Here is a 138,178-nt window from a genome sequence, read left to right on the forward strand (position 1 = left end):
TGGCCTGATGGTTAGAGAGAGAAGTTTGAAATGCAAATGTTGCAAGTTCGATTCCCAGTCTGGCAGGCTTTTTAAATTCTTATTATAACTTTAAAACTATTTACATAAAATAAATAAAAAACTAAGATTTAAGGATTTTCATACTGACTGTATTCCTTAAAAATATATTTCTGATCGTCAGCCTCCTCTTACAGTTTAGTATTTTAGTATTAAATCTTTTGAGCAAAAGATTTATAACGTTGTTTCACGGTCAAAACCTTTAAGCTTCTTAACCGTTTCAATGGTGACTCGTGAAATCTGTGATCCATCGACAATGCCCTCATGTTGTTCCTGTGAGCGAGTGTAAACTCTGGGTAACTTGAGGGAGGTGTTCTGGAGGCGACATACCCCGAGTAAGCAAGGTTTGGTTAAATCAACCCAGAGTTCAGGGTTTAGCTGACGGTAACTTAACCCTGCTTTCTTGAATACACCCCAGGTTTTTACCTTTCTCGGTTACGATGTGGTTGGTCATTTGCAATGTATTTTATACCTGTTTCACACCGCCCTACGGCTAAAATGATCAAAACTTCAACAAAGTTTTAACATTGAGGTGGCTTGGACTGCAGAACTTTAACACAGTACATCAAACCTAAATCAAATCAGTAGATGTTATTTGGGACTGTATCTATGGATCACAGATAAAAAGGCTACTTGTTTTATTACAACACGTTGGCAGTTGGAATTAGATCTTTTGCAGTGTGTCTTCAGTTGCTGATAGTATTTGATTGTAACTTTATTATGACATAAATGTCAACATGTAAATTATTTATTCTTGTATTTCTCTTGATTGTACAAGGACATATGCTGAGATGATTCCTCGTGAAACAGCTGAGAACTCGGAGATGTCACAGAGCTGTCTCTGAGCTTTTATGATGGGAGAAAAGATATATGCTTAAGATTTGATTACTCAATCGATTGTACCTTTAATATAAATATTTGTTTATGGTGTTTCTAGTGTTTGGTCACTAGATGGTCACTAGATGGCGGTGTGACCCCTCATTAAAACAGCGCCGAGGCATAATGTCGAAATGTTGCAAACAAAAAACCGACATTCAAATGCGAACAATTTTCCATTTATAAAAGCCATAACACACTTTGTTATCTGCACACATTCTTGTTAAATAGGGATAATCTAAGCAGTCAGTGCAGAGCAGAAACAGAACAAAAACAGTATACAAATAGGTCTACTGTAGGCCTACATGTGAGAAATAATTGTTTAAAATTAATTAAAGAAATAAAATTAATCTTAGATTTGTATGTTTTTTAATTATATGGATAAACAATACATCTTGGCTTTCTGATTTCAACCACTCTATATAAACTTTTAATATTGCATTTTAGTTTATCAGATACAAAAATCTTTCTTGTTGTTCCGTCCTGAGGGACGTTTAGTGCTTGTGTGTTTTGTGTGGTTCTCTTTTCGGTGTCTTTTTGCCTCTCTCTTACTGTCCCTCTAACAGGCTTTGCCCATGAATCATCTGTGACGAGTTAATTGGCTGTGCCCTGTGAGGGCGTGATCCTCATCATCCTGATGCTTGACACGTTACCCTTTGGCACAGAATGCGTGCCAAGTCTTTGTACTGCACTTGTTTTTGTTCCAGTATCTGTGGTGTCATCAGGGCTTTTTTGTCTCTTGGCCGAGACGTGACAAATCACGTACGGCTCAGGTGACTGTCAGTAAAATGTTCCCCACATCTGCAGGCAAAAATGACGGCACACACACGTACATCTGGGTACCAGCAAAGCAACATGCAATTGAGGGGAAAGTGAATTCTACTGTGTGTAAAAACTCATTTGTATTTTGTATGAAGGCAGTGGTTTTATTCAGGAAAACTTAGAAGTGTGATTTTCATCTGAATTTCAGGTGGTTTTTTGGTAAATATTTAGAATAATCGATCATCTAAATGACGACAATGCTGGAGAAGCAATTTAGCAGCAGAAGCGTACAGAACTGTGTAAGTGTATTTAAATTGTGTCTTGTTGAGTTTTAGTACTGTGTAGAGAAATCGCTTTGTATTTACTTCCGCTCTGTCACGTGGTGAAACCGCGTGTAGTATCGTTCCTTCTTGGGCTAGGTGACTTCAACATCCACATTGGAAAGCCACAGGCTGCTGACTTCGTCAACCTGACCGCATCATTTCTCCTCGAGCAGGTTTCCACATCAGCAACCCACAAGTCTGGAAACCATCTAGATCTGATCTTCACAAGGTACTGCTCCACTCCTCACTCTCAGGTCACCCCGCTGCATACGTCTGATCACTTCTTCGTCACCCTCGACCTCACTGCTCCGGATATCGCAGATGTCTTACCGATGGTCACCTTCCGGCGCAACCTGCGGTCTCTCTCTCCCTCCTGTTTGTCCTCTGCTGTCTTCTCTGCACTCCCCCCCTCTGATGAGCTCTCTCTTTTGAATACAGACAATGCCACGGACACTCTGTGTTCCACGCTTTCATCCTGCTTGGACAACCTATGCCCTCTTGCAACTGGACCAGCCCGTGCATCCCCGTCGGCTCCCTGGTTATCGGATGTACATCCGCCAGCCTCCGGTCAGCTGAGAGAAAATGGCGCAAGTCAAAAGACCCTGCAGACCTCTCTCTCTACCAATCTCTTCTTTCTCTGTAGATGTCACCTTCAAAAACAGATTACTACCACTCGAGGATCTGCAACTCTCCGGACTCTCGAAACGCTCTTCAAAACCTTCTCTGCTCTCCTCTGTCCGCCTGCTCCCGCACCTTCATCGGAGTTAACAGCTGCTGATTTTGCATCGTTCTTCTTAAAGAAAACTACCGCCATCAACAGCCAGTTCTCTACGCCACCACCTGTCGAACCCGTGTGTGCTCCTCACCTTTTCTGAAAAAGGTGAGGACCTCTGTCTGAAGCTGATGTCTCCAAGGTCATTGGCTCCAACCACCCTACCACCTGCCCACTGGATCCCATCCCCACCCATCTCCTCCAGGCCATCTCTCCAACGGTTGTGCCTGCTCTGACCCACATCTCTTCACTCACCACTGGGACATTTCCCACAGCGTTCAAAGAGGCCCGCATCACACCGCTTCTAAAGAAACCCACCCTGGACCCTACACTGCTAGAAAACTACAGGCCTGTCTCCCTTCTTCCCTTCATTGCCAAAGCCCTGGAGCGAGTTGTGTTCAACCAGCTCTCCTCCTTTCTTATGCAAAACAACCTCCTAGCAAAAGCATCATCCATGTCATCTGTGCTCATCCTAGTGGATCTGTCAATCATCCAAACCTCCTGGCTTCTCTCAGTGCTATGGGTGTCTCTGGAATGGCGTTGCAATGGTTTGAGTCCTACCTCTCGGGTAGGTCATTCAGAGTATCCTGGAGAGATGAGGTCGCCGCGTCCCAACAGCTCTACACGGGGGTGCCACAGGGCTCAGTGCATGGACCGCTACTCTTCTCCATTTACATGACATCCCTCGGCTCAGTCATTCAGAAGCATGGCTTCTCCTATCACTGCTATGCCGACGACACACATCTCTACTTTTCATTTCAACCGGACGATCCGACGGTCGCTGCTCGCATCGCGGCATGCTTGAGTGACATCTCGCTTGGGATGAAGGATCATCACCTGCAGCTAAACCTTGCAAAAAACGGAACTGCTTGTGATCCCAGCCAACCCAAAGATTCACCACAACCTTGCCATTCAACTAGGCTCATCAACGATTACACCGTCTAGCACAGCCAGAAACCTGGGAGTGGTAATCGATGATCGGCTTAACCTCACAAGTCATGTTGCCAGCACCACCCGGTCCTGTAGATTCATCCTCTACAACATTAGGAAAATTAGACCTTTCCTATCAGAGCACTCTTTAACGTACTAGTTTGATGCACTTTTGTATTTTGTGTACGTACATGAGCGTCATCAGAATCAGAACCTTTATTCATTTGTTTCCTGCATTATATGGAAGAAAATCCTCTAAAAAAGCTGTAATGTGTTTTATTAAATGGTCCAGGACAGAACACAAATTGGAGCATAATGTCCCAGTAAATACAGTATATTGTGTCTTTGTGGGTTAGATCGGTGTATAGTGAATCTTTCATTACATTTGACTTCATTAAACTTAAAACACAAAGAGCAAGTGAAGACCTGCATTTTTTTGTTTTAAACATCACACATATGTATTAATCTACATTTGTTATATTGAAAAGAACAGAGTGAGCTTTGAATTGAAACTTGAATTGTGTTGTATCCAGTACATGACCGCAACTGTGAAAAAGTCACATTGAATTCTAAGATTAGGAGTTTCAAAATATTCATAGCCATAAAATGACAAAAATAAGTAATGCATGTTTATTACTGTAAGTAGTATGCAGTACTCACATTCCCATTTATATCATAAATATCGAAATGAATGAACACCATGTTGTATTATTTTGCAAAACAATACAAACATAAGTTGCCTTAACTCCCATACATTGATTACCATCTTTGACGTTGACTTACACAGTCAAAAACAAATTAATAACAAAATCAAAGTCATGTTTTTACTTTATGTAGAAAGTATCACTTTTGCTTGGTTTATACAAACGCATACCCGTTCCTTGACTCGTGTATTTCATTCTAATGTGTCTTTATTGTATTGACTACAATTGATCTTAAAAGTCTACACACCACTGTAAAAAAAAAAAGTTTTTGGTTATAACAATTTGATTTATATTAAATTTAAATATTTATACATTCTATTGTATACAGCATTCATTGTATCAAATTAAATCAAAACAACTCAACTGTTATTGATATTTTGCCGAGGTCTAAGGTACTGTTGCCACTAAAACGGTCTTTAAAACAGATTTATTTGTTGATGTGACGTGAAAAGAATGATGTTTCACAAATTCTGCTTGATTCCTCTTAGGAATAGACAGCAAAATGTTGGCAATGAACATTTATTTAACAATAAATTCCATTAGATGGTTATTGGTTAGATCTATACGTAGTGAGTGAAGCAAGATTCAGTCTTCCTGGAAGAACTTGCGCTGAAGCTTCCATTGTCTAATAATCAAAGCATTCTAGCATTCATATTGATCAATAGAAATCATCAACGGGTGAACTAGTATCTCTTTAAGAGTATGGAGGGGATTTACTCATGAAACGGGACCGGTTTCATTTATTTATCAGTTATGTGGTGTATTTTGGGTGCATTCCAATGGGTTGTGACTCATTGATTGCTCAAAAGCTAAAAAAAACGTGCAACTCTGAACATGCCGTCAGACATCATACTGCCACTGACAAACAAATGGCTCTTGTTACAAATCTCACATAATCTTGTGGTATCTCACATTTCTCGGATGATTTACGTCACGTACCTCTAGTATGGCAGATGGAAAGACAAAGGTTTGACCAGGAAATCTTCTGACCAATTATTAGAACATCTTCTGATACTCAAACACATCATGTTTGATGTCATCAGTTTTACAAAATTATGTGTGTTAGTTGCATTTGTAACTTGAAAAAAGAGAGTCAAATTTTGACAGGTTGCATGCCCGGTTGATGAATAAAACGGAGACGATATTAAATATGGGTTTATTTTCTTTGAAAATTAAAAGATAAAAGTTACTGGCAGCAAACTGTCATGTCAAGTTCACAAAAACAACATCATTATGCAACAAAACGGGCTGAAGTCTTTCCACTTGCTGTGTGTTTTGTTTATTTTTGAGATATGATATGCAGACTGTATTGTGTTACAGTAACAATAGAGTCTGCAAACAGTCCTACCATCCGTGTTTCTCAAATCACCTGACATTCTTTTTACTAAGGTAACAGTAACAGTACTGTACAGACGTTTAATGACTATTGTTTACAATGAAAGTAAACTCATTGAAACTGTGAAATAACACAAATGGATTATGTTTGTGACTTGTGAGAAATCTTAAATATATTCAAAATTATAAGTATTATTAAAGTAGTCATTAGCATTTTATGTAGCTCTTGAGGTCTCAAACCGAGATGCTTGTACTTCATTATACATTCAGGCATGCAAATCGAAAAAGTCATCTTTAAGATAAACTTTTACAAACTTAATGATATAGTTCACCCAAGAGTTCTTTCATCATTTATTCACCCCAAACCTGTATGATCTTCAGTCTTCTGCAAAATACAAAAGAAGATATTTTAAGGAACGCTAGTAACCCTGTCTCTCATTGAATTTCATTGTATGACACAAAACCACTGAGACGCTCCTCAAAATATCTTCTATTGTGCTCCACAGAAGAAAGGGTCACATTCAGCCCAACACACGGGTGATAAAAGGATGACAGTATTTCTTTGGGGGTAAAATATGTCTTTAGATAAACATGTCAAATAAGTATCATTACACATTATCTACAAAAAGATTGAAAAAGATTGAGATCAAAATTGGTGCGTCACAAGGGGAGATAATTAAGTTTGTTAGTAGGCCTATAGTACTCCAGAATAGCAGAGCTTAAACAAATGAAATTAAAAAAGACTGATGATGCTCTATACCTCCATTAATCAGACTACTTGCATGTCTTGCCCATCAAAAGAACGAACGTGTGTTTGTTGAGGCTCCAGTTGATCTTGGATGGATGTGATCGGAGAGAACCAGTTGATACAGAGTTGATACATATCTGGAAAGACAAGGCCGCAGCCGGGCACAAACTTAGGGGTCCGGGTGAAGAGAAAAGAGAGAAAGCTCCGCCCAACGGACGAGACGGTGGTCTCTTTCAAGCTGTAAGGATGTCACATCCTACAGACGTGAATGGACCAATCAGGAGATGGGAAAGTTAATGGTCTTTGTCTTCCAACATTTGTTTTGCATGTTGAAACTGATTGGATTTTCAGTAAGAAAACTACTAAGAATTTAATCAAACTAATATGAAATTAGCTGCGAAAACCAAACAAAAATTTACATTAAGGAAATCACAAATGCAGCTCATAGACCCCATGATCTACATATCATCTTGGTTAAATGAGTAACTACAAATATAATAATTCTAGTAGTTCACTACACATTTCAAACTGTCTTCGATTAAATTATACAACAAAGTCAAACTCTGCTTTTTTTCAAACCAAGTTAGTTTAAATGCTACCTTAAATGTTAAAGTGAAACCAATTTTTTATAGTTCACTTGTGTTAAAACTGATAAAAACATCAGGGATGAAAATGGGGGAACACGGGGAACCGAGCCATTTTACAGCTCTCCTTAAACACTACAAAAGCTGGAAAGAAAATGGTTACTGTGAAGATTTGATCAATCAGACCCTATTACGCAAAAACTGGATTAACCGGATCAACTAGAAGTGTGAAGTCACAAACCAGCTATCAACGAAACACTCATCTGAAGTGCTTTCCATTGACGAACAAAAGAGGGTCATGCCATCCGTAATCTCCGGGAATTCAAATTGTTCCTGTGACTGAACAAATCTGTCAAACATACAAAAGGAGGTGAGTGAACTTGGTTATGGATGCATTAGTCTGATGTGATACGTTATCATCATATAAACGAATTATATGTTTCTGGATACCTTCAGCTATAATATCTTATTAATAATCCAAGGTGAAAAACTTTAGCCTTTAAATGAAACTGTGGTATGGTGTAATATTGCTCTTTGTTCATGTTTACTATAGTATTAACTATAGTGCATTGATAACTGTAGTAAACAATACACTGGTAAGACTAGCCTATTTTAGAAATCTGATACGGATTACTATGGGGTCTAGTAGCCTAGTTTTTCTCATGTGGAGACGAACCGATTTAACGATTATAGGCTAAAATTGTCTACAGCTTTATTTTAATGATCTCATTTGTCAGCTTTCACACTTTATTTCATGAATGATTATACATAACTTTCTCTCCGTAGGTCGACTTATATCGCCAATTTCTGGCGACTCCAAACTCCAGAGAATGAAGCATCGTCACCGTTATATGACTTTTCTCCTCGGCTTCACTTTTTTCCTGCTCTGTTATAATCTTGAAAACTCATTGGTGATTTTAGGATATTTTCGTCATGTGTCCGAGCCCGCTCCGTGCGCGTGTGGCACCTGTGCGCTGGACCGGGGGCGCGCGGACTGGTTCAGTGCGCGTTACACACCGACGGTCCATCTGCTGCTCAACAGCAGCAACAGCGTGTTACGCGCAGACGTCTTCGGGTGGTGGAAGGTACGTTTGCTGAAACTTGTGTGTAACCGGGAATGAATGGCATCGAAATCTGTTGTTAATTGCACAAAAAGTCGTATGGATCACATGCATTTATTAACATGAGAACATACAGTAGGCCTATGGAGGATGTTCATGGTTAAAGATGGGCAGGGCAGCAGTTCCAGGCGTGCATTCCATGACAATGGATCGGGAGAGTAAAAGAAGAAATGAAAGTCTAAGATGAGACTAATAAATTTTTTATGATGTTTAGCTGAAATCTGGAACATTTGGTTGAGTCAAGATTAGTCTTTTTCCTGCCATTTCTTTTATATGGAACGTGTGGACATATGAACAGCTGTTATGATTCATATCAATTTAGTTAAACCACCAAGTGTTTCTCTCATACATGACAGCAAAGCTGTTCTTTTCTCCTCAGTTGTGTAAACTGCGGAACGTGGCTTTTTAGGCTACAAAAAACAATGGCTTGAATACAATGGCTATAAAAACATCTTTTGTGTGACTCTAGTTCAGTAGGTCACGATAGATTCAAGGTCCTAAAGGTTCAAACTTGACCTGATTACAAACACATAGACAATCATAGTAAACAATTGAAGCATTAGAGCATTTCTTATCCCCCTGCTAAATAATAATGTATTATCCTTCTGTTCATTTTTAACTACCACGCAGGATCTACAAAATGTAACACGTGTTGCCAACTACACAATGATGGTGAAGGACCTGTTTCCCCTCTTTCTGGATAAAGAACACTACTCAGATGCTGGTCCAGACCGCTGCAGAACCTGCGCTGTCGTCGGGAACTCTGGGAACCTGCTGAAATCCCGTTATGGACCTCTCATAGATTTAAATGACTTTGTCATGAGGTACAATAGCACGTCTGACTTTAACTTGATGGTTTCTTTGTGTTGATCACATGCACGAAAAGGCTTTTTTATCGCATTGGAAAGAGGGTCCTTTAGATTTAAAAAAAGAAAGAAATTGTTCTTTGGGAACCTAAAATGGTTCTTATGGCATTGCTGTAAAGAAGTTTTTGTTGCACCTTTTTTTTAAAGAGTGAAGCACAACTCCTGCCAAAACCAACACAAACTTGCTTTACAAAGAATGCTATCAAAGATCATTAAACAAATGCTGCTATATGGGTAAAAAATAACTCCCATTTGATAAAGTATTTGAACCTTATTTCTAAATTTCTAAATTTGAAATAAATCAATTTGCTGTGTGATTTTCTTCAGGATAAATGAGGGTCCAACCAAAGGTTTTGAGAAGGATGTGGGTTCTAGAACCACTCACAGGTTCATGTACCCTGAGAGCGCTGTGGATATGGATAACTCGACTCATCTGGTGTTTTCCCCTTTTAAGATTCTGGATGTGGAGTGGCTTATCAGTGCCTTCACCACTAAAAACATCACAGAGTAAGATTTTCTGATTATAATGATAGAACGTCCAAAATCTACGGCTTTACTCTAACCAAGGGAGGCTCTTATACGTCACCATGAAATCAAAAACAAAAATGTTTAAATTTTTTTTAAAAAATTGTATTCGTGTGCACTTTAAAAACATTAACAACAACATATCTGTGATGTTTGTCTCGGCCTGCGGCTGGGACTATACTGACTGTCAAGTAGCCAGGATTCCAACAATCCAATCAATTCCCAAAAGATGAAGCCGTTTCACACGGCTATTGGATTGTAGACTGTATATTGATAGTGTTTGATTTTAGTGTTTTAATTAACACTCTTTCATCAATTAAACGTTCCTTTAGTAACTGTTACTTGAATTGTACGATTTCTGAGCTGCAAGCGTCATCAGGCCACATTGCAAACATAATCGTTTTTTCAAAGATTTACCTCAATCAGATACACCCGCCCACAACAGAGACACGGTTTACATTTTCTACAAGTTTAAACTATAATTGATGAATCTACAGAAGAAATTATTGTAACATCAGCTTTAAAACAAAACATCTTGCTGTAGGTGTACCTATAAAACCATGAAAGCATTTGTTAAGTCATTTAAGAGGAATTATTAAAAAACAATAACAGGGATATTTCATTTTAATTGAAGTTTTGATTTGGTCTCTTCTGTTTGTTCCCAGAACATATAAGAAAGTGCCATCCACAGTAAAGGCAAATAAGGACAAGGTAATCAACACATATTTTCTTCAAATAAATACATTTACTTAAAACAGACGATGGTTTTGTTTGTTCAAATAGGATAAAGGAGAAATCAAACTCTTCCAGATCACAACATTATAGGAGCTTATTCACCAGTGTGTTTCACAAGGGTCTTGTTCTTTTCTGTTTAGGTGATGATACTCCACCCAGAATTTATAAAATATGTCTATGTGAACTGGACGGAATGTCATGGAAGATATCCGTCCACAGGTTTCCTAACGCTGATGTTCGCTCTGCACATCTGTGATGAGGTAAAACATTCATTATACGTCTCAAATAAAAACACATTTTTTCTCAAGAAACTGTGTGTTTAGTGATTCCAGTGTGACACTGGTTTTGTTGTGGAGTGAGGTTTGTTTAAGATTCACGTCTCCATTGAGGATTTTAGAACAAGCTGCGTATACAAAAACAAAGTAAAAGCCTCTGCTTTTATTGTAAATATTCATTTCATTTAGATGCGTCACTGGGAAGCATGCAGTACACAAATAACTTTATATACGTAACTCAACATTTACTACATTTATCGCCTCGTTGTTTCTTGTTTTTTTTTTGTCTCAAATACAAAAGGATAAAATACACAAGTTAATCGTGTCCTAAAGCTCTTTTTAATGATGAAGACAAGAACTCCTTCTCTCTCACAGGTGAAGGTTTTCGGGTTTGGAGCTACAAAAGCTGGAAACTGGCATCATTATTTTGATGAAACAATCACTCCATATGTGAATGAAAGTCATGCGGGAGACTTTGAATATCAGACAGTCCTTCGTCTTGAACAGGAGAAGAGGATTGTGATGTTCACCGGTTGGACGTGAACTTAAACGATTTCGAAAATGTTACCAGAACATTGTGTTGTTGTTGCATTGCAATATTGAATTTTGTGTAGCAATGGACTTTAACTGAAACATCAGAGCTCTTTAAAGGAAATAATTTCAACATGACGTTGATGTTTTTCATAAAGGTGGGGTTTCAAAAAACCTCAGGTATTTTCAGCGATGTGTATTTAAGGTGATTTTGTATAGCTAGTCTTTGTTTTTTTCAAAACAAACCCGACAGGTTGATCAGGACCTGCTTAAGGTGGATTGGAAGATTGTTGCACTCGTTTACATGAAAAATAAAATGTTTTCATCATTTTTATATAACCAGATGAGGCCCAAAATATAAACCCTTTATTTATTCTCTTGATTCTTGTTGTAGGGATTGTACCGTAAATGTTGATATCAGAAATCAATATGGCTTGCCGTTATAGTCCTGACAGCGCAATGACTATTGAGGAACATCAAAACGATGGACTGATCAGGATCAATATTCCAAAAGACGTTTTATCTGCTATAAATTCTCAAAGAACATAGAATTGTTTTGAATTTGTTGTTTTGTAATTTATGAGTGTTTGTTTACTTTTTATTGTTTGTTGGATTTTATTGTTTGAGCTTTACATTTGTGTTCATTGGAAATAAAAGCTCTGGGTAGTTGTTCTCCATTGTGATAGAGATACATTGAATCTCGGAGATGAAACATTATACATTGAAAAAATTACAAGCAGCTATTTGAGATTCGTTTTCTATAAAAAAATCTCAACGTAATTTTTTGCATTAATATGAAGTCTTGTCACTGTCTTGCGATGCGTGATCGTATAAATACAATTGTTCTGTTTAATACAGTCAAAGGTTTATTGCAAGTATTAACATCAATAGCTCAATTGGAACGCAGCAGTATACCTAAAATGCAAAAAGTATCTATAAAGACTCAATTGGGAGTATGGTGTTAAGTGCACTTGAATTTACAAGTACACTTGCAGTCTGAATACTTACTATATAAATCACATTGTATATAATCACAGAATGTGTGTAAAAAAACAATTTCAGTTCAAAAGAAAGAATATCATTCACTGACTTGTAAAAATTTAAAATTGATCAAAACTCTAGCCTTTACCAGACTTGAGAACAAAACAACAACATCTTGGCCAGACTTCTGCTCAATCTTGTTTATTCCACTTGTTTAAAGATCAAATTCAGTTATTGACAATCATCACGTTCTTCCTTCACATACTTTGCATCGGATCCAAACATTGCCCTTGAAAATGATTCATTAAAACCACCAAAAAGACTCCTTAATAGCACGAATAAACGCTTTAACATGGAACCCTTCATGAAAGCATGAAACCCCGTTTCTCTTTTAAACCGAAAAGGACACTCGGAGCTCAGAGCTCACTTCAGGGTTTAAAATAGAAACAAAAGTGAAGAACTCTCCACACCTACTCTCTTTACTAATGGTGGCTTATACAAAACTCCCCATTCGGGTTAAGCACTTATCTATTTTGAAGAACGAACACCGTGGGGTGTCTATTTTATTGTTTAAAAACTTTCTGTAAAAACCCAGAACGCAAGCTTTGTACAAGTACAAGTTCCAGTAACTGAAAAGAAATCCAAACACAGAGATTTAGCAGTTTTAAAAGAGATAGCTGGAAAAGAGTCCTCAACATTTAGAGCCTTTACTCCTCTAGAAAAATGTCATGATAAATATGACCAAAAGCAAAGTGTAAAATGGCAGTAAAATGACCTCCAGCAAATTGAATGTGCCAATAATAGACTGTGCAATAACTACAATAAACCAATCTTCACAGGCTTTTTGTTGTATCTCTTCTGACGTAATTTATAAATAAAAATAGGAAAGGTGTATACAGATGTTTCACTGCAAAAACATGTTTGAAATGCGACACGTTCATGCCAGACATTCTGTTTAATCATGATATACCGTAAACCAACGTTTCGACATAACAGCCAAAAACATTAGGAAACAATATATGAGTCCTCTTGGATATGATGCTGTATGATGAGGCTTGTGTTCTTTTGTTATTGGGCCTGACATTGCGCTTCTGGAAGAAAAAGGTCAGTGTTTCAGTGAACAATGTGTCATTCAGGTTTAAGAAGCTGTTTCATCCTGTTCGTATGTGTATTTATTTGCATACTTTACTCTATTCAGTATGTCCTCAAATGTCTCATGTCAATTACTAACAAGTACTTTGTTTACATTGTAATCTTCAAGCATCCAATGAATCTTCATTCCTATCAAAGGCACAAAGAGCTTTTTATAACATGTTAAAATATCTGTTTCCTGATCCATTCTAGCCACGTCTTTATATATCTGTTTGGGTTTCATTAAGAAACATTTTATTTACAGAAATATTGTAAAATCATGCTATAGTGCCAGATTGAAATCCGGTGAATATGCACAACACCTAGTGGACATATGGACTTATGTGTAACAACAAACTAAGTGAAATGAATACAGCTTCATAAATAAAAAGTGAAAATGTTGTGTAATTTCTGGGTTTTTGAGATGATGATTTCAAATGATTTTGTGTGCAATGTGCACTATTATTTACCACAGTCATAGTATACCTGTTTCAGTATTAAAAAGTATTCATAGGAACATTAGAATATCTGGGAGTGTAAGTAATATAATCAGAAACCACATTTATTCAAAGATGATTGTGTACGAGTGACTTATAAAGATGATTTAATGACTTAATGTTACAATCAGTATACCTGTTTAATGATTATTTACAAAAAAATAGTTATATAGCATGTTTAAGAATACTTTTCAACATTTTATAGCAATATAAAATCCAGTTATGTCCGTGAGACCTAGAGGCCTGAGGTCTAAAGTTAAAATAAAGTTCAGAGGATGGGGTACAGAAAACCTATAGGTACTTTCCTCTGACCAGTGTATTAAAAACCACGAATGAATAACATAAACATGTTTCTAAAGGAAGCATACATGAAACAAATGTTATCTTTAAGTTGAATGTGACTTTAGTGTGTTAAGAATTATTGTGAATATGGTCAAAAGTAATAATATTATAAATGTCTTTAAACATGAGAAAGATATTTGAAGAGTAATGTACCGCACCCTTAGTTAATATGAACAAAGAAAGCTTCTTAAAAATTGTGGTTGTGGAATTTATTAAATTCAAGGGAGCCAATGGCCAACATATATGGGAGATTTTTTTACAATGTGACATTCCCCATACTTCAAATTGTTTTCTTTCAATTAAATGTTGGAATTGTGTAGATTTTCAAAATAAAAGATCAAAATGAGAAACAACCCAAATGTATTTGTACACCCTTCTTCGCTCATATTTACCAAGGGTGCCAAAATGAATGGAGGGTGTATGTGATGTAAGTATATATGAATCCACCAGCCTTTCAAATTCATGATCTTGAAGCTTTACTAATCTGAACAAGTAGTTAGGCCTATATGTTGTTTTTATTTAAAATAGCTCATAAACTGTAAACTTAAATGTGCACCTTATTTTTAGTTAGTTAAATTAATAAACATTCAATGCAGAAATATTATATTTTAGTGCCAGATGTCCATTGAACATGCACTCCCCCTAGTGAACATATTTATGAATTTATATTATTTGTGCAAACTGCGTGAAACTGACACAGATTTATTAAGAGAAACAAAGACAATTTGACTACATTTTTTTTCTTAAATAAATTGTTACATTTATAATTTTATACAGTACGTGTATTGCAATATGGTTTAGTGATGTTATTTGTGTGCCAGTTCATTTAGCGTATCCTGCACATTTGTGATTGGGCATTTTCTATTATAGAGATAACTTATCTATTTATGCTCATATTGGCCATTTTTGTCGTCAAAACATCATCTTTACTAGATTCCACTGGAACTTCTAAACAAAAAGTTACGGCTCTGTGGTCACTTGGTAGTTTATCTGGGAATATTTCACATTGTGTTGCTAGCTCAATTTATCGGTCCATCAATGAGAAATTGTCCAGTATTGTTTATTGAACAAGCCCCTCACCTCTCCAAGTTGGCCGTGTGTATTTTCTTCCATCTGAGACATCAATGTACGGCCAAAGCCTCTTGAACATCTCTCTCCGCATCTGGTGGTAATTGCTTCTATAATGCTTCGTGTCCAAATCAGAATTCATCGTAACATTGAAGTCTCCACCACCTATAGCAACTGTTTTCATTTGATGTCTTCCAAAAACTGGTTTCCGGTGCTGTCGTCATGGAAGTAAAAGCTAACAAATGTGTATTTGTGGCCTCCAATCTTGGCACACACCCCAATGTAATTCGCCTCATTCAAAAAACTTAATGTGCGGTGTTAATGATGATAGCATCACCATGGAGGCCAAAACGATTGCAATGCACTGCAGTATCATGAGTTCTGGACTACATGTTGCTTTTTTCCCCACATCTCAGTTTTTTACAATTACATCCCCCTTGATACTGATGGTGATAAGTGAGTTGTTGCGTTTTGCCATGATGATGTTGTGTAGTTACCTACGATTCGAAAAGGAAGTCACTGAAGTGGATTAAAGCATAATGCACAATTCTCATCAATTCTTCACTCATATTATATATTAGCAAAGGGTTGAGCCATCCACAAACATTGATTCTGTCTAACAGGACAATAAAATGATTGTCTAATAATCTCCCGAACATATACATTTTTGTGTTATCGGATAAACAGAATAAATGATTCTAAGGCACTTCCGATGATATGAGCAGTACAGGCATCTCCCCTTCAGTGAGAGAACTTTGTCCTTTATGTTGCCTGGACAGCATATAAACATACAGAACTATCGTTTCCATTAACACCACATAGAGCAATGAGATATAGGCTCTCTATATGACAAAAGTCTTCATACTAGTAATTTTATTTTTATTTGAACCCTCAAATTCTGTTTGAGTTTTTCGTATCTCTCAATCCCACACCTGCGTGCACCGAAGTTCCTGATGTCGGTGTTACAATTAAAACATGAATTAAATAAGGACCTTTGCTTGTTCATTTACACGGTATTCACATGATGTTTGAACTACAGGATATAGACTGTAGACTTATACACTAATAAAAATGAATTGCTGAAAAACTATTCATATAACATTCGGTCAGACAGTGATGAGCACGGCAACAATAACTGAAAAACACACAGCTCTTAATAATATAGTTATATGTTTATTCATTCTGCCATATTCATTTATATTGTTAATTGTAAAATAAAAAAGTACAAGAACTAAATTAAGTACAAGGTTTTCCTCCTGATAGGTCATTTATTCTCTAACGCTCAGACCGTGACCTCCAATTGTAAATGTGTCAGTTTATCCCAAAATCAGAATCCACAAGTTAAACTCGCTCATTGATAACAAGAGCACAGAGAACCATGTTGATTGAGACGGCGCTGTGACAGCAGTCGGATCAATGTGTGTTGTGTGTGTATGAAAGGATGAGAGAGACATATAGAAGAAACAGATACAGGATTATTATTATCAGCAATGTTTTCAAGTCCGACGGACGAAAGGTGGCAACGAAAAAAACTGTTTTATACTGAACTGGGCAGAGATTTCTAACTAAATCCTTGTTGGAGTTAAATGTATTGAGGAACATTATTTGGTGTATTTCTGACTCGTTCTCTCGCGAGATTAAAAATCTAAAATGATTTGCAGACAACACATTTCATCAAATACATGTCAAGAAGGATGGATGTTAAACACACACACACAGAATACCAAAGCAGCGAGAAAATCAAACCAAAGTGGACAAATCCTGATCTGACCTTTGCAAATCCTTTGGTTGGCGTATCCAAATCTCCACCGAGAATCCTGCGTGACATTTTTTCCACATTTCAATTATATTGTAAATCACAGAATCAAATGGTGATTTGAGACTTTTGGACCTCACTATATTTAAAGAACAAAACTATAGACCCCAACGCAAAAGATACCAAGCGTATGAAGAATAGAGCGTTAACTTTTTCACGAAAGGAAAATTCAATATTTAAGAACAGAGAGCATCATGTATACAAGGAAATATCTTGATAAGAATCTAAAAACAAAGACAACTAAGTAGGAATATACAAAAATAAGATTAACAACAAGAAGGTGGGAAAAAATGAGCGGTTAGTGCCTCACACACACACAAACACAATGACTTTCAAACACTAGTGGTTGTATTTCAGTTCATGACTGGCGAAACACGTCTCTGATTCCAAACCAATGCATTTTATGTGCTGCGGACAAAGCCGACGACTTGAAAAAAACAAGCAAGATAGGTACAAGACATCACAGAAATAAGCACCTGATGAAGTCTACACGGTTCACACTATAGGCAGTAAGTATATGCAACAAAGAAAAGCTTTTCCGAAATACACAATTACATTCTGTGGGATTCTAACCAGATGAAAGAACTTTATCTAAAAAGTATGGTAAGAATGGTCAATGTGTTAACCCCAGATCTTCTTTATGGCAACAGTTGTCTAAAGTATATCCCGCGAGTACTTTTGGAGGGAAACTGAATATAAATTTGTGCAAAAGTGGTTTATTGTAACTGCGACCGCATCACTTCATCCAATACCATGATCACGATCACATGAAGTTTTTACATAAACGAAATGCCACCAAGGTCACGTTTGTACTTTATAAGGCCCTATTGAAACAATCTTGCAAGTTTGAGAGGGACAGATGTTTATTTTCAATAAAGGTCATTATCTAAACTACAAAAAAAGAAAATCCACGAAACAAAGAAACTAACACTTTCACAAGAGGCCTCAAGCGCTCACCAACTCGAAAGAAAAGCAAAACGGAAACGATTACAGTCGCGTTGAGAACAAGCACACACAAACAAAACATTTTAAAACAAACGCTTTTCATTGTTTTTGTGATGGGAGGACGTCATCTCATAGATATAAAGCCGAACCATTGTTGGGGATTCGTCTGAGTCGTATGCGAGCACACTGCGCATAAAAAAGTTCATGGTTAATTTGTTTGTTTGCTTTGAACAAATCCTAAATACCGAACCTTGGTCGCCATAGTTATAAGTGACATTTTCACAAGCGTACACTTCAACAAGTGATGCTGTAATCTCTTTTTAGACATGACCAGTCCTGAACGTATGGATGCATGCGGAATATAGCTCACATTTGTCCTTCTTGGCTTTTTAAATTCGTATCGGCGGATGCGTCTTTCCTAACATTCAAAGACTTTCTTAAGTGCATAATGGTGAAAGAGAAAAAAACACCTTCATTTGTGTTATCCAGACATCCAACCTGCTTCATTCAGCCGCTTACATCAACCCCTGGTCTCCATCAGCGGACGGCCACCTCCACCTCTTACAGATAACCAAACAAAACTTGGAGGGGAAACAAACGAAACAAAACTTGGAGGAGTATCATTTCATATTTAAGTAGAGAGTGAAAGAAAGAGAATGCGTGTTTGTGTGTCCATACATGATCAAAGCAGTTTTTTGGGGGGTTGGCTTATAAGTAAACAACGTTTAATCTGTGTAGGGTCAAAAAGAACGTGCAGAGCAGATTGTTTCCTTTTAATGTTGTCTCGGCACAATCTGATGTGATCCGTGGTGTTGTATCGAGCAGGAGCCACAATCTTCATGCTCTGTTTTTTTTAATGAACAAAGACGCTCCCCAAATCCATACGTGAGTTTGGTATAAAGCCACAGGAGGGACTGTAGTGTTGGTTGAAGCTCATGAGAGTATGACCGGACGTGTCTCTCCTTTACTTTCATTAGATCTGACCGGGGACCCACCAGCATGTGCTCTAGGCAGATCAGGGGGAGGGGTCAAGATGCAGTCTGTTATTACATCATAGAAGGATGCAGCAGCGGCAGAATCTCTGACGGCTTCCGCCAACCGATGGAGGCGGAGTTACGGGTGCAAAGTAGGCGTGGACTTTGATGTTGGGTAGGTGAGTCTACAGAGAAAGAGGCGAAAAAGGGCACAAAATGTTAATGCGTTTTTTTCTTCTTCAAACTTTAGAATTATACTAAACTTATGAAATGGGAATAATGTGGTCAGGATCTAATTTGTGATCTTATTGGCTGCTATTTGTACAATATTTAGTCCAAGACATTTATTTCAAAACCATTTTTAACAAAATGATTTACGTTATAACTTGAAGTATAACTTCAAATTGAACATTTGAATGGTAATGTACATGTATATAATATATGATTGATTGATTATGATGTATGACTTGTTTAAATTCACTACAGTAATGCACAACGTATCAAATATTTTTTCATATCCAAAATAAAATGTTCACTTTCATTTTTTAATTAATCAAATGAATCTATATGATTTAATAAAACACATTATAATTAAGGTAATCTATAAACAAAAACAAATATTCTGGCTGAGAGTAATATCGATATCACAATGTGCAATATGCGTATCAAAAAGGTTTGCCATAACTGAATCACTATGGTACCTCAAATGTTAGTCACATCTTCTTTGGTTTTTAATATAGTTTCACACAATTTAAATTGATTTTACACACTGTAAGGATTATTTTATTGCATGTTGCACTGCACTTACTTTATCTAAGATATTGCATTTTTTTAAACATTTAACTTAAAGGGATACTCACCAAAAAACAAAAATTCTGTGATCATTGATTCACCCTCAGGTTGTGCCAAACCTGTGTACATTTCTTTGTACTGATGAACACAAAGGAAGATATTTGTAAGAATGTCAGTAACCAAACAGATCTCATCCCCCATTGACTCCCATAGTATTTATTTTCCCTACTATGGCAGTAAATGGGGGATGCGATCTGATGGTTACTGACATTCTTAAAAAAATCTTCCTTTGTGTACATCAGTACAAAGAAATGTATATCAGGTTTTGAACAATGATGTAAGAATGATGAACTATCCCTTTAACAAAATTCCTGACCATAAATCGGAGAAAAGCGTTGTATTTAGTGATTATTATTATCTTGAGTTCATTCATTTAAATGTTCAACATCCAGAAACACAAGCTCAATCACATGTTCTCTATAAGTGAAAGACAGCGGTTGTGGACTCACCCTCAAGCGTTTGATGCCCGCGCGGGTGATCTGCTGGCAGTCGTAGAGCTCGATGCGATCCAGGCTGTGGCAGGTCTTCAGATGCTCTAAGGAAGCGTCCGTGATGAGCGGGCAGTTATCCAGCTCGATGACCTCCAGCCGGTCGTGAGCACAGGGACCGCTGCCCAGCTGTCTGATCCCGTCATCAGTGATCAGCTCGCAGTGAGACAAACTCTGACACAAATCACACAACAGCATGACATCATGACATGACGTGTGCTGTTTGCGGAAACACGCATGATGTGATTTTTTCTCATCTTACACTTAAGAATTTGGCTATTAAAATAGATGGATGTTAAAATATACAGAACTTTTTTTATAATACAAATAATAATCTGAGAATATTTCTGCTGTGAACTTGATCTCTGATATCATGGAAAATTATACAAAAATGTGTCTCTGGTTGCACGACAGTTTTGATGTCTTATTTAATATTTTACCAGAACTTGGAGTCGAGGGCAGTGTATAGATAACTGGATGAGCGTCCCATCTGTGATCTACAGAAGAAAGATTACGATTGTATCAGAGAGACACATTTGAAGCCTGATGGGCAGATTTTGTTCTTTATTAAATCCTAAAATATTACTTATAAAAGATGTCATCTACACATATAAAACTACACATTCGACTAACCTAAATAATATCACTATGAAAACAGCAACGCATTATCTCTCACCTGTACACACTCTTCTAAATCCATCTTTTCGAGTTCATGACAATTCTGTAAAAAAGACAACACGGAGTGATATAAAATACATTTGCTGTGGGGTTTAATACGTGCAAGATTTCATTCTTTAAGTGTCTCACCCGAGCTAAAGAGGTAAACCCGACGTCTGTGAGCTGAGAGCAGCGAGCCACTTCTAATATTCTACATGAGACAAAGATATCAATCCACATCCACAGTCAACTTTCAGTTTCTGATCAACTTGTGATGTCTTACGATCGATCAGATGTGTGTTATGTACCTAAGGCGAGGGCAGTTTTGGCCCAGGGCATTGAGAATAGCGTCTGTAATGTTCGCACAGCCCGACACGCACAGCGACTGCAGCCGATGACACCCTCGACAGATGGTTATCAGACCTTCATCTGTGATCTGCTACTCGGTTTACACACAAAGAGATTTCTACATGAGGAATCCATTCACCCCCTGATCATAAAATCTGTTAGCGTTAATGATAACCAGTGTCATGTTTTCCTCAACAGAATCTATTCATTCAAATCATTTAATGTCAAAATGTGTCTGTCATTTTCATCATTCTGTGGTTGGCCTTGTTTTTAAATCCCGGTGGGGACTTAAACCTGAATGCACACCAACTCATGCGGACTCCTGTCACCGTGGGGACCAAAAAAGAGGCAAAAGGCAAAAATACTAATGCAAAAGTATTGTGTGTGTGTGTGTGTGAGTGTCTTACTGAACACGTCTGTAAGTTGAGCGTGACCAGCTCTGGACAATGTGCTCCAATATGCTTGAGAGCCTCATCTTCCAACTAAATAAAACACACAACATAAGACCTTTGGATGAGACATTATGTTTCGCTCGCAATAAAATGGCAACCCAACTTGTAAACATGCCTCATGTGGTTACATCCACATGTCAAAAATTTTATTTCATTTGGTTGAATCAATTAGTGACCACATGAAGTCACACCAGGAGGAGTGTTTGATCCGACAAAATAGATCCTAATGGAGTGTTCACACCAAACTTGGTAAATCGCCAAAATAAAAATGTTATCATGTCATTCAAAACATGTACTGTATGGGACCCACTTGTTTTTTTGGAACCCAAAAGAAGATATTTTGCGAAATGTCTCAGTGGTTTGGTGTCGATACAGTCAGTGGCGCAGAAATGGCATATGCAGGTGTATTTATTTGCACTGGCAATGTATTATATATATGTTCAGTAGGAAATTTACAAAACATCTTCGTGGAACTTTACTTAATATCCGAATGATTTTTGGTAAAAAGAAAAATCGATCATTTGGACCCATAAAATGTTTTGTTGGCTTTTGCCACAAACATTCCTGTGCTAGTCTGGTTTTATGGTCCAGGGTCACATTTAAAAAAAAAAGGTATAATAACTAATTTTACTCATAAATAATTAATTCAAATAAATACAATCTATAAATAAAATAGTTTCATGGGTAAAATATCACAATTTAATGTCAGAATGTATAAAACGGCAAATCGTCGTAAATTCTGTAAAAGACTAAGGTAAAGCGAAGAACACAGGTGTTACCTGTGTGCAGCCCTTAAGGAACAGGCATTTGAGACCTGGACAACATCTCACAAGCGCCTGTACGCCATCTTTGGTCACCTGGTCACACCAAGAGATGTTCAACTGCTCCAGTAGAGGACAGCCCTCACTAAAACAAGAGAAACAGACGCTTCAGAGACGTTCAGCCAGCACGTGCTCATCAACTGAATGACCTCTGACCTCAGTGCTTTGAGAGACAGGTTTGTGATCGAGGTGCAGGAGGCAAGATCCAAGTGCTTCAGTTTGGGACAAAATTTACTCAAGCTGTTGCACGTACTGCAAAGAGAAACCCAGAGGTTTAATACACATCAACAAGAAGCGCACGACATCACGGATGCTGGAGTGCCCCCACCTGTCAGTTATCTTTGTGCAACCGTTGAGGCTGAGCAGCTCGATGTTTCTGCAGTTCTGAGCAAACGTTCTGGCAAAAACATGTCACGATTAATGCTTATAATAAAGCCTTGGTACAAAAGACGTTTGTTAAGAGCAGAGATCTTAAAGATGCTAAGACGTTTTTCACCTGAGCGCACTGTCACCAACTCCGAGACATCCTCTGAGACTTAACTTTCTCAGAAAGCCTCCACAACGTTTTGAGATGTTCTCCACCACACGGCCCTGTGAAAGAACTGGGTTTTAGCATCTCTTAGATATTTCTGTGAAAGCAATGTTTTGTACGTTTCATTGCTTTGAAATTATTTCTCAGTTTCTGACCTCAATGTCCCTCTGAAAGTCAAAGAGGTCAATACGCTGCCAGTTACTGCCATCCAGAGCTAACAGGTTCCATGACTGAGAAACAGACATGTAAACAAAATTAAAAAGAAAAACCTTCTACAGAAATACCTGGTTTGCTTAACTGGCTTCTGCATTAGGCGCAAACAACAAAGAAAATCATCGTCATTTACCCCCCAAAAATATGTTCACACTCTTGTCATTGCAAACCTGTACGACTTTCGTTCTTTCTTCTGCAGAACAGAAAAGGAGATATTTTGAAGACATAACCAAACAACACTGAACCCCATAGACTTCCATTGTATGAACATAAAACCGAGACATTTCTCAAAATATCTTCTTTGGTGTTCCACAGAAAAAGAGTTACAGGTACTGAGTGACATAAAGGTGAATACATTTTATTTATTTAGAGCCCTGCGACTAATGGTACGTACTCGTGAGACTTGTGCACAGCGGCAGAGTGTCACTACATCCAGAAATGAGAAAATTCTGCAAAATAAAAAATGAAACCAAACATCAAGTCATACGATCTGTCTGCTATAAGGACAATAAAATACGGAGTTTAAATGGATTATTGGGAAAGACTTTACACCGACCGTAACAACAGCTCCTTTGGCAGCTTCTTGTTGATGAAAGCCTCATCATTATTGGAGAACATCTGAAGAGAGAGAGAAACGTGCCATCATATGTGTTCCTTATAGCTTAATGTAAATAACAACATTCTTGTGTGAACGATGTGAAGCTGCTGAAAACGAACAGCACATTGTCTTATTACATTACCAGACGAAACTACTCCATAATAAAACAAGAAATATAATCAGAAAGAACCGCTCAGAAGCCAAGGTCAAATGTCTTTATATTCAAAGCTGCTTGGAGAACTTTCCAAAGTCAACATATAATGTCTGTAAAGGTTTACTAGGCACACATTTATAAAGCACATTATGAATGAATATATATGAATGAAAACACCTCTGATAAAAATAATTAACGCATATTAGGGCTTCTATCATTCACTTAAAGTACAATTATTAAACCATTTGGTAAATCAAATGTAGGCCTAAATATTGTTTACAAAATCTAAGCTAAACAAAAATTTGAAATGTTGCCTTAGCCATTTTGACCCCCAAGTCTTTTTATTTTACCCCAAATACTAATTAATGTTATGCATACGTGTCTTTTGCATTCACGTTGCGTGCATTCGCATTTATAATACGTCCGTCTGAGCGGCCATAGCGTCCGTTCCGGCCCCTACCGACAGCGGCCCACCGGGAAAACGCCCGGAACGCCAGATGGCCAGTCCGCCCCTGCCGAAAATGTGTTCTGTCTTTAATGTCACAATGGTCAGATTTGACACAGAAACAGCATAATTGTTACTTCACGCCTTTATTCAGAAAATAAAATGATTTCAAAATAAAGGTCCTGAGTTTTGTGATCTACACCTGAGCTGGTGCCTTAGCTCAGATCAGTGAAGCCTACGATTAGTTGGAAAAATAAACGAAAGAAAACAAGTTGACAAAAAGATTGAATCCAATATTTGGTGTCAATATAGCATATCGAGTGACTTACAAGCTCCATTTGGTAGGCCGGTCATTTTGACCCCTAAACACCACAATTGTGATTCTGTGCCATATTGTATGAAATAAAAGCATTTCAAAAAATGTACTTTGAGCCACTATGAGCGGTTGGACAAATTTAACAATGTCTTTAGTACTTTTCTGGACCTTGACAACAACCATAACCATGATGTCTATGAGGAGGCCTGGAAATCTCTCAGATGTCACCTAAAATATCTTTATTTGTGTTCCAAAGATGCCGGGAGGTCTTAAAACATGTCGAACGTCATTTGGACATGCGATGAATGAACTACAGTGTCCTGCACCAACTAGTAAAAAATGATATCTGGTGTCTGAATAACTTTCGGTTTGACTGTAGCTATAAAACACAACACACGCCGGTGTTCTTAAAGATGTGTTGGCCTTATAGCCTTAGCAGGTTTATCATCGTCTCATTGAACCACAAAACCTTTTACCATGTAGTAACAAGTGATACAGATGTCCTGCTGAATAATTCAGACAGGACCGGATGTGCCTCTTTTTAAGAAGTAACTACTGCGGATACAAGAATAATGAAGTAGATATTGTTTGTGCATGGTAAGTAATGATGCAAGCATGGCCTCGGTTTCTATGGATTTACTCTCCATTTATTTGCTTAAGGAGCAAACGTAGATCAGGTTCAGATTGTGTCAAACCAGGAATGACAATCTACAGTCTCACCTGAAATACTGTGTATAGTTGGAGGGCTTTATAATTACTATTATTATTTAGATGTAAAAAAAAATATTTTAATGATCAAGAAGAAAATCCAATTGCTACTGGTAAAGAAATAGTCACAAACCAACTATGAAGTACGTTCGCATAAAAACCATACCCGATTTAAAATAAAAATGATAAAATGTCTTTATACGTACATACTTAACATTACAATTAAACATAACAATGACTTCTTGGAAACTTCTTGTTATCTCATCTGTCATATAAGTTCAGAAGACTTTGGAAAAAGTGACTTCCTGTTTTACACAAATGGTTTCCTGCTTTCTGAGTGGTCCGGGTACCTTCACAGGCTGTAGTCTCACTCAGAGTTATGACACTCGCATAGACGTCCGCTGGAAGAATGTTTCACGGAAGTAACTCGTGTCATGGAGTGACCAATAGTTCCAAACACTGCACTGAAGCCCATTCATTTCAATGTCTCCCAAATGCATTTGCTGTTCAGTTGGTGAAACAACGACATGTTTATAAATTTTAACAAGTTGGCAGACATATACCGTATCTTATATTCCCAAATATAGTTGCTGTTGACTATAGGGAGGCTCAGAGATGACGTATTTTTGTTTGCAAAACTCGAAAGCGAGTAAGCATTTTAGGACTTCTGGTTCCTTCGCTCCAAAGTCTATGGGCTTTTTTAACGGGTTTTTGGTCAATCGCCCGAAATAAGTTCTGCGGTAAACAAAACCTCTAAATATTTTCAGGTTTTATTCTATCATTTAAAACACAACAATTTTAACCCGCTTGTGATTTTTTAAAGCCTTTTTGTGTCTTAAAAATGGTGGTGGTGACGTTAATATCGAGCGACTTTATTTTTTGTGATCTTCCAAAAGTCTATGGGAAAAACGCAAAGGCTTTTGGTCGACGGAACCAGCACGACTCAGGATACGTCATCTCTGAGATGAGCTCCATGTGACCACACGGTATGGAAGGCCATTTAGGCAGAAATGTCTTTAGACGTAACGTGTACAGACGTTAGACGCGTCGATGCGTAATTGCGTGTAGATGCGTAAACCCACAACTTCCGCTGTCAAACTAAAAGTCACATCAAAAAATGTAGCCCTTACCATATTTCATTTTAGCTACACTTTCCCTTTGACTCTTTTTATTTTGCTTAAAAGCATGGCGAAAATGCAGTTTAATATTATTATATAAATAATTACATTTATAATTACTAAACATAGTATTTTGTGGAAAAAACTCTGTTTTGTGTACTGGTTAACCAATACCATATGCTGCATTTAGTTTGCATTTCAAAACATAAATTTTAACAAAACATATTATTCACAATGGAAAACTCAGTATATAGAGTGCACTTATAAAACAAGAAGGCATAGGTCAAGCACCAAGAGAACATGATCAAACACAAATAGGGCAAGACTCACAAACCAGCAACTAGGCAATGAATTGCCCTGGCAATGGATTTTTTTGACACTTTAGTCACTTTTAGGGAATCTAGGGAAATACCAATAGATGTCACACTATACAAGCGAGATGAGAATTACGCTAAGTGACACTTATGCACGCATGTTGTTTGTAAACTTCAGCTCTGCTTTCAATACCGTCATCCCTTCCAAGATAATTGTCAAACTTGGAAACCTAGGCATTAACAACTCTACCTGCAATTGGATTATGGACTTCCTGACGAACAGGCCTCAGTTTGTTAGGTGAGGCCACATCTGCTCCACCAACACCACCCTCAACACTGGTGTACCACAGGGCTGCGTACTGAGCCCCTTTCTCTACTCCTTTTTCACACTCGACTGTAGGCCTGTGAACGGATCTAACTCCTTCATCAAGTTTGCAGACGATACAACGGTGATTGGTCTCATCAGCAACAACGATGAGACTGCATACAGGGAGGAGGTCCGGCACCTGGCCACATGGTGCTCAGACAACAACCTGCTCCTTTACACCTCCAAGACAAACGAGATCATCGTGGATTTCAGGAAGGCAAAAGGAGGCACACACGACCCCATCAACATTAATGGGATGGCTGTTGAACGTGTTTCCAGTTTTAAGTTCCTGGGGACTCATATTTTAGAGAACCTGTCCTGGACCACCAACACCTCATGCCTGGTCAAGAAGGCTCACCAGCGTCTCTTCTTTCTGAGGACACTGAAGAAGAACCAACTGTCTTCAACTATCCTGGTGAACTTCTATCGCTGCACGATAGAGAGCATCCTGACTAACTGTGTCACAGTCTGGTACGGGAACTGTTCTGTTGCTGAGCGCAAGGCACTGCAGCGGGTGGTGAAAACAGCCCAGCGCATCACAGGGACTACACTTTCTCCCATTGAGGACATCCAGAAGAAACGCTGTCTGCGTCGAGCTCGCAACATTCTCAAGGACTCCTCTCACCCCACGCATAGACTGTTTACTCTCCTGCATTAACTGCATTAACTCATCTTCTGGACTGCAACCTATTATTAACTCTTATACTGCACCGTAACTTTAATAACCGCATTAACTCATCCACTGCACTGTTACTTCAACAACTGCATTAACTCACCTATTGCATTGCAACTTTAACAGCTAATGTCAATTATCTATGCACACTTAAATCACTTGCACTATTGTTTAGTCTAAATTACTATCTGCTCATATCCACCTGTACATTAATGTTCATAGTGTTAATGTTCATAGTATATAGTCATCTGTATATATTATTCATAGTACATACCTACTGTCATATTTTCATAGAATATACCTACTGTAAAATATTTTCATAATCCATGCCCACTGTATAATATTTTCTCAATATTGTATTCTGTATTTATTCTAACTGTATATCCTGCATTTGCTAACTGCACTTCTGGTTAGACCTAAACTACATTTCGTTACACTGTACTTGTACATGTGTAATGACAATAAAGTTGAATATAATCTAATCTAATCTAATCTAAGTGGGAACACTGTGAGGAGTAGCAGATCACTTGGCTGTTAAGGGGAAAAAAACTCCACATTATCTGACATGCAAAGATGTACACATTCTTGAAAAACGCGTCTTCAATTGTTAAGAAAATTTCGCAAAGCCATTGCTTTTCCTTGTCTACTTCTACCGCTTGTATTTTGAAATGCTCTCTTTTTCCTTGTCCTAAAATTATGTATTGCTGACGCATCCGGTACGTATCCGGAACTAGGACCATATGCAATGCCACGCATAAGGGCACGTCACGTTTAAATGCATTATTCATGAATGACACGTGGCCACGTGAACGATGACGTCACGGCTATATGTTTAATCAATTTTATGCAAATCCTTCCGTTTTGGGGCTTACCATTGGCTAAACCAAAACGTCTGTACGCGAAATTACGTCTTTAGGCGCTATAACGCGACGTCTAAAGACATTTTTGCCTAAATGGCCTTCCATAACACGGCGGCAAGATCTAGTGTCGTAACTCTTTTTTTCGAACAGCTCAAGTCTCACTTATCTGACATCCAAACCCCATTTCCACAGTAATATCTGAGTCTGAACACATACATAAATCAGTCCTGTGGCCAATGCTAAGAGTCATATCCTTGTTTTATGACAAACAATATTGTAACAATAACACAAATTATTCACCATGCTGAACCATGTCCAGATAATCACAACGTTACTAAAAACAGAAGAGGCCTTTAAACAATGCGAAACTTTTTAAATAAAGTTCAAACACAGTACTGTACAGTCATGCCAATGAGGAATTGTAGATGAAAAAAAACCCTACAAAGCTATAAAAATATGTAAAATATAGTTTCTATTCAAAATTACTCAGTATATATTAAATATGACATTTTATACACAGACCCTTCGCAAAACGTTCATAACCGGCGTTGTTGACATAACAATAGGTGTATTTTTTTATATAAATATAAATCCACTGCAAAACGAAAACATACATTTCTAAGGGTTTCAGGTAAACCATCAGCTGGCCAGTACAAAAACCAGTACAAAACGTATTTATGTGTGTTTGGGCCTAATATCCCTAGTAGGATTTAATGGTGTGTTTTTTTTTTGTTCCCATCTACTAGGCAACATCACCAACAGAGACCATTGTAGTTTCGCACCAAAACATTTCCTATAAGAACCAGTAAAACCACTCGAGTGTCTGTGATGGTTTCTATCGTTTTGTTTCCAGCAGGGGGGTTATCTCCTACATAAGCTCGAACCCAACTACGCCAGGGATCTCGACATAATGCCTCTGTTTCTAAACTTAGCTGCCTACCTACACAGGCAGCATTCTAGATAGCAGTCTAGGTAATAATCTCAGTAAGTTTTGAAACACGAGCATCACTTTGCGTGTTTAAAAACAAAGCGTATGTGTGCGTACACAAGCGTTACAAGTTGTGTTTGAACGTAAAGGCCTTCTCATGTGCTGCTTTTGTTTTGGTCGGTTGTTTACACTGCGGGCCTACCAGCATTATCCGTCTCGACCGCTAATATAATCTCGGTTCCATGAACCCATCTTGTAAGTATCTGGTAAACATGTAAGTTGTAACTGTTGCTTCGCGTGACACGAGATAAAAACACGAAAGTGCATGTAATGGCTCACTGAGCGTTTGGCTCGACGCAACTGTAACGTTTATACAAACGGACCAAAAAGTAGACTGTGTGGTAAAACCCAACCTGATGTATCTCTCTGACTTGACTCGAAACACAAGTTAACATGCTAACATTGACAAGTGGACATTTAAAGTCATCCGATTGCGGAAGCTCGGCCTCTTCCACCGTAACCAGCTGGAATCGTCCAGTATCGAAGCCTTTTAAGAATAAAAGACGCAAAATGTGACGCGACGATTGTTTACATCGACATGTCAATGTGGGAATAAACAGTGGCTACTCGCCTCAAAGCGACTCCGCGAGACGCCGTTCACCTCCTTGCCCATCCCGAACGGTGCCGACGTGACCGACTCGGCAAACCGGAGAGGAAAGCGCGTCCGGTTATTAAAAGGGAACGAGTGCGTCGGCGCCGCTGGTTTCCGTCGAGCTCATGTCTTGTTTTCGGTTAATTTCCTCGAGGTTGCCGAGGGCGAAGATGCAGAAGAGCCCCAGCGGTGGAAGTATGAACAAATCGAGCAGATCTCCTCTCTCTGTTGCGCGATCACCCCCTCCCCTTTACCGAGACGTGATCTCACAGTTTCCACGGTTGTTTATAACCGTGAACTGCGCGTTTTGGCGCATCTTGTACATGCGTATCGCGGTTCCATGGGTGCGTAAACATATCGCAATAAACAGGTCTTACAGCTGCGTCGTTTATGAGATTGACCGTGTGTGTAGGCCGTGTAACATTGTGATTGTCTGCGGACTTGATCCGGGTAGAAAGTATATACTCGTTTAACATTATCATCATTTTGTTGTCACGGCAACAACCTATCATCAGTTGTTGTGCGCGTAATAGGAATGGGGAGCTCCAATTCAGAAGCGGAAATCACTGATTTATAATAGTACACGTTAAGTTCGTGGGCTTAATACATTGTGAATGATGTATCATGATTATAAAGCATAAAGATGATTGTTTTGTCGTGGGGGTCGAAGTATACTGCACAGACTGCAAATCATTTGTGTTCGTGTTTTTGTTCTGCGTCTTCCGGGTATGGTTCGCCGGACCCTCCCCCGTCGTCGTAGCCAATGGAAACACAAGGAAACAGTTCGTCATTTGACGACATACTGGTGGTAACACGAGGCAGCGTTTTCCCAAACAAACAGCAAGCAGTGTGTTATAGAACTACAATTATGCACAATTTTTGATAATTTACATTAAATCAAAATTGCATCTTCGATCTACATTGTTTGCACGTAATATTTCCAAATGAAATAAAATCTTACCCGTACATTTAGCCTGACGAGACTGTCTTAAAGCGTGCATTTTTGTGACATACAACCAGCAAACTTTACATTTATACGACTTCTTACTTTTTATATGTATTTTATCAATGCGTGCGCGTCTTTTTAAAATGTTAAAGATTTATGAACTCGACTGTGATTCATTCCTAGTTGTTTTGTGATGTCAAAAGAACACGATACGGATTCATTTAGCATTCGGTAAATGACAATGCGATTGAAAATACATCACATAACCCCAATGTTATCAACCCTTCACTGGCTACACATTAAGACTTTAAAGTTCTTTTAATAACTTATAAAGCCTTAAAGGGTTTAGCACCTACCTACCTAACAGAGCTTCTATCACACTACAACCCATCACGCTCTCTAAGATCTCAAAACTCAGGACTTTTGATAACACCCAGAATAACTAAATCCACCAAAGGGGGTCGAGCTTTCTCATACGTAGCACCTAAACTCTGGAATAACCTTTATTGTGTAATTTCTGGGTTGTTTTGAGATGATTTGATGATGCTTTCACATGCAAAGTGCAGTATTATATACCACAATTATAATCTAACTGTTTTAGTATTAAGAAGTATTCATAGGAACCTTGGAATATGTGGGAAAATTAGTGGTATGATCAGAAACCACATTTAACCAAAGAAGAATGACTAAGACTATGCAGTTGATTATGCAATGATTTAAGGGCTATGATCAGCATACCAAGCCATAATCAAGTATCATTTATTTACATTTATCAAACATATATATTTACACTTATGATTTAAGAGCACAACACTGTTTTATTCTCACTAATTATATACTCACACTTATGGTTTAAGAGCACGGCAGAGCACAGCATTTTAAAGATTCAGGGTTGTCTAAAAACGCATGATCAACACTTTTTGAAAACTTGAACACCTGCACATACACCACACACACTTTTGTGGACAAATTTAATTAAATATAACTTATCGCATGCAGCAAGGAAGCCTTATCGCTTGTAGTCAAGGAAGCCTTATCGCATGCAGCAAGGACGCCAGCTGAACAAGAGTTCACTAGGGTGCTCAAACATGAGCTCATTTTTAATAAAAGCCAATGATAAATCATGTTTAGTCGGAAGACCCCGCAAAAGTGTCCAAATAAGGGCACATGAGATATTTGTCTATGAAATCCTGATTCTTTATTGGTTGACTTGTGATAATAATGTGCCAACCACGATTAAATACGTACCCTGACGCCTGGGATCTTTCGGTGGCAGAAGCAGGGTTATTGGTTATTAAAAATAAGAGATAACAGGAATGTACCCGATTGGTGTAACGGAAGACATCAGTTGCATAGTTTCACTATAAATATGGGCTTGAAAACACTGTAACTTGAGATGCTTTGGGAAGATCTCACTTTGTTTGGCATGCGCAAATAAAGTTAACTTTTTGACACCTGGACCCTCTTCGTCTGAGCAGTTCTTTGAAACTACAAGAACAACTTTCAACAACACCTTCCTGATATTATTCCAGGATCAGACACACTCGCCCAATTTAAATCTAGATTAAAGGCGCATCTCCAGCCAAGCATTCACTTAATGCAAAATATGCTAAATAAACCACAGGGAGACATGAGATATTATTTACTAGGTGTTTATATAACAAGTTAAACTATTCATTTTCTGTGTTTTTCCCAAAGCTGCTTTGGAACAATGCAAATTGTGAAATGCGCCATATAAATAAAATCGAATTGAGCAAGGGGGTGGAACCCGTTTCCCCTTTTTGATTGGCTGTCGCCTAGTTACCACGAAGACGGTCAGCGTTCTTGTTCCATTGAAACGTAATTCGCGAAAACACGTGAATGAATGTATTATTATTATTATTTCATACTATTCCAGTAAACGCGTTCGTAAGTGCGTCTTTCCATGAAATAAAAAAACAGCCTTCATGTGTATCGAACACATTCTGTAGTACTTAGCTATTTCCTTTTCCGTGGGAGGGGCTACAACCGCGCGTGCGCAGAAGAGGCTGCGCATAATTTTGGCTGTAATGGATGATGTGAATTCTCTCTGAATTAAGGGCCGTGGAGGGTTTTATATCCACGAACATCGCCCGAATTATACGTCCGGTTGCTTCCCAGAGCCGCTTGAGTAAACCGGAACAAATTTTAACACATAAATATGTGACCATTTCCGACAAATATGAAACTACAGAGAGTTTACACTGAATATTAAAGCGAATATGTGAACAAGAAGCAAGCGGGTCGAGTTTTTCATTTTCAGTTATGTGGGGAGATATCCATGCACAGCGAGCTTCACGCGATCAAAGCCCGACGGCCGCGTGCAAGGACGTCTAAATAGGATAAGCAAACTAAAACAGGGCAGCGTGCGTTTTCTTTTCTTTGGCTTTCGGTGGGAGCTAGCTTAGCCTAAGCTAGCCGCGCCGCAGTGGAGAGGCGCGACCGTGGAAACGACTAGAAACACCATCGCGAAGGACATTAATCGGTCGTATCGTTAAAAGGGTCGTTTTTGCTTTTTGGTCACTCTCGGATACGTTTCGGACCCGCACAAAGGAGCCAGATCTCGCCCGACGGGACCGGGGGATGACTTCTGGATAAGCTGTGCGCAATAAACCGCACGCGCATTTTCGTGCTTCGTAAACGTTTTCGTCTCGCAAGAATCGTTTTTTTTTTTACCCGACACCGTGCGATTTCTGCTGTTAATGTGCTGTCTTGACCGCAGGGGTTCGCGTCTCCAGAGGACACTGGTTGTGGAGGTATGCCTGGGTCAGACCGCCTGCATGCGACCAAAAGGAAGGCTGAATCGCTGTACCACCATCAGCAGCAGCAGGCGGCCGGCGGGGACGGTAAAACGGCTCCACCTTCGCACACCGGCTCCGGTAAGCATCTCTTAAAGTCAACGAGCTCTGCTTCTTCCAAGCTCAAACGAAGCAAGCCCAAACACGAGGCCGAAGCCGTCGCCTCCGCTTGCAGTTCCGCCAAGCCTCCGGCAGCGGGCGTCATTAAGCCGCTCGTCGAGTACGACGACATTAGCTCCGACTCGGACCCTTTTCTGGATTCTCCCGCGGGTGCGAAACCGACCGAAGGCAGAGACTCCGACCACGTAGATTCCGATTACAGCAAAGCGGGGGTTAGCAAAGACAACAGGACTCATAAACACAAGCGCTCCCGGAAGAAGTCCAAAGACCCTCACCGGGTGCGGGAGTCACTGGAAGGCGAAGAGAACCCCAAGAGGACCGCAAAGGAAAAGGATCGCGCGAGCAAGGACAGTCGAAAGGTCAAGGAGGGTTCAGGCTCGCTTGTCTCCGCGTCCAGGCGCTCGGATGAGTCCGGTAGTAAGAGATGCGGTGACTCGCTCTCATCCGCCGTGGTCCAGTCGGCCGTAAATCTGGGCAGCAGCGCGTCGTCGGCGTCCTCGTCCCGAAGCAAGGAAAGCGGGCGTTCGTTAAAGTCCCGCAAAGATAAGGAGAGGAGAGAGGGCTACGAAGACAAGAGCCGCCGAAAGCCCTCCAAGAGCCGCAAGTCGAGCCCCAAGGGGAAGAGCCAGTCTCGGGGTAGCCCTAGGAGGAAGGCCGCCGCGCAGTCGGTGAGTCCCAGGAGAAGCGGAGGGGACAGTCCCTCCGCCGGAGAGCAGGACAACAGTTATTCCTCCAGGCGCAGGCCTGCGAGTCCGAGCCCGTACAGGGAGCCGTCCAGACGGAGCAGGCAGAGGTCAGAGAGTCCGTATGGACGGAGGAGGTCCTCTAGTTGCGAAAAGGATGGAAGTCCGTATGTGAGCAGGAAACACTCGCCGAGCAGTCCCTATGGCAACCGACGCTCATCCAGTACCAGCCCGGTATCCAGGTGAGTGGCCGCACGTGCACAACAGCATCCGATCTGAAGTGGGCAACAATAAATGCTGTAAAAACAAAGGTTGTTGGTGTTACAGGTGAAATTGTTTTTAAGAAATGTGTTTGCAGATTGTTTTTTGATGTCATTCTATGAAATGCGGTCATTTTTGGTAGTCTTGAGGCTGTTTTGGAATCAGGGATGTGAACAACAGCACAGGTTGAGAGGGGAAGTGTGTGGTGGTCTTAACAAGCGGTTGACATTAGATCCATGTTGTTTTGCATGATGCACAGTAATAAAAACAAATGTACGGGGAGATTTTCCTTTCTATTTTATTTTATACTCCTAGCAACGTTTGTTATCTGGTGGAGAAGAGGTTTTTCTTAACACTATATCTGTTTTTATCATTAGCAACTTGAATTATTTAGAGGACCCAGATTAATGAAATGTTAGATTTGACTTGATAAACTGCATTGCGTTGAAAAATCTGCCCGCTCCAGTGGCATTATTGTGGGTTCGTGGTGACACTCGTGTTATTGTATTACCTTTGCGCTGTCAATCAAACTTTAGGGGTTTTTACTTAACATTAGTAATTATGTATTTGATCATAGATGGTGGTTCAAAAACTGCAGTGTTTGATCTTTCAAACTACAGTTTTGGCACAGAATATTTGGACCTTTAGTTGCGTATGAACTAGGGATGCTCCGATCCGATATTCGTATCGGGTATCGGCGTCGATACGTAATAAAATTCTAGATCGGGTATCGGTGCAATTTGTCACCGATACCCGATCTGACATAAAATTTTTGCTAGACGATGTAAAAGTTCATGGAGACACCGGCGCTTAAACTCTCTCGTGGGCGGCTGTGCATTGCGCAACGTGCGACATCATACGCTAGCAACGTGCCAGCATACGCTAGCAACGTGCGACATCATACGCTAGCAACGTGCTCTGTACGTAGTGCACGTGAACAAGTGAACATATAGCAGCGAACAGCATGGAGCGAGCCAAAATATCTGTCATTTGGAGTTATTTTACAACAGCTACGCCAATAAGTTCCACCGCTTTCATTGTTATGGATGGGCAACCGCTGTCCGTCGTTGCGTATAATGGCTTCAGACTCCTTATAAACCACCTGGAGCCGCAGTACGACACGCCGAAGCGTAAATATTTATCTGATATTTATCTCTACCTGAACTGTACCGAAAAGTCTGCAAACACATATCCGAAAAAATTAAAGATGTCAATGCGGTGAGTTTTACAACAGATATCTGGAGCTGCGACGTGTCGCTTTTAAGTTTAACCGCACACTGGTTGGATGAGAATTTTGTGCCACAAAATGCCACGTTAAATGCAACAAACATGTGCAGTTTTACTCAGCTAGGGAAGCTAGCGTTTTATTCATCTGTTTCTGTGTTGGATGTTAAATTTTATTTTCTCTAAACTTTAGTTTAGTTAAGTGGACTTTGCTTTAGTGACTAAAGCATTCAAAAGATCTGATTCATGTTATTTTGAATATCTAAAGCAGTAAAGCTATTACTTTTTTTGCTCAATTTCAGCTGCTTTATTGCGAATTGATTTTTAAATTATTTTTGCACTTTCTTAAAAATTATTAAGAGATTTTGTTTCTATTTATTTTTGCACTTTCTTAAAAATTATTAAGAGATTTTGTTTCTATTTATTTATACCCGTTTATAAAGCTAGTGAAGCTGTTGTTATATTCAGCTGCTTAATTTGCACCTTAATTTTGAATGTCTTTGGTCCAAAGATAGTGAACAGTTTTGTTTTATTTTTCATTTGTTTTGCACCGGTGCTGGTTTAATAAACTATTTACAAAATTTTTGAATCATTAGTTTGTTATTTTGTTTTACGGGGTCAGGAAATTTATGTTAAGTCGAGCCTGATGTCTTGTACTGCAATGCACATAGTTTATTAAGTAATTGTGCACTTTACATTTTTTACCTTAGTATCGGATCGGTACTCGGTATCGGCCAATACTGAATCTCAGGTATCGGAATCGGTATCGGAAGCAAAAAAGGTGGATCGGAGCATCCCTAGTATGAACATGAGAGAAGGCTGGATAAGGATGCATTTGCTGATGTCTAAACAGTTCGAGCCATATTCTGCTTTTTAGTTGCAATAAAATACTTGATCAATGCTGAAGTAATGGGGTTTGAAATCTTATTATTGGTACTCTCTTTATACAGCAGTTGTTTGTAAAGTGCCACTTTGGTGCTTATGATGCACCGTATTGTCCATTCAGAAGGAGAAAACAACATTTTATCATTTTTTAAAATGAATTCATTAGCAGTGTGACGAATATATTTAATTGACCAATTTTATCTTTTATGATTCACAAGCTATATAGAGTATTTAAATGTGTTTTCACATGTTTAACAAATAGATTTTACACAAATCTGTTCATTTAAGATCACCTTGTGAATGTTGTTAGGTGTTCTGTTGACGTGATTTTAAAACATTTCTTCTTTCTCATCTTCAGGCGATCGTTACGTTCCCGTAGTCGCTCTCCACACTACTTGTCCTCTCGCCGTTCATCATCTCGTTCTCGCGCTAAGAAACACTCTTTATATTCGGGAAGCTCGAGAGGAAAAGGCGAAGAAAGTCGATCCCCTTCTCATCTGCCGATCTCTTCCAGCCTCGGGGCCGAGCTTACCCGGAAAAAGAAGGAACGTCAGGCGGCAGCCGCCAAGAACTCTCCCTCCCTCCCTTCAAACGCCACAAGCGCTGCAAACCTGCAAGTGAAAAACACAGAGTTAACACTAGACACTGCCCCGCCCCCTGAGCAGCAAAGACCTCCATCCCCGCCTCCGAGCACCGTTACGCTGGACGAACCGGTGGCGGTTCCTCCTCCACCTCTCCCTCTGTCCAATCCTCCTCCGTTACCTCTCTCGACTCCTCCGCCTCTTCCTGCAAACTCTCCACCCCCACTTCCTCTCTCGTCCCCTCCACCCCTTCCTCTAAACAGCCCACCACCAGCGGCTCCACCTTCAGCACCTTTTGCACCGGTTTCCTCCCGGAAAAGCCCAATGCGAAAATCCACACAAAGTTCTGGACACCTGGTGAAGACCTCCACCCTCCCACTGCTTCCCTTGCCACCCGTTCTTCTGGGAGACAGGTGAGACACACTAAAGCTTCTTTCTAGGTTTGTTCCCATTGACGATACTATTGTGTATTGACGATGCTCAGACATATCGGCTAAAGCTGAATCCTTAGACGGTTTTTGGTGGGGTGAGATGAGATCGGGCTCGAGAGAACACGATATCCTCGCGCGAATGGAGTGTTGGACTTAAAATTGCGATCATTTTAGTGCCATATGCTCCCTAATTTCAAAACATTGCAACCTCAAAATATATTTCTTGTGGTCCGACCTGTTTTCATTACTGTACAGAACACGCTAATAACTGCACAATGTGCGTGATCGGCCCGGCCATTCATAGATGGTGTTATTTACAATCCCGCAGCGCTACTTTTCCACCGTTTCTGTATGTAAACACGTACTAGATGGGCGGTTTTCACGTCCGCAGCTCCTCGCGAATTAAGCAATAGTGTTTTTACGGTGCCAGGACTGAACAGCAGCGGACTGTACCTCAAGTAGAGTATAGCAAATGCAAGTTCACAAAACGTTATTTTAAATGCATTCATATGCAAACCTCAAAAACGGATCATCGGTCTCTTACATACGTGCAATGTTAGCATAAAACATAGTCTTCACCTGCCTCTCGATTCGATTACGATTTAGAGGGTCACTATTCCATGCATCTTGTCCGCCATTTGTGTTATTAAAAATATATAAACAATAATAAATATATTATCAAAAGGTTTCAACCCAATGAACATAAAATTCTGTAGTAGCTTTTACTCTAATTCACTTAGAGGAAGGTTAAATCAAATATGAGACCTGGAGCGGATCACGAAACTACAGACTGAAAGAAGGTCAAAAGAGTATTTCCTTTGTTATGGGTGAATCAATTCACATGTTTTTTTTTTCATAATAAAGGCCCGAGTTAACCACGCCAACTTATTTACATTCCACGGAATAGAAAAATCTGACATGTGTGCCGAAGTGTCGCGATGCATCGTGAAAACTATTATTTTCCACAGCTCTAATAAAACATGTGTTTATGTAGTTTTAACTGTTTTTCTGAAGGCTATGCGGTTAACTTACTATTCAGTAAGTTTAGAAAGAAGGATTGACGAGTACTATGCAAAAGCATATAGAGAAAACGACCACAGCTCCGTACTTAAAGCTGCGTCTGTTAAGAAAACAAAGCATTATTTTGAGTTTGTGACAAAACATTTAGCAGTGTTTACATATTATAACTCCATAATATAATTCATTAAAACAGAAGTTTATGTTGTATAAAACAAGTTGATTTTTTTAATGCCTAAATGTTTTACATTGTGGTTTTTTTAGATGATTAAGAGACAATTTTCACCTATAGATTTGATCATTTCTGTGTTCTTTGCAAAATAACAAAATAATGGAGTGATTTACTTACAACTTTTACATCAAGCATCTTTTAATTTATATGTAGAATGGAATTTGATATCCAGTCCTCTGTTTTTTTTCTTGTCCTAACTGGGGAACCGCATTTATAATTTATAGCGTTAAAGCTATAGCATTGAAGCATTCCTTTAAACTAAGGGCTAAACAATTACAAATTGTCATGCCTCACATTGTCAACAGTTGTATAAGTTAGCAAGCAACATTCATCTTTGTTAAATAATTTTTCTTAAAATGTTGTTGTGCTATAAATTTCCACGTTAAATACTGTTTGTTTTGATATTCGTTCTATGATGGTAATGCAACACCTGCTTTTGCCCAAACACTCTTTTAGGTCACTTTACACAAAGCTGTGATGACATATGGAAGATTTCCTTAACAAATAAAATAAGTTTTTTATGTTTTTGGAAGCAAGACTGTTAGCGGTGTCAAGAGGTGCTCAAGGTTGCCTATGCAAAACCCCCAATCACATTGTTAGTTTGATGTTTCCTTGTTATTTATTGACACTGCCCTTTGTCCAATGTATTTCTGTGATGAAACCTGCAGCAATGTGTAAATGTAAAATGAAAGAAAAAAACATTGTACTGTGGTTTCTGGTATGTGTTCCCATATGTTTAGTGTGTTGTTAATGAAATATCTATATTAACACTTCTGATCAAGTTGTTTTTCTCTAAATTACCGATTTTATCACTAACCAATCAACTACGTCATAACCAAAGGAAAAACAGTGTGCCTCTGTTTTGGTTAACAAATATAAAAGGATATTTTCTGCTCTTTCAGTCTGAAGAAGAGTCTTCCCCAGAGGTCGTCACGAAAGGAACGAGTGAAGGAGAAAGAAAAGGAAAAAGAAGTCAGGACGCGCCTTCTCAGCGATTTGCCCCTCCCACCTGTGCTTCATGGTGGAGACTCCTCCCCTCCACATTCACCTGTCCAGGAGCCCCCGACCCCCCAGCAACCGACCTACAAGAAGAGACCAAAGTGAGTATCACTAAAGAGAGAGAACCTCATAATGCATGGACAGCAGTCCGAACATTTGCTGTCTGTGTGAAATGTCTCCAGGATTTGCTGTCCGAGGTTCGGAGAGAGGAAGCAGACTCAGAGCGACTGGGGCAAACGCTGCGTGGATAAGTTTGACATCATCGGCATCATCGGAGAAGGAACGTACGGCCAGGTGTACAAGGCCAAAGACAAAGACACAGGTGCGCTGCCTCCGTGTCATGTTTGAAGGGTGATGATCGGGTGTTGAAATTGAAGATATGAGTTTAAGTGCTTCAGCCAGATGGGTAAATATTAGAGGTCGACCGATATTGGGTTTTGCCGATGACGATAACTAAGTTGGGCAGAACCTGCTAATAATGATTAGTTAATAATAGTATATTGATGGATTCTGAATCAAAACACTAAGTAACATAGCAATGAAGTTTGTTTATTAGGCTACAACGATAAACAGTGTTGCCTGAACCACGAATCTGTAATGTTGCTTTAAATAAAACACAGAAATATGAACTATATTGATAAGAATAAGTCAACATTGACAATTAGAAGAAAATTCTTGCATCAAATGAATGACATCTTAGAGATCAATTTTAATATTTGACAACATTACAGGCAGTGATGGGAATAACGGTGTCATAAATAAACAGCGTTACTTACGGTGTTTGTTTTTTCAGTAACAAGTAATCGAGCGAATGACTGTTTCCCCGTGAGCTGATACGTGATGAAAACATACACATACATCCATGCTGTGCAGTAAAACGCATTTTACCTTCTCGCTTAATGTCAAGGCAATGTGAAGCAAAGCACGGAGCACAGATACTTTTTTAAATAGATGGAATGAGGCACGGATGCTGCTGCGGGTAACACAAAACTAACATTGTGAAAGTGAAACTAACCTTGTGTCAAACAATAACTGCGAGTCATTAAATATTCCTAAAATGCAATCTCAAGTGTGCATGAGCTAACATTCAGCTATCACACTGGAAAGCAGTCAAAACATTAAGAGCACATCTTGCTATTAAACAGTTTACTTTTGTAAGAAACGACGAGAAATAAGTAGAACGGTACAGTATGTCTAGCAGTTGTGAAGTTGGTACATGTCTTCAGAAGCATCATTTCTTTTTAGACTTATTTGTTGACCAGTTGTGGTCTTTGCAATAAATTGTAGCTGTTCTTAACTATTCTATTGTTTTATTGTTGAGTAATATTTGTATTTCCGCCTCTAGATGTCGCTGTTTTATTCTGTGCGATTATCGACAGTTATCATTATTAAGCGCAAAAACGTTAAAATCCTGCTAGTAAATATAAATGTTGACAGTGTGTTTTAAACATAAATCTGTTGTGTGTGTTTGTAAAGGTGAGCTGGTGGCATTGAAGAAGGTACGGTTAGATAATGAGAAGGAAGGTTTCCCCATCACTGCCATCCGAGAGATCAAGATCCTGAGACAGCTCAACCACAGCAGCGTTGTTAACATGAAAGAAATCGTCACTGACAAACAGGACGCACTCGACTTCAAAAAGGACAGAGGTCTGTTCAATTCGTTACTTGTGCTTCCCTAGTGTTCATATTAGAGCATCACGGCTCATGTGTGTACATGTGTGTTCAGGTGCGTTTTACCTGGTGTTTGAATATATGGACCATGACCTCATGGGTCTGTTGGAGTCTGGACTGGTGTCGTTCTCTCATGAACACGTACAGAGCTTCATGCATCAGCTCATGGAGGGATTAGATTATTGCCACAAGAAGAACTTTCTGCACAGAGACATCAAGTGCTCTAATATTCTGCTAAACAACAGGTACTATAATGAACTACTAAACCGTGTTGGGGATTTCTTATGTGTCTTGTGTTCTTCTGTCTGTTGTTATGGGGGATTCTCACGAAACCTAGGTTTCAAGATGGCAACCATTATTTTCTTAAACACACACATCAACAGATTTCCTTTTGATTCATTAAAAACGTGGAATGACGGCATTCGTCAAAAACTTTTACTAACAGTTTTGAACACAATTTTGAACTTTTTTTTTTTAAAGGACCTACAAATTTAAATTTCCCTAAGCATTTAAAACCGTCATCTCACAGCATCTTTAAAAAAGCATAACCATGATGCCTAGGCAAATTTTATCAATTATACGGATTCATACATAAGACGACATTAAGTATATTGTAATGGAAAATTATACGTATAATGTCGTTCAAACTATTTTAATTTTACTTTGTTAAAATTACAACATACAATGCAGTCGGACACATTTGGGATGTTTTACGGTAATGAGCAATAACACAAGCAATACAATACATAACTAATTGATTCCTATATTAAAACACAATTATCTTTATTATGATCATTATTTGTCACAACATTAAATGTTTTATAATTCAAATCTTTACTGGTTTCGTGAAAATAGGCTTTTATTTCGATAAAATGCAAGTGCAACCTCTCTTATGTCGATTGTGGTTTACAGCGGTCAGATCAAGCTGGCAGATTTTGGGTTGGCTCGTCTCTATAACTCGGAGGAAAGGTTAGTCATGATGTCAGAGAATTTATTTATTGTTTATTTGTGTCAAAATCTGTGAATATTAAGGAACAGTATACCTGTGACAATTCTCACGATGTTCATTGAAACTCGTTGGTTCTTGGGTGCATCTTATAGAAACGCACATATAACAACTTATTATAAGATGCAAATTTCAAGAGTAGAAGTTGTAAACTACATAAACTTTCATTTAATTAGTTTTCACAGGACTACATCATAGGTCAATCCAAAGTAGACATGTGTCTTATTGTAAGCTGATATAAAGTTGGAATGAGTTGTTTACTGTATGATCTCTGGTCATTTCCAGTCGGCCGTACACCAATAAGGTGATCACGCTGTGGTACCGGCCACCCGAGCTGCTGCTGGGAGAGGAGAGATACTCCCCCGCTATAGATGTGTGGAGCTGCGGGTAAGATCACATCTGTTAGGCTCTGTTAGATGCATTTGTGTGATCATTATATTGCCATGCTAATCATGTGATTTGGATTTTGTGTACAGGTGTATTTTGGGAGAGCTCTTCACCAAGAAACCCATTTTTCAAGCTAACCAAGAACTACTGCAGCTGGAGCTGATCAGGTGCGTTTCCATTCGCTGAACCGATGTGCTGTTTGTGTAGGATAGACTGTGGTGACATGGCTGTATTTGTTTTTGTCAGTCGCCTGTGTGGGAGTCCGTGTCCTGCCGCTTGGCCAGATGTGATCAAGCTGCCGTACTTCAACACCATGAGACCCAAGAAACAGTACAGACGGCGCTTGCGAGAGGAATTTGCTTTGTACGTTTCTTAAATACAGCAGAACATGTTAACTCGGGTTTATTGTGTGAGGTTTTTATCGTAATAATTCTTAAATGTTTTATCTTAACTTTGGCTTTGTTCACCCTCCAGACAAATGCAATTTGGTTTTTAAATGATGCCTTCAGATTTCATCTCTTGCTAATTTTTTGTTGTTGTTGTCTAATGTTTAATCTTCATTGGTGGCGGTAGTAGCAATGTGATCTTTGCCACAACAGGCAAGAACGATTTCAGTGTGGAATTTAGTTTTACCCCACGGTATGTAAGAAATGCCTGTCTTCCAGCCTGCCCTCCTCCGCTCTTGACCTGCTGGACCACATGTTGACGCTGGATCCATCGAAGCGCTGCACAGCCGAACATGCGCTCGCGAGTCAGTTTCTGTGTGACGTGGAGCCCGGCAAAATGCCGCCCCCAGAGTCAGTGCATGTCTCATGTTTTTTACAAATTCACATCTTTTGCATTTACAATTGCATCTGCAAGGTCATGTCGATCGCAGGTTAGCAGTATGTTTCGCTATAAAATGGCCAATCTTTCACACTGCTTCTATCGTTCTCCATCTTCAAGTATTCATGCAACTTTCACAGATTTGTCGTTCACATGACGATGTGAATTTATGAGTTTTGTTGTAATAACTCAATTATCCTGTAGTTTGCCTCATTGGCAAGACTGTCACGAGCTGTGGAGCAAAAAGCGACGGCGTCAGAGGCAAAGCGGCGTGCCTGAGGAGTTACCTGTTGCCAAAGTGTCACGCAAGGAGTCCGGAGGGGAGAACAGCCGCCCGCCCCCGCCTCCCCCATCTGCCCAGCCTGCAGCAGCAAACATCACAGCTAGCGAGCTTGAAGGTGAGTTAGGTTTTAGCTTCTAAGCTGTCTCTGAACCTTAAAATACTTTCTCGATGTAGGAAACGCAAATCGGAGTGGCTGACTTCTGATGTATAATGTCGTCTTATGTCCATTTGGAAGTTACCGTATCTGCATTTTCACTGTTTTATGATGTGTTTGTGTCGTCTCCAGCAGCATTATTAAAATTATCTTGTTGTGAAGTGAAGTGTAATATATCCTCATTTAAGAGATGCCAGTTGTAACTCGTATGCCGCGTTGTACGCACAGGTTTAGGAGCGGCCACGGAACAGTTGAATCAGACCGAGCTGGCGGTCCTTCTCAACCTGCTCCAAAGTCAAACAGACCACCTAAACCTCCCGCAGATGGCCGAGGTCCTCCGCAGCTCCTCGGAAGCCTCCACTTCAGTGCTGTCCAAAACGGCTGCCGCCCCCTCCATGCCCGAGCTGGACCCCGCGCAGCAGATAGAACTGCTTAGCCATCTCTCCACCTTACTCCAGTCCTCTAGCAATCCTCAGCCTACAGAACTCCCGCAGGAAGACCAGGCCGGCCTCCTCACGCTCCTGTTGGAGCAGCTGATAAAGGCTCCGGCTCAGGGGCCGGACGAAAGCAACGGAGTTCAGTCGGACGAGGCCGTGGCACGAGGCAGCTCTGCTTCAGTCAAGGGCAGCAGTCGCGAGGGCAAGTGTTAGCTTGATCTACGGGTGGGACGGGGCATGAGTGGTCGAAAGCTGTGATTGGTCGTAGCTAAAAAAAGATTGTAATGTCTCATCAAGTCTACACACGGCGGGGGTTTGTGGGACCGCCCAGCAGTAAGGCTAATACACACTTTTCATGCAGAGTTTTTCGTTGTTGTTTTCTTATCTTAGCTGCAAGCTAACAAAATAAATAAATTGTCATGTTTATTTGAAATACAAATGTTTTTTTCTGCTGTCGTAACTTTCAACTAAATTTCACAGCCTTGCAGCGAGCAATTTCATAGGAAGAAAAAAAGCCAAGCCGCTGGTTTTGTGTCATTTGCAGGATGCGTTGGTGTCCCATGGACTGACACATACAAAAGATATTTTGTGCACTGCACCCCGAGAAGGGTGAACCCTTGAAAGATGGTTAATATTTACGTTAACCTGTAGTAGTTCTGGAATAAAGAGCAGTTTTGGACACATCTTTACTTGTGCCTCTGTTCTAATACACAGACTGATCTCTACAAATGAGAAAACGGCAGTTTTCAGAATCGGGTTAGCATTACCCATCTTTTGCTTTACGCGTAGTTATTTTATACTGAACGGATATTATTTTGAGTGAATTTCACAAAGCCTGTTGTGTCCGGGTCATAGTTCAACACAACATCATGAAAATACTGATCGGTTTTCATTTTTTGCATTATTTTCGTAAGTTTCCCCAAATGGTGTTCATATAAATAAAATAAGTGTTCTATTTATGCTTGGTAATAGAAATTGTTGCAAGGATTTTTTTTTTATTACAAGTATTGATTTTACTGCGGATGTAATGGTATCATGATAAAAATAATAATCACAATTTGATGCACGGTTTTGTGGAAAATGTCATAATGCAACATATAATGGTCCTAAATTCAAGCTTTTTTACTTGTGACGTATTGATATACAGCACGCACCCGTTGCACAACTCGACGATATCAACCGGTTTTGTGAGATTCCCCGTCTATCTTTGTTCTCGTACATCTAAAAGAGATGTTACTTACAATATCTTGCTGATCTAATCCGGCTTTAAAAAACGGTATTCTTGAGCTCGGCTGACCCTTGTCCTTACAGATGAAACCATCAAGTTCATGTTTGTTTCAACTCACTCTTTCCTCATATTTTTTCATCAGTAGTTTTCTTTTCTCTCGTAGCTAAACAGTCTTTGGGTGTAAATCTGTGAGTACACACTGTAATAAAAGTCTTACTGTGAGACGAGTGTCAAATAAATTATAGATACACTGTATGCATTGTCAGCACCTTTATCATTTTTTCCAAACTGATAAAGGTCTTGTTTTAATTTATTTTTTATATGTTTGTCCGATCTTTTGGAACACTTTACAATAAGACGCTATTTGTTAACAGTTAATTAATGCATTAGCTAACATGAACAATACTTCTACAGCATCTATTTATATTCATTCATGTTAATTTCAGCATTTACTAAAACGTTGTTAAAATAAAAATTTTCACTTAACATTAGTTATTATAAGGCTCGTTGGAATGCTTGATTCTCATTGGCCCGTCGCAACATTCGCAGTTTCGTTATTCCCAAATAACATCATCTTAAAATGAACCGCACACAGTAAACCTGATGCAGCAAGTCATTTTGATAGGTTTTTACAAATGAAATATAAATATATATTTTAATAACATATGACATATTTACAAATGATTAAACCAGATTGCCTGGTTCTTACCTTAAAACCAAAAGTACATTGAAAAAACTTTCCAATTGTCTTATTTCTGCGATAACCGGCTGCCTGTACGTTATGCACCATGAACTAAAATTAATAACTGTATTGACATTGTTGTATTGACAACTGTATTTTAAACCTAATGTTTACAAGGATGAATAAATGCTGAAAAACGTTTAATGTTAGCTAATGTTCTCTAATGCATTTGCTAATGTTAATGATAAAGCACCTTATTGTAAAGTGTTTCCCATTTTCCTTTGATTCTGAAAGTCTCCCAAGATTTTTTACATTCAGAGTTTGACCAGCAGGGTTTCATAAAGCTTGGTAATATAATTACGGTATATTACATTTTTATTCTCAATGTCTATTACCTTTAAACATGTAATGCTTCAAATCGCCCTCTACTCTCCATTACAACAATGGAGCCATCAATTTCAGCATAAAACGTGTTCATTTGTGTTCAAACCTCAACAACCTACCGCCTCAACTTTACTGTTTGAGCAGTTTTGTGTCTTAAACTGTGAGTATACGCTTGGCTAGAAACATGTAAATAGGTTTACTGAGACCATTTAGATTAAATGGCGTGCCTTCTGTAGTTTAACATTTATTGTCAAAGTTTTCATAAGTTTGGAACAAGTAGCTTGCATTCATATTTCCTTACATTCAAATTCACACAACCGCTGAAATGGAAACACAAAAAGAGTTTATTAATGTTTAATAAACACCATAATAGTTATGTTTATAACCACAATATTTATGAATTACTGATATGTTACACATTATGTTCCGAACTTACAAAGATATACATAGATCAATAGAAATACATTTGTATTTAGTACAGTAGGTTTGGAATAAACTGACATCATATTTTGTTCCTTGTGCAAAGTTCACATAGACTAACAATGTTACGCACTGAAGTTCTTTAAATAAAATCAACAAAACTTTCCTAAGTTCCTAGAAGAGTCGCAGACATTGAGCCATTTGTCATGTTCTGAAACCAAAGAACTCAAAGCCATCAGTCAAACATGTGTAACAATGTTTATCTGTTTGAGGATTAAACCTATTTATAAATGTGTAGTTGAAGCACACATCATCCTCCTGTGCAAATATATCTATGCTCAGAGATGATTTCTTAAAATCCGTTGAAAGGGTCTGAATACACGGTTTGACAACAGCAGGCGCTATAAACCGGTGCTGTTAAATTGCAACTATGTCATTTCAAACCTGTATGACTTTCTTTTGCACAATACAATAAGCTATTTTGAATGTAAGTAACCAAACAACATTGACTCGCATTGTATGAACACGAAAACCAGTTTGACATTCCTTAAAAAAAAAATATGTAAAGAATCACATTCAGGTTTGGAATGAGATGAGGGTGAATAAATGATGATTTTTATTTTTGGATGAACGCAATAAATATATTTAAAACCTAGTATCCCAATTTTAATCTCATAAGTAGCACTGCTGTGTAAAATTCGATTCATTATTGAAATGCCGTCAATGTTATCGGATTCAAATCCTTTAAAATGCACCCTTCTAAAAACTATATAAAAAAATGAACGACACAAGGATTATTTGGCTGCAAGGGTAAACACTTATTGCTGACGTATAGGCACTGATTTGAATGTATTGATAGTTTTTCTAGCAGAACGTTGTATTTACCTCTGTCCTTTTTTCTCTGGCAGATTCTGCATTAAAAGCCGAGGCGACAGGCTCCAAGTCTACAGTAGCACCCTCCACCTCGGATCACCCTCGTGCCGTAACGGCCACCCTGCTCCATCTCCTCTCCCATCAGACCTCAGAGGACGGACGTCCTTCTGCAGACCCTCGTCCCAGTCAGGTACCCTCCACTCCCCCGAGCACAACCCCACCCCCCGCATCCTCTTACGCCCCCTCGCCCGCCGCCGGCCTGGAAAACGCTGCTTCAGAGATTCTGTTCCCCCAGGACCAAGACCTGCGGTACTCTCTCGGTGGGTCCACCGGCCCGTCCTGAGCCGGGACTGAGAGTCGGCCACGCTGAACTGTATCTTTTGCTTTTTTACTAGTTACGCTTGTGTCTGCTGTTTCTTTCTTCCGTTGAAGGAGGGATTCTTGATTGCTGAATGGATGACGTGCATCCCTGCCAGCATTATTTTGAGGTCGTCTGTCCGGTTCAATGAAAATGTTTGTGGATCTGTAAAGGCTGCATTAACTTTGAATCCACATTCTCTTATTAAATGGCTTTCCTCGTGCCCTTTCTTGTCCTGGTTGGGTTTAAAGTGCAGGTCTGTCCCATCTAATAGGAGAGAAAAGAATACTTGGTTTTATTTTTGGTGGTAAAAGTGTACTTATCCCGAGATTTCGAAGCCTGTGTCGTGTTGTTTTCAGGACCAAGAGGTTTAGCAACGTTCATTTAAATGAAAGGGATCTTCCCGAATCCTTGCGAGACACATTGACTGGTCTGAGTTTTAGCAACAGAATTGCTTACTTTGATTTTGACTACGACAAATGTACATGTTGTAAAATGACAATAAATTAAAAACGTGGCTGAGTTAATTGTGTCTGTCAGCGTTTTACTCAACTTATTGGTACTAATGCGTCAATGTATTTTAACATCCTTAAGATATTTGTTTATAAATGAAAAAATCAATGCGATTTTGTTGCTTATAGGGATCAGGGTTAGATCGGGTCATGTGTGCTTGTCTTTTTTTCTTAAGCATTCGAAAGACGAACCATTTGCAGAATGCTACCCGTTAATCTGGGACGCTGCAAAAACATGTGGCAGCTGTGGGTGTAGTCATTCCATTTTTCGTGCGAATTTAAGGAGAAATACGTGTAAAAGTCTGGATATGATTATTATGCATATACTAGATAGCATTCAATGGGTTTCAATAGCAAATATAGACCTTGTTTACATCATTTGTCATAATTGCAGCTGTCTGAAAAGCTACAATGATGTGCACAAACATGCACTGAAAGACCTTTGACCTCACGATGATCCTAACGGGTCGAAAATAGTTCAGTTGCTGTTTTCGGTGCTCTGAATCCAAAACTTTGACGGATAACACCGAGCACTTTACAAGCAGAAAGGTTTGAAGTACTACATCTTCTAGATGAAGTGTAGTGCCATTGACAACCAAACGTTATTTTGCTCAATCGTTGATGGTGATATGTGTTCTTAGTTTCTTTATTCACTAAATGTTGGTTTTATTGTAGGCCTTACCTTCCGATGTTTATTTAAATATTTGTGAATTGTCATACCAATGTATTCTTTTGCCTTTGCTCCCCACATTTGACCAGCAAGTGGCGCTAGTGAGCCTTTTACAGTTACTACAGACATTTACAGTTTTTTCTAGCAGTTTGTGTAACTTTTGGCCATGTGTTACAAAGGCTTTTGTTATTTTGCAACGAAAGCTTGCAGATACAGTCGAGTCGCATCTGTGCCTCTATATTTGCCTGTTGATCGTAATATTTACAAAGCAGATATCTCCTCAAAGTAGTTGATACGTAAGGGAACCTTAAGATGTATGAATGCCATTACAAAGACAAAAATAGGCGCATATTTAAACTATATGTAGCACAAGCAAAACATTGAACCAAAACAAACTAAGCTTAACTAATATCCTGGCGGATCAGAGGAAGACCAAATGTGTTTGGACATTTTCTGGATGTCTATTGTTAATGTGATGAACCGCACCTGTGGTTCTTCTGTTCACACACCTGTGTGAACTTCATACGTTCTTAACACCAGGCAAAATGTCGAAAAGTCATGTCTTTTATGACGTCATCATGTTACAGTGTTTTATTGTGTTATTTAGCCGTAATTGTTTGTTATTACTACTTGGTCAAAACAACCCAACCGCAGTTTGATGGATATAACTTTGGATATGATGTATGTCTGTGTTTGCAAATGAACTCTTCATAGATCATAATTAAGGGCTTTGTTATCTAAAGGTCTTTCTAGGAACCACAGATTATCAGTTTTACTATACATATTATTTCACAAACATCCAAACACTGAAGCGTTGAAATCGGTTTCCAGCATAAATGATCATTGCCCTCTCTATATACATTTCTCCATCTCTCTAATAATCCTTATTCGCAAATAGAGGCCAAAAGGGGCTCAGCCAGCTGGATGAGATTATCTTTTTTTTCTGATTAGAAATCACCGTCAGCACAGCCCCCAAAAAGCCCACAAGTTGTGTCTCTAAGCCCCGCCTCTCTCCCGCCCCCAGGCTGATATAAGGACGTCCCGCGCCGACTCTTAACGCAGCCAGTGAGAGAGACAAATCCAGAGGTCAGGCTGATAAGAGAAAAAACACCGGCACATCTGAGAGACTTGAGGAAAGGAGAGAAATAACAAGGAGAGTTTGGAGGACACTGCGTGTGTGTGTGATTTTTATATGTTGAGACAGGGTTGATTCAAAGGATATTTGTGACACTGACAGAAGACAACAGCAGATTATGGAACCCTCGAGTCCTTCTGTGGGCCCCGTGGAACCCAAAGAAAAAAGGAAAATCCAGTTTGCCGTCCCAGCCACGGAACCGACCCAGCTGGACCCTCGGCAGGTCGAGATGGTGAGAGTCACTTGCTCCGACGCGTTGACACTGAATGGTTGTTCTGACATGAAATCACTATAACTTTACGCGTGTGTGTGTGTGTGTGTGTGTGTGTATAAAGCATTTTTGTCAGTGTCCACATTGTGAAAATGTCATGATTTTGGCACCAATATAATTTCATAAGAGATCTTTCGGGTGGATGTACTTTTGCTGAATTACTTATTTACCTAAACTCAAACGGAGAGAGAGCGCAGGTTTAAAAGCCATTAATCTGTCAGCGTGTGACCTGCACTCGAGCATGTCGAGTTCTTTCTGGATGTTCTGGATACCAGGACCTGCTTTTATAGCTTCACGGTGTACGCAGTAAATAACACGGTGATGACTTCCCTTCCAGATGTTTCCAAGTATTGGTTCGTCATTGGATTCTTGAGATGAAGTGAAGCGGTGACTGTGAATGTTTCTGGTGTCTGTCATCATGCACTAGTTCTCCGTCCTGTCTGTGTTGTAATTTTAGTCGTATCAAAGTGGGTCGAGGAGTTGCAGAGATGGGCCAGCGAGTCGTTCTCAGGAGACGAGAGTTATAAAAAGGTGCCTGGAGGAGAAAACTAGATTCTGCTGTGACGTTGACATAAACATGTTTATATGTCTGATTGGTTCTTTTAGGCTCATTTCATCCCACTTCCTGTGCTGAGAGGAAGTTATTGCTTAATTCTAGAATGTTTGGTGTTGGTTAGCGTCGCAATCAATCGCATCGATGTTGCCGATTGGCAGAGATTAAAGGGACAGTTCACCCAAGAATGAACATTCTGTCATTGTTTACACATCCTCTAGTTGTTTCGGTATAGATATATTAGTTTGTTCTGATAAAGAAAAAGATAAGGATATTTGGAGAATGCTTGCAACCAAATAGTTCTTGGCCAACATTCACTACCATAGTAGGAAAAACTACAATTGTAGTCAAAAGTGCCTCAGAACCGTTTGCTTTCCTACATTCTTCAAAATATCTTCTTTTGTGTTCAACATAACAAAAACATTTATAAAGTCATTTTTCCTGCTGTGGTAGTGAATGGTGGTTAAAAAGCCGTTTGCTTACAAGCATTCTTCCAAATATCTGTCTCTGTGTTCATCAGAACAAATGAAGACCGATTTTAAGTTTGTGGGCGAACTGTTCCATCAAACATGATCATCCATGGACTCCAAAAGCATGAGGAAACCTAAATTGGTGCTTTTCCAATTTACTTTAAAAGTCAAAACGTGACATTATGATGGCATGTTGACCTGTTGCTTAAATGACAAGAGCGTTCGAGCTGGCGTGATCTGCACATGTTATGATCAACATCACGATCTGAGAATGCTTCACAGTTGTCTTGTGTCTTAAGAAATCTGATCTCAATGTCAACAACGTTCCTTTAGTTTTGGAAACTTGCAGCTGTGGAAAAAAGTATTAAGAGCGCCCTCCAGTTTTGTGTTAAATCAGCATTTTCTGCATGTATTGTGTTCGTTTCAGTTCAGTGTCTGTTGAATTTCAACAAAAGCAAACTTCAGGAATGACAAAGTCATTCAATGTGAAAGACCGAGAGAACGAAAAGACGCACGCGAGTTGTTAAAATCAGCCATTTTCCATTATATATACATTTCTGAATTGATCCTGATTGAACCGAGAAGTATTGTGTTGTTTTCTCCACATAATGCAAATACAAAATAATATTTTCAATAGGAATTTTGAAAGAATTTTGTCATTAACTCACAGAATGAAACAAACATGATCATTTTACTTCATAGTGGTCTCTTTCGTTTTGTACACTGCTGTATTTCTAGGTTACGTCAGTTTGCCGTCAACCCACGACAAATAGGAATAAAGAACAAGTGCGTAAAGTAACCTGCAAACAGAGATTGTGATGGAGTTAACGTATTTTTACATTGGTTTATAAACCTTTGGACCATAATAAAAACAGAAGTAACCTACAACCCAACATTTGTTTTTACACTAACTTGCATTACTTTTAACTGGTTTTCCTTTTCTTTTCCATTTATCCGAAACGTGTACAGTTTGTGTAACGGGTTCATTTATTTCAGCCTCATTATTAAATCCAAATCTAGGCTGATTGTCATCCCTTGCTGTTTTATGCCCTCTGGGATGTCTAAAGTTAAACTGTGCTGCTGTATAGAGGGCACTGCAGCGTCACGTGTATTCCACGTAGTTTTGTACACTGATAAATAAACATTTATACATAACTGAACATGATTTATAAAAGAACGGAGCAGCCTTCCATACTTTGTCTTTACTTTCCCCTCCATTAACTGTATATGCATGAGTTCACCTTTACAGAAGCAGACTTTAAAACAAGGTTCAAAGGCAAATCTAAAAACGAGGACTGTGAAGAAACCGCCCTGATTTCGCCGAACATATTAGATTAAGAAGTGGCACGCAAACCCTGTCAAGCGTCCCTTAAATGTGTCCGCCTATCTTTCATCCATGGAGTTTTAACTACATAATCTTCTTTAATGAAGTTTGCCTGACTGACGAGAATACTATGAGACGTCTTATCTAGATTGTCTTCTGAAATGATAGCTGTGTGTGAGAGACGAGAAGCAAGGCCGGTGCGGTTTCCATTTCTCTTGTTTTAATCTCTCCAAAGGTGAAATGTTGTTGATTTCATTATGCTATGGAGGACTAAAGACGAGCTTTTCTTTAATCCTCTGCATTGAAGTACAGCGATGATGTGCGCCATCCAACATTGCATCATGGGATGGATTGTATATGATGAGCGTAAGATACAGATGGGGTGGGCAGGATAGCATGTGAAGACAGCCGTACGGTAGCTATCGTGAATGCACTGCGACCGCAGTGTAACGTGCATGCAGGAGGAGGTATTGATCGCTGTCTCTTGACCTTTGACCTGAAATGTGCTCACAGATTGTTTGCTGGAGTGGTGTGATGTAGTTAAAGCTCAGGGGGAAAAATTGCTTTTTTTATTTCGAACAAGAATCTTAAACTGTCGACAGTTTGACCTTAACATCGGGTTGCTTCAGTGAGTTCGTCCTCGTAGTCACTTTGGATGAAAGCATCCGATTATTTTGTGCAGAGAGAGAGAGAGAGAGAGAGAGAGAGAGAATTATGAATATTCATAATATAAAATACTTTATTAATGATGGAGCTGTCAAACGATTAATTGCATCGAGAATAAAAGTTTTAATATTAATGTCACATTTATAAAAACATACACATACATGCATACATATAAACATATTATTCGTATTAAAAATATAATAATAAACTTGTATGTATATTTTTTATATTTGTAAGTTTAAATGAATATATTTAAATATTTACTTAATATTTTTTTATTTATATGCACATTACACAGACATATATTATGTAAACACAAACTTTTATTCTGGATTCTTTTGACAGCCCTAATTATTAAGAGTTTGTTTTCTTAATGTTTTTGTGTGCCAAAGGACACTTTCACGGTTTATTGTCAACTATATATTATATGTGTATGTATGTATGTATGTATGTATGTATATTATTGTGTGCGAGTAGAAAATATCTATAAGGATTCTTTGCTAAGGCTAATAATCAAGTGAGATTTGTTTATCTGTCCGTCTGCCCACTTCACTATATTTCTATATTTTGGGGAAAAGTTTTTTCAACATTGTAAAAATTTGAAACAGTTTTCTATAAGGGTCAATGTGTATATAAACAATAGATGTCTATGTATGGAATGTCCTTATTCAGATTGTGCGGAAGTGGATGTGTGAGCAGACAAGAAACATATAGTTATTAGCTGGTGAGAACATACAGTAGCTTCTTCAATACTGTGTATCCCATGATGCTTTGGGATTGTTCTTACCTGATAATTCTCATACTTAAATATGTTATTCCTAGTTTTATTGTCTTTTTCATCATTTAAAATATGAAAGCAGTCATGATGACTATATTTAGTAGTTTGAAATAATTTTTCCTCACAGCAGATTACATAAAAAAACAGGTTGTGTCGTCGGAAATGTGATGATAGCGGTTTTATCTAATCTGAGCAGAGTTTAACTGTCATTGAACAACACAAACGTCATACGCTTCTGGAAATCTGCGAAAGTATTCCCTATATTTTGAGACACAACTGATAAAGCGCTGTCTGAAAAGTTGTATTACTCTCTGGTTTTACAGTCAGCCGGCTATCTATACACACAAACAATCCCGGTCATTGACGTCACAAGGTGACCTTTGGTGTGGCGTGTGTTTGTGGGTAAATAGAAATGAAAGGTGCTGTAATTTTACACCATAGTTTACCGTGATTAAATATACATACATATATATATATATATATATATATATATATATATATATACACCAATGTTAAAATATTCAAAGAATATGATGTCCAGAAGAAAATTTAATTTAAGATAAATTTGAAATTTACGAGAATAATTCATTAAAGACGATATATTTCTAATAATTTGACATAATAATTCTGTATATGGAAGCAGGATCTTAGCTCACCACTTGCTATCTCTTTCTTAAAATGTCTCTACAAACCATGATCTTAGGAAGGCAGTCTGTGATGCATTAAATGTTAAACTGTGTAAAACGCAAATATAAATTTTACTCGTAAGATTGGAATTGAACGTACATCAGGGATGCAGGACTTTCTGCTAAATGCCAGTGAAGGAGCATCAATAAACATTCAATGTGCGTTCAACAAGCAAACATTCAAGACTTTTTGTTTTTGCAAAAGATCATTAACATTTACATTTCACGCATTTGGAAGACGATTTTATCCAAAAGCGACTTATATAGCATTATCCTATATATATATATATATATGCAATACCCTTGGATCCAACCCGCGACATTGGCGTTGTTAGAGCCACGCTCTTACCACTGAGCTACAATTTTTACAAAATTACAACAATAAAATATATAAATGAAGAAATATTTTTAGAAAATTACAATAATGAAATGTTATATAACAAAGTATAAAAATAAAACCATACAATAATTGCCTATACTGATAACACTGTGCCGATAAAGCACTGAAGCCACGACACATGCATTTTAGTTTGGATTTGTTTGTGTTCTTTTTCAATGCTGACAGCCGAACAGGACCAAGAGTGAAAAAGGCACAAAATGCGAATGTTTGTCGATCGTACAACATGTTTTGTTGAGACGGACACATATTCCAGAGGTTCTGTTATATGCCTGCCACACCTGCACAAATCATTTACAGCGTAAAGCCCTGAGGCAGAAACACACAGAAATCATTCCTTCAGGATTTGCCGTTGAACTTTCATTTAGTTTTGTCCTGAAACACTGTGTACTTAGAAGACTATAGCGCTAGATCAAAGAACACCCGGATGGTGTTATGGAGAGTTTAAAGTTGTACTTTTGCTCATCCTCTGCCGTAACAAGATATGAACGTTTTAATTGAAAGTTTTATGTATAGAGACTTTGTATACAAAAGCCTTTCTGTGTGTGTGTGTGGTCATGATTCCATCCGAATTCGAAATGTGATGCATTTCGATAAAAGATTTTGACCCAGAACTTAGAAAACAAGTTTTTATTGGAGGTCTGGGATAGAAATTACACTTAATCTTTAAAGTCGCCTCGAAATCAAACCTGACAATTATCTTTGATTGAAAATGTTTTTTTAACCACATATGTGACCCTGGACCACAAAAGCAGTCATAACTAGCATATATTTAAATATAGCAAAACTTTATTTTTGTGAGTGGAAGGATGCAGCAAAATCATGAACAAAAATGGATAGAAACATGCCTACAAACTTCACTCGCTGGTGAATGACCCACTCAAGTCTGATATCGATGTTAAGCGTAGAGTTTCTGCTTTCAGGTTCATCTAACAAATATATTTCTATTCTAACAAACCATAATGGAAACCATATTCATTCAGCTTTCAGACGACGTATACATAAATGAATAAAAAATGAGCTTATATTTACGGGGCGGAAGACCTCATTATGTTCTCTTAGATGTTGTGTCCTCTCGTTCAATTCTTTATTTTCATCACATTTCCATTGTGCTCGACTCTCAGATTCGACGGCGAAGACCCACACCTGCCACACTGTTCCAAGTAGCGGACCAAGCGTCACCTGAGGATGACATCTCAAGCCATCAGGTACCACAGTTCTGGAGGTTAAACTGCATTCATAATACGAACGCATGACAATACAATTTCAAAACACAGGCTAAGTGAACAGAACATCACTTTTCGGTGTTATATTTTGCTGTAACCAAATGTAAGATTTTTTTACAAAAACGGCTGCAGTGGCATACAGAGACAAACACGGAAAACCAATCTTTAGTACTCGCAGGAAAAGTTGGTTATTTTCCTGTGAGTGACGCGAGCTAACAAATATTTTCAACTTGTGCGGAGGAGGAGATTGACGTGCAATCGTGTTGCCTGGTTTGTGTCATTCGCATCTATTCGCGTCTTTGCGTTGACTTTGTATGTCGTTTACTTGCGCAAACCGCTTGATTTCTTTTTGGTGTGAACCCTCCATAACCATTTGTTTTCCATTGATGATGTCTATAACAAACACATTTCTAATACGGCATTATTCGGGACGCACCAAACGGCAAATAATCGGTATTGCTCAATAAAAGCAATTTTTCACACTTTATTGGCTTTCGGATATATCCTGTCAATCAAAAGAGGACAGGAAAGTGAAATGAATTTGTGCTCTGTATATAGAAAATGTTAAGTATTATCACCAGCTTGATGTTCAATGTTATTAGTAATTATATGAATTAATAAGATTCTGAAAGTTTAGAAATATGAATTTAATCTTCAGAATCTGCATCAGCAGATATCGCTCTAAATAATCCATTATAGCGACCATCTCTAGATATTATTGTTGTTTGTGTAAATATAACAGCATCATATGAACTTGTTTTTTTAAATTCTCTGTGTGTGTGTGAGTGTGTGTTTAATAAAATACTTTAATTCTTAAACTGTCTTCAGTGGGTTGTAGGGGAAAACGGCATCCTCAAACCAAAACGAATCAACCCAAATATCTACCAGCCACCATCATTAAAAGGTAACGGCATCATTTGTGATTTATGTTCTGTGCGTAAAGTCATTTTCCTTGGATTTTCCCGTACTGTGCCAACCGTGGGTTTCAAAACAAATCATTTTTTTTTCGTTGTACACACACTGTGTGTGCGTGTAAGATTAGAAATGGTGACAGCTGTGACGGGTGTGAGTCTGTGCCGCTTTGGATTATCCTGGATTACAGCAGATCGCATACAGCTGCAAACACACACACACACAGATTTTAGAGGACAGACGTCCATCAGATGTGTCCATTAGACTGATGCGCTACAATTCTGACCCACTGAGGAAAATCTAGATCACTAGATCATGTCAACATGCATGTGATGCTCAAATATATACACATTCGCACACATGTTGTATTAATAATGAGTTGAACGGTCAAAAGAAAACTATCCAGGCGTAGTCTCATGTTGTGTTTAGATGGACTGTATGGTACAAAACAAGGCTGGCACAGTACAAAGGTTTTGTTTAGAAATAACGGGATGAAAATGAAAATTGTCTCATCATTTACTCACCTCTGAGTTGTCTGAATAAATGTCTATAAGCCTTCATCCAAATACCTTCCTCTGTGTTCATCAGAACAAAGACATTTATACAGATTTGGAACAAGTCGAAGGTGAGTAAATGATGACAGAATTAAAATCTTTGGGTGAAGTGTCCCTTTAAACAACCCAAACCTTTACCTCTACCTATGTGTGTGTTTGTGTTTGTGGTTTTATCCCCTTGTGCTTTGATGTTTTGTGCGTATTCTCCGTGTTTGCACATGTGGTTGTGTGTTTATAGCCGTCCGGGAGATGGCTGAAGCTCAGATGCTGAAATTAGGTGTGTGTCCTTATGTAGAAGAGGAGGGGGAGGAGCCTAATCTGACAGAGAGGGAGGAGCTAAATTCATCCTGCACAGCGGGTAATTTGAACGAGGATGCATGTTTTATAAGGCAAACAACATTTTAATATAACTCACAGTGTTTATATTTGTGTTTAAATACAGACTTACAGGGTTATTGGGAATTTGCTCCGTGACGTCACTTGTTTTTTAACATTCCACAAATATGAGTCCAGAATACAATCTGTATTTGTGACAAAGGACATCCTTTTCTTCCCAGGGCAGATATCCAAAAACACTGCAGTATATTTACTCTGTTTTCACAATTTGTTTCTTTGTGTTATACAAGAGTTTATAAGTAAGAAATGTTTATGTATTCTCGTATAATTTATTAAATTGCATTGTTTGACATAAATGAGTGAAATGGTGAGTTTTTTGCCTTTGAAGATAAAACATGCTCTTAGAAATCCACTCCATGGGTATCATCCCGAGATTATCGCTCAATAAAATGTCACGTTTGTTAAATGAAATCTTAACCATCTAGAAACTGTCATTTAGTTTTTGGTCATCATAAAACAAAATTTCCATCTGAGTACTGAAATATTCCCAGCTAATCCAGATCTATATAGGCCAAAATATTACTGTTCATAACATTTACAGTTCGCATCCGTTCTACATGTCATCCAATCACTTCGTTTTTATATTATTTTCGCATTTACTTAAGGGAAATGTTCCTCTTTAAGGTTCAAAAGAGCAAGCGGACGTGACAGAGAACCAGTCAGGCTTCAGAAGGGCAGTAGTCACGGCAGCGACTGATGAAGAGGAGATTGAGGAAGAAGCAGATGATATGACAGATAAAGACAGCACACATGTGGACTGAGGATGAACGTTTCCAATCTTTTAGGATTTTGAATAATGCAGATGTTCGTTCGGGATTCAACATCATTGGTCGTTTGTTATCAGTCGTTTCATTGCTGTTTATTTTGATTCTAGAGAAAAAGACTGAAAACATTCTTAAATGGCCACAGATTAGTTGCTTTCAGGAATGATATATTATAATATCATTCTTGTATGAGGCTGAGTGAATTATGTAAAGTGTTTCCCTCTCCAGAACTTTTAGAGACGTGTCAGTGGTCATATATCAAGTATAATGGCACATTCCCTGTGTGTGTGTGTGCGTGCGTGAGCCCGAGAGTGTGTGTGCGTGTGTGTGTGTGTGCGACTGCGTGCGTGCGTGTGTACATATCTGAACTAAACATGTGAGAGCTTAATTGCCTTTAAAATTGTAGTAAAAAATAAACCCATTTAACTCATTCTCATTATTTTAAAGTACCATAAATTCTCTAAATAATGTCTGGATTTCAATCTAATGTCACCAAGTTTGGGACTAAAACATAGTCCTACTTTAGTACAGAAAGCATTAAAACGTCTTCACTAAAAATGAGGTCAGATGTCTTGTGTGTGGCAATGTTTTTCATTTTGTTTGTGGGCTTACACTGCCATCTAGTGCATAGAGAGCTGTTATACTGAATGATCTTAAATCTGAGTCTTATTGTTTATATTCAGCAATAAAATAGTCTTAAAATCCACGTGCAGTTTGTCTCTGGCATGATGATAAAATCATACTTGCATGCGAGTTTTCATCTTTTGGTATTTTATTATGGCAATAGTTCAATTTAACTGAAAACAAACTAATTCGGTGCTTGACTCAGGATTCATACTTTCAGTCAGTTATGGAAATGTAAATGACAATAATACAATAAATGGAAATCAATACGATAACTGTATAACTTGGGTTTAACTGAGAGAATGGGTAACTACATTTTTTCTGTCTGAATTTGCAGGGAATGTGTAATTATTTTAATTGATAATGAAGATTTAAAGTGATATGGAATACTTAAAAAGACAAAATCCACTATTTAAAACTTAGTCACGTGTTGCTTTTTAAAGAAATTGTACTGCTTTCTGATGAATAACATTTATATATGTATGCACATATAACAGTCCATAACTCGTGCTGTAGTACATATTGATTTTGAATGAACTAAGTAAATGTGTTCATGAGAATTATACTTTCTGTATAAATAAATATATTTGCACTGAACTTAAGCGTCTCTTCAATCATATTTTGGATGTATTCTTGGATCCAAAATAGTGAATAAATGTGAATGTGAAGCTCTATTCAGTTTTGTAACCCTTCACACACTTATACATCATGCTAGTATTTTTCCAAACACTTGAAAGAATACAGACCTTACTTAAGAAAACCATCTGTATAAAGTCACAGAGCACATGTGGTTTTACATGTTTGCTGTTGTGGTTAACGGATTGCCATCTCAGGCAATACATTTAGTTATAGGGTGAAACAATGCTTCTGTTATAGGAACTGTAGAAGACAGAGGAAGTGAAATCTGCTTTTATTGATGCTTTATTCGGCAGCTACTGTTGTGACACTCAAAGTGGGAAATTTAGATTAGATAAGAGATGACAATAACAAATACAAGGTTTATGGTTTGTTCCTTCTGTGTGTGAAAAAAAGAACATCATTTCCCTTTTGACAGTCATAAAAAGGTGTAAACGTCAGTGCTTCTTATATGCATGTGACATTGATGCAATATCACTTACAAAATCCAAAATAACACAAATATTAGGCAAGATTATGGACAGCAATTTAACATTTGTGAGGAGTCGGCGTGACCCAAATATCTTGATCTTGATCTTTGTAAACATTATATATTCAAGAGACTTCACATTGGAAAAGCCTATAAAACAGAAGTCAAAATAAATCAAATGTAATGTTATACTGTTTATTTTATTTTATTGTATGTCTTTCAATTTGTGAGCTGCCTTTCTAAACAAAATTGACAAAACACACAGTCAAAGTGAAGTAACCCGGGAAAAACACAAATACATCTCATAGCGTATGTTTAATAGATTTGTCTCTCAATTTGTATTTATTTTGTAAGGTTTACTCTTGCCATGTTTGCATTTATGGATATAAACGTGTTTTTCACCAACTTTACATACGGTTCGTTTGCGTCTATCCCGAGTCAAGTGACGCGCTCCGGTCAGCTGGCGGATGTGGCGTGACCCCACTTCCGGTTGTGTAGACGCGGAAGAGTGGATGAACGATGCGCTGATTCTGGTGAGTCTCGCCTTCGTTTTAATTTGGATTGTTTATTCTCGGCGGTTATATTGTTTTTTCTGAACACGTACATTTGTTTCAATGTTACTCCTCAGATATAACGCGTATAATTTAGTGTCCGTCATGTGTTTAAAGTACAAGTTTGTTATTGGTGTAATATCCAGACGCAGAAGTGTCAATACAACGCTGATGATTATAAGTTCCGAGTGTTGTGAATATAAAATAACAGTTAGATTATGGTTGTTTAATGGCTTTGTTGTGCTGTTATACGCTTTTATTTGGCCGTCTGCGCATTTGAAGCTCGTGTACACATGAGGAATTGAATTCATGTTGACTGCAGAATCAACAACCATTGGCTGAATGTTATCTGTTAGTTCTCTGGCTCGTTTATTTCATATGATTATAAAATATCAATATTTATTAGTAATAAGAATACTTATTTTCTATGGACGAGACAGATCTGACATGAAATAAATAAACAAACAACACGTGCGTTTGATTATTATGCTTGGTTTCATAATAAATAGGGATTATGGGAGAAAGAATAGGTGAAATGTAAACGCCGCCTTGTTTTATTGATGTCTGTTGACATCATTGTTATTATACTTTTATATCTGCAAAAATGTGTGTTTTCATAAAGTGTTGCTATAAAAATATGTATATGGTGTAAGGTGATGTGTTTGTAATTCTTGCATTCTAACTGATGTATCAAAGTCACCATTCTTGCCATTTTGGTAAAATCTCGTCTGTTTTTGAATTAGTTTAATATGTTGCGTTATATTTGGCAGATGCTTTTATCCTAAACAACTTCCAGAGCTTTCGAAGTACAGTACAGTATTGAGTTTTCCCCTGATAATCGATTCAATTCCACAACCTTTGCACCGCTATGCCATCTGAGCTCCGGCAACGTAAGATTACATCACTATATGTTTGGCAAGGCATTCAAATCAATGTACGTATAGCATCCGATCTGTTGAAGTTACATGGCCCACGGCTCCAGACATGATTGTGATCTGTTCTCAAAGGCCGCTTGATCAGATCACGTCTCCGACCCGTTCCCTTGATCACTCGGCTCTTATTGGGTGAATAATGGTATCTTTCTTAAGATGTTGTGGTATCTTTTCTCTGTTCAGGTGCTGTGCCTCCGCGGTATGTTTGCAGGTATGCCGAGCGGCGCGAACTACAGCGAGTTGGGGGGAAGTCTCCCGGCCATCGCTTCCCTCAACGCGTCATATTCCCAGGCGTCTCTGTCTCTGCCCTCGCCTTATTACCCCCCGCTGCCCCCAGGAGAGAGGAAAGCCTTCTCTGATGTGCGCAGGACCTTCTGCCTCTTTGTTACGTTCGATCTGCTTTTCATCTCCATGCTCTGGATCATCGAATTAAACGTACGATTTTAGATGGTCTTCTGAGAGTGTCGTTTCTTTGACGCGCTTTTGAGTTCCTTTTTTAATATGTGCATCTTTGCTTTGGGGAGATATTTTCATACTTTCTCGTAGACGTGTCTGTTTCACTTCCTCTGATGGAGATAATGTGAACACACCCTTTTGTAATGAATCTCTCTCTCTCTCTCTCTCTCTCTCTCTCTCTCTCTCAGATCAATAAGAGTATATGGACCAGTCTTGAGATTGAGGTCATTGAATATAACTTCAAGTCGTCTTTTTTTGATATCTTTGTAAGTATGTTGCTAGCTGTTCACATTACAATCACACCTACAAACCCTGAGCTGCACAGACTTTCTGTTTGTATACTTGCTATCAAGTGTGAACTTGTAAACAAGTCTTAGAAAATGTTCTTGAGGTTGATTACGTTTATGACACTTGTATCCTTACATTGCGTTACACTATACATTTGTATCTAAATGAGCATGACTGATATAAATATTGCAGAGAATGTGTAAACAAAGACTTCACACTTCAATAAAAGTACGAAGCAAATCGATTTTTATACAGATATGCGGCGGTCTTGAAGTTAGTTTTTTGGAGTCACACAGCTAACGTCAGACCCTTTCAAAACAAGTGATATCATCATTTAAGTCAAGAGTCTTCCACAATTTTTAAGAATTGCCATTGGCGTTGTTTCTTCACCATTCCTCCCTTTCTTTTTCTCTGTGTCTGTCTGTCGCTCAGGTTTTAGCTCTGTTCAGGTTTCTATGTTTGCAGCTCGGTTACGCCGCGTTTCGTCTGAGACACTGGTGGGTCATTGCGGTAAGAGAAGCCACTACGTCACATTTTGCAGAATGATGTTCGCTCTTGTTGTGCAACTCAAATATCATGACCAGTTTTGTGTCACCGTGTTTTATCAGATCACTACCCTGGTGACCAGCGCCTTCCTGATCGCTAAAGTCATCTTGTCTGATGTGAGTTTTTTCACGTTGCTTTGCTAGCCCATCTAAATGAATTGAAACGAGTCTTTGTCCCTCAGCGGAATCTCTGAAGTCCTCTTAACCTCGACTGTTCCTCGTGTTGTAGTCATATAAATACGATGGGGAAGTGATCGGTTCTATCTGCTTCTTTCAGTTGTTTAATCAGAATGCCTTTGGCTACGTTCTTCCGATCACCTCTTTTGTGGTGGCATGGTTGGAAACCTGGTTCCTGGATTTCAAAGTGCTCATACAGGAAGCAGAGGACGAGAGAGGTGAGGACGCGGGGGGCTTATTTCAGATATTTTTGTGAAGTTCCTTGTTTTAAAAAAGGGTGAACATCCTTGTAATATAGCTGTTTATTCATATGCTGTTTGTTATTGTCCTGCAGCGTATCTGGCAGCGGTTAGCGCTGCATGCGAGCGAGCTCCTATGATCTTCCCCACGGCTGTCTCTGACGGACAGTTTTATTCCCCACCTGAGTCCCTGGCAGGTAACGCCACTCACGGCACAATTGATTCTTCTTCTCCTTCTTGTTATGAACCCATAATAATATTAATATTGAATAATTGATTTGCAGGATCTGAGGAAGACCTTGATGAAGAGGGTCTTGGCAGGAAAGCAGTAACAGAACAAGTATTAATAGTTGTTTTAATTTTCATTCCTTAGTTTCAGACTGATACACATCTGTCACACATGCACAGCCAGCCAATCCGATCTGACGCTGTGATTTGAGCGTGCAGTCGGCACAGATGTTCAAACGCTTTGTTGCACAGACTTTGTTTAGTATATTTTAATCTTTAACTTGTTCGCTTTATGATGTAAAGAGTGTACATGTGTTCATTTCAGGAGAAAGAGTTTGTAAGACAGGGACGAGAGGCCATGGCAGTGGTGGAACAGATACTGACACAAGAGGAAAACTGGAAGTATGAGAAGAGTAGTGTACGTACATGTCCATGCATGCAGGGTTTGTGGGTTGGGGTTATGGTTATGGTATTGTTTTAGCTGTAACATAAGTACGTGTTGTTCACAGGACCAAGGAGATGCAGTATATACACTGGAAATCCCCTTCCATGGGAAGACATTTATTTTAAAGGTATAGTCACTTTTTGTTGTATCCACAAAAAGATCAAATCCTTTTTAAAGACTTCATTGTATTTGTATCCGTACATTTAACAACAAATGACACGAGAAAAGTGCTTTATAAGTTATTTTAAAAAGACAGAACCAAGCTTAGATATACATTTTGTTTTTATTTTAAGTCATTAAAAAATTGAATGCTGCCATTTAAACCAGTAGTTACAGCAGAAGCAGAAAAACCGAAAAGTAAACGTTTGCTCCAAAGACTAAAATGGAGGAAACGGCATCATCGTATAGTTAATAGTGAACATTCGAAAACATCGATTTTACAGAATTGTTTTTTAAATTATTTTGAATCCTTGCCAGGAAAATTAAAACATTTCTATGTCGAATGAATGATTTCTGCTTAAATGGCATAAAGATTCAAATTTGTCGTTTTAATGAGGACATTTTTGTCCATCTGCAAAAAAGTGTAACGATTGCGTGTGCCTAGTTTAAAAACATTTAAACAAATTAGAGTAAAATATTAAATTATAATAAAATGCACACCTTTTGCTTAATGTATGTAGTTTGCATGAGCATAAATGACAAAAAACAAACCTAAAGTGAAATAGACAAAATGTCCACACAAGCACATAAGAGTCAATAGTTTCATGACTTTCATAAAAAACATCAAGTTTAAGATGTACTAAAAATGTAATCAATTTAGAAATACAGATATTTCTATTTAAAATGTAGATATGATAATTGGGTAAATATGTAAAAAATATATTTATTTCTGAAATAACCTAATGTTCAAAATGTAATTAATTTAACATAAACTCAATATTTCCGTATAAATTTCAGCTGTTTTGAATAAAAGCGATTTATAATGTAGTTGATTTTTATGAAGTGAATATTTAAAGTGTAGTCATCTTCAGCGCGTGTTATGCATGTTTCAGGCTCTCCTGCAGTGCACAGCAGAGCTGGTGTATCAGGAGGTCATTCTACAGCCAGAGAAGATGGTGCAGTGGAACAGAACTGTGTCTTTGTGTCAGGTATCATCACACACATCTTCCCAACACATCTTCACTTGAACCCTACAGTTGTGTCTACAAAGTTGTGTATTTACGATTATGTGGGAGATAACTAAAATCTACGCAAGCGGAAAATAAACAGGAAGCAGTTCAGGTTGTTCATCTTTCCCTCTGTGTTCTTCATTGATCTCTCCACAGATTCTGCAGCGGGTGGATGACAACACGCTGGTGTCATATGATGTGTCTGCAGGAGCTGCTGGAGGTGTCGTGTCTCCCAGGTGTCAGCACGCTTACTGTTTGACTCTCTGTTGTGTGTTTTTCAATAACCACGTTTGGCAGAAACTCAAAGACTAAATGCTCTTATGTAATGTAAACATTGCACAGAGGGGTTATACAAAGTATGGGTAACGCATGAATACTTGCCTCAGTGCATATTAATGTAGTGATATAATTATTCATTTATTATAAACGTGAAAATTGAAGCGTTTTAATTTCAAGTGTCTCTTTTTTTTCAGGGACTTTATAAATGTGCGTCGGGTGGAGCGCAGGCGAGACTGCTACATCTCTGCAGGAATGGCAACCAATCACAACAGCAAACCGCCCCACGGACGCTTCGTCAGGTCTGCTGGACTTTCTTTTGTCGTTTTTTAGTTTGTAAACTAAACGCTAACCTTTCTCCTTTCTCATTCTGTCCCCTCTCAGAGGAGAGAACGGTCCCGGCGGGTTTGTGGTGTTGAAATCCAGCAGTAATCCATCCGTTTGCACCTTCATCTGGGTGCTGAATACAGATCTCAAGGTAGGAGCTGGTTTGAAGCTGCCCGAACAATTGATGATCGTCATACAAGATATCAAAAAATCCAGCAGGGATTCTGTTACCAAACACGTCTACTCAATGCTAGACGTTAAATTATGCAGATGTATTTAATAATGACGTCTCTCCTGTCCTGACAGGGTCGCCTGCCACGTTACCTCATCCACCAGTCGCTTGCCGCCACCATGTTTGAGTTCATGTCTCATCTCAGACAACGTATCAATGAAGTTCAACTGACCTACCGGTGATGTGAACCGTCCATTTTTAGATCTTACATCACGTCACACTGTGCCATAGACTCTTCTGTCAGTCGCAACAAGGAGAAGAAACTTGACTGAACGTTTGACTGCGCTCGAACTTTTGCAGATCATGGAATATACAGGACCTATTGAGAAAATAAATTTGTGCCTAAAAGCCACAGTCATTCCCCAAGCCAACAGACTGAAATGAGAAGGCTTGTTCATTTTCTGAGCCAAACATGATGTGATTTCTTCTGCTTTCACTTATGCCTTAATCCAGACATGCTTATACATTAATGCTAGAAATATTGTTTTAGTTTGTATGGTTTGTAATTGGCTTATATTGCCTAGCATAGATGCTGTATAATGTCATTGTAGTTGTTCATGTAAACATCTATAACGTATGCTTATGATAGTAACTGTGGGTGATACCTATAAACTGATATCGTGCCTTTATTTGTCTTGGGTTAATCTTACACAACCGGTTAATTGGTGATGTGCTTAGTTATCAACGCAAATAATCATAATGGTCCAATATTGGGGTCATTCTTTATTTCGAAGCTGAATATGATCTACAGCTAAAGGTTTTCATGAGATTCACCCACTAACGTTAATGGCTTTGATCACAGAGTAATAACCACAGTAACAGAAAACAAAGGATCGCGTCAGATTATCCTCCTTTAATAATGTAAAGCAGAGACTCAACAAAGAACAAAAGAGGCTTTTGGGTGAAATGTGCACATCATCTATCACAGTTTTGTTTTTATTTTCTTGTTGTTTTCACGGAGCCTTTCTGTCGACACTTTATAAGTTCACATTTGTCATATTCATACAGTAACGTAAACCAGTAACCAAACGTTACGTCCAGTACTGTCAAGATTTTGTAATGAGCATGTGTCCTTCATGAACTGATGCCTTGAAGTCATTTTAATATTTGTTTCTTTGATGGAGGGAAACTGTATTACAGATTATTAGGTTTAACATACAGTACATAATGTTTTGGTTACTCCGTACTACAGTAACTATTGTTGCCTCGTGTAATAGTTTTTAAACGGCCTTCTTCTGAGCTTTATATCGAAGCTCTGTTTGTTTATTTGTGTGCCTTTGTTACTTCTAGCCTCACTGAAATCACAAGTTCAGAAGTTTTCTTTTTTTCCTCCCTGTTTTGGATTTCACAGACTGACGTGTTTGCCGACACTTTTTATTTTTACGAACTTGTTGCAGTTCTGTTTGAACGTGTTATTTTTTATACTGTTTTCAGGAAGCTCATGTAAAGCTATACTTTATACTTTTAAAATGTTTTAATGATGATTCAACGTTTAATTAAACTAACGAAAGACTGATGTGGGATCTAAAGAACAAATATAAATAGTGGCTCTAAAATTGTGGACATTTAAGCCGTACTTAAAATGTATGAAAGTGCATTATAAAATGGGCCAGAAACCAGAAATTGTCTTTATTTTGAAGGACAATATTTATTTTGGTTTTATTTTGCTTTGTCTCTTAAAATTGTGTAAATTTTGCCTTAAAATTTGTGCTTTCTTTCAAATAAATTTTTATGATCAGTTTTAAATTTTGACATTTGTTTTCTATCGTATATTCGTGCATTTTAAGTGTGGCTTAAGTGTCTGAAAGATGTTTTGGGCCCGTCTACGTGAAGGCACTTTTATCCAACATGTCAAGTGAGGAAACGGTTTATCATGAAGGAGTGTTTTTTCTTTATATTGCTTTGTGTTAATACATCTTATTTTCATGTTTTCTTTTCAATTCCTCCCTGATTTAATCGCACGTATGATTATTAGTATTGTGTTTTAAACGGACAGCCTAAGGCTGTTGTGTGCCATGTGACAGAACACAGCCTATGATCCCATCATATGAGTCTCACACATTAAACACGTAACATTTGCTTGGATTTCTCCTTTTGGATCCTTTATAAGGTGAAAGGCTGGTTCAGGATCAGCTTTTTTGTTTTGAAGTGTTCATGCACATCTGAAGCACTTTGGCCATCACGAAGATGGTGTTACCTTTCTTACAACATCAAATATGAGACCAATGGGTGTGTTGAGTTTGGCGGCCTGAAATTTGGTGCATTCGCCAAAAGAGCAAAGTTTGCTCGGACGAAATTTCTTTGTAAGCCAGCGAAATGATTTTAAACGGCATGCAGAGCCAAATGTTTTATAAATGTGTATGCTGCGGTGGTTCGGTCGAAGACTTATATTACAAAATCACAGTTATTCATTCTTATGTGACTCTCTTACAAAATCATTGTTTACTTGCAATTTCGAACAAAGTAAAAAGCTCAGCAGCATCTACTGCTTTATCATTTCCACTGAAACTGAGAATAATCGTTCTTATTGTGCAGCAGAATGAGATGAATGAATGTCTGTAATCTAAAGATCATTTTGGACGGCTTTGTTGGAGTTTGTTTTGTATGTTCACGGAAGGAACAAGCACATCTGAGTTGCTTATTTTAGACGTTGGAGATGGCCTCAGGTTAAGATGAACTAACTCATGACTAAACCGTGATCTATTCATTCCAGAGAGAGGAACAGAAGTGTTTCAGTCGCCCTCCGGATCCAAAAAGATGCTTCATATGCGAGTGGACCAATAGCTTTTTAGTGTGACAAACACCATCATGTCTTTTTTCTCTGTTTCAGGGACGTCACTGATATTTGCTCGGAGAGAATGATGTGGTCTCTAACACTCATCTGTTGAACATCTGCCCATCTTTCTTCCATCTGCTCTTTGTGCACTTTTATTCTTGTCCATATTTGAGTTTGTGTGATGGGTGCGGCGTTCAAGAGGTTCTGTGTGCGATTCTGCTGCTGTTGTTGCTGTGAGGACGATGATGAGGAAGAAAAGCGACCTCTGATCAGGTCAGTGGATCTTTCTTTTTTGGGATTAACGCAACGGCTTGTTCACATAGACGTTCTGTATTGTAAAAAAGTTGCTTATTTTCAAATCATACGTGCATTACTTTCTCCGGCGCTTTAAAACTCTCACTTTTAGCCGTTAATGGAAATACCAAAAGGAAAATTCTGTCATCATTTACTACGTCTTGTCGTTTTAAGCCTGTGCGACTTTCAAAAGGAAGATATCTCTGGCCCCCATTGGCTTCTATTGTATGGACACAAAACCAATGCAAGCGAATGGGGACCAGTAAACAGCGTTCTTCAAAATATCTTCTTTTGTGATCTGCGGAAGATAGAAAGTCATACGGGCTTGAATGACAAAAAGGTGAGTAAAAGATGACAGAATTTTTATATCCCTTTAAATTCTTGTTTATACCTTTTCAAACTTTCATCCCGTTGAATGCTGTTCCACATGCGTCCGTTTGTGTGTGTTTGTCAGTAACGAGACGTTAGAATATTTTGACCGTGAGGCCAAAAAGAAGCGGGACCAAGAGACCAACCTGTGGAATGAACCGGGAGACTCCTCCCACACGGAGAGAGATGACGACCGGATGCTTTACAACCTGCTGCAGTCCAGAGCCCAAACCCGCAGAGGGTCACAGGTACACACACACGTAGACAAATGAAGACGGATGTGAATGAATTCATTTGTCAAGCGAAAGAACACATTGGTTTCATTGATATCCTATAGGGCTACAGACGTTTGAGCATCGATATTCAGGCCATGAGAGAGGTCAGGAGAGAGGTGCGAGATAATTGGAAGATGATTTTAGAGAACCTCGGTAAGAATAAGTTACGTATAGGTGTATAAGTGTCAATGGACCTTTATTAAAGACACAAGTCAAGATCCTGGATGGGTCCAGAGTTTACAATATATGCCATTTTCCATAAAACTCAAAAATGAGGAAAGGGTCAAATCTACCATCTTAAAGGAAAAATGTTTAAGGATTATGAGTGTGAGATGTGTGGTTTGTTCAGGATTCATGGCAGAAGCGGAGTCTCTGTTGACTGTCTCTGCCAGCGCTTCATATGACCGCATGAGAAACGCAGCGACGGCTCGGACTCTCCTCCAGACTCTCCACACCGAGACATCCATATTCAACAGTAAAGAATCTCCACCCGAGAGATACCTCTTCATATTGGTACAGTTCACTTTAATAAACAATTCTATAAGACATCTATGAGAAATCATAGTTTTTAACTTTAAAGATACCTTAACTTCAAGTGAACGAAGCTACAAGCGATCATTCTCTTTGTTTTGAGCGAATCAGAATTATTTGGTCCTATATTAATGTTTGGTTGAAATCACGACTGTACGGTTGGTGTTTTGTAAAGTTGTTTGGGAAAATCTCTCTCAGGATCGGCTCATTTATCTGGACGCTGCTGAGGATTTCGTGGCCAAGGCCCGTCGCTTCTACCCTCCTAGAGATGACGACGATGATGATGACGAAGAACAGACCAGTGCCATTAATCTTCCTCTTCTGCTGTCTCGTATGAATCAGAACATATCTGGAGGAGAGGAAGAGGAGGATGAGAACACTGGACCAGAGGAATAACTTTAAGAGGGCCGGTTGAGTTTATGTCGTGTCAATCATCTAGAGGGTTTTTGGGGGTCAGTGGATCTGGACCGATGTTGACTCGGGTCCGGGTGAGAGAGGGTTTGCTGAAGGTGACTTGCACAGGTTAAAGTAAATATTACAGAAACGCTTTGATGGAATTATCACAACATCGGATGTCTTGTATAACTGTGGGATGGGAAGAGCAGATGGGTTTGTTTATATGAAAGTGATCAATAAAAGTATAAGCTGGAAACGACATTTTAAATCAAACTTTGTGTGCTCTCTTGAGGTCTGTCTCTGCTTGTGTTCTCGTAGATCATATTCAATTGTATCCAACGAGAAGGAATGATAAGGTACAATGACCTCTTTAACACATGTAATACTGCAGTACCCTGATATAAACATGAATATAATTACATACATGTACAATGTATACTACACCACAATTACAAATGCATGTATGGGGTTTGACAGCTTATAAAATGCATTACGTCATCTTAATATACATTGAGCAAATGTCAGTCAAACGTTTCAATTTGATGCTAATGTCATGACAATGCTGGATAGGTTTACGGAGTCATTACTCAACAGCAGTGGGGCAGCTTAACTTAAACTGGATAGCCATGTTTGTACGATTCATGTTCTGCAAGTCAAATGTCTTTTAGAAAATGTACTAAAAACTGCTTTATGCAGCGATTATTGCATTTATCTGTTCGCCGCAACACCCCCAATGTAAACCATTGCTTAATGATTTGCATTCCAAAAAAATACAGAAATGACATCGTTAAAAGGAACAGAAACCTTTATTACATTTTTATTTAGGTCCCAAAAACCATCATCAACAATATTATGTAAACAATATTAATTAGGAAAATAAAAAACAACAGCTCAAATATCCACGGCCCGGGTTTCAGCGGACAGTACGAGGGCGTGAACTCAAGCCAAGACGAGATATCATGTGCAATCGGGAATGTAGATGGTGCGCGGTGCTGTCCAACCCTGTGGCTACTGCTGCACCTGTCAACGCAAATCACAAACAAATCAATTCACGGAACCAAGATTCAAGATTCAATTCAGTATAGCTCATTGTAACGTGTTTATTTCATCTTTTTGTCTACATTTGTTTGCATTTAACTGCTCTTATGTTTTGCCATCCATCTGTTGTTAAATACGATCATTTAAAAATAAAAAAAAGAGTTTATATTCAAATCATACGTACAATATCATCAGGAAACGTTTTGTGACATAAGTCGGATCTCTCAATACCTGCTGTGACTGTGTCTCTGGTCCTCTGCTGGCCAAACGACTGAGAATGTTTCTCTCCGACATCTGCAGCCTAACGGCGACCGGCGGTATCCTGGCGATGGTGGCCGGGAGACGAGTGACATCTGCTTTCATGTCGCTTAGTAGCTCCTCCAGCTGTTTCAGCACTGTAGAACATGAACACAAAACACGATGAGTTTTATAGCAGGTCGGCGATGGAAGCACCTTATACAAGAAGGTTTGGATTAGGGCTGTCAGGGAATCAAAACATTTCCTCTGCGGTTATCGTGGCCAAGCGACTCCGCAACAGAGCTATTATCGTGGTGTCTATCACAATATATATATATATATATATATTAATAAATATATGACGCCAATTCATCTTTAATTTAGTTTTGTGTCTTTTATCGGCAAGGAGCAACACTCAAGATACACATTTACATAGGGTGTGAAAGAGTTTGATGTTTATATGGTGTTTTTAATATGCTTTGAGACAAGCCATGTGCAAAATGATCATTTTAAACCATTGCCGAGTATTTTCTCCCTAAAATTGAGGTGTAGTTACATTTAAGCTACTTGACGGCAGGAAAAAAATGAACAGGGAAAGATTAATAATAATAATGAATAATCCTTTAATGATAAAGGAATACAGATCACAGGGGGACCATTGTGACTCACGATAATTGAGGTTTTTGATATCACAGTTATTGCGATAACCCTAGTTTGGATTACAAACCTTTATGCAGGACAGCGTTGGCAGGTTTGTTTCCAGACATGGATTCCTTGCTCAGGTGCTGGTGAGATTCGGCCAGACACTCCACTTCACTGAAGCGTGTGTTGAGAGCCATGGAGGGGTGAGAGGGGTCTTCCGTCATGTTCAGATACGCAGCTCTGCGCAGCTGCTCCTCGATGACCAGCGCCTGCTCCAGCAACTGCAAAAGTTTTCAATGTTAGTGCGTCACGATAACACATGCTACAACAGCTCTGATATGAAATATTACCAAAATACCTTAAATCTCCTGGCCAGAAACTTGTTCTTGATTTCCAGGAAGTTTCCTCTGTTGATTTCACCCTTGAAGGGCTCGTTGAGAATGGCGAACCGGACATCATTCTGAATGTCCTGCCAGCGGGCGTAGCCGTGTCTTAGAGCGCGAGTTAAGTTGGATTTCACAGAACATTCATTGTTCATCTCGGGAACATAATTTGCACATGTACATACATTGAGAGCAGCGCTTTCTTAAGGATACTGTATGATTCCAGCGAGTAGCCAGTAGTCATGACGACGATGCCATATCTCATTGGTCTTCTTGGTAACCGTGGCGGCCCGCTCCTCGTTCTGCCATAGTGAGTGCAATTCTGCAAGATAGAAAGTGATTAGTACAAACGTAACAAATATACGGAAAGAAACATGTCTGGTAATATATTTTCAACTATTTTTGACGCTCCATCTTACCAGTAAATCCTCCATCTGCGATGTTAAACATGAAGCGTGTCTTCGCTTTCTTCTTCTCTTCAGTGACTCCCGCAGCTGCGTCTTTGGTGGTCTCACCATTCGGCAGTTTCCCAGCCTCCTCCGTCTTACCCGATTCTTTCTCGTCCTTTTGACCTGGAGTGAAATGCGACATGCGTCAGTAAAGTGGAAGGATGGCATCTCCAGACTCCATTTTGTCACTCAGTGAGATGATACAGACCTTTCTTCTCATCTGTAACAGGGGTAGTGTCCATCTTCTCAGGCTCATCTTCCTTCTCTCCTACAACAAAAGTATGAACAAAGACGTTGTCTAGAGGATGATTTGTTTCACCTTGAAAGCAACCTTAAGAGTTTATAATTAAACTAACGTTTACTGGTGGCTTTAACATCAATGTCGGTTTTTAATAAGGTTTCCTCAACACTTACAAAGAAAACTCCTTCCCAAACTAACACCAGTGAAATGATGCAAACTGGTCCAAATAATCAAGTTTTTGTTGGATGAAGTCTTGACTAACATTACAATAGGTAGAAAACAATATAATGTTGGAAATAATATGTTTTAAATACGTTTACCTTTGGTGTCTGAAGCTGCCTTATCAGCTTCGGTTGCTTTGGGTTCCTTGTCAGCTTCAGATGATTTGGGTTCCTTATCAGTTTCAGATGCTTTGGGTTTGTCCTCTGTCTTTTCCTCTGCATCTTTCTCATCTTTTTTCTCTAATTCATCCTGCTTGCCGTCCACTTTATCGGAGTCTGACTCGCCGGCTTTAACATTCTCTTTGCTTTTGTCTTCGGAGGACATGTCCTCATCATCATCATCATCATCATCCGGGATGGCAATTACCTTAAAACAATAATTCCATTAGGTTTAAAAGGTAACACAAGGCTAAACACATTTAGACTAGCTTTAAGGTTCACACACTGATACTCACTTCATTATCTTTTTTCTCACTGGATTCTTTCTCATTCTCTCCATTTTTGACCTCTTTCTCTTTATCGGTTTCTTTCCCGCCGTCTTCTGATTTGGAAATACCATCTGTGGAACAAATTCATGCAGAAACATGTAACAATCAGACTAATATAAGTTAAGAAGACAGATGCGAGGTGTTAAAAGCAGGGTGAGACGTGAGCACCTGGAGCGGGTGTGTTTGGCTGAGTATCCGCTGGAGTGCCAGTAGAGGGCGTTTTGCTGGGCGAGTCCGGCTGGCTGCCGGTGATGGACACGGTTTTATTTTCGTTCAGCTCCATCATCCAGGGGATGGACCACTGACCGTTCACATGCTCGAATTCCTGAACCTAAAGATAGACAGCATTCAAATATTTAAGAACTGACAAACAAAGAACGCTACAGACATGATGCACATTTCTTTATAAAAACTGGCCCGTACCTTCTTTCGGATCAATGACATTACACCGATACGGGTAAGTACGTGTTGCCTTGACAACCCCTCCCGTGGAACACCGTCAGCGAAGCTTTCAGCGCCATCTGCACCTGGTTCACACAAGTGTCTCATGAAAAGGGAAACGTACGCTCTGCAGGAGAGAAAACAAGAGAATGATTAATTTTTCATACGTAAAATATAGATAACCTACTATTTCAGCACTTTCTAAGTTAAATATTTCATTTATTTGCACGTAAGAAACGGTTTAAACTGTGTAAAACGCACTTGAACTCTTTCTCGGATTTTCCACGCAGGTCTCGGACGAGCCACTGTGTGGTGAAGGCGTCCTGCGGAGGCATCCCGTACCGCATGACAGCATTCAGGAAAGCCTTCCTCTGGCGAGCGTTGAAACCCAAGACCTAACAAAAAAATTGTGTGTTTATACTGAATTCGGGTACCTCAACTAAAGGTTAAACAAAGAAACTCGGTTCTTTCACATACCTCAATGTTGCCGCTCACTCTGGCCAGCAGGGGGGGCAATGGCTTGTCTTTATCGTTCCTGAGACCTTTCCTGTTGGGTCGCCGTGAATTGGCTGCAAGCCGACAATACACACAACGCTCAGAAAAAAACATTTTAAATCCATTTTCAAAACCCAGCCTGAGTTAAGTCATGCTCGGCTCACCTTCAGTTCGCTCGTCGAAATCTTCGTCTCCTTCCTCCGAGGCGACAGAATAATCCGATTGGCCGTCAGATTGATCATCCTGCCAGTCTATAATAAAGCACGACGAATGTAAATACGTTTGAGGAAACACAAATATATTCATTTACGGTTTTAAAAGTAACGTGGTTTTGGTTTCAGGTCTCACCTCTGTCTTCCTGAGAGCCGTCGTTGTAGTTGACCTGTTTGCGGATACGTTTCCCTTTGCCGAGGTTACGAGCCAGATCCTCCTGCTGTTGCTCGTAGTGATGTCTCAGCAACTTCTCCCAATAATCTGGATCTACGCTCTCCTCCTGCTTGATGATCTCTCTCTGAACCTCTTCCTCCTGAAAAGCACAACATCAAAAGATTAAACGAAAAGACACATGCTTTTTACATTTCGACACACTGCAAATTGGGATGCTGCATTTATAAAGTCTGCAATGCCAAATATCCAGCAAACAAACAGCTTCAAGTTTGTCCGAATCTCTGATGGACACTTACGGCTTCCTCTTCGTCCTTGACCACATACTGAGCCACTTTGAAGGAGCTGAGATACTCGTTCATGCTCTGGATCTCGGTGTCATCTGTGGCGTCCTGGTTACGATCCAGCAGCCGATCGATGGCTTTATCATCATAGTGAATCACACTGCTGTCGTCCTCTTTGTTCTCTCCTTAAAAGAAAAACAGGACATCAGAATCTTTCTATCTGTGAATCCACAACTGCAAATCTATGAGGAATGAAAAGCTTTGTAGGCCCACCTTCTGCTTCATCCTTGAAGAGCTGCTCTGTACCAAATTTAAGGATGTCATCGAGCTCCTGTTTGGACATCGAACCGGTCTTAGATCCCAATCCAGGACGCACAACCAAGTGAGTCAACATCATCTTCTTTTTGGCCACCTTGAGAAAAGAGAGAAGCATGTGAGCCTCGAAAGATGCTGGAGCAAAGTTGACTCTACTGTACTTCCAACTGCTTCTGAAAGTACCTGAGTGATTCTTTCTTCCACTGAAGCTTTGGTCACGAAACGATAGATCATCACCTTCTTGTTTTGACCAATTCTGTGAGCTCTGCTAAAGGCCTAGACAAAATAAAAATAATCAAGTATCTCATTGCATCAATCTATTCCAGGAAAATAAATGGTCCAATGTTTATCTTTTAAATGCTGACCGCACAAACGCTTCGTCGTGGTGATTGCTGTTCGATCTCACCTGAATGTCATTGTGAGGATTCCAGTCAGAGTCATAGATGATCACAGTGTCTGCGGTTGCCAGATTGATTCCCAAACCTCCAGCTCTGGTCGAGAGCAGAAACGCAAACTGCGGAGCACCAGGAGCTACAACGAAGACCCACAATTCATCAACACACAGATATAAACGTCATTAGATTAGACAGATGAAGAAAGCACAAATACACTCGGTGAATATTTCAAATGAGAAAGACTTACCGTTAAAGCGGTCGATGGCTTCCTGTCTCATGCCTCCCGTGATGCTTCCATCGATACGCTCATATTTGTAGCCCTCGTTTTCCAGGAAGTCCTCCAGTAGATCTAACATTTTGGTCATCTGTTGGATCAAATATAAACACGTTATTGACACAGTTCACCACAATACAAGTCACTGGAGTGTAAAAGCATGCAAGAATATTTGACTTTCTGCTAATAGGACTTGAATCTAGGTGAACAAGTTATACAGTTTGAGGCCACAGGCACCCCCCAGACAGCTTATTTGCGTACATGTGTTCATGCGTGCTTACCTGAGAGAAGACGAGCACCCTGTGTCCGCCCTCCTTGAGTTTCCTCATCATCTTCTGCAGCAGCAGCAGTTTGCCAGCAGCTTTTGTAAGGGCACTGCCCTCGTACATCCCATTGGGCAACTTGGCAGCTTCCTGTTTCACACAGCCAATCAAAAATCACTGTGCTGCGCCTATTCAAGACTCCAGCATCATCTAAATCTGTAGCATCATATAATCAGCAGATGAATGCGAGTCGTACCGTAGCAGCGACGGGGAACAGATAAGGATGATTGCAGCACTTTTTCAGGTCCATGACCACGTTCAGCAGAGAAACTTGGTTTCCTCCGCCACGGGTGTTCAGAGCTTCAAAATTACGCGTCAGGATGAACTTGTAATATTTCCTGGATTCAAATATCAAAATGTGGATTAACATTCGAGCAAACCGTGATATCTCATGGCTGTAGTCTCTCTGATCTCTGGTGTTCTGTCCACACTCACTTCTGCAAGGGGCTGAGCTCCACTCTTACGATGAGCTCCGTTTTGGAGGGCATGTGCTTGAACACGTCTGCCTTGAGTCTCCTGAGCATGTGCGGTCCCAGCATGTCGTGAAGCTTCTTGATCTGGTCCTCCTTGGCGATGTCGGCGAACTCCTCCAAGAAACCTTCAAGATTACTGTGGAGTGGAACAAAGCATTACTTTCAAACCCATTCATATATGAAGATATAAACCAGACGATATTAGGCAATTTAGCATGTACCACACATGCTTGAGTATCATCTTCAGCCAACATTATATAACACACAGACACACCTGAATCTCTCTGGCGTGAGGAAGTTAAGCAGATGGAAAAGCTCTTCTAAGTTGTTTTGTAGTGGAGTTCCAGTCAACAACAACTTGTGCTGTAGCGGGTAATTGTTCAGAATTCTGAAAAACTGTCAAGAAACACCAGTCAACAGACATTGATGTAATAAACAATCATTTTTATGAGCGGTTGATATCAAATCTTTACTAAAGCTGCTTTGCATCAATCACCCATGATTAAGCAGTGATCAAACTTCTCATTTTCTACACACCAGCAGTTCACCACAACATAGGACCCACATTATGATTACTCACTTTTGATTGGTTGTTCTTTAGCCTGTGCGCCTCATCAACCACCAAACACGCCCAGTCGATGGAGCCCAGAACGGCCGTGTCAATAGTGATCAACTCATAGGAGGTCAACAGAACGTGAAACTTCACCGACGCTTCTTTCTGCATGGCGTAGAGGAAAGAACTGTTAATATCAATCGAGGGCTTTTATTCTTCATGAAACCGTGCACAGTCCGTCTCACCGACCTTCATCTTAGAGGCTTTCTTGCCACCGCGGATGGCGTTGTTCTCGAACGAGAACTCGTTTTCTCTGATGACAGCCCTGCTGTCTTTGTCACCGACGTACGTGACCACGTACATGTCTGGGGCCCACATCTCAAACTCTCGCTCCCAATTAATGATGGTGGAGAGAGGGGCACTGACTAGGAACGGACCCTTCGAGTGACCCTAGCAAATAATACACAATGATCGAGCTTCAGGAACAGACACATGAGTCAGCACATACAGTTGGTTTGATATTAAAACAGCTGCACACCTCTTTATACAGTGAATAAAGAAAAACGGCAGTCTGTACGGTCTTCCCCAAACCCATCTCGTCTGCCAGGATGGTGTCGGTTCCCTGAGCCCAGGAGAAGCGCAGCCAGTTCAGCCCCTCCAGCTGGTACGGATGCAGCGTTCCACCTGTGGTGTCCAGATATTCCGGCTGACGCTCGAACTTCATGGTCGGCTAGAAGAGGGGGGAACGGATTTCCATACAGACAGGTGGGTTTAGAGCGCAAGATGTCTCAATATAGCACAGGACCAAACTAAATAAAACGGACTTACATCCACAACAGGGTTCTCTGGAGGTCGGTCAAGTTTTCGCATCTTGCCTTTGAGCTTCATCTTCTTACCTGGTTTACCTTCGTCACCCATCATTAACTCCCTTTAAGAGAGAAAACAGCATGTCAACCATCATGAAGTTTTTATTTCTGATCCGAAACCTCACTTTTCTGTATATTACCTAATAACATCACATACATTGTGCAATACTTATGGTCAGTTTCTTCAACGAATTACTGTTAAAAGCCAACATCCGAAAGTCGGATGGCGCTATCGCGCAGAAACTCAGACTGAAGAAGGCAGAAGAAGAACGATTTACACACACACCCTGCGTTCCATTTTGAAATGATCGTCCCTATGCCCTAGGGGTGTAACAGTACATGTATTCGTACCAAACCGTCAAGGCAACATTCCAAATATAGTCATCAATACTATGCCCTACTCCTTCGAATGGGGGAGCCCTTGTAGTTTAGACTTTGGAGTGAACAGAGCAAATGCTTGCCTTTATGTAGAGGTTTGGAAGGCACTTGGCAAAAGCTGTCATGTTTTGTGTGGTGTCCCCTTCATTAGCTCTACTTTTAATTTTCTTTATTTAAAGTATTGCAATATATCGCAAATGTGTATCGTATCGAAATAGATAGCAATATATGTAATTGTGACCCATCTACCGTGATATGTATCGTATCGAGAGGCACTTGCCAATACACAGTCCTAATAACTAGTGTGAACCGCAATATAATATATATATATATCTATATATATATATATATCGTCCAGCCCTAGAAGATATCATGATCAAACCGTGTCGAATGTTATATTGTACCAAACACGCCAAAATTCAGTTCTGGAAGATACATTACATTTAGCAGACGCTTTTATCCAAAGCGACTTACTTTGCATTATCCTATACATTTATACATAGGTATCTGCAATCGAATCCACAACCTTGCGTTGTTAACGCAATGCTCTTACCACTGAGCTACAGGTACATAAATACATATTTATTCTATATAGGTTGTATACCTGTGGTTCCAGTACTGTAGTTTGTAGGTGTCAAAGTCAGGAACATCCATATCATCCGCTTCCCACGTGGACTGATCATACGTTAAGTCCCTCCACTTGATGAGGTAGTGACAGAAATTCTTTTTATCCACACTAGATGCAAAACCAAATTGTGGATGAAATATCTGGCCATGAATTGAACAGGAAATGATTCGAAAGATGAACCTGAAGGTGGCCTCACCTGTGGTTCAGAATGCGATGAATCATCATCCACTCCATCTTGATGCCGAAGCGGTAGTATTTCTCCTCCATCTTGGCATAGGTGGGGTCTTTGATCTTCCTCTTGTCGCTCTTGTCCTCATCTCCCTCACATCCGAAGTCTACGGGCGGCGGTTCGTCCATGTCGTTTTTGCGCTGGTAGTTTCTGAACATCACCTGACAGTGCATCTCCAGCTGAAGAACACACGAAATGTGATTACATTAAACATCACTGTTTGGGACAAACACATTTTACCTGGGTTCCAATTATAGGTTAAGACTTTTTCTAGACAAAAGTAGCCATACAAATAAAGGTAGCGATTTCAGGTACATACGATCGCATCGCCAAAATAATCATTTATTGTCTTCTAGGACAACAAAATCAAGCCACATTTTAAGAAAACTATGTTCTTTAATTATCTCATCACTATTCTCTCATTCTTACCTGTAATTCAGAAACCCAGGAGCAGTGCCAATAGGACATATTCTGCCATTTAACAAAGAACTCCCTGTCAGGGCGACCAGCCAATGGGGCGGGGTCTGGAGCCTCGGCTGGAAGGTCAGCAGGTCGTGGAACAGGGGTGGGAGGAGGAGGTTCGGTCCAGCGCCAGGTCAGAATCTTCTGCACCTTACCCTTCATAGCAGGACACTGAGAAAAAAAATCATACCACGTGATCAGTTTGTCATATGAGAAATCTGAAAACAAAGGTTACCCAGAATATAGAAAGTGCAAATCGGCTAACATGAAAGCCGCCATTAGGGGGCGACCCGCTTCATCTAAGCTATTGGAATGACTGCAAGACTTTAAATATTTTGAGTGCACATCACTTCAAACCTGATATACTATAAATTGTAACTCACTGTGCATCGTGGGCAGATCCATTCTCCGTTGGGTATCTCGGGCAGGGGTGGGTTGAGGCAGTGAATGTGGTACGACGAGGGGCAAGAGTCACAGCACAGTAGCTCTCCGCCATCTTTACAAACTCTGCAGAACTCCATGTGGTGGTCATCCTCTTCTGCCTCACCGACTACCGCATCATTATCCTCCTCTCCGTCTGACCCGTCCTCGCGTGCCTCCCACTGGATGCCCATCTTCTCCTGAGAGAGGACATACACAATGATGATAAACCCTTATAATGCTCAATATGGCCTTCAGTGTAATGTCTGGTCTATATCTACCATAAAAGAAAGGTTTTATATTTGAAAACTTCACACTTCTTTACAAGCAGAAATAATTCACGACACTGTGCAGTAGAGGTCTGCATTCCCCTGGCTCTTCCTCAGGACCAGATGCGGATTCTTGCGGCACGTGATTATATTTGGAATAAAAGACGGTAGCGGTAGCAAACTCTAGAACTTTGGACGTCAGCGGGTCTTTGGACAGGTGCAAACTCCCAACATCCTTCGAACTGACCACATGTAGAGCCAGATCTTAGGACTGTGCTTTGCATGTGATGCGCACATGGACCAGTTCTTACTCCGTTATAAGTTTAATTTGCACGGGGGGGGGGTCATCAGGATATTTCTTGCATGGATGTTATTTTGCACAAGCCAACGGTATATTTAATGCATATTTAATGTATTTTTCTCTGTGGCAATTTGTCTACTGTATTGACATTAAAATGTAAGAATAATTACGGATTTGTTTTTGTATAGCGTGTTTTATATTTGCTATGGAGAAATTTAAATGTGAGATCTGAAAACGTGATCTAAATTTAGAGGGATCCATCAGATCGGGACGAAAATCATTCTAAGCAGATAGCGGGTGTACACAGAGTGAATTTTCAGCGGGAAAAAACAGTCCCGCGCAGACCTCTACTGTTCAGAATGTAGTTCTGTTCAAATCACTGACTGCGAATAAGCAGCAGCAAGACCGTTAAATAAAACTAGATAATGCCCTAGATAATGACAGGAAGTCACTCACGCAGTGTGGGCAGCTCCAGGTGCCCTCTGGTGCCTTCTCCATATCTGGATCCAAGCAGACCATGTGATAGGCTCTTGGGCATGTGTCGCAGAGAATGATCTCTCCGCCCTGCTGACAGACCTCACAGTAGTCCTGATGATCCGTTTCATAGCCATCACCATCTTCATCTGCTATGACAAAGACATCCTGTATTTAGCATGATCAGAGTCTTTCGCTCCGTTCACTTCCATTGTAAGTGCAACACAAGACTGTCATATTTCAGTGTACGTAACCCAAAGGTGTGTTCCTTTAAAACCAGGCGTAGACTTAATGTTATGATAATTTTGCTAATAATTTTATAAATCTGTACTTGTAACTGGGCAGGTTTAACCAATCCAGTGCTCGCTCTCCAGCATGCGATAAAAAGGAAATTCTGGTCACTTAATAAGGCGCCGTCAATGACAGTTATTGAGTGAGTCACAGGGTGTTGTCTAAGCCGGTTAGAGCCTAATGAGGGGCACCAGAAGAGAGAAAAACACTCTCACCCTTCTTTGTCTTCTTCTTGGGTTTCTTCTTAGCGCTGCTGCTGCGACTGCCGCGACTGTTCGAGCCGTTCGACACGCACATGCTGTTCATACTGCCATCATCAAAATCACTGTCCACGTCGACATCGTCTTCTTCACTCTGTAGACAACATATTTGAAACACAGGCACGGTTAAGCATAGCCAAAGGAGATATTGAAGAATTAACTATAGAATAAAGTAATCAGAGAGATTATTACAGATGAGCGTTTCCTCTTGCTGTTGAAGCCTCCTAGTTTGATCTTCAGAGGAGCAACTTTCTTAGTCTTCGCCTTCTTCTCCTGAGGTTTGGGGGCGGGCTTGGACTTCTTACGTGCGTTTGGACCTGAAACACGCAGGGGTGAGCTTGAATTGTGACACAATTTTTCATGTCAACAGTCATAAAGTAAAACCAGTCACCAGGTATCTGTGCTCAAAATTCAGAATATGACAGATACTGAAGATGTTTTAGGAAAACGCTACAAAAACAATACAAGATACAAAAAAGGAGCTGCTAACAGCCACTTAAAGTGCAAAAGATGACGACTATATTAGACAGAAGCTTTTATCTGAATCTACAAAAGATGACCATTGCCTCAAACTCTCTACATAAATTTGACCAGGTTCCACTCACCCTTGCCCTCTTTAGTTTTAGCTTTGCGTAATGGAGGTGCTGGAGCAGTCTGTTCTACACTGAGCTGGGGTGCAGGCGCAGCGGGTGCTGGTTCTGGTACTACGGCGACGTCAACCGTCGCTGCGGCAGAAGCGGCCGCCAGGGCTGTGGTGGCAGCAGCTGCTCCCCGGAGAGGGTTGTTAGTGCTGAACTCTCGCCACTTGGCTCCAAGAACCATCATCATTTTGGAGACAGCGATTTTTGGATTTTTGGCAGCGATTAGGGGCCTGCAGGTAAAAAAACAAATGATGTCCAAATCTTTAGAGACGCACAACAAATGTTCCTCAGTCTCATTTGCATTTCTCAAATGACATGTTTCCTTATCGAAGATCTTTGCTTGCTTATCTAGTACTTGCGAAATACAATCATACCTGACAAATTGGCTGAAGGCCTTATAATTGGTCAGAGTTCTATAGTCTTCCTCAGTGAAGACATGATCGATGTCCTCCATACCCCAGGCATCAAGAAGCTGAGAGGAACTCTTTGGCTCCTTCAGATCAGTAGAGAAAAACACTTGGTTAAGGATCTAGCGAAGATCCATCAATTGAAAAAAAACAATCAACTTAGCCTCACACGCACTGCAATTTAAAATCACATTTCCTTACCGAATCATCGTCGTCCTCATCTTCATCTTCTTCAGGTTCCCTGCGTTTGGAAGCCGCTGAGGTTCTGTCTCCAGACGAACTGCTTCTCTTTTTCTCCTTTGACGTGCTGGCTCTTTTCTTTTTTTTCTTGCCGGGTGTGTAGTTGCTTCCCTCGCTGTCTGAGCGATCGTCCTCATCATCCATATCAGGGCCGTCTCCTGGCTCCGGTGAACTGATATCCTGGACCACACATGGGATGATTAGACATCATATTTTTATAATCATTTAAAACATTGGCTAAAGACGAAATTGAAGACAAAACATATATATTATTGAATGTCTAATAAAGTCAGTTTAGCACACATTAATGAACAATAATGAAAAAGACACTTTGTCATGTCACTGTGTTGCGTCAAACTCATTCCGTGTCACATTTCTATGGTGGTCATGAGTTTGGAATGTCTATGGCGTCTGGGAAACCACTTGCAAAGTTACATTAACTGGCTTACAATTTGTGTGATTTGCATTTACATTCAAGCACGATTGAAAAAACACTTTCAGGAAGAAGGGGTCATTTAGGAAATCATTTAAAAGCTCACATCATGTTTGATAATTAATTTAGTTCTTAACTTTGAATTTTTAAAAGAAATGCATTATTTTAATCACAACGGCTTCTGCTTTCAATAATGAAATAGTTCATTTGGGATTCAGTAGCTTGCTATTGTCCATTGTTCTGATTTGAAGAGTCATTAGGATGTTTTCCATTAGTCCAGTGTCAGTGGGGGGTGTTTGTAAACCATAACATAAGGACAGCTAATACCACATTCAATAGTATTGCAAACAACAGCCATGCATTCTATAGAAAAAGCCATTACCTCTCTTCGGGAGCGATTTCGTTTGCTGCCTTTGCTCTCGCGGCTACTTTTCTTAGCTTTCTTCTTCTTTTTCACCTTGGGCGCTTCATTCTCTGACATCTCCTCATCCAGGTCATCCTCATCTGTTCAACAAATGCGTGTCAAATCAAACAACTGTCGCTTTAAAGGGGTCGTATGACACGGCTAAAACGAATATCATTGTTTGTTTTAGATGTAATGCAATGTGTATGCACGATTTAACGCTGGATCTCCTTTTAGCGCCGCCTCTCTGAAACGTGTGGATTTATTACAGCTCATCGCTCTGAAAAGGGAGGTGTGCTCTGATTGGTCAGTTAACCAGTGCGTAGTGATTGGTCGGATACTGCAAGCGTGTGACGGCAATGTATCGTCTCTTACCATATTTGGAACATCGGGTTCAAAAGCAGTTGTATTGACGGGTTCGTCCGCATTACTTGTGTTTACATTTGGGTGGTCTTAGTCAAATCATACCACGACGTAGATTTGTGGGGGTGTGGTTACACGAGGCGTTTCAGGCAGGTCTGGGTGAGCATTCGCTTTTAGATAGAACCCATCTTTTGCTCCGACACTTACAATTTTTGCAATTTCACGTGTTTAATACATGCATGTGCTTCTTTATAACCCACCAAAGATACAGAAAAACACGTATTCGCGGCACATGACCCCTTTAACATTCAGGCGCAATAGTAAGATGCTGTGCCGCTCCTCTGCTTAATTCTATCAATTATCAGTAGCGTTCAATAATACTGACGTATAACCCTATAAAAGCGCATAAATGGATAATTAATTTAGAAACCTATTCTGGTCATTTGAGCCGTGTTGGAGTGCGATGTGTCTCTACACATTCTGCCATTTTCTAGGTACATAAAGCTGAATTCCACAGTGATACAGGATGTATTAAATGACACGACTGACCGAGAGAGAGCGGTATGTTTCATCTGACACAGCACTTACAGTTGGAGAGCACCAAGTAAAAAACAAATGCATTCAAATATGTATAAAATATAGAGATGTGTGAATGGAGGTCGTGTAAACTCAGATTCAATTGTGGTCTTAATGTTTATAACAGGCCATTTGGATACTTTACGTAAAGGTATAACGTACAGTTGTTTATTACTGTTATTGCAGAATGACCAGGATCATTTTACGGTTGCGAATGGCCAATCAGAATCAAGTATTCCAGAGCGCCCTGTTATGGGTTAAAATGTATATTTGATTTATTGATTGCCAAAGTGCCAATTGCTTACAGCTTTTATTTTGAAATACTATTTGAAAGCAATATGAAGTATGCAACTGTCTAATACAAACAATACATTATAAAATTTGATTATTAATTATTGAATCATATTAATAATAAAGGGAATAGAAATAACACACAATTACATTTATGTAAGGCCTTGAATCATTAAGATCACAGAGCCTATACTTATTAATGTCTCATATAATATCAATATATAGTTTCACGTCAGTCTCGACTGACAGTTGTTCGAGTCCATCTTAAACAACATTTTGATGAAAAACTATCCTACAAGCCTTTTTTTATATAATTAAAAGGCCAATAATAGATTAAATAAATGTTAGATATTATATTTTTCTCCAGGCAGAAAGCACCTTGAATGTTGACGTAAAGCCACCCTTAAACCATTTCCCCGAAAACTGGCGTCACATCCGATTTCTGCACATGCTAACCGGTGTGCAAAACCAAAATAAAGTATTTAAAATGAAGTTTAAGAGGCGAAACGATCGCTTTTCAACTCATTTCCCAAGAGCCCGCTGAAAATCTATCTTCACGCGTCAAACTCAAACACGCACGCGACTGATACCGGTAGGCCGCAAGGCAGCAATACCGGTAGCACAACACTATCAATATGAGCATTAAAACAACCACTGGACTTTAACAAATGCCTCACGGCGCTTACATACCGTCCGAAATTAAGTCAAAGTATTTGGGGACAATTGTGAAATACACCGCTTCGGTCGGCCGACGGTTAGCCGCGTAGAAAATGACAACAGAAACAAGGACAGGGAGAAAAAAATCGAGCGGGTAATAAAACTGCAAAGTTTACCAGACGAATCGTAAGACTCAAATGTAAAAATGACCGTTTTGGTCGTTTATGCGAACTTCGTTATACCGCAACAACGCAGCTTGTTGTTGAATTAGCCGCCTAGCCGCTGGTTAGTCAGATAAAGGAGTCCGGTATTAGCTTCGCTACATTACATTTCCAATATATACAACGCGAATCGTCCGTTTCCGAACACCAAACGTGTCCATACGTGGTCGATAAGCTGTAACGTGAAGTTGTGACTAGCGTCAAAGCAAACGTGAATATTTTACCTTGCACCATCGCGCGACGTTGAAAGTCGTCTCTGTCGTCCTCGCTGCCGGACATGTCGACGGTATTTCCACCAGCTCGAGAGGATCGTGAAAACTTGTGCGGCGATGGTGTCCTCCTCTGGCGCTTTCCTGAAGCCGGGGGAGGCAAAACGCAAGAACAATAAAAACGGAAGTTAATAGTCACGGTAGCATGCTCTATAAAACCAATCGAATCCGTGTAAATAGTGCTGGGTAAACACCTTTCCGTTTCATGCGAGATGTGAATGACCCTTAAACTTTTTAAGCCACGCGTTTGAAACAAGTTATGGACACTGAATACGCAAATGGGTCATAATGTGGGTGATGATCGGCTAAGACACTAGCTAAGTATGCTAACGTCAGGGCTAACCTGCGTAAAGTGAGGTCTTTACATATACCGGCTAAATTCGTTCGTGTGCCTTAAACGCCATGTGTCCTTAACTTTTAATGTTCTTATGCATTTAAATATGTCAAACTGAACGATCCATGGACATATATATATGCAGTATTATTGGTATAGAGCGTTTAAAAGTGTACTCACAACTTGACTTGTTCCCTTTTCAAATACACAGAGGTGCTGCAAACGCAATGCAAGATGTCTCCTCGTTGAACTGGCTGCTTTTTTTATAAACAGCTGTGCTATTCCTGTTTCTAATCACTAAAAGATGTCAAATATTGTGTCTGATTATGTGTTTTCGTTCTCGGCTGCAGGATGCACACAACGTCGCAGTTTCTTCCTTTGCCACTTACAGCCTTTGCATAGACACAAAGAGATCAGGGGCCAGACATCCCATAATAATCTCCCTCCCCATATTCACACATACACATACATACAGACGTTCACCCCTCCCCCCTGCGCATAGTTACCTTGCAACGTACAGACCATAATAACCCCCCACACCAAAGACAGACCCTCTCTTCCCCATTCCGCCCGGGCCCTTAGCAACTGTCACCATAGAGACAGCCACCCCTCCCACTCCTGTTAACATCCCATAATAACCAACATAGTCACTGACATCCCACAATAACCATAACTCCGAAAAAAGACGGAACGAGGACTGAGCCGGAAGGTGGGGGGGAGTCGATTAGCAACTCCAGGCCTTTATTACTATTCTGTGTGCAGACTGTATGTACAGTAGCCATTCATGAACGCATGAAATGACGTCCGTTATGAAAACTTTTCTGGGCGTGTCTTAAGTTTTTGGTAACACGCACCACTCTGCCGTTTACTTGGGGACTTAAAACAAGAGATCTAGAAAATGAAAGCAAAACCATAGATATAGATATGGGCTACCCTGGTGTCCAAGTTTGAATTTCATCCACTGCATATCGCAACTAGACAAGACCGCGATGTCGTCCGCACGTTGTGATGCGTGAGGCCTTTTTCACCAAAACTGTGCCATACTGTAGACTGGCACACAAAATAATAGAAGTGGGACGTTTATTATTTACCATTTCTTTCGGTCTAGGCTTCCTCTGTTTTCAATTCAGCATCCTTCTGTTCACAGATGTGACGGCGACATCGAAGAAACACACGCCAACCCAAATCTACAATCGCGCATTTAGATACATATGTAATTTCTGGGGGGGGGATGGGGAGTGCTAGGCACCACATACCATAATTACATATCAAAGAAATATAGAGGTGGTCGTCATGACAACCCACTCAGGCGCGCCCCTCCCCCACGCTCCAAATATCCAGTAATAATGTCTCGGCCAAAAGAAAACACAGACCATAATATTCTTCCTGTGCTGGCAGTTGTCATGGAGATACGCAAGAAAGAGGTGTTCAGTGTTGCGGTGTGTGCGCGTTTGTGTTTTGGGGGGGGTGTAAAGGAGGGGTTTCAGATTACCATGCATGCTAAAATGAATACCATAATACTCCTTTACGCTCACTGCTGGTTCCCTCCAACCCCCACGCACACTTAGCATTGGTAAATGGACTCCGTAACCGGCGAAGAGTCACGTATAGGCTCCATCAGAGATGAACTCGTAAAACAGAAAGTGGACACGGAGCGGTCAAGGGGTACAAGATGGACTTTGCCTTTGAAGGTTTCCTCTTTGCCATCGCACGCAAAGGTTGCACCCCAAGAAGAACACCTACACACGTAAACACATCCCCTATATAGACGCTCACTCAAACCGGTGATCATGGGATCTTTACGTTGTATTATATTAAGACCAAGATACAAAACTGGATGGTCTTGGGTGTAATTTTCTGCTCCCCTTTCCTCCCTTCAACTCCTGTCCCCACCCCTCCCCCTCTCTAATGGCCCAGACATCCCATAATATGCCAATCGACTAGCTCGCCCCCCCACCCCCAATTTTAATCTCAGTCTAAACACAATGCTAATTCATATGCAACTGTTGTTGTCTATAGGTTGTCTAGAGGTTGATATTGGTGACATCATTGAATGGTTTGGTCGATCACGTTTCCTCTGTAGGGTGTTTGCGTGCAATGCATTCTTAAAATGAAGAGAAAGCAGTTGGTTCCCGAAGGCACTCAGTACAGTGCTCGATACGTTATGTGTACATTACTGTTTAACGCCCCTCCCCATGTTGTTTTCATAATGTTCCTCATCACTACAGAATGGGCACTTTTTTATTTGATCGTACGGATGTCTTTTATTCTTCTGTAAATATACAACAAAGGTAAATTGTAGTGCATCACCTGGCTTTAAAGGGATAGATCACCCCAAAGATAGATCAACTTGATGTCATTACAAACCTGCGCGACCTTCTTCTGCAGAACACAAAAGCTGGCAATCGAACAACGGCGGTACGCATTGACTTGCATTGGTGTCCATACACAGAAGTGAATGCATGGGAACGAAAGCGAACCCAAATATCTTCTTTTGTGTTCTGCAGTAGAAAGTCATACAGGTTTGAAATGACAAGAGATGGTTACAGATTTTTCATTGTTGGGTAACTATCCCTTTAAGATATTTGCGTGAACAATGCATGCGCTTGGCGAGCGGTTTGTGTTACCTTTAAAATAGTTTGATGCAATTTTTCTACTTTCATCTTTCATTATTTATCATGCTCAGGGTGTCATCAGGGGAGAAGTGCAGGAGGTTGTTTTCCAACATTTTTATGAACAGTTTTCCCCAATCTAACCGTTACCATTGGAAACATCTGAAATGAGGTCAATTGGCTGCTCTTTAATAATTCATTATATTTATTAGACACACTGGGTTGGTGATGCCTTAACAGACGGTTTCAAAGCAACAACATAAAGAAGTGTTACTGCGCATGCATGCTATCGTGGCCCAAATTTAACTTCCGGTACACATTCGCAAAGAATATAGTCTCTGTAGATTATTTTTGATAACAAGCAAACGAAATATAAAGTCAAAAACAATAGCAAGCCAGTTTAAAGTATGTATTTATTTGGGGTTACCACCAAGAAGAACCGTTACTTCTCTAAACTTGAATGCAACAAAGTTATACGACCCATTCAACAAATTGTTTATTTAATATAATTGTTATACAAACATTCATATATATTAATATACATTTAATTAAATCAGATATAAAGAGTTATATTATTAGCCACTAGCAAGAACGATCAACAAACACAGACCGGAAGTTAACTTCGGGCCAGGCGCATTCATCCAATGAAACGTCTATACAATTTGCCTATGAATTACTTAGAAATAGACGTGTTCAGGAATATCTTATATCGATTGAACTATAGCACAATAAAATAATTAAGATCAAAATAGCTTTTATATGAATGCCAGGTTGTTTAAAATAGTCTTGAATTACTCATTATACTACTTAGTTTACATTTCCTGCCAGTAGGGATGCACCGATATGTACATTTTGGCCGATAACCGATCAGTCTTGAGCCTATAAGTGATAACCGATATATTGGCCAATATACAGTACAGTACCTTAATATTAATATAACATTTTCGGAGACTGAACATTCTTTATTCCCCTGAAAATCATTTACCAAGCCTACTTTACACTATAGAGTCTTTAACTTTTAAACCTTTCTGGTATAATGTTTGTTTAATAAACAAGTTATGTTCTTCCAGAGCAACCCGGAAAGGTGTTCTTAATAGTCACAAGTCTAACAGGTCTCGAGACAGAAAGCATTCAGACAGTAGTAGGCTTCAAACAATATGCTTCTGTTCCTATAATTTACACATTCATAAATATCTACATACTACATCAACAATGTTTTGCTAATAGCAGTAAGTGAATGATCATGACAGAAAGATTTTTACTGTGAGCAGCGTGCAGCTGAAATGGTTCAACGGGAGGAAATTATTTATAATTTATCGGCTTTGATATATCAGCCTAAATTTTTTATTATCGGACGATGCCAAGCACATCATCATATTTCAGGCACACAGATATCCACAGTGTTCTAATGTAAAAAAAACAATTTCAGTGTAATTTTGAGCATGTTTTCATTCGACAAGAACAGATTCAGAAACTGCAAGTTGGGTTAACTCAAAAAGTGACATTGAAACAACTAAACTGCAAACAAACAATGCAAAAATAAATGCATAATTTATAATAAAAAGGAAAGGACTGCAGTAACATTACAAAGCAAAGCAAAACCGAGACATAAAGCTCCTAATTTTCTTGAACATTTATGCAATTATGGGATGCTTTTATCCAAAGTGGCTTACATAATTTTAAGTATTTCGTGTGAATTGAACCCATGACTTTGGTGCCGCAAGCACCATGTTTCACCAGTCGATTTACATAAATGTGAATTTACAAGTTGGGTAGTTAACTAGAATAACGTGTTGCTGACCTCTAGTGGGGGACTGGATAATAAACTACACATAGGTATGACGTCACAACATGTTATTAGCTTGAAGATCGTGGTTGTTTTACTTTTATTGTTTCATTTATTCCCACTTTTTGAATCGGAGAAGTCCAGATACATACCGCTGTACTTTTTAGTACATTGCAAAGAAACAGAAATGCAAACAATCTATGACAATCCTGTGATCCTGTCTGAAGTTGTCTTCAGAAGTGAGAGCGAATTTAGTGAAAACTATGAATTTGTGGAACAATGTGAGGTTTAAGTTTTGAATCAGGGTTTCACGTTTTATTTAAGCACGCTCAACTCTTGATTCATAACAAACACTTACAGCTAGAACGTTGTTGTTTAATCAATGACATCATCGGAAGATCATGACCATCCATCAATAGTGTGTAAATGTGTTCCTTAACCTTTATCTTAGGCCTATATGAAATTAACAATTTAATACATCACATCACATCACATTCAGTCTGATATGAATGAGTAGTTTGTGGAAAAATTTAGTTTTTCATTTGACCTGTCTGGACTTACTGCCCTTTAAATCAAGAGGCCGAATGATATGACGTTTATTTGAATATTGTTTTCAACCATGCAATGTATCATTGTCATAAATGTACTTTTGTATGTCCTGACAGGATTGTATGGGTTCCAATACAATTATAAACATATTTAATCAGAACTTTGTTTATAGTAATGTCTCTTGTGTTGAATGTGACCCATTCTTCCGAAAAGGACATCTGATTATAATAAACAGAGTAAAACAGATTATGTTTCACCTTAATGCCAAGCCCTCAGCACACTGGGAAAATCCAGCGCAATATTTATCAATAAACCTAATGTACCTAATTTACTTTTATCCATTTATTGTTCATTTTAAGATTGAATTAAATGTTCTGCATTTCAAGACGGCGTAGTGTGAGACGTTTGAAACATTAGATCTTAAGATCATCTCAAGATCTCTGACATGTTTTAATATGTCCGCTGCTTCTGCATCGACCAATTTCTTGATTTCCAACCCCAACATCAGTTCTTCAATCTATTTTTACCCCTAAACCACAGAGGAACATTGCAACACCCTGTGTTTGTGACTCCCTCCATCCCACTTATTAATCAGTCTTGGCCCTCTCATCCTCTCTCTCTCTGTTTCTCTCATTCTCAGCATCTTTCTCTGACTCATCTCTTCCTCCCTTCCCCCTCTGTTTCTCCTCTCATCTTCCTCTCATTCTCGTTACCACCCACCCTCGCTCTGTTTTCCCTGTCTCTCCCCCTCCTCCCTCCCTCCCTTCCTCCCTCCCTCCCTCCCTCCCTTCCTCCCTCCCTTCCTCTCTCTTCCGCAGTTCAACACTTTCCATCTTGCCTCTCGCAAGGTTTCGCGCGCAGACGGCAGGTAATCGCATTAAACTCTTTATTCTCTGTCTTTTGTGTTTTTGACACATGTGCACAATTAATGCAGATGCTGAGAGCACGTTGAGACGGTTTGGCACGATTATAAATCATGCTATCTGATATAAACCGCAAAGGCATAAAGGTTAGTCTGTTTGGACACATTTCGAGTCGGTTTGATGAAATTATTAATTCAATTAGTCGAGGCTGCTGTTTTGGACACCGTGTAGGGCACATCTCCGTGGTCTCCTTAGGCAAGTGTCAGGTTGCTTCCGACACTCTGTTGGGATGCTGCACGCAAATGATGCGAATTTGGGTACCAGTGGTTCTCTGCGGTCGCTGTCACACGTCGGCCAAATGGATCACGCGCTATGCGTGCGTGCGTTTCTGTATGTTTACTGTGCATGATGTGTGTATCCGTGTGTGTCCAAGCTGTTCTCGTTTGCTGCGAGCGTCCGTGTGGTTCAATTCTCCATCTTCCTTTGGACCTCCATCTCAGAAAGCTTTTCTCTTTTTTGCCAGGGGGATGTTAAATTATTTATCTTTTTCTTGCCCCATCACGCCACTTTCTGCGCTATCCACCCCACCCCTCCTCTCATCACCCACCACCTCTCTCTCTCTCTCTCTCTCTCTCTCCCTCACTCTCTCTCTCTGTATTTTGCTGACAGCACCCTGCTGCAGCACCACACCGGCACGGCATGACCGTGATCCGGATTTACACTGATGATTAGAATCAGAACCACATTGAGTTGGTCTGACTTCTATACCTGCAAATGATGCCCCTCCTCAGTCCGAAGGATGGTGGTCTATGCAGGTCCGTGCTAGTAGATGGTGACTGTGTGCTTATCTTGTTTGTAGGAAAATTGGAAGGCAGGTTTTTCATTGGTCGTGAGCGGAGTGGCAACATAATATTTTAGTCTCAGTGCTCTCGTTGTGTCTCTGGCTGGTAAGGAGGGCAGAACTGAATGTTCCAGAAAAACACTCCTATATACAAAGGCCAAGAGATTGTTATGCTGCTTTTGATGGATGTGCTTCAGCTTTAAGCATTTATCACTTTTACGATGATGAGTTTGTCTGAGAAATAGTAATAGAGATATAAACACTGGCTTGTGAAAGTCTGAAATGTAATCTGGAATTCAAAATATTGACACGAAGCTTTCTGAAGTTGGCCTAAATTGAAAAATAGCTTCTATAAGTCTGCGCTATATCTAGGTCACAAAATGACAAAGCAACATTGTGACATTGACAATATTTTTAAGAAACATCTCAGTGGTTTCGTGTTTGCACAATGGAAATCAATAGGGGCCAATGTTGTTTGGTTACCAACATTCTTCAAAATATCTTCTTTTGTGTGGACATGATGGCAACATAATCTCAGTGGTTTCGTATCTACACAATGGAAGAATGATGAACGAATTTAAGCTCACATACGCTTTCTCTATTTCATCTACCTTTAGCATGTCCATTGTGAGCATCGTTGCCAGGGAAATCCTGGACTCTCGGGGAAACCCTACAGTGGAAGTGGACCTGAGAACTGATAAAGGTGAATCAATAAAAACATCTTAAGGCTCTAGCCAAGGCTGCATTTTGGACAGCGATATCAATGTGTTCCTGCAGATCCATTGGTCAAGCATCGCATGAAAGGTTTTGAGGGTTATTCTTAGGGAACACACATAGGCAACTGATAAAATACATACCTTGAATGCTCTGCGAGTTGCTTTTTTATAAAATGTGTACATTAATATTTGTGTTATCGAAAAAAGATCGAGTTCTTGGATGGAAATGCATTATTAACCTAAGAATCCATTAAAAGGTGTTAATTGAAATACGTAATTGCCAGTTAGTGCTAAAATGTGTATTTGTGGATCAGACATTATGCTATGAATGCACTGTTCAAAGATCAGCGGGTAACCATTCACTTTGATCGAATGGCAGGTGTGTTCAGGGCTGCTGTGCCCAGCGGAGCATCTACAGGCATCTATGAAGCTCTCGAGCTTAGAGACGGAGACAAAAGCCGTTACAAAGGCAAAGGTGAGCGACCAAAGATATTAAATGAACACAAAACATTCTTTTATTTTCTGTTTAACTCGTCTGTTCTTGTCTTTGGTTCGAAGGTGTCCTGAAGGCTGTTGGTCACATAAATGACACTTTGGGACCTGCCATCATTGCATCTGTGAGTGAAAAAAGAAAAATAGTTTTGCGTATATATTTACAAATGAGATTTAGTGGAAGGTGAGTTTTACGTGTATAATCCACAACACAAGATTCAATAAAATCCAGAGAGATCATTTGCAGCTGAAGCTCAATGTGGGGTTTACTACAGCTGGGATTAACGGAGAAGAAAAATATAAAGAAACATGACTAAACCATCTTGTTTCTCGATCATTCAATAATGATATGCTTTCAACGTTGGTTAGTTAGGAATGAATGCGATTTTGAATATCTTTTTTTAAGCATTATTTACGATGGTTTATATAGTTTTGTTTTTGAGACCCTGGCCTTTTCATTCCATGCAGTCCCCCCCCCCCCCCGGATGTTTGTCCACCACCTTCCCCGTGTTTTTCAAACTGACCTTTTCACGTTTTAAGCATTTGTTGATTTAATTATTTGTTTGTTTTACAGATCAGATTCCGATCAGATGGGATCAGAATCAGATCCCACTCCTGCACTTTTGTTTCATTTAAGACTTTTTCTTTTCATATTTTGTATCCATTTACGTGTAACAGGAGATTTTTAAAAACAGGTTCCACTGCTACAAACCAACAAAAGGCCGAGACACAAAGTCTCCTGTTATCCAGGTCTTAATTTTCATTCTGATCTACATTTTTTATTTCTTCTTTTCATATCCGATCTATCACCATTTATTAGTAACAAAGACGTACTGTCAAACTTCTGTGCGTACGATGAGAAGGATAAACGCAACACTCATTTGATCATTTGAAGTTAACCGAGTTAATTTCCCAGCAGCAGGTATAATGTCTTGACATTAGCGATGACACATCAGGATTTTATTAACCCGAGGGGTTTTGTCTTCATGATGTGAACTTTAGGAGATCAGTGTGGCGGAACAAGAGAAACTGGACAACATCATGATTGAAATGGATGGCACGGAGAACAAATGTGAGTTACTATACCTTACAGGGATAGTTCACCCAAAAACCATCATTCTGTCATCATTTATTCACCCTCATAAAAATGTCTCTTTTGATGAAAATTATCTTCTTTTCTGTGTTCTGAAGAAGAAATAATATCATACAGGTTTGGAAGATAAAATTATTTCTAATAGTTATTTTATATGTGGATTATGTTTATAGCCAAGTTTGGTGCTAATGCCATTCTGGGAGTGTCTCTGGCGATCTGCAAGGCCGGTGCGGCAGAGAAAGGCGTCCCCCTGTACCGCCATATTGCCGATCTGGCAGGAAACACAGAACTAGTGCTGCCGGTCCCTGTAAGACAATTTATCATCATATTCTATTCATATGATTTATATTATATGAATCTATTCATCATAATTGACACCTGTAAGTAAATAGCTTAAGTGCATCTATCCATTTGTCTGTCCAATCAGGCTTTTAATGTAATAAACGGAGGCTCCCATGCTGGAAACAAGCTTGCCATGCAGGAATTCATGGTTCTACCCGTAGGGGCAGAGTCATTCCGTGATGCGTTGCGCGTCGGGGCCGAGCTGTATCAGACGCTTAAGGGTGTCATCAAGGAGAAGTACGGCCAAGACGCCACCAACGTCGGGGATGAGGGAGGATTTGCTCCTAACATCCTGGAAAACAGTGAAGGTGTGTTGATGGGGGGTGATAATGGTTTCAGGGCAATCTAAGAGCTTTAATACGTTGTCAATATGCACCATAATGATGTGATTTATGGTCTTCTCCGTTTCACACCCACAGCCCTGGAGTTGATCAAGACGGCCATTGACAAAGCGGGTTTCACAGATAAAGTCGTGATCGGTATGGACGTGGCCGCCTCCGAGTTCTACCGCGATGGAAAATACGACCTTGACTTTAAGTCGCCCCCAGACCCCAACAGACACATTTCTGGCGATGAGCTTTTAGAAATCTACCAGACGTTTGTCAATGACTATCCAGGTAAAATATTTTGTGAAAGTTTTAGAAAACTAAAAGACTTGAAGAACAGTTAGCAGAGACTTTTATCCAAAGTGACATACAAAAAAATGGAAAACAATGGAAAGGAGGCAATAATCCAATTTCTAATAATAATACAAATTTGAATTCTATTATTGATATATGAATATAAATATTTTTATAAAATGTATATAAACAACTAAAATAATATTGTAATATTTTTTTATATATAGATATCAATTATAGACATTTATTATTTATAATAATGATTATTGTCATAATTATTATTATTAGTTTTAGACCTAAAATAAGCTGTGTTAAAAACACAGCAATGCACTTACAAAGGATGTCTATGGAGCAAGCTACTGCATACAATTTTAATAAAAGTAGAAATAAAATAAAATTTTAATACATATTTTTGCCACGTAAAACATGAATGCTGTCAATAGTTTTTATTTTGTATTAAACTCAAAATGTTAAAATCTTATCCTTAACTGACAGTGGTGTCCATCGAGGACCCATTCGACCAGGATGACTGGCCCGCTTGGACTAACATGACGGCCTCCATGGGGATCCAGATTGTGGGAGACGACTTAACCGTGACAAATCCGAAGAGGATAGAGAAGGCTGCGGAAGATCGAGCCTGCAACTGCCTGCTACTGAAGGTCAACCAGATCGGCTCCGTCACAGAGGCCATCCAAGCGTGAGTACCAACTGAAAAAGAAAACCCTTTAATGTCAACTTTTGGGTTGCATGCAAAAAGCATATAGTAACACATGTAATAGGATCTCGTATAGTTAGAAAGCAAGGTAACATGGTGCCTTGGCTCATATACAAAAAAGCACCATGATGCATTAAATAACATGATAATTCATTTTCGCAGAGCAGTATTTTCTAGATCCAGTGTGTCTTTACATTGGATTTTGTATTTGCCAGATGTAAACTGGCCCAGGCCAATGGATGGGGTGTGATGGTCAGCCATCGCTCGGGAGAGACTGAAGACACTTTTATTGCTGATCTAGTGGTGGGGCTTTGCACTGGACAGGTACATTTCATTCTAACTGTATATCCTGCATTTGCTAACTGCACTTCTGGTTAGACCTAATCTACATTTCGTTACACTGTACTTGTATATGTGTAATGACAATAAAGTTGAATCTAATCTAATCTGAAACATTACTGCAAAACGCACAAGATTCATCATCAGTGCACAAAATTGTGCATTTTTGGCAAATTGGTGACTTTCTGTTCTTGTCCGTTTTCTCTTTTAGATAAAGACAGGAGCTCCATGCAGATCTGAGCGTCTCGCTAAATACAACCAACTTATGAGGCAAGAGAATAATCACACATGCTATTGAATAGCAATACATTAAACATATTATGACGGCTCAAAGTTTTGAAGGAGACCTTCCTTCAAAAGAATGTTCTGGGTTCAATACAAATTTCACAAAACGAATGTCAAATAAGATGAAGATGATTAATATCAGAGCTTTATTAAAAATATTAGAAATTCACCTAAGATGTGGTAGGTAAATGAAATGGTGTAGTGTATACTTCATTTATTGTTAAATGCAATATTGCAATTGATAATATTACTTAATATTAATAGAATGTATTAATCAACATTGCTGACAAATCTTTGGATTTAATACATTCCCAGAAACAGATTTTTATGTACTTCATGTTTAACGTGTTGCCGCAGATACAAAAAATATATAACATACAGATACAATGCTTAGTTTCACAATTGCTTTTGTTACGAAGAATCAAGGCTCAAGAATAGCAGCCGCCACATACTTAACTAATAATTATTCATGATTATCGCGGCTGATTACAGACTTCTGCAAGACTCTCGCTCGCTCGCTCGCCCTATAATCAACCCATGTCAATCTCTGTCAATCTGTTTGTGTTTCTTCCTCACAGGATTGAAGAAGAACTGGGCGATCAGGCTCGATTTGCCGGGCACAACTTTAGAAACCCTAGCGCTCTGTGAGACCGACATCACCACACTGAAATCACACAACAACGACTGACAAACTGCACTGAACCGACTGACTGCCCCGACTCCCTCTGAGATAACTCACAATGCATTCAAACAGCACTGTTTGCACTGATATACAAACAAAGACACATATGAACCTGACTGGACTGAGGACAGGCTTCGAAAGACCAAATATTATGCACAGTGGATCAAGTTTTAAGATGACAATATGCACAAGAGATTCAGAATTACTTGTTGGGTAAACCACAGGGTGAATATGCATGCATGCCGTAATGTGGATAAAGAAAAAGAAACAAATTTAGCAAGGTCATATGCTTTAATGGCTAAACAGAGAGATTTAAGATGGATTCAATGAAAAAAGAGAGACTTACATTTAATATTAAGTGTTGATATTAATATTTAAATTTCAATTTAGATTATGAAAGACATGTACATAAATAAAAATTTAAGAACACACTATTTAAGTCAAATGTCATTTAAATTGTACTTTGCATGGGAGTTAAAGATACAGATTTAGGAAAATTGAAGGAAGAAAATATGCAGATTTTGTTTAGTTTTTTGGCCCGAAATGTAAACAAGTTACATTATTTATTTATAAACACAAATAATGAGAAACTGCTGTGATAAATAACATTGGCAGTCATGTAAAAATGTTTAGCATTTTACACAGCACGTTGATGCTGAGAAAAGAAACGGATACGGAGACAAAAGAAAAGGCCAAATAACAAAACAAAACGGCCTTAAGTTATTCAAAATAAAAGATACAAATGTTAAGAGTTTTACACTTCAGCATATTCAAAAACAAATGAATCAATGTGTGTACTAGATTAGGTTTCTTTTGATAAACGTGCTTCTAAATCTACATTAAACAAAAAGAGAAATGTGGAGGATTATGCCCACTCTACATCTGCCGGATCTGTCATCTCAAAGATGTCTAATTCTTTCCTCTACGGTCATTTAAGCGCTAAACTTTCTGGCCCATCCAACGAGGAACAGGACAACTATAACGGTTTGTCCAAACAAAGGCAGACAGGGGCTTTGAATGAACTTTTTTTGGGTGGAAATCCTACACTTCACCTTTAAGATTATTTCAGATATTAAAATATAAAACAGAGATTGTGAGTGTGCAAATAAAATATTCTGAGAAGTCATAATGAGAGATCTCTTTTCAAGAACTAGACTGACAGCTTATACACAAATATAGACAAACACACATGAACTCACATTTGTGTAGCAAAGTGACGCCTCTAAACGCACATGACTCCTTCCGTGATGGACTTCTTCATTCTGTATTGCTTCCTTTCTTATCGTTCTCTGTCCACACCCCCTCCATCACCTCCTTTCCCTTCTTGTGGTTGACTTGGCTTGTGCCCCAATGCCTGAAATCTTTCCCCCCGCTGACTATCTACTCATTTTCTCCATTTGTGGGATTATTGTGGTAAAAGGAAAAGCAAGATGGAGAGTAAAAAAGAAATAGCTGAAAAGCCTGTTTAAAAAATGTGGAATTAAAGCTGTCATTTCTTTCCTCAGTCTTGAGTCTGTGTGTTTTTTCTATTCTTTAAAAGCAGAGGACATTTTGTCCTTCTTTTAAAGGGGCTGTGTGTATGGAGTTTTGGAGGATCTGTTGAAAGACATGCAATATAATATACATAACTATATCCTCAGAGGTGTATAAAGACCTCAAGTACGTTTTTATTATCTTGGAATGTATCTACATACATGGATTTGTCATGTTGTTTCTACAGTAGCACTAAACTGCTCTACAGAGTGCGTTTCGTCATAAACGTTATCTCGTTCGGGAAACAAATGAAAACTTAATGAAATCTTAGCCCTGTGCCAGCCACCGAAGTGCTTCGAAAGGGAGGGGCGAGCGGAGTGAGTAGTTTGTTGCAATTCACATCCTCACCACTAGATGCTGCGAAGTTACACACTGGACCTTTAAAGCGCGGTCAATTATCTGTCATTAAGATAAGAAATGAGTGTTCAAAGGGGTTTGCATTTTCCTTTTTTCCATCTTAAAAAGTCAGTCCTCGTATGTGAAGCAACCGTACATAACATGCCGCACGCACTAAATTGCATGGGTATAGTTTACACGATATTTAATAAAAGATTATAGTAATATGAAAGCATGAATCTGATATGCATTAGTGTTCATGGAAGATTAATGCGCTTTTAAAATTGCTTTAGATCAGCTAGACTCAGATCATAAATAGTTTTAAATGGTGTAATATAAGACTAACACAAATTTGCTTAAATAATTGATAATGTAGCACAAAGTGAGCACTTAGAAACCAGAATTAACTTCGTCCATCTAGACTTTATTGTACGCACACAATTCATTCTAGACAAGCACCAATAACTACACATTAAAGCAGGAAAGTACAGGATGAGAGGACAGAAACAAAGATGAGACTTTCTTACCGAGGTAGTGGTTTCTACAGAGGCTCAAAGTCTTAATATCCATATTTAACATTGTTTGATTATTGAAATGTCCAAGTGCATAAGACAAGTTTGTTCAGGTGCAGCAGCAAATAATAACATCTAACATTTGTTATGAGATATATCAAGTTTAAATTGCAGTTCAAAATGGTAATGTTTGACCAGCACATTGTCAAAGAGATATAAATGCCTCTGTGGTAAAATAACTTGTGCTTACAAGAATCTGCTAAATACTGATGGAATGTGCAACGTGACAGCAATTGTTACGGTGTTTGACCGTCGAATGGTCGAGCATCTCTATGAGCGTGCATTTATGATGTCAACAAACTCAGGCTTAAGGGAAGCTCCTCCCACCAGGAAGCCATCAACATCAGCCTGGGCCGCAAGCTCCTTGCAGTTGACGGCAGTAACAGAGCCTGTAAAACAAAAGAGAACAAGAAAATAAAGAAAAACGGTTAATCTGAACAAGAGACATTGGCTCAAGTAATGGTGTTAACCTGAGGCGGGACTATCTGTTATGCCAAATAATGATGGGGGGAGTTAGGAAAACATGTACATATCTACATATGGAGTTAAAATACACTAGGGAGTCATTAAATATAACAAATCATGTAAAGATTCCTTAATCTTTTAAACAACAGAGACATTAGTGTCCAAGACAGATCACAGATGTCAATGTCATGATAATCAAATGATATGGATCGTAGATCATTCAGTATTCAGTGAAGTGTCTGATGCCCATGAGTGCATGCATCATTTTTGGGATCATTTAAAAATATAATATGATAAAGTATCTTACAATAAAAATCCTCTATTTAACCCCTGACTGTACCGATCCTGTTGTAAATAATGGTGAAAATCATAGCAAGTTTTGACACTACAACCTACATTATCTACATCTGGTCACAACGTTTGATGAGCTCCAGAGACTCACCTCCATAGATGATGCGAATGGTGTCGGCGACTGCGTCTGACACATTTGCTCTCAGCCACCCCCTCAGCTTTTCATGCACCTCCTGAGCCTACGGCAGTAGAATTACAGCATTCATATATAACAAACCATCTATTCGCACTGGTTCTCGTACATCATTAGCTTTTTTGCCACTAATGAAACTATGAATAGCACAACTCAGGGTTTCACAGTTGCTTTATCTATTTCTGCAATTGTGGAGTACATTTTTCTGCTTTTGCAAACGTGTGCTTTACAAACTAATGTAAGAATATGTATGCATTACTTCAACTAGCACAGGTGTGAGATTGTTAGCGCCTGACTAGGAGTTTTCCACAGATATATGTTTTTCAATATAGCGGAACAGAGGCCTACGTGAGGTTTTGCTGGAGGTCAAAGAACAAACAGTTTTCTAGAATGAATGATATCTTGTGTTATTAAGAAGGGAATATGTGCATGGCCTTGGAGCTGTGGATAAGAGTGAAACATAGCACGGGGTGATGTTTTGAGTTGATCCTGCTTGCAAGCAATCAAATATTTTTTAAGACAAACCTTGGTCTCATCTCTCAGAAATGTTTCCACAACACAATACATTTATAACACAGATAAATAATGCCTGTGTGCAATGCGCCTTTTCAGAACATATTATTACATGTCTGGAATTGAGGGGAAACTTGATAAATGGCAGTATGTCAGTCAATAGATTTCGTAAGTACAGCATTACCTGAGCAGGGGAGGCAGTTTTCCCAGTGCCAATGGCCCACACTGGTTCATACGCTAGAACAACATGAGACCAGTCCTTCACATTGTCTGTAGAAAGCCATAAATTCATGGTGGGATTCAGAGATTACATAATACAAAACATGCAGACCATCAGGAACAGGCTCCATGTGGTATATTCTACTCGCTTTGAACGATCAACTTATTAGACATGTTTTTTTAATAACCTGCAATGACTTTGGTCTGAGCGAACACCACGGCGTCAGTTGTTCCAGCCTCTCTCTCCTCCAGCTTCTCCCCAATGCAGGCGATCACGCACAGATCACTCTCTAAGCAGTGGGCAACCTTCTGACCTATCAGCTGCGATGGAAATCACATCATCACCGATCAGAGACAAACAAGGCACAACTGTATACAGCCAAACTAGAACACACACAAATATGGTTTCTTTCGAACCTCATCGCTCTCGCCAAAAACGTGCCGTCTTTCAGAATGCCCCAGAATCACCCAGTCGATGCCGCAGTCTTTAATCATTGCTGGACTGGAACGGAGAAATTGCGAGGGAACACACGTTTTGACAGCGATATATGTTTCTTCATAAAAAGACAAAAATAAAAAAGGCAATAGAAATTTAAGTACCTGATCTCCCCAGTAAAGGCCCCTTTGGGAACTTTATAGCAGTTCTGTGCGGCCACACCGATCCTTAGGTCCAGCTTAGACCTCGCATAGTCAAGATAGATGGAGGGAGCTCCGCACACCACCTCTGTGTGAAAAACACCAAGCTGTTAGGATATCATGATATATGACGACACAAGCTTAGTTTCTTACATTATTGCGTATAATATATGAGGTTATGTTATTGGTCGTATGGCGTCTTTTAATGGTACGTTTTGTTATTTTTTATGCTCAACATTGTCTGTCCAGATTAACTTCATTGTATTCAATTAAAATGTATTTCTACAACACTTCTCACAATAGATGCAAAGCAGTGGAGATATTAGGACAAAAACAGCCGAGATACAAGGAAAGGAAATGCCATAAAACGTGAAATTATAATATCAAGCATTTCCCTGTTTTGTATCATTGCTTTTCCTTATATCCTTGTATTTTGCAATTTGTACAAATATGAAGAGTTTGGTTGCAAAATGAGATCATATGATATACTTATATACTCATTCATTAATAATTTGGTTAGTTAGATGTATGTTTTAAATTATTATGGCTTAAATCTTGACAAAAACATGATGTATATGATAAAGAACATGTCAAACAAGAAAAACAAGGGGTAATAGTTTATGATTCCATACAAATTTGTGGACATTTGTAGCTATACATTTTATATATGGGGAAATTGGATTATGGTATGAACACATCTTATAAATACATCTTATACAGTGAGACATAATGAATGACATGATGGATTAAATATATATATTCACTTGCCATCAGCGTTGATTATAATGTGACGCAATGTTTCAATAACAGACGGTTCCGAATCTAACGTCATTCATGACCAACATCCATTTACAGTCACGTGACCGACGCATCTTTTATCTCGAATATTTCAAAAGGCAAAACAACAAGGGTTTTCCCAACAGGTTAACCCGACATTAAATACACCATCCTTTAAAACAGCATCAAATAAATAAAGCCCGACAAAATGACCTCAAATAAACGACGCTGACCTGTTTCATCGTCCAAACTGGCTGTGTTCAAGGTCATGAACAGCTCGCCCAGACTTTCTTTATCGCCGTTCATTTTCCAGTTTCCACCGACGAAGAATTTTCTTGCAGACATTGTTGCGGGAGCGGCGAGAGACACGGATGAATAAAACGCACCGGCTGTGTTGACACGGCTTCCCCGGGAGATATGCGAATCCTACTATGGTCAAGGTCGGCTCTTTTATAGGCTAGGCCTTCGTCATTGGACGTACGGCACGGAACGTTGTGGTGCGTCGTTAATATTCATAAATAAAGCTTCGTCATCGCTGGGCAAGAGACGTTAGTATGACGTCATTAATTTTCGCGAGCCAGGTTGAACGCTCAAGCTCACGAATCGCTATCTTTTCACAAAAAGAGTTAAAGAAGTGATCTATAGACGTTTACACAGAATCTATCCTGTTAAACATTATTTAACTAAATATAAAAAAGATATTGATGAGAATTGTAGCTTTCGCAAACAAAAGACAGAAACAACTGTTCTTCTGTTTTGTATTTTTGGCGTAATGTACTTCATTTCATTGTTGAAAATATTGATGAAGATTTAGTTTTACAGTATCCTCTTAGGTACGAGTGTGACTTGTAAAGATAAACAAACACACATGTACTTTATAAATTTTATTATTCTAATTCAAATGAATAAATGTAAAAATGTACAATGGCCAAATTTCACATTCATAAATGTAAATATTTAGGAAATAAACCATATTTTTAGTATTTGAAAATGAAGTAAAACATTATTGTGAATCCATAATGCCCTCAAAGAATCCAAAGGCAATAGGAGTGTCACACTTTTGTATTATTCCTATAATATTGTTTGTATCTTCCCCTAGCATGATATGTAATTTGTTGATATGCAGACTTGTTTCTTATGCTGTGTGGATGTAATCTTCAATAAAAATAAAACAAAACTTCAATAAACGTCAAGACGTAACACAATTGTTTTTGTATAAATCGACAGAGAAATAGTGAAATTTCTAGTTAAAAATTGCACCTGCATAATTTTAATACATTATAAAAATCGATGATAAAGACACGTAAAAATAACTTTCATTTAATTACTGGTGTTTTTTTTTTACTGTAATGTTATTTTCCATTGTGTGTTTGATTATATTCTTCCCAAATAAATTTTGTGTATTAAATTATCTTATTGCAGTTTCTTTGTAAAGCATGGTAACCACAAACTCATGATAGGAATATTAGTCAATTACTGGTATTATTTGCCAAAGATCTAATTGGTGTTTCATTATGCAAAGTGAATTAAAGTCTTGAAAGAAAGCTGCCTAATTCACTTTATCAAAGGGACAGAGATATTTGACTTAAAACCATTTAATTCTGCTGTAGACCTAAAACGTACTATGCATTCCTTCTAATATCTTTCATGCTTTTCATTTCTTTAATATTAAAGGCAACTTCTCAATCCAACAATATATGCTTAGAAAAAAAGTCCTGTTATTTCGTCAGACATCAAAGCAAATACAAATAGACAGACTGCACATTAAGATATTGTTTAATGCAGTACACTATGTTTATTAGAAAGGTATCACTGTAATATTTAAGAGACACTTGTATGTAAAAGTCCTACAAAATAATAAAAATGATTAAATACAGACATGAATAATGCGTCATTTTGAGTGTGGAATTGGGTAAAGGGACGTGTAATAAAATTACATTTAATTTCCACTGCACGTAAAGTAGACGTCCGACATCGACATCATGAAAGAGCCATAATATCCAACAGTCCATGTAGTCACTGTACAATTTCTCTTCGTTCTATCATAGCCTCTAAAAAATGTAAATACACATCAAAACTATCACACAGAGTTTTTGACAGACCAAAAAGACTACATGTTAAATTCTTAAATGGTTATTCGTTTATTTCATAGTCTTTAAAGCTGTCAAAAACACTAGAATTTCAAGTCAAGCCCAGTGTGACTTTTTTACTATGAGATTGTCATGTTATAACAATATTGCAGACTTTTATGTGTTAGTTGTGACTTACATGTTCAATTTAAATAATCTAATAAAATGTAGTCTTTAATACACATTCAGGTATATGTTTCCGTGTTTGTGTGAGATACAAAGATCCTTTAAAATAACCGATCTCCTCTCCTAATCCTCACACTTAATCTTCAGCGCATCTTTCTCTGTCTTTCTCTGCTGTCTGCTGATCTGTGCTCAAGGTCCAGCTCAGTTCCAGATCTTCAGGAAGCTGTCCCACGAGCCAGTGCAAACACACATGCCATCTACTGGTACTCCAGTGCAGCTCACCCGGTTGTCATGGCCAGACAACACTCCTGTAAGAATGATGAGCGAGAATGATACAGATATTCATAGTCTGATGCATGAGATCTCTTCATACTCTTTTACTCACCAATTTTCTCGCCCTTTAGTGAGTCCCAGATATTGCAGTTGAAGTCATCATAGCCGGCGAAGATGAGGCGGCCTGACATGGACAGAGCCAGTGATGTCACCCCGCTGTTCAGCTGAGCATCCTGGTAGCCGATCACTTCCTGATCTGAGCGAATATCGTACATCTTGCATGTGCAGTCATCCGAGCCAGTAACGAATGCATTTCCAGTGGGGAAGAACTGAGTGGGAAAAAGAAAGGCAACTTTACAGGGCTTCTCTCTAAATTCAGTTTGAGAGTATTACAAGTTTTTCTTTATATAAACCATTTAGCAATTATAACATGACATATAATAAATCATTCTGTTGATATTGGACATGATTGTAACATTTGTGAAGATCAGCATCAGTGAGAAAGGACGGTTTAAAGAAGAGACCGCGTGCGATGCTCTCTTTTGCCTTTCCTCGGTACTGCATGAATCTGATGTGATTTGTGAACTCACCGAAATGGCGTTGATGTCACTGGTGTGACCCTGGAAGGTTTGCTTGCACTGGCCATCTCTGATGTCCCACAGCTTGGCCAGAGAGTCGCAAGCACCAGAAACGAACGTGTTCATGTCCGGAGACAAAGCAAGACACATGCAATCGCCAATATGGTTCAAGAACACTGTCTTCTGCTTTCCAGTCTCTATGTCCCACAATGCACTGGGGGCGGAGACAGAAACAAACAAATAAACAAGAAGAAAAACAGGAGGGAAGAAAGGAGCTATGAGGCAATAAAGATCCGTGTTTAACAGTTAAAAAGTGTTTCATGTACCATGTGGTGTCACCAGAGGCGGTCAGAACATCAGTATCACTAAGGAAGCGTGCACAGGCCAAGTAACCTATAAAGACAGAGAGACACAATAACTTTCACGATTACTACTTCCAAGAATGCACAAGAGAAAATTCTGGCAAGAATTGCATGCTGTACCTGTGTGGGCATCCAGTTCTTTTACAATTTTGACCACGGGGGTCTTCAGGTTGTAAACAGTACACATGTTGTCGAGACCACCACTGGCCACAAGGTTTCCAGACGGAGCATACGCACAGGTCATCACCCATGAAGACTTGAGGGGAATAGCGTTGATCTAAAGAAGAAAACGGCATGGTTTTCGAGCGCATTTGACCAGAATAACCCATTTAAAGGGATAGTTCACCCAAATATGAAAATTCTGTCATCATTCACACACCCTTTTGTCATTTCAAACTGGTATGACTTTCTTTCTACCGCAGAACACAAAAGAAGATTTTTGAAGAAAGTTCTCGGACCCATTCACACAAAACAAATGCATGTGAATGGGCTTCGGTTAACAACATTCTTCAAAATATCATTCATAAGTAAGAAAGTCATACAAGTTGACAAGAGGTGTTTTAATTTTTGGGTGAACCGATAGCTTACTATACTGTTCCTCCATGAAATATAGAGTCAGATAAACTTACCTTATTACCAGAGTGAGAATCCCAAATAATAAGTTTGCCATCCTGTGATGCACTGACCATTAGTCTAAAGATGTAAAAGAATAATAAAACAAAATATTATAAGCATAAGTGTTTTGGATATTGTGCAAAAGAATCCCAAAAAATCCATTAAAATGTTTGCAGGGAGCTATTTTCGATCTATCAAATATCAATTTATTGACTAAGCAGTTTAGTCTTTGTTTATTCCAGACATGTTTAAGAACTGTCTTGCTTTCAGAGAAGCTTACGTCTGTTTTAGGTCACTGACCCTCATAATTGATCTAACAATGAATTGGCTAAGTCAAGGTGACCACTGGGTGCAGTCGACTTCTCTGTTAGGGCTCTTTTCCATACATTACAATGTATATTTTTATTTGGTGGGACTTTTGGAAACAAAATCCTTTTAAATTAGTTTACCGTGCAATATTGTGAGCAGTAATCTCACCTGTTGTCTGTAGACCAGTGCATGGCGTAGATTTTGGCCAGGTGGCCTTTCAGCGTCCTTCTGGTTTTGAGTTGGACCCGAGGGGCAGGAGCCAACCCAGCGGCTGCTGCCGCCATGTCTGTGTCATGGACTGCTTTGCGAGCTGCCTATAGAGACACATACAGTATATCATATTGGTGTTTAATTGTGAGAATGAATGAATCTTTATTTTAATATACAGTGGTATAAAACGACGTAATTGGGTAAGCAGCTTTTTAGGTAAGTAAAAAAATGAAAAGCTAGTTTAAATAAGTAATAACAATACAGACTATTTTTTGTTGCGAAACGTAGCAGCTTTTTTAATAAAAATGTTCTGTGCTTGTCTTCCACCCTGGTCAAGCAGGTCTGTGGGATATTTTTGCTTCTGGCCAATCAAATCAGACGAACCCAGTAAGACCAGCAAGCTTATTATTTTTAGCAGGAATAGCACTCAAAGGTCATTTGCATTAAATGCATTGTTTTTATATTAAGTTTCATTTTTTTAATTGTGAACCAAAACACACAACATACTGAGCGTCACGCCAGTCTCACCTCGATCTGTGTCTTCAGGCCTTCTGCCTCTTTTTTCATCTTTTCCACTTCAGCCATGGCTGCTGTTGACCGGGCTGTTTACCGACACAAACTGCTGGAGGTAAACAAAAGATAATAACAAAATACATCTGAACAACTCATGATTGTCACGGTGACATCATCGGAAGACGTATGAACCAGTCCATTGCTAATAGCTGCTCATCTATCGAGCCTGAACTTTACATACGATATCACAACAAGCAAGTTATGAAATACAGATTTATGCTCTGCAAAAGTTGTTCATTTTTGAACGCCGACTGCTATCTACAACACTTAATGTCGTCTTAAACAGAGCAAAATACCTTTTTCTGGTTTTACTGTGATGAATCTCACAACAACAATCTAACGTGTGAACCTAACCCTCATTAGCTAAAGTATTAGTCTGAAGAGAACATCCCATTCCTGACCGTCTAATTCAAATCCGTCTGAGATCAACGCAACGCTGTTCCATGTCTTATTTTATGCGGATACTATATGAATTCACCTCTTGTTTGGAGGCCAGAGGAGTTAGGCGAGAATGCTCTTGTTTGTAATAGTACTGAGATCTTAATGAACTTAATTTACTGCAATATTGTGTCTCATGCAATTTTGGATCAAATAACGAAATAACAGCCACAAGTTTATTGCATTCATCTATTGATGAGAAGTGTTTTATTTATGCACATGCTATAAGCTCTTGTAGAAGCTGTTCGGGGAGGCTTATCAAATCCCGTTATCTGATTACCGGCTCTTTACGGCATGTTCAGGTGAGACCTGGGGTTGAAAGATCAAAGACAAGAACATAGGGTGTATACGTGCGTGTGGTGGGAGATGTCCAATGTTGATTTGACTCAAATATAAGAAAAGGTTTATTAACATTTCCTGACCCGTGCGATATTCAAGGTCTTTTTAATTAAAAGCTCACAACAGATGCATTAGAGTTAGGATAATCCTACAAGTATGAACTTGCAAAACAACCTGCGTAGAAAATAAATAATGCATCAATGTAACAGTTATGGTATTTGCTACGACTGAACAACCTCAAACTCATCCCCTCCTGAATGTGTTTTGCATTTCTAGCAAATGACACCCCCGTGTTGGCATTAGCAGTGTGTTGAAAAGCGCATTGCATTTCTTTCTCATGCAAACTAAAGACGATAACAATCTCAATCGGTAAATAACTCTCACAACTCACCTCTCTACCCCAACACAGTATTCTTCTCAACAGCTCCAAAGTCACTATAAAGGTTTCTCTGTCACAATATTGCTGAGTCCACAAGACAGCTTTCCAAACCCTCTCTCTTTCTATGCCACACTTACCTGTGGAAAAACTCTGTTTCTCTTCTTCTCCTGCAAGAGTTGAACAGATGAGGATTGGAGGGATGAAGGAGATCAGGGATGAAAGGATAAGCTCAAAGACGGGCAGAGCGAGAGAGAGAGAGAGAGAGAGCAGGGGACAGGTAAACCGATTGGAATGAAAATCAGGTTATGGGGTCGACAAGAGCGAGAAAGTTAAGACACGAAGAAGGTCTACCTTAGAAAAGAGAATGCATATATTATGTGTTTAATGTATATAAAATGTATATTTGTATTGGCATGAGCTAACAACCTCCACTTCTGCAAAGAGCATTATGACATTCGCTGAACATTCAGATGTCATTTATTGTTATCACAACCTACTTTCATTAACCAATATTCTTAATTTCAGGGGACATGGTGGTTATGGAACTCAAGTTTGAAAATCCACGCGATGCGTTTGATCTTATTGGCACAGTTCACATTTGAGCAATAGTATCACTTGATGTGTCATTGCTCGAGGGTCATGAATATGCTGAGCGGGAGGGGTCTGTTTTGTGGCATTGGAGTTGAGAGGTTTGAATTGGTTTGTTAGAGCTAATGAGTTGAACTCACCAAATCAGGTTTTAAGTGGATATCCGGGGTATCTGGAATCCTGTTAAGGAATTAGAGCAGGCGAATCCGTGGAGCAGACGTCACAGGTGACACAAAGAAGAAGGGTAGGAAAGTGATGAAACTGAAAGTTCAGATGATGAGTTTCTGATGTTTTAACACAATGGAGGTTTAGCAGATGGGACAATTTGCCACTTTGGAAGAACACAGGAACAAAAAGCCTCCTTGGGTGATGTTTCATTCCAAGAATGTTGACAATCTTTGTACAGGAAAGAGTTATGAAATATAAAATTGGGGTTTGGTCTTGGTCTTATACCTTTCATCAGCTAAACCCTTTAAGCTGTCTTATTGGTTCCAGTTTTGGATAGACACGAATGTTCTGTACAAACTCTTTGATTATTTCTCTATACCTCTGGCAAACCAAAATGCCCATTCTCTAAAGAGATAATGGATCTCATTTACAAAGAAACCATGCCAGGAACATGCTTATCTTCTAGAGCCACACTCCAGGTAACAGTCAGTCTGGCACCGTGGCAATCTCCCTTTTACAATTCTCCTAACAGGTTGATGTAAGTTCATCTGAGGAACTGATAGTTTAGGAAGAACAAAAGATAACTGACATAACTGTTTATATGATTATTGCTTATTGCAAAAATCAGACATGGAAGGAAGGATCTAATTTTGTGTCGTATAACACTATCGAGTTGTTTTGGCTTAATGAAGTGCTCAGCAATGTAAAGAGAATCTATCACATCGCTTAAGCAACTGGCGAATTGGAACGCACAATCAAAAAGCCTGATTTTTTAACAAAACGGAACGGATTGTAAATTTACCTTCTGCTTCGAAGACTTCACATTTTATGTATTAGACATACTGTACATACCATTTTTCAAAGTTAGTCAAGAACGTAACTCAAAATTAGCTTTAAAATGGTAAATAACCTCCTGAGATGCAAAAATGTCATTTAATTGTGCCGACCATTGTGGATGCAGGGTAAGTATAGTTGTTTCCCAGCATATCAAATGACATTTCATGAGAAAGCCTATTCATAGAGCATCTAAAAAATGTCAAAGGACATGCTTTCATGAAAACAAACAAAAATCGACTACATTGGACCCAGGTCAGTAGATGGGGTCTTAAAAAATGTGTGGCCCCATAACAGTGAAGATAAAGTAGAAGGATTTACCGGCTCTACTTAGTGACCTTCCCGTGCTTCCCGGTCAAATGCTAATTTGCAGACAGGTTAAAGCCCATGACGCTTTAGGATGTTGTGTCACAAGTGTGCCTAATAGAAACTGCTCTATCCCTTCCTTTACATCATCGGATGAACTAGTGAACTAACACACATTGCTTATTAAAATGTGACTTCAATTACATTTGGTCAGTCCTCGTGAGACCTAACAGTAGACTTCAGACATTTTACGTTTATGAAACACACTTGTGAAACTGCAAAATTACTAGCCATATAAATTAGGTATATGCAAAAATAAAGAAATTACAGAAAGATGTTGACATGGAATAGCTAGGTATTATGAACAGACAGTGCATAAACATTAATGTAATGTTTAGATAGACCTCTGCTGGAGATCTCAAGAATTTTCATACATTGATATGACAGAATTTGCTTTAGTTACTCTCAATACTAGCTTAAATCAAGAAACATAATTTGAGTTCAGTATTAAAGTAAAATAAAACTACTCTACATCTCTACTACTATCTCCATCACTGCATTCAAAATGGGCAAAGAGGAGACCCATTGGACTGGGTCTAATTATTGTCAAAATATTATGGCCTGGTCACAGATGGATCTCTTAAATTACCATATCCATTAAAAGCTGTGGGGCAAATAGAACTATGGTTAATGTGATCAATGTGCATTTGGTTAACTGTAAAGCAAAACAGATTTGAGCACCAGATATGTCCATTAATATATTCGCAGATATAAAAGCAGCGCGCAGGACTTTAATGACTTGTTTAACAGAATACTGGCCAAATGCCACGAGCATACAAGAAATGTATTTAAGGCATTCCAAAAGTGCACATTTACACATACAGGAACTAAACAGCTGTGTTGAACCAAAACAAGACATTGACTAATACAAACTAAATTAAAATTACACAAACATGGCTATAGTTACAGTGCAGTGTGCAAAACAATGCAGTGCAGACAAGAAAAAAACACAAGAACTGTGCACAACACCATATCCGGGCATACAGAGAACCAAAAACAACCCGATAACCAGGCATACAGCAAAGAAACTACAGTTGTAGTTCAGTTATTGACTCGCTAGATAAGAAATATAGTTCACGATAAAAATAAATCAAGGATGAATTAAGATTATGGGAGGTTGTTTCAAAACTTTGCGAGATTTATAGGTGACAGTTACCAGTATGTCTGTGGTTACACTTTGGCTATATGGGCTACTTGTACAGTCATTACATAGCAATGCACAAATTTGAACATCATAATAACTGATATATTTATCATAAAACTGAATGATGATTATACCAAACTACCAGTGTTTACAAGAAACACGTATACAAAGTTAAGCACGGTTTGTAGCCTACTGATCATATTTTTATTTTATTTGTAGTAAATGCAAAAATACCATTGCATCACTATAGTAAACACAGTTTCACAGTGATATTTGTAGTAAAAGTATAGTAACACGAAGGAGTGGCACCACGGTCCTTTTTGGGTGGTGGCATTTCCAAACGCCAAACCAAAGGACAAGTTGCATTCAGCCACGCGTCTCCTTTTTAGTCAATTGTAATTTTAGCCTCAATTGTTTTAATTTAAAAACGAGGCCCACGATGCGCCGTATATAATGTTTACTTACAACGCAAAGCCGCGGAGCGCGAGCGCAGAGAGTGACGCGCTATTGCACGTCCGCAGCTCCCCGTCCCCATTCAGCCCGCAGCAGGAAGTGTGCGAGAAAAAGACGGCGGAGCCGCCCGCTGAAGAAAAAAATATGAGTTAAAAATTACGACGAACATGCCTTTTAATCTCCGCGCAATCAAAACGAGTTCATACCCCCATCTGTGAGCATTGTGCGCGTCCATAATCTGGTAAGTGATTGCAGCTTGAAGGTGTTTTTAATTGCACACAATGGCCACATTCATTGAATCAGAGCTCGCGAGCCTTACGGATCTTTGTGTCGCTAGGCAGCTAACTTAGCCGACTAGCACTGACCTTACGGCTAAGCAGAAACAATTTTACAGTATTTGTTGTCGGGTCGGGCCGCTTAACGTGTCAATCGTTGACACGTTTGAACTCAGCAATGTTGTTTTGCGTATATACGATCGTTGTGTTTTGTACAATATTGTTTAGTTGTGTTGTGTCTCGCGCTAGCATCGTGAGGGGAGGAAGCTGTTAGCACGGCTAGCGCCTTAGCAGAGAGGCGGGGGGTGTCGCTGTCAGACAAACAGACACGTTAAAAAAAATCGATGGCACCGCTTGATATTTTAACGCACTGTATTCAGAATGCAAGGCGTACAAAACACGAACGCAAGTAGGTGCGTCATTTTAACCATAAAGTATAATAATCGTCATTTTTTCTTTCTCGAGCTGGCTGGAATAGCCCACCAGCTAATATTTGCACAAGGCGACTCGCATCCCCCGAATAACACAAACGGGTCAGAATGTAAATTTAGCCTTAACACTTGGAGACTTGGGATTTGACTAGGAAACGCAAGCTCTGTAAGGCAACATGAGTATCGATATTCATTTTTGTTCTGATTCGTCGTCATTCGTCGAGCAATTCGATGAGTCCGCGGAAAGAAATGACACGGAATGTCGGGCATCTGCTTTTGTCCTGATAAAAAGCGACCCTATAAGCGGGCGTGAGAGCTGCGTGCCAAGGTCACATCGACACATCGTTTAGGCTACTTACAGTTTTCCGTAAAACATAAACACCGTTATTTAGTTATGTTTGCATATAATTAATACAATTGTTTCCATTGTTCGTTTTTTTGTGGGGTCTGCAGTAGGCCCACCCCGATCGTTTCTTTGTAATGTGCGACATTTGGAAATAACAAAATACAACGCATAAAATAACATATTTCAGCTTTAAAACCCATTATAACCATGTTTTATGCTTTTAATTATTTGAATGATCATTTGAAGGGGAAACGAGTTGCAAAGATGTTGTGTTAAACATTTTAGGATGATGCTTTTTGTGCACCATATTCTGGTTATTATTTAAGGGAACCATAAATAATTATTTTGTTCGAAAAATAAATGAATGAATCTGTAGTTTTGTATGTTTCTTGTTTGGACCTAATTTTAAGACATGTAATGTCATGGTGTTTTTAGAACTATTCAAGCGTATTTTAAGTATACAGACTTGAATGTTAAATTGTTTCAATAAATCTTTAATTATATGATTAAAAACTAGGCTTTTGTTTGTAATGTTAACAGTGCTTTAAGTAGATCAGAGCAATACAATTCTACCTAAACCATCCCTACAACATACGCAAGCGCTGCTTGTATTTGCTTTCAAATGCAAACAACAGATGATGAGAAAACGTAGTGGAAATAGTTTCTTTTTTGTAAAGCTGGACCCATCTGGCATATTGCAGCTTGAATCTTGACAGCCTAGATGACGATAATACATCCAGATGGTTGTGAATCAGAGACCGCTGGTCCAGGTTATGTACCTTAAGGGTTTGGGACTTTAAATTTCATTGCACATACAGCACACTCCTGGTATGCATGAATGAGGATCACATCATCATAAAACAAATTTGTTCTTAACAATGTATGTAACAGAATGTTGAAGTTCAAAGCTACAGTCATTTGTAAATCTTTAATCAATGTAATTCAATACAATTGTAGTATTTTGTATTGACTTTTAAGTTGCATTTTAAAAGCTATTGTAGACCATGAAAATAAATGCAAAGTATATTTAATGGATACTTTATTTAAATAAGTAATACATACCGTAACAGTACATATATAGTTTCTGGCTTTGTATTCATAGGTGTTCATCCTGAATTATTAGTTTTGAATGCAGTTTGTTTTACGTAGTAGGATGATTATTTGAAATATCGAAGTTCATGTTGGTTTTCTTTGACAGAAGCCATCTGAATTCAGAATTATTTAGTTTAGTCATGTCTACAAGGATTTCAAACTTAAAGTAACTATATATGTAGCATAGCTCTGTGCTGTCAATACTTGTTTTCTATAGAATCTGTCATTCTATATAAAACAGTATCATGCATTTGATTATTGTACTTTAAACAAGACAGATCCTGCCATACAGGCCTACTTTCCCAGGCCAAATCCCATGACACATGGTTTGAACGTAGGGTTATTGTTGTGTTATTGAATTTAGCTGGCAGCAAAGTAATACCACACAAGAGCATTGAAATAGAGAATAATCAGGTCACATAGTGTTTCTATGTTTTGATGGCCTTTATGGTCTATGGTTTCTGTCTATCAAATTGCGTGGCCAGATAAAATGTTCCCCGGTGGGCTTTTCATTTAATTAAGATCTCTCAGAGTAACATTTGCTTGAATAATGCTGTGCTATATGATAAATGGAAAAGGTGATGTTGTCCTGTATCATTGCGCTACTCCGGTGTGGCATCTTTATAGTCGCAGCTGGTTTTGTAAGATTGGAAGTACAAGTTGAGTTTGATCAACTTTAATTTGTTCTAGTGATGTGCATAGAAACTTATGAGCACATAGAAAATGTGATTTTTCTTTACGTACGCAACGTAAAAAAAGAAGGCATGTATGTAGAAAAAACATCTGCTTGTTTTAACGTCTTGGAAATGTTGGATTTGGTGTGGCGAAAGGGCATTTCACAGAGTTCATCACTTCACAAAACCTTTACACGTGGAAATAAAATGACATCTGTGTGGGTCTAAAACGCATACTGCCAAAACCTATATGGCACGTATATGTGCCATATAATTTGTTAATGGGTATATAGTTTGTAATTATGAATCTGAACACTCAAAAAAGGTAGATAGGACAAATGAGTTTTGTGTTTTGGCAACGCCTGTAGACATACTGTAGTGATGAAGTCATGAACTTTCTAATATATTAAAGTATTACGACAATGGTATTGTAGCGTACCACCATCCGATTTCAACTGGATATTTGCTGGATCTGCTTATAAGTTTCACAAAATGGCTTACAGACACATTCTTGTTTAAAGTGCTTCATTGATGTTTTTGTTCCGGTGTAAACCACTTGCATCATCATCTGTTGGGTTAAGATATAACCTGTCTGTATCATCTAGGTGGCTCTTGTTCCTCTACTGGAGTTTTGGCCATCCTCATACAGTATTAATAACTCTTGTTAATGAGCTCCTAATTCTTTTGCAGTTGGTAAAGTGGCCATATTTTTATGTTTTGTTCTTGTCTTTTAACCCTGTTTGATTTTTTTTCTTTTTTATATAGTGTAACAAGATGTCCGTTTGCTGCTGATGAAAAGCAGCCCGACAGCACAATCATATAGACTGTAGAAATAGTGTGACCTGACTGTTTTACCCATTTTTCAGGGGTGACATTTGAAAGGCCGTTTCTGGATTGTTTAGTGTAACTAATATAATAATAAAATTGCGGTTAATAATGTTACCTGAAAACGATGCCAGAAATCTCCAGAAGGGAGGAAAATCACTTGCATTTTAGCTATGGAAATTTGCTTTGCAGCTGTGGTTGTCTTTGCAGTAGACTTTGGAATGTTTTGAATGCAAATAAAAAGTTAAACTTGGCTTCCTTTAATTATTGATTTTATTTACTTTGTTCATAGCTTATTTACAATACCATATTCTGTGCTGTACACTTTTATTTGGCTAGTGTGTTGTAGTCAGGGCTGTACAGTGCGACGTATTTGTATTTATTTGCACGCACATAATCACATTTACATTTAGCAGACGCTTTTATCTAAAGCGACTTACATTTCATTATACTACACATTTGTTTCTAAGTATGTGCAATCCCCTGGGATCAACCCACAACATTGGTATTGCTAGTGCCATGCCCTTACCACTGAGCTACAGGAAAGCTGACCTGATTCCAGTGTTAATTTTGACGATTGATAGTCTTTTGACGAGAATATTAAATATTTAAAATATTTTTGTCAACTAAATCTACCATTATATTTAGTCTACAAAAATCTAACTGCTTTTAACAAATTTCCATGGCGTAATTAAATGTTCCATTCAAAGATTTAACTGTTTTGATATAATTAACTTTACATTATAATTAAATTAAACCAGGCAGATCATTACCTTTATTAGACCCTGAACGACATGTACTAGTTCATTCAATCTCATTTTTACTCAATTGATTCGTTCTTTGAAGAGCGTATTCATACAGTACATTCATCCAATGACAAGAATATTTTAATCTCTGTTTTATTAGTTCGGGAACATGTCAGTATATTTTTTATTACAGTTTTCAGTATCATGCATTCATTTAGTCTTCGTCAACGAAATGAACACTGCATAATTCTACTTTATTTTCAGCCACATTCAGCCTGTGCATCTGTACCATTTTCAGTCAGTAGCTTTTAGGGTTAGGAACCGTTCACTTTTTACCCGGTACCCATACCCATATGGTACCTGGAATTCGGTGCTGATTTTTAACAGAGATGCTGAAAGAATTCCATATATATATATATAAAATAGGAATGCACGATAAATTCGGTATTGGCCGATAAATGGTCATTTTTAATGTTACGGCCGATAATAAAATTTAGGCTGATATATTATATCCGATAAATCACAAATTATTATCCTCTGGTTAAACTTCTTCAGCTGCACGCTGCTCACAGTTAAGATGCAGTACAGTACTGTCTTTCTGACGTGATCATTCACTTAATACTATTAGCAAAACATTGTTGACGTTGGTACAGTATGTAGATACAGGATTTGTCAATGTGCAAACTATAGGAACAAAACCATATTGTTTAAATCCGACTGATGTCTGAATGCTTTCTGTCTTGAGACCTGTTAGACTTGTGGCTATTAAGAACTTTATTCTGGGTTGCTCTGCAAGAACATCTATAATTTGTTTATTAATTAAAAGATAACGTTTGAAGGTTAAAGAATTGTAAAGTAGGCTTGGTTACAATGGAACTAATGGTTACCTTGTATTCTGCAGTAAATGTTTTCAAATAAACATTTGAACACTTTGTGCCTTTTGTTTCAGGCTTATGGAATTTTATATTAATATTCAGATTATGTATATCGGTAATAATTTATAAATAATATAAATATGATAACTATATGTAGAGTCGAGTGTTTATTTAACAGTGTACATTACATATACATAGTCTCTCTCTCTCCCTAACGTACCTGCTCTCGCGCAGCCGATGCGTTCTCGGGTACCGATTGATTTAATGTGAATCGATACTCCGTTGTAACGACGTAATTCGGTTCCCAACCCTAGTTCCTTTTAATGTTTACTTCATATACTATTGAGATTTAGATGTGGCCGCATGTTTCTACAATAGAAAATTTATTTGTTGTGATTTGTTTCAAAGCAGCAATGAAGATCTTTGATTGATGGTACAGTTTCATACCAAGTTATATCAGTGTATTTCAGTTTTTGTGATTTTCTTTTTATTGAAATGCATTGATTGTTGAATTACTTGAATTATGAAATAATGTTCTTCCTTTTTTCCCATCTTCCTAGCTTTCATCTGGTGCCCTGCAACTGTCCAGACCCTCTCTGAACTGCTGCGACCGAGTGGAATTGAAAGGCCGATTGGAGAGAATATCTGCCCCCCAGGTAAAATGGCTGATACTACAGAAGCAGAGAGCTGAACATCACACATTGCCCCCTTTTCTTCTTTGTTCGAGGATCATTTTATGTGGACATTTCCCCCTTCCATTTCAATTTTCTCATCATGGCTATGCATGATATGAATCGTGCCAAGGGTCTCCCTTGCAAAGAATGCGACATCATTTGCCAAAGCACACCTAGCCTACTGGAGCACATGAAAGCACACTATCATCAAGAAGAGAATGGCAGATTTGAATGTGAACAGTGTGGACGTGTTTTTAAGCATGCCAGTAGCTTGGCCTCTCACAAAAAGACTCATGAGATGGGCTCCTTCCAGTGTCCGGTGTGCACCAGAACTTTACCCAATGCGATGGCGCTCAAAAACCACCTCCGCATCCACACCCTGTCTCCAAGTGGCCAAGCTGAGGAGGAGAACGATGACAATGTCGACGAAGAAAGGGATTACAATCTAGCGCGAGATCTGTCTGAAGCAGCTTTCAGGAGTCACTTAAATAACAGTGGAATGATGCCTGGCAGTGACCACGATAAGCAAAAATCTCCAGGAGCCGAAGATGCCTGGGACAGACCGTTTAAGTGTGACCAATGCGAAAGGACTTATCGCCATCACGGCAGCTTGGTTAATCACAAGAAGTGTCATCAAGAGGGCACGTATAAGTGCAGTGTCTGTTACAAACAATTTAACAATCTTGCTGCCCTCAATGCTCACGAACGCACTCATTCAAAACTTAAACCAATGTCCATGGGGACCCTTGTGCCTGAAGCATCATCGGACCCCCGCCCTCCTGGTTCCCAGAACGATGATATGGTGCCCAGCTTTTGCCATCTTTGTCAGGTGTCTATTCCTAATAAGAATGACTTTCAGGAGCACATTTTGTTACATAACGCTGCATCATCTTCGCTGGGGCTGCCACGTAGTTTTCCAGGGATAGTGCCTCATAGTCTTAGTTCTGTTCGCTCCCCAGCGGTTAATCCGTATACACCTGCTCTTGGTGATCCCCTTCCATTGCCTCCATTGCCAGATAAGCGGTATGACCCAATGCTAGGCCCCCCAGTTTCTAATTCCATTTACACCTGTGCATATTGCGGATCAGGACATCCTGACCTAGAGAGCCTGAAAATTCATTACCTTACTCATGACCCACACACCACAATACACAATGCACAAGAAAGCCCTGTTATTTTAAATTCAAATGCACTTGCCTCAAACTCCCAACCCTCAGTATCATCCAATGGTGAGACAAGGTCTCAGGGACAGTCTTCTGCCATTGAGGATGCCGAACGCAGATTTAAGTGCCAGGAGTGTGGGAAAAGCTACAGACACGCTGGTAGTCTAGTTAATCATAAACGCTCCCATCAAACAGGTCATTATCAGTGCACCATTTGCTGTAAACAGTATCCACACCTAGCAGCCCTTCACAGCCACCTCCGCAGTCACAAAACCAGGCCAAACTCGCAATCGATGAGCACAGAGGGTGATTGGCTTTCCTCTGAGCCAATGACAGGGCTAGATTCCCAACAAGGCTTTGTTCATTCTCAAGATCAGGATAGTGGTGCAACAACCCCAATTTCACTGCCTGGCAATCTCGGTGACGCAGCCCACTTTGTTCCAGACAGTGGCCATACCAGCGGTCTAGATTCGCTGGATTTCCATGACCGCTTTGGTAGTGCTCTTGCTCAGAGCAGTTCTGGCCACTCCCCACTGCCACAAAATCATCGTCAGGCAGATAACGTCAACCAGGGAGGTATGTCAAATGGATACCTAAGTAACATGAACTTCCATAGTCCCGATGGTGCCTCCTTGCCAGCAAGTGCTGGCAACCTCAAAGAAAGCAGTCGTCAGAGGCGTCAGGAACAGATGCCCTATGGGGGAGCCCAGGCCAACTCCCAGAACATCAGTAAGAGGCTAGATAAAGACGACGACGATGATGATGATGATGGAGAGGTCTATCAGTGCACGGTCTGCGGAAACCATTACGCCAGTCTTAGGGCGCTTCGTAGCCATTTACGAAGCCACGTTGTTAACCAGGGTGCCGGGCCTTCTTCTGCCCTCTCTCCTGTAGGTGAGCAAGAGTGGAGGAGGCAACAAGAGGGTAATGCAGGCAGTCTTTTAATCTGTAGCACTTGTGGCCAGAGCTTCAGCAGAAAGCAGGACTTGCTAAACCATCAGCTTGTCCACGGACCCCAAAGACCAGATGGATCTGCACAGGGCTTGGGTGGCACTAGCGTTAATTCTAATGGCAAAATGGATGGAAGGAACCACATTTGCGTTGACTGTGGCATGTTCTTTGCAGATCGGCATCAGCTGATTACTCACCTGTGTCCAGGCAAGGCGAGAGTGGGGGCATTGAACAAGGGTATGAACGGAGCAAAAGGGATGACTGGTGGTGCCGGTACCAGTGGCAGCGGTGGCCCTGTAGTCTCCCGGCAGATTCCAGACTCTGACGATCGGCCCCACAGGTGTGACCAGTGTGGACGCAGTTACAGACACCCCTGCTCGCTGCTCAACCATAAGAAATCTCACAAGACCGGGGTCTTCCGCTGCCACGTCTGCCAAAAACGCTACTACAACCTACTGGCCCTCAAGAACCACCAGAGGACTCATTTTGACTTAAAGAGGTTAGCCAGCATTGCATGTGCCCTATTCTACTCTAACTGTTAAGTTATCTTTGCATACCTTGAATGCTTGTATGTATTATCATGAGTCCCCCACTCAGGACATCACTGAATGAATAGATTTTAATGAAATTGTGCAGGTGATTTTTTTTCCTGTTAGAGAAGACAAGGGCAACAAGCATAACACACACATACATGCAGTTGAATCTGAATTTCATAACATCTGTACCCCATTTGTAGTCATCCTTGTATTTGTTAGGGGACCTTCCCTCTGTCTGTTTCTTTTTCCTTTTATAATAAGCTTGTTTTTAGCTCTGCTTTCTTATCTGCTCGGGTTTTGTGTGTTTTGTCTGTTCGCAGGCACAAGTGCGAGGAGTGTGGGAAAGCCTTCAAGATTCAGAAGCAGTTGATTAATCATCTACGGTTGCACGAAGAGCACAGAGCGAAGACTGGAGATCGAGACCAACGCATTCAAGGCATGTCTCATCCCAATGGTGCCCGCTACGAGGGAGGCCCGTCGCAGCTCCAAGCTATGAGGATGGGCGAGCCGCCCAAAATTCAGAATCCCCCCGTGAACACCAATTACGGTGAGCCTCAAGGTTTCAAGAGACCGTATGCAGGGGCCAGAGCTCAGCAAGTCGACGACGGTAGCGGCCGTCGGCCCTTCGTTTGCGATCAGTGTGGACGCACTTACCGCCATGCTGGCAGCCTAGCCAATCACAAGAATCTACACAAGATTGGTGAATACCACTGTAATGTGTGCAACTCCACATATCCAAATCGACTGGCAATGAAGAACCACCTCCGAATGCATTTCGCTCTTAAGAAGTACACCTGCTCTGACTGCGGTAGGGGCTTCAGAAACCAAAGGCAGCTTGAAACGCACACTAGCAACCAGCTCTGCAAAGATCTTCCTGGCCCCCTTCCTGGTCCCAGCGTGCAGACCGCACCACCTACGGCCGAATACGAGTGCGATGGGTGCTCGCAGATTTTTTCGACAACCACAGATTTGGCCTCGCATAACTGCAGCGCCCAGCATCCCTCTTCCTCAGCCTCCCTCAACAGCTCCAACATGAGCCTGGAGACGGGTGACCTGGGGTCTCCAGAACGTGAAGAACGCCCTTTTACCTGCGACCTTTGTGGATGCTCTTACAAGCACGCTAGCAGTCTTCTCAACCACAAGAACACACACAAAATAGGCAACTTCAACTGCTCGTATTGTGACAAACCCTACACCAACTACATGGCGCTGCGCAACCACATGAGAATCCACACACAGAAGAAGCGGCACATCTGCTCGACCTGCGGCAAAGCCTTCCGGCTGGCTCGTTTCCTTCGGAACCACCAGAGGGTCCACGAAGAGGGCCACACTCGCTTCGGCTGCCCCACCTGTGGGAAGAGCTTTCAGGGTCGGTCGGGCCTGGCCAGACATCGCTGCGGGGACAACCAGGTAGGCAAGGAGGGCGTGCAGAAGGCCACTTCGAGCACAAGAGAGGAGTACCGGTTCACGTGAGTTTACATCTGTTGTTCGTGATTTTTGAAGTGAACTAGTAAGATCACAGGTTTCTACGTGTCTATTACAGGTATATGATCTCCAATCCGGCTTCCTCGGGACCATACGCGTGCCGGAATTCGGATTTTTCTGAAGTTTGGACAGTATGATTAGTGGAGACCAGATAAGTTACCCCACTTTGCTTCCAGTTAGCATTATGCTCTAGTTTGTTAGGATTTCATGTTTTAATAGGTACGTTGTCATGTGTTTGCTAGGTAGATATGTTTACACCCAAATTATTGATTCCCTCCTAATGTCTGATTGATAATGTTCTGTATAACGTACGGTGTAGTTTGCTCTTGTTAGTATTTGAGCATACAAATACACACACTGACCATTTTAAAAGAGACAAGTCATCATAAAAAATGTATATGAGGAAAAGAACAGTCTGAAAACAAATTCTTAGTAGTTTGCTGTGTGTGTTTTATGCATATTTATTAAATGAACTAATATTGATTTATTTGCTATTGTTGTGCCACATCAAAATGTTTAATTTAGATCTTAAGACAATATAAAGTATACAAGAATAAATTAAATTATAATAAAAATCCATCAAGTGCACATATTCTGTAGGACAAACTTTGCATCTGCTTGATGCTTGGAAAACAGTGCATCACATTTCTATAATTAATTTCGGCCAAGATGTAGGTCAACCCAAACATTCTTTGTTGTACAATTATGTAGAGAAATATGTCTCTGTATTTTTAGACTTTTTAGAAAGTATAATTGCTATCAGTTTAAAAAAGATACATCAGTTAATTTAATAAATAATATCAAATTTAATACCACTGCCTTCATTTAATAACATTAAACAGGGTTGGTAGATACTTTCATACATTGAATAGTAATGAATCATATTAAGTATACACACTGCCCTTCTGCAGTTCATCCTGTCCAGTTTTTCTTTTGTTGAGTTTTGGCAGCTGGATTCAAGATCATATACCTGTATTTATTTATCCCTCAATGCAGTTATCATCCAGGTCAACTGCATGTCAGGTTACTTTCTGACTTATCTAGGTTGCTAACTTATGAGTTCAGGAAGCAGGGGAGATTCATTTTTTCTTGTGTCTCTGACTATACAGATGTGACCAGTGTGGCCGTTCTTACCGGCATGCCAGCTCACTCCTTAACCACAAAAACACCCACACAGTCGGCATCTACCACTGCGCTGTGTGCCTCAAGACCTACTCCAACCTGCTTGCACTCAAAAATCACCGTCGTATTCATTCTGAGACACGCCGGCACGGCTGCCCCGAATGCGGCAAGGCCTTCCGCGTCTCATCCCAACTGCAGAATCACCGCCGTGTGCACCAGAAGGAACGGGAGTTTGCCTGCACTCTGTGCAAGAGGAGCTTTCCCACCCAGGCTGGCTTCCTCCTCCACTTGGAAATGCAGCACGGCCGTTCCGCCAAAACAGCTCCACAGCCTGGGGTTTCGTCCAGCGGCTCTGATTTGGGTTGGGGCTCTGGGCTTGACCTTACGCTAATGCAGACCCAAGGAATGGATCCCAACGGGCTGCAAAAGCTGAACCCGTCTCATCACGGCCCTAGCGGCAGCACCTCGAGTGGGCATCAGCAACCGCAGTTTCGGCAGAGTTGCAACGAGGTGGGGTGCAGGTCGCACATCTGTGATCAGTGCGGCCGCGGTTACCGGCACGCCAGCTCGCTTCTGAACCACAAGAACAGCCACAAGATGGGCACCTATTTCTGCAACTCCTGTCAGAAGGAATTCTCCAACCTAATGGCGCTCAAAAACCACAGGCGAATCCACACAGAACCCAAGCGTTACCAATGCCCGGACTGCGGCAAGGCTTTCCGCGTCTCCACCCAACTCATCTGCCACCGCCGCATTCACACCAAGGAGAAGCCTTTCTCGTGTCAGCAGTGCGACAAGCACTTCTCCAGCAAGTCCAACTTAAGACACCATCAGAAGGTCCACTGGAACAGTTCGGCATCTTCTACCGGTCTGAACGTGGGCTCCACCAACTTTTTGGGTATGCCTTCCGGGCCCTTTCTTTAAATTGTGGTGGGAATTTGACAAGCAGAACTTGTGAACTTTGAGGCCAAGGTTTTCGGAGGTGCCAAAACCCTCATTCCCTTTTACTCATCTTCATCTCTAGTCACTGTAGTGCTGAGGTGTGGCTCGTGTTGAACAGGTTGCTGTTTATGTTAAAGAAAACTGTCCCTGCATGTACCCGGAAACATTGGATTGATCCGTGAACTCAGTGTGACTGTTAGTTTTATGTCATAGTGACATATTTTTACCCACTCTTGTCCTAAACACCACAGGTGACCTTATTTGAATTTTCATAGTTCCCTTTTGAGGGTGGGGGCTGTTGGGGCCCACCACCTTCATTTATTGATACCAGCCTTTCAACAAGTGCAAGCTATCTGGCGTCCTGTTTTTGGCTTTTAGATAAGGCATAGAAATGTTAAATCAGTATTGTTTTCTTGATGTTACAGGATAAATTCGAGACACCTCTTCCCCCATGTTCAGGGTAATGGCTACATAAGACGATCGTTTAAAATGTCTTGTTTATTTAAATCGTACATTTCATGCCATGCCCAGCTTCCCCTTTAATAGCAGAAAATTATCAATATCAAAAAGACAACATGTTGAAGTGTTGAGCAACTTGTATGTTTAACAGGTAGAAATAAGTTGAACAGTGTATAGAGCGTATTTGGAAAGTCTTCAGTTATTGGAGGCAACACGTTTCTGTGTTGTGTAAAGTTGTCAGCCTCCCCCCCCCCTTTTTTTCTCGACGTTCTCACTTTTCTGAATTGTGTGTTTCTTGCAGCACGAAGATGAACCGTATCAAACCGTATTATTCAGCAGACGACAGCATTGCGCTTAATGGGTTCATTTCTTTGTGGCATAATTTCTTTGTTCTTTCATTTCACCACGTTGTACGGAACCCACATTTTTAAACTGCAACTAACTAGCTAGTGTATAGAAATGATAGGTTGTGCTATGAAAAAATGGGGAAAAAAGCAAAAGGGGGAAAAATGTATATTGATAGGGTTGTAATTGCATTTGGTTTTACCTTGTATTGTATTGTACCTCTGACTGTATTATTTACAGGAAAACTTTTATAAAAGATAACTGTAGTATGCATTTTATTTATATTAACACTTGTAACTGAAAACGCTAGTTTTAGAATTTTCAAGTTTTAGGATTTATCGTTCCACACCCTATATGTTTCCATCTTTCCGTTCTACATCGGACGCAGAGTCAGGAATGGCAGAACTTTAAAAGAACACTTGTTATAGTGACTGTAACCTCCTTTTTCATTGCCATTATTTGTTATCCTTTTAAAAAAACATTTCTGTCCCTTGTGCAATAAACAGGGAACTGTAATCACGTGTGTTTTGATTGCAGTACAATGAGTGTAAACATATAACCGTACTGCTATTGCCTTTCTCACGTGATGTTGTGATGCCCCCCCACGCTCTCGTTAGGATTGGATGTGCCTGTTTCACTCTGTAAGCTCACATGTTAAGGAATACTTTTGTGATCATCACAATCAGCAAGGCAATCGTATTTTACTCCTCAGTTACACTCGTGTATTTATTAGTCTTTTTTATTTTTATTTAATTGCATTTTACTATTTGGAGCTTGTTTTAAACCTCTATTACTTAGGAGCACTGGTGCTAAGTCATGTATTTTGAACGAACATGAAGTTGTGTGCGATATGATCGGCACACGGGAGGATTATGTATTTATGTACCTTAACCCTTGCAAATTGTACACAATTGGATAATCACAAAAAAATCTTCCCAGGTGCACAATTGCTAAATTGTCAGAGATGACGATTCCAAAAAAATAAATTATGAAAGTTCATATTTTTTCTTCCTTGTTTATATATATATATATATATATATATATATAAGATTATATATATATATATATAAACAAAATTATATATTGTTTATATATATATATATATGCACACACAAACGTATATGTGACTGTACACTTTTTTTAAACTACATTTTGATAATTCATTTCTTAACGGAACATGTTTGAATTATAACCTCAATGCTATCAAATAATAAAATAAATAGAAAATTAATGTAACATTAACCTCAAATGTATGTGTGTCACTCATGGTTACTCAACAACACCCATCAGCTTTTTTCAGCGTTTTTGTGTCCTTGTTGAACTCCATATTTTCCCCATCAATGTTATGATGTTATGATGTTGTGTAGTTCATTGTTGTAGTATATATATATTTAATTCGTACCACATACTTCACAGCTGGGTTAAACGTGTTTACAATTATCATACAATATCTATAGCTAAAAAGGATCTTAAGTATGCAAATGAGAAATCAGACTCCTTATGACTTATTTTATACAGTTAAAACAACAACCGTGGACTTTGTTGTCAATTTGCATGTGGCAAAGACACAATTTTGCATCATTCTGCTCTTTGTTCAGAGATAAATGCACTTAATGATCAACCTTCAGAAATTCGTACGAAATAGGCTCTGCTTGTAATGCTGGTTATATTAGTTAATGTGCTGTACTTTGCCATTTCAAAATAAAAACTGTATGATATTGGTAGTCAACCAGTATTCAGGAAAATCACATCATAGACGTCAAACTTAATCCACAGTGACCACTAGCGGCACACTAGAGCATTGACGCGCATGCGCGTTACTGCCTGCATTTAAACGCGACGCTATCAAGCAGCGAATACGTCAGATGTCCTGCATATTATAAAGGTATTTATGACTGAAAGTAATGTTTACACTAACTTACACAACTTCAATAAAACTATAAGCAATCGGACAGCTGTAGATGTCGATAAATAGCTCTGCAGCTGTTCAGGGTTACACTGAAGAGATGATTGTTCCCTTGGTGTTTTTTAACGAGGACATTTGTGAAGTTTCCTCTCACTGACTAAAAAGTTATATTGTCTGCTGTAACGCGATTCTTTGGGCATTAGAAAGGCCAAATTGACTGGAAATTACATTTTAAATCAGATATGCACATCCAAAAATGTGTTGACCCTCGTGGAGTATGTTTGTGAGGTAAATTTAGGAATGTTCCTCATCAAATATATCATATGAATAAAGAAATAAATTGTGATTTACGAAACATATATATATCGCAAGTTCGTGTACACTATGGAATTATGTGCATTTCTTTATAGCATTTTAATTCCTCAATGCAACGGCTTAATATCTCAATGAACATTTCGTGTGGTCACGTGTTTACGAACATCTTTAAGAGACTAACCTTAACCCTAAAATGTACAGTCTTGTGAATTCACGAGACATTTTCCTCACTTTGGTTTTTAGTGAACGTTGTGAATTGTGTTCAGGTAGGCAGAGTTGATTTGAGGTCCAGAAGTGTCCACTAGATGGCGAAAGATCCCAGGTAAGAACTTACCTTAAGATGCATCAGTGCTCTGAATGCAGTTACTTGCAAGCGAGGAAAGATGTTTGTCACGAATTTCATTTCATTTGCATTTTCAAGTTCATTGCAAAGCATTTCATTAGATGCAGTACTTGTGGATACAACTCTAGTCGAGGTAAGACATTTCCCATGCCATTTCCCATGTGTCCCATGTGCTCAGCATAAAGAACCAAATGTAGTTAACAGAAACAGCTCTTTGTGTTTTCATAATGTATTCTTTCACACTTTACACTCCTCTCTTTACACAAATTAACCATTTAGATTTAGCGGACGCTTTTATCCAAAGCAACTTACAAAGACTTCAGGGAGCAATAAGCGATATGTCATAAAAGAGCAATAGTACTAATACTAGTCACTTGTTAATACTAGTTAATAGTTACTAGTTTCAACAAAAGCTAGACCACTACCTGTTGAGAGAAGAGAGAGGGTCAATGTACTTTTTTCTATATCTATTGATAATTTTGTATTTATTTGTAGTAAATCATGGTTAATTTTAGTTAGTTCAGGCATTTTAAGAACTTAAGAGTTATAACACTACAGCCTGGTTTCACCTGCCTGGTTTTTGAACGTGTGACCTATTCTTACAGAATATAACTTGCGTAAAAATATCTTGCAATATATGAGTGCCATTGCTCGAGATGCACACCATAATTTAATTCTAAGGCATTCTTATAAAAGCGACATAAATATCTTTATTTAACTTGGTTTAAGCTAAACCGTGTCTCTGAAACCCGGTCTAGATTAAACAGAGAATAAATGAAATGGATATACAAGGTGTGAGTACAAATGCATAATTCAGGGGGATGACAGCTATAAAATTATTAATGCATTCATTGGTTAGGTCCGTCAAAAGAAATGGCATTTTAAGAGCTTATATGAAAATAAACTCAACAGAATGGATTAACACATAAAGCTTGTAGTTCAAACCGAGGACAGCGTCTGAAGTTTTTCTTAAATGAAAATGTACAGCCTGTTGCTTAGCAACTGGAAAACCAGCCCTTCATCCCTGACAAGTTTGGAAAGTTTCTACTGGAAGGACTAATTTAATCAATTAAGAGTTGGGCTGAGCACTTATTGGTCTCCAAAGACATTGGCTGGTTTCATTTTGACCAAACCAGAATAACTCGATCAGTGGTCTTGGTTGAATGTCCAATGTGTTACAGCGGACGAAACATCTTTAGCACCACTGATGGAATGAGCTTTGTATAAGATCTGAATTGTAATTTCATATCCTGAATCAGACACGATCCCTGTGGTTTACCAGATGTGGAAAGATTCTAGATGTACCCACGTCAGGTATTTATATTAAAATAAGGCAGATCATATCTCGCATTGGCATTCTAAATAACCGTCAAACTCACCCTCATCTTTTGCCCATGTCAGATGGTCAGTACTGGAACCATGACAGGAAGTATTTTACTCTGAACGTTGACAAAAGGACTGAATCCAGGATGGTGATGCGTAGTGAGAAGGGTCAAAATAAAAGAAAACAATCTGGGCGTGATAAGATGTATATTGCAAATTGATTTTAGTAGTGACAGAGATGATTTCTGAGCTTTTATGATGAATGTGTTCCTTCAAAAGAAGGCACACGGTTTCAGAATGCCATTGAATTTGTAATCCATTTCATTAGAAGCAAAAAAGATTCAAGCTTTTCTTTTATTCACGTCCCCACCCCAAATCCTTTTCTATGAGTGTTTCAGAAACGTGACAAGAGGAAAAGTATGGAAGACCACTACAGCATTTACACTGGACAATCGTTTTTCTTTATTTTTTGTTTCAGTTCATAATATCTGTTTGTTGGGGTTTTTCTTTTTTCTTTTTCATTTCAACTTAAAATTTTGACACACTTATAAAAGACAGCATCTGCATAGAGTTCTCATCTTAAAGATCCATGGAGAAAAGAGGGAGAGAGGTTGTGAGAGAAGGTAGGAAGATAGCAAAGGGTTAAGAGAGGAGAGGGCTACTGGTACGCCACACTAACCAAACAGAACATCAAACAGTATTACAAGAGAGGGGGAGAGAGGGACAATTAAGTTGTTTGTTTGTTTGTATCTTTTTCCTTTTTTTACAATACAGTACACACATACACACACAGAAAATAAAAGACAGAAGTTGCAATTCCAGTCAAAGTTGCAGAAATCGATTTAATTTCTTCCTTCCCATCCTTGACAACATCCCATTGTGGTTTAAGCGGGGCAAGGAGACATTTGGCAACACATAAAGCCACGGCTGGAACTGACTGTAGTTTTCCTAGGTTCCCACAACGATATTGACCTCAGTGCTTTCGTATGGACGTGTGAGAAAGCCCTTTTCTTTGTATTGCACGGATAAGCGTTTTATTCTGCTTGCTTTATTTGTCATTCAGTCTGTTCATCATCTGCCAAACATTTGAATATCATAGCTTTTGAATTTCAAACATGCTACAGGGTGCAAGGTTCTCTAAGTTATGTACAGCTCTAACCGGCACGACTGCCAAAGTAACACACGTAATCCCGCCAATAATTTGTTCTACATCTGACGATGCGGTTGACCTCTGCAAGGGCGGTAAACGCGACAAAGTTGAGCGTTTAAGGTTTCTGGAAGCTACAGATGTGACGTGTGACCTGCAGACCTACTGTATCGACGGTGCACATGGAGGGAAGCACTTTCCTCAGAGTTGAACCGCTAACGGCTCTCCGAGTTAACATTGTATTGAATCGGATGGTTAAGCATTGTTCCACTTTTGCGTAATACAGCACCCCTGACAAGCGAGCGTACATACTTGCGGTCAACAGTGAAGACCTGTATGACCAGGGCAAAGAAAAATCAATCAACCTCACAACTTTGACAGGAACTATTTTAGTAATTTTATACATGGACATGCAAGTCATTTTTTTCTCTCGTTGAAATATTTACAATAATTACAAGACAAAGATTCAGTTCAGATTGACAAAATCGCGAGCATTCAATATTACTACTAATATAACACAACTTCTCGGGATTCTTTAAATCATTGTAGTTATATAATTCATCACATTTGATAACGGTAGAATTCAATTATGTCATCCATATCCAGTCAGCAAGTGTATACTGCGTCTTCCTTTAATTATAATATAATATTCATCATGTGACCGTGCCGATGATCATTTTTCTGTAATCACAGTTTGAGCACCATCTCTACAAACCGTATCCTCATCCTAAATCTAACACTGAAACAAGAATACTGGTATAAAGTTTAATGGGAATATACATCAAAGGAATGACACAAAAATGCTTGAAATTAAGGAGGTTTTGTGGGTGGGGCTGTCGGGCCAATCACGATCGCAGGTTTCACTTACGTCAGCCAAAGAGCAGGAAAACAACACAAATGTGTTAAAAGGTTCCGTCAGCAGAGCGGCAGATTGAACAAATGACGTGACCTGCGGCAATGAGGTGCTCGATAACCCCAACCAAAAAGACTGTTATGCAGTTAAGCTCTAAAAGGTACATCGTTTTCATAATCAGTTTGTAATTTTCAGTCATTTACAAAATGCCTTCTCGATGTGCTGTGTTATTCTAGTGCTGTCTGGTCGTTTCAGTGTCCGTGTGACAAACATCCAAAACAGTGTGGAACAAAAATCAACGTAAAAAAACGTTCTTCCAGATCTGTGCCCATGTTATTATACAATTTTTATTTCAACGTTTTTAACCAGAGCTAATGTCTACGTCTAATGTATTGCCAGCACAGAGGCAGAAATAAAAGTGTGGGGGAAATGACAATATATAGAGCATCATTCGTGGGGGAAAGAAAAACAAAACAACATACACACAAACTTTGAACATTGCTGGGAAACATTTGTTTTGTACGTAGCTGTTTTTGGAGAAAGTGCTTTAAAACGAACAAGCTTGTGTAGTACACAATATACAGGTATTCTTCAAAACGAAAAAAACAAAGAAACAAAACCTTCATGAGAACCTTGTAGTTTGAATGGTGTGGAATTGAAAACGACGCGCACGCAAAGACTTACGGGCGGAGAGGACTACACAATACAGTCGACTGTACCATTGTGCTCTGTTCTTGCAAAACGCTTTGGCTTTTAAATCTTATTACTTTTCTCAACATTTGAATGAAGCCGCACAAAACCAGAACTCTGTAGCTGCAAACCAGAGGAGCCCCTTGGGCTTTAAGAGCAGACGAGCACACACACAACCGCACGCACGCACAAAAACGCTCATGCACACTATACAGCAACGCGCGTTTAAAAAAGGAAAAATGGCGAAGGAACGGGGGCACGCAAACTTGGCCTTTGAGTTGCACAATTCGACACCGCAGCACACGACTCACGATAAACAATAGTCTTTACGAAAGAATTCACATATCGTCACCAGTTAAGCACGACAGTCAAGTTGGGTTAACATTGAGGTAATGGTGAAACCAATCGGAAATGGAGGAAAAACTATTTTACCCGGAGCGTTTCCAGTGGGCGAGGATGGGGGAAAAGTATGTCAATTTGCACTAATGGGGAACGAAATACCCACATTTTGTATTCGTGTGCACACCCACAGCATTCATGGGGACTGCGGTAAAACTCCAGCATCGTCAGGGTCGTGATGACACGGGCGGCGAAACAATTACATCATGTCAATCCCCCCATCCAACCCTTAAAAACTAAGAATAAAGAAACGAATGTTAACAAACCGAAAATAAAAATGTGGCGGCATAAGACATTGTTTTCTTTGATTGTAAAGTGCACACATGAAAGAGAGCCATGCAAACTAACGAGGAGAAAGTTGCATGCGTTAACAAATAAGGGCCTTCCAGCTATATCTTCTACTAAAAACAACACCGACATACATATTTACCTCATTTTACCATACATGTAAGTGATTTGACACTCAATACACAGAAGTTTCAAAGAAAACATGCTGGACATTACTGAAATGAGTAAAGCAAAATAGTTACGGTCCTCTGCCTCAGGCTTTGTAAAATTGTACAGTATACATCCCCAATTAAGTCCTGTTCCCCACTACTTTGTTTTGGGGCGGTGAGAGAGGTCGGGGGGGGGCTCCTGTTTATATATATATATATATATCTATATATATATATAAGGCAATATATTCAGTGAAAAGCAGTACATGGAATATTAAGTCCATATTGCAAAAAGAGTGCACTTTTTTAATTAACGCTGTTTAACAATGAGGAAAAACAGGCGTTTTAAGCGCATAATCTTCTTGGTGTTGTCTGAGACTAATCGAGCGAAGACGGATTGTGAATGTGTATAAACAAACAGAAAACAGAGCTAAAGTTTGGTTTGGAATTTTAGCCCTTGAATTTAAAACAAGCAGTACGCATTTAACCAAGCTTGCACTTTCTGTCTCGTCAAACTAATAAGGAAGAAATTCAACAAATCAATCCAGCTGTTAGATTTCTGTCTTTGGACGAAT

The 138,178-nt window shown here is 39.3% G+C and overlaps 10 protein-coding genes across 29 annotated transcripts; 6 read left to right on the forward strand and 4 right to left on the reverse strand.

The window, feature by feature from the left end:
* Positions 1 to 7,257: 7,257 nt before the first annotated feature.
* On the forward strand, positions 7,258 to 12,004 carry LOC306910009 (CMP-N-acetylneuraminate-beta-galactosamide-alpha-2,3-sialyltransferase 1-like). 2 transcript variants are annotated; one of them, XM_079484213.1, is made up of 7 exons: positions 7,258 to 7,461; positions 7,878 to 8,176; positions 8,843 to 9,036; positions 9,406 to 9,585; positions 10,269 to 10,314; positions 10,479 to 10,598; positions 10,989 to 12,004. In XM_079484213.1, exons 2-7 carry the CDS (start codon positions 7,922 to 7,924, stop codon positions 11,154 to 11,156), a joined length of 963 nt encoding a protein of 320 aa, XP_079340339.1. In that variant the 5' UTR covers positions 7,258 to 7,461; positions 7,878 to 7,921; the 3' UTR covers positions 11,157 to 12,004. The 2 variants fall into 2 exon arrangements, with proteins under 2 accessions (XP_079340339.1, XP_079340338.1); XM_079484212.1 differs by lacking the exon at positions 7,258 to 7,461 and adding an exon at positions 7,480 to 7,573 and having other exon boundaries at positions 10,989 to 11,886.
* A 4,312-nt stretch (positions 12,005 to 16,316) lies between these two features.
* fbxl20 (F-box and leucine-rich repeat protein 20) lies at positions 16,317 to 30,829 on the reverse strand. Of its 2 annotated transcripts, none has more exons than XM_079484728.1 (15): positions 30,374 to 30,829; positions 23,818 to 23,879; positions 23,656 to 23,710; positions 23,204 to 23,278; positions 23,013 to 23,107; positions 22,845 to 22,913; positions 22,673 to 22,768; positions 22,475 to 22,601; positions 21,651 to 21,725; positions 21,204 to 21,334; positions 21,046 to 21,106; positions 20,915 to 20,959; positions 20,679 to 20,735; positions 20,200 to 20,412; positions 16,317 to 19,083 (listed from the first exon to the last, which is right to left on the reverse strand). In XM_079484728.1, exons 1-15 carry the CDS (start codon positions 30,413 to 30,415, stop codon positions 18,976 to 18,978), a joined length of 1,311 nt encoding a protein of 436 aa, XP_079340854.1. In that variant the 5' UTR covers positions 30,416 to 30,829; the 3' UTR covers positions 16,317 to 18,975. The 2 variants fall into 2 exon arrangements, with proteins under 2 accessions (XP_079340854.1, XP_079340855.1); XM_079484729.1 differs by lacking the exon at positions 30,374 to 30,829 and adding an exon at positions 24,392 to 24,930.
* A 2,144-nt stretch (positions 30,830 to 32,973) lies between these two features.
* Positions 32,974 to 61,830, forward strand: cdk12 (cyclin dependent kinase 12). 6 transcript variants are annotated; one of them, XM_079484730.1, is made up of 18 exons: positions 32,974 to 35,201; positions 37,688 to 38,323; positions 40,493 to 40,690; positions 40,772 to 40,911; positions 42,066 to 42,236; positions 42,316 to 42,505; positions 43,173 to 43,229; positions 43,552 to 43,653; positions 43,743 to 43,820; positions 43,900 to 44,016; positions 44,319 to 44,450; positions 44,683 to 44,876; positions 45,144 to 45,554; positions 48,975 to 49,129; positions 57,884 to 57,967; positions 58,814 to 58,889; positions 59,690 to 59,809; positions 60,472 to 61,830. In XM_079484730.1, exons 1-18 carry the CDS (start codon positions 34,117 to 34,119, stop codon positions 60,606 to 60,608), a joined length of 4,083 nt encoding a protein of 1,360 aa, XP_079340856.1. In that variant the 5' UTR covers positions 32,974 to 34,116; the 3' UTR covers positions 60,609 to 61,830. The 6 variants fall into 6 exon arrangements, 5 of the variants coding, with proteins under 5 accessions (XP_079340856.1, XP_079340857.1, XP_079340858.1 ...); XM_079484731.1 differs by lacking the exon at positions 60,472 to 61,830 and adding an exon at positions 59,894 to 60,140; XR_013788151.1 differs by having other exon boundaries at positions 58,814 to 59,809.
* An 883-nt stretch (positions 61,831 to 62,713) lies between these two features.
* On the forward strand, positions 62,714 to 70,710 carry stard3 (StAR related lipid transfer domain containing 3). The gene is made up of 15 exons (XM_079485482.1): positions 62,714 to 62,873; positions 64,007 to 64,258; positions 64,468 to 64,545; positions 65,000 to 65,077; positions 65,176 to 65,229; positions 65,390 to 65,507; positions 65,624 to 65,725; positions 65,813 to 65,868; positions 66,082 to 66,174; positions 66,266 to 66,328; positions 67,254 to 67,349; positions 67,527 to 67,606; positions 67,844 to 67,948; positions 68,031 to 68,124; positions 68,280 to 70,710. The coding sequence occupies exons 1-15, from the start codon at positions 62,808 to 62,810 to the stop codon at positions 68,385 to 68,387; spliced, it is 1,443 nt and encodes a 480-aa protein (XP_079341608.1). The 5' UTR covers positions 62,714 to 62,807; the 3' UTR covers positions 68,388 to 70,710.
* A 242-nt stretch (positions 70,711 to 70,952) lies between these two features.
* Positions 70,953 to 73,111, forward strand: LOC306910174 (melanoregulin). Its single transcript, XM_079484515.1, has 5 exons — positions 70,953 to 71,254; positions 71,730 to 71,892; positions 71,982 to 72,072; positions 72,269 to 72,432; positions 72,649 to 73,111. The coding sequence occupies exons 1-5, from the start codon at positions 71,163 to 71,165 to the stop codon at positions 72,844 to 72,846; spliced, it is 708 nt and encodes a 235-aa protein (XP_079340641.1). The 5' UTR covers positions 70,953 to 71,162; the 3' UTR covers positions 72,847 to 73,111.
* On the reverse strand, positions 73,044 to 90,593 carry chd4a (chromodomain helicase DNA binding protein 4a). 2 transcript variants are annotated; one of them, XM_079484514.1, is made up of 41 exons: positions 90,076 to 90,593; positions 89,517 to 89,645; positions 87,164 to 87,285; positions 86,310 to 86,528; positions 86,076 to 86,194; positions 85,666 to 85,931; positions 85,253 to 85,377; positions 85,016 to 85,154; positions 84,492 to 84,658; positions 83,429 to 83,665; positions 83,013 to 83,216; positions 82,551 to 82,762; positions 82,331 to 82,462; positions 81,311 to 81,410; positions 81,021 to 81,212; positions 80,732 to 80,932; positions 80,510 to 80,647; positions 80,204 to 80,325; positions 79,892 to 80,065; positions 79,653 to 79,794; positions 79,415 to 79,546; positions 79,107 to 79,224; positions 78,871 to 78,995; positions 78,648 to 78,740; positions 78,423 to 78,561; positions 78,165 to 78,334; positions 77,830 to 78,007; positions 77,646 to 77,732; positions 77,464 to 77,555; positions 77,248 to 77,381; positions 76,969 to 77,113; positions 76,714 to 76,876; positions 76,513 to 76,616; positions 76,157 to 76,424; positions 75,804 to 75,863; positions 75,566 to 75,718; positions 75,360 to 75,468; positions 75,122 to 75,254; positions 74,849 to 75,044; positions 74,116 to 74,279; positions 73,044 to 73,866 (listed from the first exon to the last, which is right to left on the reverse strand). In XM_079484514.1, the coding sequence occupies exons 2-41, from the start codon at positions 89,569 to 89,571 to the stop codon at positions 73,855 to 73,857; spliced, it is 5,841 nt and encodes a 1,946-aa protein (XP_079340640.1). In that variant the 5' UTR covers positions 89,572 to 89,645; positions 90,076 to 90,593; the 3' UTR covers positions 73,044 to 73,854. The 2 variants fall into 2 exon arrangements, with proteins under 2 accessions (XP_079340640.1, XP_079340639.1); XM_079484513.1 differs by having other exon boundaries at positions 84,492 to 84,661.
* A 5,058-nt stretch (positions 90,594 to 95,651) lies between these two features.
* On the forward strand, positions 95,652 to 103,333 carry eno2 (enolase 2). The gene is made up of 12 exons (XM_079484073.1): positions 95,652 to 95,710; positions 97,164 to 97,249; positions 97,642 to 97,737; positions 97,821 to 97,879; positions 98,757 to 98,826; positions 99,021 to 99,154; positions 99,275 to 99,497; positions 99,609 to 99,806; positions 100,305 to 100,506; positions 100,740 to 100,848; positions 101,075 to 101,133; positions 101,727 to 103,333. Exons 2-12 carry the CDS (start codon positions 97,165 to 97,167, stop codon positions 101,794 to 101,796), a joined length of 1,305 nt encoding a protein of 434 aa, XP_079340199.1. The 5' UTR covers positions 95,652 to 95,710; position 97,164; the 3' UTR covers positions 101,797 to 103,333.
* A 758-nt stretch (positions 103,334 to 104,091) lies between these two features.
* tpi1a (triosephosphate isomerase 1a) lies at positions 104,092 to 107,983 on the reverse strand. 2 transcript variants are annotated; one of them, XM_079485533.1, is made up of 7 exons: positions 107,599 to 107,983; positions 106,553 to 106,676; positions 106,370 to 106,454; positions 106,141 to 106,273; positions 105,918 to 106,003; positions 105,179 to 105,266; positions 104,092 to 104,660 (listed from the first exon to the last, which is right to left on the reverse strand). In XM_079485533.1, the coding sequence occupies exons 1-7, from the start codon at positions 107,708 to 107,710 to the stop codon at positions 104,542 to 104,544; spliced, it is 747 nt and encodes a 248-aa protein (XP_079341659.1). In that variant the 5' UTR covers positions 107,711 to 107,983; the 3' UTR covers positions 104,092 to 104,541. The 2 variants fall into 2 exon arrangements, with proteins under 2 accessions (XP_079341659.1, XP_079341660.1); XM_079485534.1 differs by having other exon boundaries at positions 104,105 to 104,660; positions 105,918 to 105,970; positions 107,599 to 107,977.
* A 964-nt stretch (positions 107,984 to 108,947) lies between these two features.
* gnb3b (guanine nucleotide binding protein (G protein), beta polypeptide 3b) lies at positions 108,948 to 117,818 on the reverse strand. Of its 10 annotated transcripts, none has more exons than XM_079485430.1 (10): positions 117,456 to 117,818; positions 117,262 to 117,379; positions 112,496 to 112,586; positions 111,926 to 112,071; positions 111,463 to 111,526; positions 110,954 to 111,110; positions 110,798 to 110,864; positions 110,484 to 110,685; positions 110,006 to 110,222; positions 109,064 to 109,928 (listed from the first exon to the last, which is right to left on the reverse strand). In XM_079485430.1, the coding sequence occupies exons 3-10, from the start codon at positions 112,550 to 112,552 to the stop codon at positions 109,822 to 109,824; spliced, it is 1,017 nt and encodes a 338-aa protein (XP_079341556.1). In that variant the 5' UTR covers positions 112,553 to 112,586; positions 117,262 to 117,379; positions 117,456 to 117,818; the 3' UTR covers positions 109,064 to 109,821. The 10 variants fall into 10 exon arrangements, with proteins under 10 accessions (XP_079341550.1, XP_079341553.1, XP_079341554.1 ...); XM_079485433.1 differs by having other exon boundaries at positions 112,496 to 112,589; XM_079485431.1 differs by lacking the exons at positions 117,262 to 117,379; positions 117,456 to 117,818 and adding exons at positions 113,709 to 113,752; positions 113,834 to 113,874 and having other exon boundaries at positions 112,496 to 112,589.
* A 5,332-nt stretch (positions 117,819 to 123,150) lies between these two features.
* Positions 123,151 to 131,182, forward strand: LOC306910684 (zinc finger protein 646). Of its 2 annotated transcripts, XM_079485423.1 has the most exons (4): positions 123,151 to 125,800; positions 126,158 to 127,306; positions 127,381 to 127,473; positions 128,430 to 128,570. In XM_079485423.1, the coding sequence occupies exons 1-3, from the start codon at positions 123,288 to 123,290 to the stop codon at positions 127,457 to 127,459; spliced, it is 3,741 nt and encodes a 1,246-aa protein (XP_079341549.1). In that variant the 5' UTR covers positions 123,151 to 123,287; the 3' UTR covers positions 127,460 to 127,473; positions 128,430 to 128,570. The 2 variants fall into 2 exon arrangements, with proteins under 2 accessions (XP_079341549.1, XP_079341548.1); XM_079485422.1 differs by lacking the exon at positions 127,381 to 127,473 and having other exon boundaries at positions 128,432 to 131,182.
* The last annotated feature ends 6,996 nt before the right edge of the window (positions 131,183 to 138,178 follow it).

Source organism: Barbatula barbatula (genome assembly GCF_947034865.1).
Source record: "Barbatula barbatula genome assembly, chromosome: 21".
Taxonomy (NCBI): Eukaryota; Metazoa; Chordata; class Actinopteri; order Cypriniformes; family Nemacheilidae; genus Barbatula; species Barbatula barbatula.

What these genes read in the sequence shown, in the direction of transcription:
- eno2 (XM_079484073.1), top strand. Translation starts at nt 97,165, where the DNA reads ATGTCCATTGTGAGCATCGTTGCCAGGGAAATCCTGGACTCTCGGGGA. An exon ending in GGATGGCACGGAGAACAAAT is followed by an intron (nt 98,827 to 99,020) that starts GTGAGTTACTAT and finishes TTATGTTTATAG; the next exon opens with CCAAGTTTGGTGCTAATGCC. An exon ending in GTCACAGAGGCCATCCAAGC is followed by an intron (nt 100,507 to 100,739) that starts GTGAGTACCAAC and finishes TGTATTTGCCAG; the next exon opens with ATGTAAACTGGCCCAGGCCA.
- LOC306910009 (XM_079484212.1), top strand. Translation starts at nt 7,528, where the DNA reads ATGTTTCTGGATACCTTCAGCTATAATATCTTATTAATAATCCAAG. An exon ending in ACCACTAAAAACATCACAGA is followed by an intron (nt 9,586 to 10,268) that starts GTAAGATTTTCT and finishes GTTTGTTCCCAG; the next exon opens with AACATATAAGAAAGTGCCAT. An exon ending in TAAAGGCAAATAAGGACAAG is followed by an intron (nt 10,315 to 10,478) that starts GTAATCAACACA and finishes TTTTCTGTTTAG; the next exon opens with GTGATGATACTCCACCCAGA.
- gnb3b (XM_079485424.1), bottom strand. Translation starts at nt 112,552, where the DNA reads ATGGCTGAAGTGGAAAAGATGAAAAAAGAGGCAGAAGGCCTGAAGACA. An exon ending in AGAACTGGATGCCCACACAG is followed by an intron (nt 110,865 to 110,953) that starts GTACAGCATGCA and finishes CTGTCTTTATAG; the next exon opens with GTTACTTGGCCTGTGCACGC. An exon ending in ACTAAAGGGCGAGAAAATTG is followed by an intron (nt 109,929 to 110,005) that starts GTGAGTAAAAGA and finishes TCATTCTTACAG; the next exon opens with GAGTGTTGTCTGGCCATGAC.
- fbxl20 (XM_079484728.1), bottom strand. Translation starts at nt 30,415, where the DNA reads ATGGGCAAGGAGGTGAACGGCGTCTCGCGGAGTCGCTTTGAG. An exon ending in GCTGTGCACAAGTCTCACGA is followed by an intron (nt 23,279 to 23,655) that starts GTACGTACCATT and finishes TCTGTTTCTCAG; the next exon opens with TCATGGAACCTGTTAGCTCT. An exon ending in TGCACAAAGATAACTGACAG is followed by an intron (nt 22,769 to 22,844) that starts GTGGGGGCACTC and finishes TTCTCTTTGCAG; the next exon opens with TACGTGCAACAGCTTGAGTA.
- stard3 (XM_079485482.1), top strand. Translation starts at nt 62,808, where the DNA reads ATGTGGCGTGACCCCACTTCCGGTTGTGTAGACGCGGAAGAGTGGATG. An exon ending in GGAAAGCAGTAACAGAACAA is followed by an intron (nt 65,869 to 66,081) that starts GTATTAATAGTT and finishes TGTTCATTTCAG; the next exon opens with GAGAAAGAGTTTGTAAGACA. An exon ending in GGAAGTATGAGAAGAGTAGT is followed by an intron (nt 66,175 to 66,265) that starts GTACGTACATGT and finishes TGTTGTTCACAG; the next exon opens with GACCAAGGAGATGCAGTATA.
- LOC306910684 (XM_079485422.1), top strand. Translation starts at nt 123,288, where the DNA reads ATGGCTATGCATGATATGAATCGTGCCAAGGGTCTCCCTTGCAAAGAA. An exon ending in ACTCATTTTGACTTAAAGAG is followed by an intron (nt 125,801 to 126,157) that starts GTTAGCCAGCAT and finishes GTCTGTTCGCAG; the next exon opens with GCACAAGTGCGAGGAGTGTG. An exon ending in AGAGAGGAGTACCGGTTCAC is followed by an intron (nt 127,307 to 128,431) that starts GTGAGTTTACAT and finishes CTGACTATACAG; the next exon opens with ATGTGACCAGTGTGGCCGTT.
- cdk12 (XM_079484730.1), top strand. Translation starts at nt 34,117, where the DNA reads ATGCCTGGGTCAGACCGCCTGCATGCGACCAAAAGGAAGGCTGAATCG. An exon ending in ACCTACAAGAAGAGACCAAA is followed by an intron (nt 40,691 to 40,771) that starts GTGAGTATCACT and finishes AAATGTCTCCAG; the next exon opens with GATTTGCTGTCCGAGGTTCG. An exon ending in ATAGATGTGTGGAGCTGCGG is followed by an intron (nt 43,654 to 43,742) that starts GTAAGATCACAT and finishes TTTTGTGTACAG; the next exon opens with GTGTATTTTGGGAGAGCTCT.
- chd4a (XM_079484513.1), bottom strand. Translation starts at nt 89,571, where the DNA reads ATGTCCGGCAGCGAGGACGACAGAGACGACTTTCAACGTCGCGCGATG. An exon ending in CAAGAAGAAGACAAAGAAGG is followed by an intron (nt 84,662 to 85,015) that starts GTGAGAGTGTTT and finishes TCTTTGTCATAG; the next exon opens with CAGATGAAGATGGTGATGGC. An exon ending in AAATCCGAGAAAGAGTTCAA is followed by an intron (nt 77,114 to 77,247) that starts GTGCGTTTTACA and finishes TCTCTCCTGCAG; the next exon opens with AGCGTACGTTTCCCTTTTCA.
- LOC306910174 (XM_079484515.1), top strand. Translation starts at nt 71,163, where the DNA reads ATGGGTGCGGCGTTCAAGAGGTTCTGTGTGCGATTCTGCTGCTGTTGT. An exon ending in GAAAAGCGACCTCTGATCAG is followed by an intron (nt 71,255 to 71,729) that starts GTCAGTGGATCT and finishes TGTGTTTGTCAG; the next exon opens with TAACGAGACGTTAGAATATT. An exon ending in AGAGATACCTCTTCATATTG is followed by an intron (nt 72,433 to 72,648) that starts GTACAGTTCACT and finishes AATCTCTCTCAG; the next exon opens with GATCGGCTCATTTATCTGGA.
- tpi1a (XM_079485533.1), bottom strand. Translation starts at nt 107,710, where the DNA reads ATGTCTGCAAGAAAATTCTTCGTCGGTGGAAACTGGAAAATGAACGGC. An exon ending in CAGTTTGGACGATGAAACAG is followed by an intron (nt 106,677 to 107,598) that starts GTCAGCGTCGTT and finishes TTTTTCACACAG; the next exon opens with AGGTGGTGTGCGGAGCTCCC. An exon ending in TCAGACCAAAGTCATTGCAG is followed by an intron (nt 106,004 to 106,140) that starts GTTATTAAAAAA and finishes GGCTTTCTACAG; the next exon opens with ACAATGTGAAGGACTGGTCT.